Raw genomic sequence first — 144,179 nt, forward strand, 5'->3', positions numbered from 1 at the left:
ACACCATCACTGCATTCAGTTTCGGTAGTGTACTTTGTGCAATACCAATTTAATAGAGTAGATTTTTCACCGATAAACTGAATATCCATATTTCCTTCCCACGCTGTTAGGATAACCGGAGTATAATCATTGATACTTCTTTCACGATCATTCCGTGGAAGATCGTATAATCGATTTTTGCTCCTCAGTTGCTTCCTATTTGCTATACTAAGAATAATATCTCTTAATACTATTGTCATTGTAACAATACGTGAAAAACGAAATCTGCATCGCGAAACGCATACCATCTTTATGCGCTTTTTTCGTAGACAGTACGAATTGTGATAATGCCGTTGATGCGTAGTGACCCGTCGATGTAATTGAGGTGATACTTCTTTGTCAGGTATCTTACAACTCACGTATTTCAAAATAAATTTAATTACATCCTCATTCGGAGACTGTCCCAATATTGGTGCACCTTCTACCCACAATAGTATGTGCCAATGCGGTGTTCCTCTATTTTGATATTCACGCCTTACGAAGTAATGTTTTATCTTACCGATTGGATTATCGGCTGAACAAATAAACTGTAATATTGCCTGAAACTTGTTTTCCATAAATCTCGCTGCTGAAATGGGATCTAATGCGGTTAATTCACTTGTCGATTTTATTGAACGAAGAGTAGGACTAACTTCTCTAATGTAATCAGTTAAATCGGACCATAGCCATTCAGCCGGACTTAGTGTTACAAACCATGTTGCTGGTCCATATTCACGAGTCATAACATTAACATCGTTCCGTACTTTTTGCCAATACTGTCTGGTGTTTGGCAATTTTCCAAAAATTGTATCTAGATTTCCTTCTAATTTATTAGCAGACATTAATTGTAAAAATTCGGAAGCAGTATATCTTATCTTCGGATTGACAGTGTTCAGCTTATGATAAATACCACTCTGAATGCAGCGCATATTCTTATCGTTTAATAAAAGGAACACATTGAATGTTCAATCTAAACTGCGAATATTTCGACATTAATCTGGATTTAACGAAGTCAAAGTTCCGTATAGGAATTAATCTATCCTGATTTACTCCATTTCTTCCATTAGGATATAAATGCGGGAAGCACAAAACATCCAAGTTCTTGAAACGATTATCAAGAGCATGCGTTTCGACTTTCAGCATCTGATACAAATCAGTAGACGTACTGTTTACTCTTTTCCCATACATAGGATATACAGTATAATGTTCGTAATATGAGTCTGGATCAGTAATCTGCGTTAGCATAGCGTTATGCTTGCCTGTTTCATCATTCTCTGTATCAATATTATTTACTGTAAATTCTGTTTGTTTTAATTCATCGGAAAGTAATGTGTGTGGAGAATGTGGCAAAATAATTTTGGAGTAAAGAGGATTGTTATTTTTCATCCATATTAAAATGCGTAGAAGTTTTCTAACATCTACAAAATTCTCCCACACAATTTTCGATTTGGTTGGAATGCCACGAATTAGAATATACACCTCGTGATCCCAGTTTATTGCTGCAGTTGGTGGACATACTTTTTTTACAGTTTCTTCCAATGGTAAAGGCAAATGAAATACTGTTCCCTTTATTTTCTGAATCATTTGCCTTTGAAGTACCTTTTTATTTGCTATCGTACCCATTCGTTGAACACATTGAAATGCTTTAGCTCGCTGAATCAAAATTTTTTCGTAACTGTTTAATGTCGTTAGCATATCAGGTACTTCGTCAACGTAAAGATTATTCAATACACATATCGGAGGCATAGCATCTGTACGAAAATATCGTACACAATAAGAACACACGTAGTCTACTGCAATAGCGCGTGTTTTTAAATACGTGAGTAACTGCTCCCAATATTTTCCACACAAAGGTTTTTTCATCTTACCAACATCAACGACATCCTTTCGACAATGCAGCTTCTCACAAGATATACAGACAATCCGAGGAGTATTTATTGATTTTTTCGTTAATAGATGAAATGCATTGGCGTACTGAGACAGTATTTTATCTTCATTTAAATCTATTTGTGTACTGTTTAACATGTGATATTCACTTGCTTTTGCTTCGGCAGTTTCAGTAATTTGTTGAAGTAGTGGCACGTTTCCTGTTTCGAGAGCTCTATCTAACTTTCTTAGTTTTTGATAACTGTGACATAAGGCATTAATCAAACTCTTGACACTTCGAACTTTAGGAAAGTGCGGAAACAAAATATTAACCGCAAGCAATAAAGATCCACATGTTTTAAGATTCAAGTAACAAGCATGCGAATGTCCGGCTTGAATATTTGCGTAATACTTTGCTCTGCATGATCCAAACTGTTGAATTAAGTGTGGTATAGTTTTGATTTCTGCACATTGATCGAGTATCGCGTAGTCGTTGATTTTGCAGAATTCTGCACATTCCCAACATATTTTTTATGCTTCTTTTTGAATGTAGACTTAGTTAACGATAAAACGTTAGTAACTTGTCCATATTCGTTTATTACTAAACTTGTCTGTTTTAAAATGTTAGACAGAACATGGAAATCATATGCTGTGTCAGCAAAATATGCTTCCGTTGCAGAAGTATGTCTAGAAGCGCCACATAACACACTTCGTTTATCATGTATGCTCTCACAAGGCAGTGTAGATAACTGTGACAAATGCAATTGTGCCTTTTTTCGTACAGAATTCAAAACTGTACGCATGTGACTTATATAATTCTGTCTAATGGCCAAACACCATTTAAATATGCGTTCAGATCTTATGCTTGCAGTTGCCGGTGTTGCGCTTACGAAATGTTTGCTTATATTAACAATATAAGTTTCTGCTGTTTTCTGTAAAACAACACTATTGCCGCAAATGCAAAATCTTCGATACTTTTTAAGTATTTTATCCTTATGATCAATTGAACTGAACTCGTTCGTATTATAGTTGGAAAACGTATTTTCCATACCGACAACTGTGCTTCTATTTGCTATATACGTATTGTTACTATTCTGGTTAACGTTATTTTTTCGCTTTTGATAATATGCCTTGAACTTAGCTTGTAATGTACTTTTATGTTCGCTATAACATTTCCGAAAGCAATTTGTACGAACGCAATGTAACATTTTTTGTCCTTTGTCATAAGTGTTGTCAGCGGGCTGTGAAAGACTTGTCATATTCTTAATAAGTAGTGTGTTAAAGTTCTTGTTTATTTGTACAACAGGATTAGGTGGTAGAGAAAAATTACATCGTGTTTGAGATTGAGAAATAGTAGAAAGAGTTTCATCTATCCTTATTTTATGATGAAACGTGTCGTTACTCATATTATGAAATGAATTATAGCAATTTGTATGTAGCGTACAGTAGTTACGTTTTTCAAGAATTCTCACTTTCTGATCAAGTGCAGGAAGAACGTCTTTGTCGTCTTCCTGATTGTTGAACTCAGAGATATGTCGTTTCATTGTTACCAAACGTTTGCGGCAAAGAGGCTGAATGTTTCTAACTATAACAGTATTTGGGGAGAACGGCTCAATTTTTACACCATTCTCCGTAGAAGGAAACAGCGGTGGAATGTTTGTTGTAAAATTGTCGCTAAAAGCAGACAAGGGCCGTTTCATCTTAAAACTGTCGCTACAAGCAGACATCGGCTTTTTTCTTTCAGCATTGTCGCTACAAGCAGACATTGGCCTTTTTCTTTCAGAATTGTCGCTACAAGCAGACATTGACCTTTTATTTCGAAATTGTCGCTAAAAGCAGACAGTGGCCGAACACTTACCAAATTGTTACTACAAACCGGCATCGGTTGATTCCTGACTACCTTACCATTCGATGCAAACGGTTGTATATTCTTGTTAAAGTTATGTTTACTTGCATCAGTAATAACAATATCAGGTGAAAGTTTCGTTGTTGCATATGATGCCGATCGTGATATTGAGTGACGCCATAACTGAGTTTCCTGCGATTTATATCTTCTGGCTTGTATAAGTTGTAAAGGCAGTATTTGCACTTCATTACCCTGTACTTGGGGAAAATGTGTAATTCTCCCTGTAATAAGCATTTGTAATAAATGTGGACGCATATCTGCAAAATTATACCATACCGTATTTGGTAAAATATTAAAAAGTAATGACGTTGCAAATGATATGGCGAATACACCATAATCACTGCCGTTCAGCTGTTGCTGAACTGTTGGAAATTGTACTGTTTCATTATTAATATTATAAAAGGGAAATAATTTTTGAAGAAAAATTTTGTGATCCGGATGTAATCTTCCCTTATTTAAAGAATCGAATATAAATACTGTTTCCTTATCGTAATATGAACATACCCAATGTCCATCAATATTTGATGTACCACTAAATAAAATTTGGATATGCTTTAATCCTTGTGATCTAGGATTTATTCTTTCGGGACACTGTAACTTCCATGTTTCCTGTGGACGGAAATCAGTATACTTCTGCACAAGATAATGAAACATGTTCATATGCGTGTCTTCTAACCATTCACCTCGCCTGATAATATTCTGCAAACGATCTGTTAACTGTGGCATATTAGGCATTCAGTAAATGTACTCGTAATGTGTATAATCGTAAGAGCTTTCTTATATTATTTTATTCAATGTAAGTAATTGAAGGAAAAGTAAAACAAATAATGAAAAGAATAAAAAAAGATAAGAAGGAAATAATAAGTAAGATAAGAAATAGAATAAAAGAAGTAGAAAATAATTAAAATAAATATTATGTGAAATACTTACTAAGCTATGAAAAATGGCAAAAGAAACCAATCGCTCTAGAAGTGTTCGGATAGATGTTCGCGAACGAACTGCTACCATGCACTGGATTACATATGCGCATTAGTGAAATTTACGGCAACAAGAGAGTGTCGTTCGTTGGCATAAAGAAACGAAGTACAGTGATACCCGGATAAATGTGACCGTAAGAGAATAGATGTAATAACGAGAGGAAGCGAGATAGACGGCCTAGATATACGTCGAGCAACCACGGTCGAGCTACGGCACTTCAAAGGGATGCCACGAGTAAAACAAATGAGCATCCAGTAAAGAAAATTTCATTTGTAATAATTTTCATCCACCCTCAATGAAAATTGCACCAACAGATTGCTCGGAATTTTCCAATTTAAATGAGTCGAAACACGGCATAAATCGGTTTAATGTTACTTTAATTGTCTAGTAATGATTGATTTCATGAATTTAAATTGATTAATAACAAAAGTAGTCCGATTTACTTCCTGTTTGGTCTTATTTTCATCAGAAAAATATCACAAATCTATTGATAAAAGTTTTAAAGCGAAAAAATTATAAATAAAAAAGTTTCATCGCTCCGTCTTCTTTTTCACTTCCCGTCCTTCTTTACGTTCGAAGCAGTCGGGAAACTTCAAATAATGTCGGAATTAGACGATATTCGTGCATCTATACGACGCAACGGCGAAAATTGTTGCTGTGTGCGATCATAGACTGTGCCCCACCAACTCTCTTCCTTTACAAGACACAGATTTTGTTCATTTTCAATCCGAACGAGCTACTGTTCAGACGTAAGTACCAAACAAGCAATATTTCATTTTATAATATACATTAATTGCATTTTTAATGGTTGGTGGTTTGGTTGCGTGTAGTTCTGAAAACCAATCACTCTACATTTTTTTTATTTTTTAAAACACAGTGTTCTTACGTTTCTGGATACAGTGATTACGAATATCATAGCAAAAAATGTGCAACTATTGCGCCATCGTAAGGCCGCCGGAACTGCTTACGCGAAAATAAAACAAATTCTTTCAACAACATTATTATTTCCAAATTCTTGTGGCGACGACGCGACAAGATAAACGTAGATAGATCCGTTTATTCAATTACTTCAGGATATTAGGATTTGCTATTTTCCGGCAGTACTGCTTACGTTTATGAGAAGCAGTTGTATTCACTGAGAAAAACGTAACAAAATTTAATTTCGGTATTTACCATGAAAATGAAGTAGTCGCCAAATTTCACTATCATATTTATTCAATATCATATATTCAAAGCTTCGATGTAACCGTTCACAGCTCGTAAACACAGTTCGATAGCATTGTCTACGATATTCGTAATCCGCGTATAAAAGACGTAACTAGACTGCATTTTAAAGAAGTAGGGGGTGATTACTTTTCAGAACTTCATCCAGAAATGCGAACGGATTATTTTCTGCCCATTCATGAAACTTCTTTTTTTTCTCACAGAAATATGAAAGACATTGCGGAAGAAACAAACGATCTTAAGTATAATTGCAACGTCAGTGAAAAATTAATATACTGCATGATTAAAAAACATGCATGTTACATATCTTCTTTTTCTTTCAGAACACCAAATAATGAATGCATTGCTGGAGCTGCAGCGACAGTTGGAGCACATGCAATCGAGCCGTGTGAAGTTGGCCCCCCAATATTAAAATTTTTTAAATCTTCTTTTTGCAAACGTTTGCCCATCGTTTGCCCATTAATGCCCCGTTCGAATTTTCGTTTGCTCCCTTTTAGTTTAAAAGTTACAAGCAATTCAATTTTGTAAAATTCAAAATCTTCTTTTTGGGAACATTTGCCCACGAATCATACACAATTAAATTTAAGTAAGATATTGTATTCACTCTCGTTTATTCGTTTGGAATAACATTTTTTATGGCACAAGTTGTTAAAATTTATAACACCGCCGGCATTAGCTTTACCCAAGGTGTACAACGTGGATGTTGCTCGGTCGGATTTACACCTCTTGTGTTTGTTTGTGCGTATGTGTGTAGGTGTGTGGGAATAGGTGTTTATGTGTTGTGTGTGTTTATGCATTTATTCATTTTTTTTATCTTTTTTTTATTTTTTTATTTATTTTTTTATTTTTTTTATTTTTTTATTTTTTTATTCTTCTTTTTTAAATTTTTTATTTATGAGACTTATATATTTAGTGTGAGATTATTATGTATCTTTCATTTTAATTTGATACTTTAACATACCCTATAATTGCCGGTCGAACTAGTATGTTTGATAGGGATCCAATTGGAATTATATCTGCTTTAAATTTTAGATCATTATGTTCCTTCCATGATCCAGTTACTGTTTTGCAAAACGCAGTATAATGACCAATGCCATTTTCAATTTCGGGTGGAATAAAATGTATGATACCTATTAAAACATATTTAACATTTTTTATCATAATGGAGTGTGGTATTTCAGATAGAGGTATTTCGGATGAAAATCCGAGATCTATTTGAAGCATACTGATAAAAGGATGTTCTGTATCAATTAACAGATGTGGGCCCGGCTCTCTAGATTCATATCCGTATCTCTTGCAGGAATTACAATAAATTTTCTTGTTTGTTTTTGAAAAATATTTATTAAGACTTTTCTCTAAACCGATTTTTAATCCTTCAGTTAATATTGGCTGTGATTCTATTTGCAGCACTGGTTTAATAATTTTGGAACTAATTTTACATTTTTTACAGTTGAACTCATTAATTGTACTTGGTACAGAATGTAATAACTTTAAAATTAAATTCGATATATTATATGAACAATCCAGTGTGTTTGTCAGAGGTTTATCAAAAGCTTTAGAAAAGCAAAGTGCTCTTTTAATGTACCATTTGCTTGTCGCTGTATTTAGTGCATAGTCAGTTACTAAATGAAAAAACTCAGAATCGGAAAATTCTGCTTTCACACATCTTTGATATACAATATAATTCGAGTATCCATTGGCTATTAGTTCAATAAGTGAATCAAATGAGCAGGTATTCATAACTTGAACTTTTACTTTTTCTAGTTTTACAGGAGCAAGTAAATTGCCATTTTGTATTATCATATTTTTCCGTTTGCGTAAAGGACGATTATGCATTAAAGTAACATTTGGACAAGCCTGTAAATACTTTCCTCTTTTAGACGGAATCATTTTATCATGCTCACTAGGCTTCCTGATATTCTGTCCGCGCCAGTTTTCTTCTTCTTGCAAATATTGCTCTGAATTTTCTGAAACATCATTCATATTTTCTGATAATTCGGCTACTTTTGTCGTAAAAGTAGAACAATCTACTCTTTCGGTGGCTTTGGATATTTCTGATGAAACTTCATGTATATTTAAAACCTCATTATAAGCAGCACGTTCAATTTTACATGTGGCTATAATTGAACGAATATGCTTTATGATAAATTTATCAATTCTAAGAGGTTTACTGTCGTCGCACAGTATAATGTTTTTTATTTCATTGAAATATGATTCAGATCTCGCTGAACTTGCTATAGCATAATTTGTTCTGCTGCATTCAGACATTACGTTTGTCCACAAAACATAATAACGACACAATCGCATAAAATGTTTTGCGAATTCTGGAGCGTAATAGGGATTGGGTCGCATTAATGTACGCGTTTTTTCAGCTATCAATTTAGCGTTGTCGTATATTTTTATTAATTGTGGACAATCAAACTCTTCATTGAGATCTGTTAATTGAGTGGGTTCTGTAGAGACATTTACATCATCGTTGCTTTCTTCATACAATTCTATTAGAAATGTTTGAATCGCGTTTAAAAGGAAAGTTTCTTGTTTTTCACAATCAGTCCCACTGTCATCACATTCACTTAAACAAACTATAAGAACGGCTGACATCATTTTTTCAAAATCTGAACTATATTTACAAGTTGTCATAAGACCAATACACCGAACATAGAAATCTTTAATACGTGGAACTTTGTCATTGAAACACTTCCACTTCGTGATCATTTTTATTATATGAGCTATATCTACACGAATGTAACACTTTATTGCGGTCTGAATACTTTTGCCAGAAAGATGATGTAGACAGTAGTCCATATATGTTTTCAAACTACATTCATTAAAAGCTAAGGAAATGCCGTTTAATAAAGCAAATGAAAAATCCGTTACAGTTTCATATGGCGCAGGAGCGCCGGATCGTAGCCATTCTTTTATAAAATAAGATATGGTATTTGCATCATGCTTCTCTGAAAGAATCTGGAAAACAGGAAATATTCCTTTTGAAGATGGGACAATAGCCTGGTATAAGAAAATTGCACTGGATTGGTCATTAGGTCTTTTTAATTTGTGGACTATTGATCCAGTGGCGTCGATTGATAAAGGTACTTTAGTTTTTATAATATCTTTATATAAATCAAGCTGCATCGGCGACCAGTACATACAATAAAATTTGTCCAGTGCTATTTCCCGTATTATACTTGCAAATTCTACATTATATTTTATTTTTTGTAGTGACATAAGAGGATCGGGAATCTTATATAATCCTAAATCTTTATCTTTTGCTTCTTGACGGGCTTTTCTGAGAACACTGCTACTATATAAATGGCTAGGTTCTGGATCTCCATATACCATAACATTTGTTGCCTTGTAACGCCAATTAGCAGCCTTTATAGAAAGCAATTCTTCTCCAACTTTTTGTCTTTCTAATCCTACAAGCATACGTTTGCTAACGTGGGGGATTCCTCGAGTATCTGCCGTTTTCACAGAAATTTTAATGCCGTGACCAGGAATGGGCTTTTTTAAACAATGTCCTTTAAAGGTTGCACCGCATTCTTTGCATTTGCCAATTATTTCTAGATATACTCGATTTTCACAATCAAAAATCTTTGCTCTCTTAAAAGAATATGCGCAAGGTAATTTACTTTTTCCCCAGGAAGCTTTCTGTATAACATCCGTCCAACCCTGTTTTAATACGGTATAACGACGCTTGTTGCTATATCGACCTTTCTCCTTGTAAATAACAGAAACTGGCGCAATACTATTCCATGAAGCATCATCTATATCTAAGTCAAATAATAAATTTGGACAATTATAATTATCTTTGCAGATGCCGCTAACACTGCTACTTGTACTTTCAGTAGATCGATCGTCTTAATCATCTTTCGATCTATTTACACTTATTTCATTTATATCTGTTATATTCATTTGTTGTTTTATTTTACTTAGTACGCCATTTCTGTCTTTTTGTACATGCAAAAATAAAGTATCACGTTTAATTTTATTTTCCAATAATGCGCAAAGATCATCCCAAACTTTGCTGGAGCGCGGCTTAAGTGTCCCTTTTGTGTCTTGAAAAATATCAGCTTTTGCGAGAGCATCAATAATCTCGTTTGTGGAAACAGCGGCTGCTCGTGGCATTTTTAAATACAAGAAATCAAAAGCAATTGTTGCTTAACTTAGATAAACAAATCATAAAATCAAATAGCAAAGACAACTAGTTACAATAAATTTGCTTTTATAATGTCAAAGAACCTGTCTTATTATTGCAAGACATATGGGAAGAAAAAAGAAGTTTGTTATGTAACCAACTCAGTTATGCGGTTTGTTCAGAGAGCTCCGTTAGTAGATGAATGTCGCTAAAACGTAAGTTATGTAAAGATGATACGCTGTAAAACAATCGAGTGCGGCGGTACGCGCTTAAAGCGTATGGAGGGGATATGGAAGAGACATGCGCATTAAGGCATATGCGTCTATAGCGGGTTCCACGAGAGAGCACAAGTAAGTCGCGCTGGTTGTAAGATGGTGGGAGAACTCACAAACGAGAGTGAATATAATATCTTACTTAAATTTAATTGCGTATGATTCTTTTAACTGGAGGGAGAAAATTCAAACGGGGTATTCGTGGGCAAATGTTCCCAAAAAAAAGATTTTGAATTTTACAAAATTGAATTGCTTGTAACTTTTAAACTAAAAAGGGGCAAACGAAAATTCCAACGGGGCATTAATGGGCAAACGATGGGCAAACGTTTGCAAGAAGAAGATTTAAAAAATTTTAATATTGGGGGGCCAACGTGAAGTGGGCACCCCCAAAATTGAATTGCTTGTAACTTTTAAACTAAAAAGGGGCAAACGAAAATTCCAACGGGGCATTAATGGGCAAACGATGGGCAAACGTTTGCAAGAAGAAGATTTAAAAAATTTTAATATTGGGGGGCCAACGTGAAGTGGGCACCCCCAAAATTGAATTGCTTGTAACTTTTAAACTAAATAGGGGCAAACGAAAATTCCAACGGGGCATTAATGGGCAAACGATGGGCAAACGTTTGCAAAAAGAAGATTTAAAAAATTTTAATATTGGGGGGCCAACTTCACACGGCTATGCAATCGTGAGGCCGCCGCGAAGTGAGTTGCACACATGTAATCCAGAAAATAATTAACACATTTGCGTCTTAAGTAATAAACAAAATTCATTATAAAATGAGTGACATATATTAACATGTACAATTTTACGTTACAGAGAGAGAAACGGCTGCTGGCCTGAAGCGCCGCACCTACCGCGGAAGATGGCCGCGGGGCGGGAGGGGCGAGAGGGGCGGCCAAAACAAATATTGCTTTACCTTATTTTAATTTTTAACCGACTTCGAAAAGGAGGAGGTTACTCAATTCGATCAGTATGTATTTTTTTTGTGTTTTTTTTGTGTGTGTTCACCGATTGCTCCGAGATGGATGGACCAATCGGAACGAAACCGTTTGCTTTCTTGTAGGGTATGTCTTCCGATTGATCCCATTGAAAAAAAATTTTTCATTTCTTCATTGTTATTGCAAAATACAGGAAGTTTTTAATGTCAAGATTGGACGATTTCAATGACCTTTTAATATGTTGTCTGGGACATGATTCTGAACAACTTTTTCATTATGCATAATTAACGGAAAGTTTTAGTTTCCGAGATATTCGTGAAAAACTATTGATACTACTACATTATATTCTACGTATGCCTACGTGTCTCTACCGGTGTATGAGTCAGCATGCAGTCGCCGATTCTGTACTGTTTCTTATATACATGTGTACTCTGCAAGGCATGTACCGATTGCGATGAAACCTTTCACATCTAATAGGAGATATTTCCGCGATATCTCACTTGCAAAAATTTATGCAATTTGTTATTGTTAATAACTATTGTGATAACTTGTATGGAACTTGTTATCGTTGATAAAATAATTTTTAACAAAAAAAAATCCGACTTCGAAATGCACTAAAAAGTATAAAATAATTTCCATTTCATTTATATCTGTATTCCACAGCTATTAATACAATCTACTTAATCATTAAATAGGATACTAAATATATTTCAAAGTTTACGGAGGCGGCGCAAAATTAAAAACTTTTCCTCTACTAGGAAGATCCTAGTTCAGGTGTCGGCAACCAGTGACAAATGACCCATTTGATAATTTCAAGTAAACAATATTCAATGGGAATCAATATACCCATTACGAATTAACTATACTGCAGTTCACGAGTGACCGCACTTAACTCGCGCAGCTAGTAACCTACTGAGGTCTACGGAGATTTTTGCTAGTGCGTGTGATTCCCCTTTACAGCTTGCTTCTTACTTTGCGTTCACATCATTTTTTTTCCGGAAAATAATAGAATTTTCATTGCATCGTGAAACTTTACAATATCATCACCGGTTTTCAGTTATCGTACGTCATATATTTCTGCCCACCATTTATATGATCGCAAAGTATAATAAGAAGCAAGCTGGACAGGGGAATAACACACGTCATTAAAAATCTCTCTAGACCTAGTGAGCGGCGCGAGTTAAGTATGGTCTCTTGAAAAATGCAGTATAGTGCATGTCCATCAGGAGTGCTGATAATTTCTCATACAATTGTTACAATTACAAATGTTTTCAACCGGACCTATACTTTTTCTCTTACGACTTATTAATTACCAAGTTTGCCATACCACAATCAAATCGTTATTGGCAGCACCGTTTATTCGGGTATTTTTAATTTTGCGCCGCCTTCGAAAACTTTGATATATATTTAGTATCCTATTTAATGATTAAGTAGATTGTATTAATAGCTGTGGAATACAGATATAAATGAAATGGAAATTATTTTATACTTTTTAGTGCATTTCGAAGTCGGAATTTTTTTTTTTGTTAAAAATTATTTTATTTCACACTTTTTAGTGGAACGAGCAGTATTCGAAGTTTACTTGCAGTGACAAGTTTGAAAAATCGCGATCGGTATATTCCTTGGAGGGTAACCCTAAAGAATAGGCTTTTTATTATAATAACAATAGTTATTAACAATAAGAAGTTACATAAATTTTGGGAAATCGAATCATCGCGGAATGATCTACGAAATGTGAAAACTTTCATCGCAATCGGTGCATTCCTTGAACCAGAACGTATTTTGCAATAATGAAAACCGTTCGAAATAAAAAAATGCGAAATGTTTTTATAACGGGACCAAGCGGAAGACATATTCTACAAGACGCAAAAGATTTCATTCCGATTGGTCCATCCGTCTCGGAGTAATCAGCGAACGCACATTTAGAAAAAAAGTCGTTAGGAATAAAAAAATGCAAAATATTTTTTTTACGGGACCAATGGGGAATTGTATTGTACAAGATGCAAAAAGTTTCATTCCGATTGGTCCATCCGTCTCAGAATAATCGGTGAACATACACCGCACGTATATGAAATAGTAGGTTTTTTGCAATAAAAACCGTTCGGAATGAAAAAATATAGAATGTTGTTTTAACGGGACCAATGGAGAGACATACTTTAGAAGATGCAAAATGTTTCGTTCCGATTGGTCCATCCGTCTCGGCGTAATTGGTGAACATAAAAAAAATAAAAAAAAATACACATCGAATTGAGTATCCTCCTCCTTTTCGAAGTCGGATGAAAACTATCGTTATTGTATTTAACCAATAAGAACGGTAAACTACCTTACGGCATCCTACAAATACTGCTCGTTCCACTAAAAAGTGTGAAATAAAATAATTTTTAACAAATATACAACCGACTTCGAAATGCACTAAAATGTATGAAATAATTTCTACTTCATTTGTACAAATACCCAACAGCTATTAATAAAACCTATTTACTCGTTAAATAGTATACTAAATACATTTCAACCTTTTCGAAGGCGGCGCAAAATTAAAAATACCCGAATATACGATGCTGTGAATAATGATTTGATAGGTTGTCGACGCCTGAATCTTCCTAGTAGAAGAAAAGTTTCTAATTTTGCGCCGCCTCCGAAAAGGTTGAAATGTATTTAGTATACTATTTAACGAGTAAATAGGTTTTATTAATAGCTGTTGGGTATTTGTATAAATGAAGTAGAAATTATTTCATACTTTTTAGTGCATTTCGAAGTCGGTTGTATTTTTTGTTAAAAATTATTTTATATACTTTCTACTTTATTTTAATTTAACATTTCTATTTCATTTTCATTTTCATACATGATTTACACTTTCTTTTCGTTTTACTTTTTGTATTTATATATTTATGTTTTATTTTCATTTTTATGTCTTATTTATAGTTTCATTTCATTTTAGTTTTTTATGTATATTGTAATTTTGTTTATTTGTTTTTCATTTTCATATTATCATTTTTTTAATTTTCTTCCATATTAAACTAACAATAAAACTAAGAAACATTATTCACATTGTTTTCTTTTATTTCCATACGACATCCCACAAATATTAAACATACCACTAAAAACTGTTAAATAAAATATTTTTCAACAAAAAAAAAACCGACTTCGAAATGCACTAACAAGTGTAAAATAATTTCGATTTCATTTATACCAATATTCCACACCTATTACTACAATCTACCTAATCGTTAAATTGGTTTACTAAATACATTTCAACCTATTCGGAGGCACCGCAAAATGAAACAGCAGAATATACGATCCTCCCAATAACGATTTCATTGCGGTATGGCAAACTTTGTAATTAATAAGTCGTAAGAAATAAAATTCGAAACGTTATAGATACGGCAGAAAACATTTGTAATTGTAACGATTGTATCAGAAGTTGGTAGCACTTCTGATGTACAGGGTGTAAAAAAATTAAATGTCACGACCTATATGGGGTGATTCTACACCTCTGGATCGGTGGAGATCTGTCAAAGAAAGCGACCGCAAAATTGACCTTGACTCCTAATTTCAAGGTCAAACTTTTTTATTGGCTTATCGTATAGTGCTCATCGAGGGGATAAAAAGTCTGAAAGGAACCATGTGCCGGAAATCAACCCTTCTCCTAGAAAAAAGCCGTCAAAGTTTCCATATACGTTAATGCATTAAACGTTGAGTCGCCCGGTACTCCTCTCCAGTGATCTTGGCGCGTCAGTCTCGTGTATCGCTCGAATTTCATGGTATAGGACAATTCTTGAATTTCAATCACAATGCCAGCATATAGGAAGGGTAAATTCTAAGAGAGCATATTTAAAAAGACAAAATAACTACCGCGTTTAAATGAAAATAAAAATGAATTTAATCGAAACATTCGTAATATAATATAATATGATATGATACAAGTATGATAAGTAATATAATATATAAATAACAATAATAAAAGTAATACAATAATAATAAAATATAATATAAAATAATTATATAAAATAATAATATATAATATAAGATAATAATAATAATAAGTAATATAATAATAAATATAATAAGATAATAAATATTTGATGCAGTCCTTTGCGTAATAATTAACTGATGCATTAACTGCATATCTGCGATGTGTTAACGAACCGTGAAATGATAAAACTAAACATTTATCTTGCGTTTATATTCGAAGTGCAAAACTTCAGTGAATTAAATTCATTTTTATGTTCTTTTACACGCAGTAGTTATTTTGTCTTTTTAAATATGCTCTCTTAGAATTTACCCTTCCTATATGCTGGCATTGTGATTGAAATTCAAGAATTGTCCTATACCGTTGAAATTTGAGCGATACACGAGATTGACGCGCCAAGATCACTTGATTTCCGGCACATGGTTCCTTTCAGACTTTTTATCCCCTCGATGAGCACTATACGATAAGCCAATAAAAAAGTTTGACCTTGAAATTAGGGGTCAAGGTCATTTTTGCGGTCGCTTTCTTTGACAGATCTCCACCGATCCAGAGGTGTAGAATCACCCCATATAGGTCGTGACATTTAATTTTTTTACACCCTGTACATACATACATGTATACTGCACTTCACGAGGGACCATACTTAACTCGCCTAGCTCACTAGGTTTAGGGAGATTTTTAATAACGTGTGTGATTCCCCTATACCGCTTGTTTTTTACTTTACGATCATATAATTTTTTCTATGAAAAATAATAGGAATTTCATTTTATTGTGTATCTTTACCATATCATCATCGGTTATCAGTTGTCGTACGTCGTATATTTGCGTCCACCATTTATATGATAATGATCGTAAAGTAAGAAACAAGCTGTAGAGGGGAATCACACACGTTATTACAAATCTCCCTAGACCTAGTGAGCTACGCGAGTTAAGTATGGTCCATCGTGAAGTGCAGTATACATGTATGTACAATATCAATCATAGTGTCCGTTCGTCTAGTGTATTTTATGATTTCAAATAAATTATTGAAATTCTAAATTATTGAATATTCGAAAGCTTTTATCAGATGATTATGTTAATTACTTTAACGCTTTTATTAAATACTTAGATTTATGATATTTGCTGCGGTTAAACTTGGACTCCAAAGTCAGTACTTTTTCACTAGACGAACGGACACTATGATTGATATTGTATGTACATCAGAAGTGCTACCAACTTCTGATACAATGGTTACAATTACAAATGTTTTCTGCCGTATCTATAACGTTTCGAATTTTATTTCTTACGACTTATTAATTACCAACTTTGCCATACCGCAATGAAATCGTTATTGGGAGGATCGTATATTCTGCTATGTTTCATTTTGCGATGCCTCCGAATAGGTTGAAATGTATTTAGTAAACCAATTTAACAATTAAGTAGATTGTAGTAATAGGTGTGGAATACTGGTATAAATGAAATCGAAATTATTTTACACTTATTAGTGCATTTCGAAGTCGGCTTTTTTTGTTGAAAAACATTTTATTTAACAGTTTTTAGTGGTATGTTTAATATTTGTAGGATGTCGTAAGGAAATAAAAGAAAATAATGTGTATAATGTTTCTTAGTTTTATTGTTAGTTACATATGAAAAAGAATTAAAAAAAGGATAATATAAAAATGAAAAAAAATAAACAAAATTAGAATATACATAAAAAACTAAAATGAAATGAAACTATAAATAAGACATAAAAATGAAAATAAAATATAAATATATAAATACAAAAAGTAAAACGAAAAGAAAGTATAAATAATGTATGAAAATGACAACAAAATAGAAATGTTAAATTAAAATAAAGTAAAAAGTATAAAATTAAAATAAGGTGAAGAAATATTTGTTTTGGCCGCCCCTCCCGCCCCGCGGCCAACTTCCGCGGTAGGTGCGGCGCTTCAGGCCAGCAGCCGTTCCTCTCTCTGTAATGTTACGTCCCACCTGACGGGTGGTTCTTACTCTGTTACTCTGATCTTTGGGTTCTGCCGATTTAAACGCTAAAGCGTACCTGGACCATTCTTGCGGATAATAAAGGATGCAGGATAGGGCGTTTAGTAATTGTCGTGTATGGGTTTTCAATATATATATATTCTCGTTTGTCGTTACATACCCTTCGGTGACTTCAGGTGTTGTACGTCACTCGTTCGTTCTTGTATTCACTCACAGTTCATTCACTCGAGAGGTCTCGTTTTACGCTATGTTCGCGGTTCGGACGTTACACTAGACTCGCGGCGCGTGGCTACGACTCGACCTTGGAGATACAAGCGGTTGGTGGTGGTCCTGCACAGCACACGGGTGCACTCCTGGACTTGGTCCAATTATGAATCTGCTATCTCAGATTGCGGCGATACACTCGTGTTGAACCGTCGGCCGAGCACGTCGTTGATGATCTTCCTGGTTTCGAGTAGCCTTGAACGCGGATCTACTGCGGGTCGCGAACGGACAGAACTTCGGTCCTTGCTTTACGCTATCACGGAACTGGCGTACTTGCGTTGCACCGATAACTTATACTCCCAAAAGGGGAGTAGGTCACGCTCTTTGCTTGCGAAAACCTTTCAAGCAAAGGGTTTTCGCCATCGCATTCCGCAAGTTCCCCGATTTCGTATCGCGGTCGTCGCTAAGCGAGAAAACGCTGATGGTTTGCGGATTCCAGAGCAAGACCTCTTTGGAATGGCGAAAGACGAAAATGGGTTATAGCTAGGGACGTAACACCCCCCACGCTAGACACAAAATGCTCTCGCGAGGGCATTTTGTGTAAGGTGTTTTCGTCGTTCGCCACCCTCATTTACCCAATCATACATTTTCATGCACTCACAGATTATATATTGTGACCCTTTCGGGGGTTCACTCTATAAAATCTCACTAGATTATTAAACTCTATATTCTCCAAATTTGGGGTTACACTCGTTACAATCGTTGGGCGCCAGCCACTCGCGGTGGCAATCAAAATTGGAGAAAGGGACAGAATGGGGGTCGTTACAGGGGATGGGACTCGTGGCACTTACGTCCTTACAATCTCGCGGGGGAGTACGCAAGGAGGATTTTCGAGGGTTAGGGAAGATCTCAGGGTGAGGGAGGTTTCTGGAAGTTCGTATACGTTACGCGTAGGAGAATGTTGTGGACGGGAGTAACAGGGACTGGATAAAAGGGTTTCAAGAAATATAACGGGGGATGACCGGCGCGATACGCGGACACACAAGTTCGCAGTCGAAGATCGCCGTTGCCGAAACTCACAAACTTCTACAATAATATCGGAAAGGCTTACTTGAAACTCCACACACACAATCGTACTTTCCGTAAATCTCTCTCTATAATCGCTCTCAAAATCGCTAGTCGCTTTTCAAATCGCTTGGTTAGATAGCCCAGGGCTCAATGACGGCTCGTCGTCGCTGCCGCGACGACGGGTCCGTTGCGGGATGATTTTTGGGGAGGGGATGGGGAATAGGAAGGGGGCCTTTTCTGGCAACGGAATAGATTGGTTATCGATTGTCGATCTGCCGGTGTTCGGGTTCGATGGGGCTGGCGGATCTCCGGCCGTGGCGGGTGGACTGAGGTCTTCGGGCTCGGCGGCAGATGGCTCCAGGTGGACGTTTGTATCAGCTGCTGGGCCGCTTCGTCTCTTTTTCCGAAGTGCCCGCGTTGCTTTTCCTCTCCTGGAGGGTGGGAGGTCTGTCGCCGGCCTCGTAGCTCCTTCTTGCGGGTGATCCCTGTTGTCTCTTGTCCGTCGCCTCCATCGGCCCGACACCGGCGGGCGGGGAAAGGGGTGAGGTGTTAGAAGGGTTAAGGGTCATTTCTAGGTGGGATTTGAGGTGGGAGAAGCGCAGCGATTGTAACGGGGGGGCACAGGTGTCACCACGTTACAATATATAATATTGAAAAATTTTACAATAAAAGGTGGCTGTTCAAAATATAAAAGTAAAAAGCGCCGAAGAGAATACAATGGTGCGCAGCTGTTGAAAATATAAAGAAAAGAAATATGTATATAAAGTGTCGAAGATATGTACAGGTTTTGTGTTGTTGTTCTTAGGTATGAAGTGGAAAAATTGTGCGGGAAGTGGCCACAGGGCACCCCCCCCCCCCCCCCCCCCCCCCACGCTAGACAGACGATAATTTTGAAAAGGATGCCGAATGAAAATTTATGTGACCATAAAAGGCTTGGTTTTGGAACGAAGTGTCTATGAATACGCTGAGTTAGCTATTCCACGATGGCTATTGAAAAATTGTCGACGTAGAAAACAAACGTTGCTATGCTCCTGGTAAACTTGGTGGGGATTTTGTGGTCTATATAAAGTGGTCGGTCGAGCGGTGATCAAAAAAAAAATTTTTCTCTAATAGCAAGGAGTTATTTGTTTGTTATGGATCTTTCATTACCTAAGAGGGACGTGTTCCGATCCTGGGTGAGTGGTCTTGTTATTATATTTATTTGTCTATATATATTTTATATATGTTTATATATATCTCTTTTTTTTTTTTTTTTTTTGTGTATAGCGCGAGGATGGTACTTATGTTGTCTATCCTGGGCATGTCAACGTAGCGTATCGCAGATCTGTCCGGTGGTACCGGTCCTACTTCCGGCGCACGCTTCAAGAGCTGTGGGAGTGGGACGAGGACGCGATACTGGATCTTGCGCCCATTTTCCAGGAGAAATGATGGTTTAATTACTTCTTTAAGGAAGCTTTATGTTCAAAGTGAATAAATCACATATACATATATTTCTCCTTTATGTGGTGCGTGTTTTATTTTTCCCTTCCTCTTCCCTTTTTTTTTTTTTTTTTTTTCAATAATGCAGGGTCGATTTTTCCTCGGAACCGAGGTTCGTTGTTCTATCTGTCATTTGTGCTTCTGGTACTTCTGCTATCTGCAGATCTGGTGGACCTGTTGCTGTAGTGATGGTCGGTTGGTTCTGCATTTCGATGTCTTTTAGCGTAAACTGGTGGCATTTGGGTTGGCTGCTGCTCTCCACTCGCTTTTTGTAGTATCTGTATCCTATTGTCGCTATTATTATCATAAGGACAATACTTATGGCTGATAATGACCCGTAGGTGATGTAAGCTGTGTGGGTTAGAGCACGGTGGTGCTGTGCTATATCCTGCGCTTGGTTATCTACTTCTTGTAAGGTTATAAGGTTGTCTGGGTCTATGTTGATGGGTGTGAATTTTGGCTGGTTTTCTTGGTTCTTTGTTAGTATTTGTATATGATGTGGGGTTATGTCCGGGATGAGGTTAGATATGTTTAGGCTGAAACTTGGTTTGAATGTGTAATCGTATTGCTGGGTTTTTATTCCGGATGCCATTATTCTGGCGTGATCAATGGTTGCTTCACAGTGGCTTTGTAGCTGTAATATTCCTGCGCCTTGGATTTGTTCGTATCCAGCCGATTTTTTATTGCATTTTATTTGTATTTCTTCCTTACGTTTCATCGAAAACAGCCATGTATTTGCAGCTTCCAGCTTCGTGATCTGTATGTTATTTGTTGGGACCGCTTTCACAATGCACTGCTTCCACTGTAGGTGTTCTGGACGCAAGATGAGATCGATTTCACAGATATGACTTTGCTCATAGTTTTGGAGCGGGAACATGATTTCGCAGAGGAGTCTTCCGTTAGGGTTTTTACAGGTTTTGAGGTATGTTTTGTCAGGGGAGAAGAAGGTGGTGGTTGTTTGATCTATTGCAAGAAAATCTGTTTGTGGTTGGATCATTAAAGGAGTAAAGGTGTTTGCATTCAGTTGCTGGAAAGATGGGCAGGGATATAGGTGGTAAAGTTCATAGGAGTTTGGTTCTAGGAGAGGAAAGTCTATCGTGATGATCACTCTTCCTTTTGCGTATACAGCACTCATTGTTGTCGTGCCCTGGAGTTGCTCCGATCTCAACTCTTCCATTGAGAGCGGGAATTCCAGATGTGTGGAAGTTTGGATGGCCTTGCATGCTGTGACTAGTTGGTCTGGTGATAGGATCATTGGATGTAGGATTCCTAATTTTGCGAACATTATTGCGTCGGTCATGGTGGATAGCGTTAATACATATTCGTCAGTTTGCCGGATCAATCTGGTTCCCCAGGAGGACATAGCTAGTTCTAATTCTAGTTTGTCTTCGCGTCTGCCAATTTCTGCAGTTTTATAGAGGATGTGTTCGATTCTAGTGTTCATATTTGTTGCCGATTTGGAAAGAGTGTTCAGCGTATTATATGCTTTACGGAATTCAGATTTAATTACGTGGGTTTGGTTATGAATTAAAGATGTTATTTGCTTTTGGTCGTTATAAATTTGTCGATTTCGCGGTTATAATATTTCGCGTCGGTTTCGTCGAGTGTTCCGAACAGAGTTTTGCTGATCGAGCCGATGAATCCGAGAGGGGCTCGTCTTACTCTAACCGTATTTTTCCCGAGCGCGTGTGCTAATAAATTTTCGTATCGTACTGCCTCCGCTAGTTTTCTGTCTAGGTCTTCTCTTAGGGTGTCCGCGGGGCATGATGTTATGTTCTGGGCCCTGCACATGACCTTCATGCGGTTTACCGCGAAGGTGGTGTCTGGGCGGCTGGTTAGGATTTCCGCTACATCCAGAGCTGTTACTAGTCTCCACGTTGTCCGCAACGTGCGGATCGGGGATAGCTTCTCTGGATATAGTCCGGGGTTGTACCTTAACCGGGTAACGGAATAGTCGCCCTCCATATGGCTCGCGATCGTGAACTGGATGGAGGCGATTCCCAACAGCAGGTACCAGGGGCCCATGGTGGTTTGGTTGTTCTATCTAGTGGTTTGCTATTATTTACTGGATTTCCTAAAATAAATACCTTGTCTTTCAGGTAGAGTCGAAAGGGGGAGGCTTCCAGGTGTTATCGGATTTGTTTTCAAAGTTTTTCGAATGAGCGAGTTTTAATTTGTTAAGGTGTTTTGCAAATTTTCTTCCCTGTTCGTCCCTGAGGATTGCGTTGCTGTTGTCAGTTATTTCGCAAATTTTGAACGGGCCGATATAATGAGGGTCGAATTTACTAAGACGTGGCTCTTTTAATACATAAACTTGATCGTTGGGCGAGAATTGGACTTCATTACTTTTCTTGTCGTATTGTAATTTTGAACGTTCTTTGCTTTGTTCAAGATTTTTTCTTGCTATTTGCCGTATCTCTTCTAATTTCTGTACTAAATTTTGAATGTATACTGGATAGGTTAGGAGTTCTTCGCGGGTCATTGGAGTGAAAGAGTCTCTTGCTAGCTGTCCGAAAACTACTTCGTAAGGCGAAAAGTTTGTTGCTTCGTGTGTTGATGTGTTATATGAGTATGTTGCGAATGGGAGGAAAATATCCCAGTGTTTGAGAATCCGCTCAGCCATGATGGCGCTCACGGTCGATCGATTTATCGATCGGGAGTTGCCCATCTAGGTAACGCGTGAGGAGGGTTCTTCTCGCCGGCTCGCGCGTAACGCCGCCATTATTGATCATCGATCACCGCAAGCAACAAGTGCTCATTAGATTTGTTCAAGAATTTCTCTAAGCGCAGTTCAAACACCAGATCAAGATCACCTCTGTCCTGATGATCAAGATCATCATTTATGGCTCACTGTCGACTCAGGATCTATCGCAATTGTGCAAGCGAACAGGATCACCAGGTAATGTTCACCTACAAATAATTCATTGAAGCGTGAGCCGCCAACCACGTGTCGATCAAGCACGAGATCACGGGCACCATCACAGCCGCGGGCCGAATTAATATAATTAACGGCGCTGAGAAGCTCGCCTTTCAAAATTGTAAAAGCATTGTTCATGTAACACCAAGCAGGTGACAGATCAAATCAATAATCTATATGTCTCGACTCATGTAAAATCATTGTTCACGACGAATCACTGTAATCGCAATTTGAAACTCATTCAGACGGTTCATTTTCTCACGAGAAAATTCAAAGCGGATCATCCTAACGATCACACATTTGTATTGTTTGCTCAAATGCTAATTGTCAGATCAGCGTGTTCATTTCATTTTATCATTGACTCAAATAAATCAATTTGTGAAACCGACCCAGCAAGTGTAAAATTCTTTCCCAGCGCAATCCATCCAGGATTTCCACCATTCCTGAACATTTGGTCCTTCGAGCCGGATTGCGCCCTTGCTGGACTCGGTTTTCACAAAATTGCTCATTGATCATTGTTCGTCTCAAGTCTTTGTCTCGTGTTCGTAACGGTTTTCGGTGGTCGGCCATTTTCTCTTCTCTCCTCCATTCAAATTCACTGACACTCTCGCCACTCACCAGGTGGCGACCAGAACACCGACCCGACGGTCGATAAAGAAGATCCGCTCACCAGTTCAACAAGACAGATCACGCTAATCAGCCATGGCTCACGCAGCCAAATCATCCGATAAGTGGAGCGAGATGGACAGCTCAAAGGAGTCGCTGGAGGTGCCGGAAAAGAGCGCATCAGGCCGCTCATCGCCCGCTCTGGTTGCAACGGAACCAGCTCGCCGCACACCGTCGCCGCACTCACATGCAACGCGCTCAACGGCCACAGATCAACTGCCGATCGAGCTGCAGCTCAAAGTGCGGACTCAAAAGGGACGGCTCCGCAATGCTCAAGACATTCTCAATTCCCTCAAGGAAGAAGCAGAGCGTCTCTCCAAGGAGGAGCTGGACGACGCCAAGGCTCAGCTCGACGAGGCCATCAAAGTGTTCAATAAGGAACACGCACACTTTGAGGTGGTGTGGCCGAAGTCCCAGGCAGATCATCCGTATTTCTCAGAGGACTGCCACTATCAGATGCAGCAGATCGGCACTCAGGCCAAAAAGATCATCGCTAAAAGATCAGCGGAACTGCCAGCTCAAACGACCGCTCAACCAGGAAAGGTGACTTATTCTAAGTCAAAGCTGCCCGACATCGCGTTGCCACGGTTCACGGGCAACTATACGGAGTGGCCGTCTTTCCTGGAGCTGTTCACGTCCGTGGTGTGCGGAAAGCCCGATCTCGACCAAGTTGAGAAGTTCTATTACCTGAAGGGTTGCCTGCGAGGAGAACCGGCTCAAATTGTGGCCAGCCTACCGCTCATCGGCTCATCACTCTCGGCAGCTCTCGAAATGCTCAAGCAGCGCTATGAGAATAAGCGGCGTCTCGTCCAAGCTCACCTTGACCAATTGGTTTCATTGCCAATGGACCAAGATCACGCCAAGGCATTGAGTCAGCTCTTGTCGACCGCCATGGAAACTCGGCACGCAGTGCAAAACCTGATCGAGCCAGGCAAGCTCGGCGACTGCCTGCTCGTCCATCAGGTGTGCCGGAAGATGGACCACGCCACAAAGGAGCGATGGGAGACCACCCTTGGGGTCACCACAGAGTATCCATCTTTCCAGGAGGCCATGGAGTTCATCACCTCACGGATCAGAACGCTGGAGCAGTTGGCCGATGATAAGGCGAGAGCGTCGGCCAGCAAGACCGCTCAAAGTAAGCCCGCTCAACCGAAGGCTCAGCAGGCGACCACAAGCAGGCCAGCTCACGCAGCAGTCGCAGCAAGGCCTGTAGCTCAAGCTCGCCAGTCAGCTCCTCGCACCACCGAAAGGCCCCACCTAGAACGGCCATCGCCCTTCGAGTGTTGCGACTGTTGCGGAGGGCAACATTACATCGTGGCATGCGCGCTCTTCAGGAGCATGACGCCGAAAGTGCGAGCTCAAACTATTGAGGACAAACGCCTGTGCTACAATTGCTTGGGCAGGCACAGCGTGCGAGCGTGCAAGTCAGCTCAAAAGTGTAAGCACTGCGGGGAGAAGCATCACACGATGATTCATGAAGGCGAGCCGAAAACGGCTCCAGCTCAAGCCGGCTCATCCAGAACAGCCTCCTCATCTGCTCAAACCACCGAGTAGGACCTCGGTGCAGTCGTTAAACCAACAGATCACCAGACACTCCTTGCAACCGCTCAAGCTCTGCTCACCACCTCAACAACAGCTCACCAAATCCGCATCTTAATCGATCCAGGTTCCGAAATCTCGTTCATCTCCGAAGAACTCACCCGTCTGCTCAACCTTCGGAGACACAGATCATCCATCACAATCATTGGTGTTGGTGGAACAAAATCAACTGAAACAAAGGGCGTGGTCACTGTCACACTCCAGTCGATGCATTCACAGCAGACTGTCTGCATCCAGGCTCACGTGCTCACAGCCGTATCGACAATCCTGCCATCGTTCTCAATGAGAACTCCGGATTGGCCTCACATTAGAAAATTGAGGTTGGCGGACAATGATTTCTTGACACCACGACCAGTCGATTTAATCATTGGAGCGGATTTCTACGGAAGGATCATCAAGCCAAATATCATCAAGGGCTCACCAACAACACCAATTGCTCAACTTTCCATTTTTGGATGGCTCGTCATTGGCCCAGTCAACGAATCACATTCAACCACTCATTATTCACACTTTGCAGTTGCTCAAGACGACCAGAGCAATCTGCAAGAGCTGCTCACCAAATTCTGGGTTCAAGAGGAATCACCAATGGATATTCCAAGCACGCTCACTCCGGAGGAAGAAGAATGCGAATCACATTTCTGTGCGACTCACACTCGTGATCACACTGGAAGGTACATCGTTCGCATTCCACTCAAGGCACCAGCATCGCTCTTAGGCAATTCACACAAGATTGCTCAAAGATGTCTACAAAGCACGTTACGACGACTCTCCAAGGATTCAACATACAACCAGCTCTATGTCGAGTTCATGAAAGAGTACGAAGAATTGGGACACATGGTAAAGGCTCCAGATCACCAACGAATCTCATCAAGAGAGGCTGAGAACGTTGGGCCTGATGGGGAGATGACCTTGGCACATGATGCTCCGGCATCAGGAGGGTTGAGGGTCTCTTCTGACGGTTCAACACCTCAGACCTCTGCTCATCTTCAACCATATTATCTGCCTCACCATGGAGTTCTACGTCTCGACAGTTCAACAACGAAGCTCAGGGTTGTATTCAACGGATCAAAAGCTACGACATCAGGCAAATCAGTCAACGATTTAATGCATACTGGTGCTAATTTGCTCTTGAATGTTACAGATGTTCTAATTTGGCTTCGCCATTATCACCACATTTTTGCCACAGACATCACAAAAATGTATCGCCAGGTAGCAGTTCACAAGGATGATTGGGATCTCCAGCGAATCCTTTGGATCGATGAAGACCGCAATGTCAACCCTTACCAGCTCACAACTGTCACGTACGGTACAAAGGCGGCTCCCTTCCTGGCGACACGAGCACTCATGCAACTTGTTCACGATGAGGGTCATCGATTCCCTCTGGCAACGCCTTCGCTCACACATGGCAGATATGTGGACGATATTTTTGGAGGAGCAGACTCAATCTCGGAACTTGTGGAGGTCGCTCAACAGCTGATTGCATTGTGCAACGCGGGCGGATTTCCACTCGCAAAATGGCATGCGACTCACCCAGATCTTCTACGGGCTGTTTCGTCATCCACACAATCGTCAGCTCCCATATCATTTGACGACTGCACTACCAAATTACTCGGAATTCAATGGATGCCTCAAACCGACAATTTTGGCTTTTCATCCACGATCACAGATCAACCAAGTAAGTGCTCAAAACGCCTCGTATTGTCCGAAGTGGCTCGGATATTTGATCCATTAGGTTTCGTCTTACCGGTAATAGTACGAGCAAAGATACTATTGCAAGAACTCTGGCTACACAAAATCAATTGGGACGATCCATTACCGTCTCAAATTGTATCACGATGGTTCATCATCAGAGAAGATCTCAACAGCTTGGCCAAGCTATCGATCCCAAGATGGTTCAACACATGGAGCAATTCAATTGTAGAAATTCATGGATTCTCTGATGCTTCTCAACTTGCCATGGCAGCGGTGATTTACATCACCGTTAGCTCTCCGTCCAACGACTCAATGACGTCACTTGTCTGCTCTAAGACAAAAGTTGCACCACTGAAGAGGCTCACAATACCAAGATTGGAGTTGTCTGCAGCACTCCTATTGGCAAAACTCACAAAATATGTTCAATCAACGCTCAAGGTAAAGATCAAGGCAACGCACCTGTGGACGGATTCTCAAGTTTCGCTCATATGGATCAAATCGCAAGCATCACGTTGGAAGGATTATGTTCGGAACAGAGTCATTCAGATCCAAGAACTCACTCCAAATGCGCATTGGAGGCATGTTCCAGGTACTTCTAATCCAGCCGACTGTGCTTCCCGAGGCATTTCGACAGATCAACTTCAACGATTCGAGCTTTGGTGGAAAGGTCCCCCATGGATGGCTCGAAATCAAGATCATTGGCCAGAGCAAAAGGAATTCTCAACTTTAAACAGCGAACTCGAAGTGAGACCCAATGTCTCACTCTTTGCCTCAGCTCAAAAGCTAAGTTATCATTGGGATCTCATTTACAAATATTCATCTCTTATTAAGCTGTATAGACTGACTGCACTTTGTTTCAGGTTTGCCTCACGGCTTAAGAGAAAGCTCGAAACTCCTCCTGTGATCATCATACCATCCTGCGACATGGAGAAGGCGCAGCTCTTCTGGATTCACGCGACTCAACACTTGTATTTCACCAGCGAAATCAAGACGCTCAACTCAGGCTCAACCCTGCCTGCAACTCACCCCTTCAGTCGCCTCACCGCCTTCATCGATTCGCAGGGAACAATACGAGTAGGAGGAAGACTCACAAACACAGCGCTCAGCAGGGATGAAAAACATCCAGCGATCCTCCCACGGGACGCTCACCTGTCGAAGATCATCATTGAAGATGCTCACAAGCGAACATTTCACGGAGGAACGCAGCTCACGCTCGCATACATTCGACAACGGTACTGGATCATCGGTGGCAGAGCTCCTGTAAAATCTCACATTTTGAGATGTGTCGTGTGTGCTCGTCAGAGGGGGAATCGTGCTCGTCAGATGATGGGTCAACTACCTCTCTGTCGAGTCACACCATCACGACCATTCGCTCACACCGGTGTCGATTATGCAGGACCAATCACAATGAAAAATTCAAAGGGAAGAGGCTCGAAAACAATCAAGGGATGGATCTGCGTGTTCGTATGTTTCTCCTCATCAGCTGTTCACCTCGAGGTTGTCAGCGATTACTCAACCGAGGGATTTCTGGCAGCCTACAGAAGATTCTCATCACGAAGAGGGATCGCTCACAAGTTGTACTCTGACTGTGGTACAAATTTTATTGGAGCACAGGCAGAGCTCAAACGCCTGTTCACGTCAAGTTCACAGGAGCACCGACAGATCGCATCGATTCTGTCAGCTGACAGCACTCAATGGATGTTCAACCAACCAGCTGCTCCTCACATGGGAGGAAAATGGGAAGCTGTGGTGAAATCAATCAAGTACCATCTCAGGAGAACAATTGGTGAGCTCTTACTAACATTCGAAGAGTTTTCCACTCTCCTCACACAGATCGAAGCGGTGCTCAACTCAAGACCATTGGAGCCGCTCAGTGACGATCCCGACGACATCTCTGCGCTCACCCCAGGACACTTCCTCATCGGTTCAGCGCTCAACACGATACCAGAACCATCACTGCTCGACGTCTCACCAGGTAGATTGTCGAAATGGCAACTGATCCAGCAGAGGGTACAACACTTCTGGTCTCAGTGGTCTCGACACTACCTGCAGAGACTTCAATCAATCTCAAAGTGGCATCATCCATCGAACGACATCAAGACAGGCTCGTTGGTGCTGCTCACGAACGAGCATCTTCCACCGAGCAAGTGGCCACTCGCAAGAGTGACCGAAGTTCACCCCGGCAAGGATGCCCTCACCAGGGTTGCAACCTTGAAGACTGCAACCACGACTTTCGTCAGACCGATCACCAAGCTTGTCATCCTGCCTGTTCACCATCAAGCTGAGCTCACCTCTGCAGTAACATCATCAACGAGTTGCTGATGGCGGGCGGAAATGTTTGAGAATCCGCTCAGCCATGATGGCGCTCACGGTCGATCGATTTATCGATCGGGAGTTGCCCATCTAGGTAACGCGTGAGGAGGGTTCTTCTCGCCGGCTCGCGCGTAACGCCGCCATTATTGATCATCGATCACCGCAAGCAACAAGTGCTCATTAGATTTGTTCAAGAATTTCTCTAAGTGCAGTTCAAACACCAGATCAAGATCACCAAAACGCTCACTGTCGACTCAGGATCTATCGCAACTGTGCAAGCGAACAGGATCACCAGGTAATGTTCACCTACAAATAATTCATTGAAGCGTGAGCCGCCAACCACGTGTCGATCAAGCACGAGATCACGGGCACCATCACAGCCGCGGGCCGAATTAATATAATTAACGGCGCTGAGAAGCTCGCCTTTCAAAATTGTAAAAGCATTGTTCATGTAACACCAAGCAGGTGACAGATCAAATCAATAATCTATATGTCTCGACTCATGTAAAATCATTGTTCACGACGAATCACTGTAATCGCAATTTGAAACTCATTCAGACGGTTCATTTTCTCACGAGAAAATTCAAAGCGGATCATCCTAACGATCACTCATTTGTATTGTTTGCTCAAATGCTAATTGTCAGATCAGCGTGTTCATTTCATTTTATCATTGACTCAAATAAATCAATTTGTGAAACCGACCCAGCAAGTGTAAAATTCTTTCCCAGCGCAATCCATCCAGGATTTCCACCATTCCTGAACACCCAGTCATACTTGTTTTCAATGAAATGTTTTAAGTATTCGATGAGTACGTGGTGACTTCGCTCAAGGGAACCGTTAGTTTGAGGCCTGTAACCGGAGGTGGTAACGTGTTCAATATTAAAAGTTTTTGCTATTCCTTTAAGAACTTGATTAATAAACGACGGTCCGCGATCCGTTAGGATTGCCCGTGGCGCGCCGAACATTGCAATAAAGTAACGCGAGAATGCGTCTGTTACGGTCTCAGCTCGAATATCTGGTAATGGAATAGCCATGCAAAATTTTGAAAGTTGACATTGCAGTGTGAGAATATGACGGTTTCCGCTTGGCGTGAATGGAAGAGGTCCGACTGTGTCTAATGCTATCTTGTCAAATGGTTTTGCTGGGGTATCGGTAATAAGCATTGGTTCACGAGTTTTTATTCTTACTAGTTTCTGCTCCTGGCAGCTTTTGCAGGAACGTATGTAATCTTCTATGTTTCGATGCATTTTTGGCCATTCGAATCGGTCTCGAATGCGGCGGTAGGTTTTGGTCACTCCCTTGTGACCTCCTATCAGGCTCTCGTGGTAATGACGGATAATATCTTCGCGTTGGTCCTCTGGTGGAGTCTGTACCTCGCCCGTGCAGATTGTGATAGTTATGGGATAGTCATGAAATACTTCATATAAATGCTGTTGGAGCATTGGTATGCTAACTTGAAGTAAGGTTTCTCCGCTTGCCGGAATGCGGAGGTTATCTATGCCTTCTATTTTGGCGCTGAGTTTTAATGCGTGTAATATGTAGGGTAATTGATGTGGTTTGATTGTGTGGAAAAAATGTCTTGCTCCTACAATGCTAAAGATTCGCCTTTCCTCGGCTTGGGTAATAATTACGCGACCTTCAGTTAGATCTTCGTTGAGTAGGTTTGTCTCTGATAGCATTCTTAGAGCTTTTAAAGTTCTGCAAATAGGGCTGGTGAGAATTTTATCGGCAGGGATAAAGTGCGCGATATTACCAGGGCCCTCCGTGAGAGGAGTTTTAGAAATTACTATTTTGCAATGAGTTGCCGTTGTTGTTGGGCCGGCGGTGACCTGAGGGTCCGGTGCGTAAATATTATCTATCTCCTTCCATTCGCGAGTGAATTTGGGGGTCCTAAACGTAGACTGCGGTATATCTAGTATTTCTGAAGGAGATGGCAAATCCCATGAGGTGCGTGTTGGTTGTTCGACGGTATCTGTTTGCGTGAGCTCGTGCGAGGATGGTTCATGTTCTGAATCACCTTGATCTGTGGATGGCTGCGTAGGTTCCCGGGTGGAGAGAGGTGACCCCCAAGATACACGTTTTTTTGGTTTTGGGGTACTACTCGCCATTGCCTCATGCTCATACTCCGTGGTGACGTTGTCATCCCTCATGGTGGAGTTTGCATTGGGCTCGATTTCTTCCGGTTCTATATTCCCTATGGATTGTGTTTCATCCAGGATCAAGGATGGTGGTTCCTCATAACTTGGCCTAAGTTGGGCCGCACGGCGTGCGCTTACCCGGGTTGCGATGGGTTCTTCCGAAGGCGTTATTGGTAACGCAAAAGGTACCGGATTCCTTGACAAGGCGTCTGCGTTTGCATTTACACGACCCGGTTTGTATATGATTTCATAATTATAATCCTCTAGGAGTATTCGCCATCGGGCTAGACGTGACACCGGGTCTTTAACCGAGAATAGCCATTGTAGGGGGCGATGATCAGTTACTAACGTGAATTTTCTGCCATAGATATATGTTCTGAAATGTTTGACTGCAAAAATGATCGCGAAGCATTCTTTTTCCGTTGTAGAATAGTTTTGCTGAGCCGGCGTAAGAGCTAACGATGCGTAGGCGATAGGTGGATCTTCGCCTATTTTGCCCTGACTTAGGACAGCGCCGACAGCGATGTCTGATGCGTCGGTGGTGATAATAAAGGGTTCATCAAAATTCGGATAGCGTAAAACGGGTTCTTTGCACAACGTCTGTCGTAGTTCTTCAAAACTTTTCTGGTGGGCTTCGGTCCATGCAAATGGTTTCTTGGGACTCGTTAATTCTGTCAGAGGTTTGGCCTGTTGTGACAGATCCGGGATGAATCGCCTATAGTAGTTTACCAATCCTAAAAATTGTTTGAGTGTTTTGCGCGTGGTTGGAGTCGGAAAACTTTCTACTGCTCGAATTTTCTCTGGGTTTGGTCTTATTCCCTCGGATGAGATGATATGGCCCAAATAGGTTACCTCCTTTTTCAGGAATTCTGCCTTATCTGGTTGTAATGTGAGGTTATTTTCGCGTAGGCGTTGGAATAACGTTTCGAGTCGTGTTTCCATTTTCTCTAAGGTGCGTCCGTAAACTACTATGTCGTCAATGTATACGTACAGGATTTTCCCAATTAATCCCTTCAAACCGAACGGCATGCGCGCGTATTCGTAATGTCCATCCGGAGTTGAGAATGCCGTTTTCTCCTGATCCTCCGGGGCCATGCGTATTTGATGAAATCCGTTTGCCAAGTCAAACACAGCGAAATATTTCGCACCTCCTAACCGGTCGAAAATATCTGAAATGCGGGGAATCGGGAAACGGTCGTCGATTGTTTTCGCGTTTAATTTACGGAAGTCTACGACCATTCTCCAGCGCACATTTCCTTTCGAATCTGGTTTTTTCGGAACTAGCCAGAGGGGCGAATTGTATGGTGAGTTCGAGGGAACTATTACTCCCAAATCCTCTAAATTTTGAATTTGCTTCGATATTTCTTTCTCCTGGTCAACGCTGAAGGGATACTGTCGCGCGAATACCGGAGTTTTGCCGTCCACAGGGATGTTGTGAACGATTGTTTTCGTATCTCCCAGGGGATCGCCGGGAATAAAAAATCTATCCGCGTAACGTGTTACGATACTTTCAACCATGCGTCGCGGTTTGTCTTCTAAGTGATCTAATTTTAACGCTTTGTTAATTTTATGGATTCTTTCAATGTCGGAGTGTTGCGTGACGACATAGTCTCCTAGGTCTTCGCCTTGAAATTCCAGCTGTTCATCTGTCAGCGGTGTCAGCGGTCTAGGTGGGTCAGTAATGTCGGTCAAGTTGCGCGTTTCGTCACTGGACTCCTGCGGATTCTGCTGGGTCAGCCGTTCGACGGCGCGGTCCGCGTCTTCGTCGTTATCGTCGGTGCAATCGGCTGACGCAATTTTCGTACATTCCTGTTCACCGAGGAGCGCTCGTGGGGCTTCCTGGTTGCGTTGAGAAGATGTCAGCGTTTCTTTTATCTCCCGTGAGTTCGAGAATCCGATAGGATGAATCGGCCGTTTGCTCGTTACTAGGGTTCTATGATGAAAAGAAATTTCGCTTTCTTCTTGTAGGAGGTACGGGCTACCTAATAATCCTATAACTCCGTCAGGGAAATCCGGGTTGTCGACGACATAGAAGAGGGTTTGGCTTTCGTTTATTTTGATGCTTATGATACCGGCAGCAATGATGTATCCTTGCAGTCCTTTTACGCTGACGCTCTCGCATTTAATGATCGGCGCGTCGGTCCGTAGCGCGTTTGACTTAATCAAGTTCAACATCGAGCCGGTGTCTATTATAAATTCTCCGTTTCCCTTCCTTAGTTCCTTTGAGCGGATCTTGATTCGCGGCGAAGGAGCCTGTAAGAGTCCTGGGGACTCGCTTGGGGCTGGTGGTGATCGCGGCGAGGCGTAACAGCTGCGCCCGCTCGATGGTCCGCGGGTGAACGGGCGCGATTGAAGTTTAAATTTTCCCTTTCTGGCGTACTATTTCGCGACTGTCTGTTATCTAGTCTCGGCGGAGGATCGCGCCCACGTTCAGGATAGCTATTTCCTAGTGGTCGGCGTGGTCCTTGGCGCCGATTAGGTCCGCGTGAATAATTATTTGAATAGTTTGTTGGACCTGAATATTGAGTTCCGTGTGCGTTATGGTAATTATGGTGATTATGGTAATATGGATCTTGGGGTGGTGCCCTTTGCGCGTGGCCGCATCCGCAGAAACAAGACGGCTGCGGGGGTATGTATGGTGCACAGCCGTGTGGGCATCCGGACCCGCACGGTGGAGTTGCGGTGGATTGGCACGTGTTTGCCGGAGGGGCCGCGAGCTGGACCGTGTTCGCATAGCAAGAGCCACATGGATGGCTAGGGTATTCTGGTTGTACCTGCGGTGGCGGTTATGGTGAAGGAGGGGTTGCTGGTAAAGGATGAACGTGAGAATTTGCCGGAGGGGCCAATTTTTTCATTTTCGCATCATTCTTATCTATTAAAAGAGCCTCGTCCATGATACCGGTGAGCGTTGTTTTTCTTGCGGTCATTACAGCCTGAGCTAATTTTGCTGGCAAGCCTCGGATGTAGGCCCGCCCTGCTAAGAGTTCAAATTTTTCGGGGTAAAAGTTTTTGCCCTTTTCGTCGCGACCGCTTGCTGATGCCTTATAAAGGAGCCTGGTGAAACGGTGGGTATATTCCAGAACGGTTTCATTATCTCTCATTGGGAGATTTGCGAGTTCTAAGCAGAGTTCCTTATACGTTTTGTTAGGGGCATATCTTTTCCGGAGCAATTTTAACAGATCTACAACGCTAGTACATTCTTGTTGTTCTACGTAAAATTTAACGTGCTGGACCAATTTATCCATTAGACCTTCGAGGAAAGTGGTCTCCTGGCCGGGGGGACTCGTGATTTTACTTTGTGTATCGCGTTTAAAAAGTCTTCGAACGAAACCTTGTCAGGGTCGAAATCAGGGATTTTTTCTAAAATCCGATCCACCTTTCTCTCCTCCCTTTCGGTGATAAACCATGATTCAATATGCGATGTCCCGGATTGACCGAGGCTCCTCGTGTCTCTTATGGACGGCGAGGCTGTCGGGGGCAATGGTGAGTTGCGAGGGGGAATCGTGTCGTGAACGAGAGGCATAGTGAGCGTTGTGAGTGGACAAGGGTTTGATCAAGTTACGGCGCGTTAAGCAACGGAAATTAATGGATTTTAATATTACGTGAATCCGTATGGTTAACGGCAAATCCCACTTCTGACACCAAATTGTTACGTCCCACCTGACGGGTGGTTCTTACTCTGTTACTCTGATCTTTGGGTTCTGCCGATTTAAACGCTAAAGCGTACCTGGACCATTCTTGCGGATAATAAAGGATGCAGGATAGGGCGTTTAGTAATTGTCGTGTATGGGTTTTCAATATATATATATTCTCGTTTGTCGTTACATACCCTTCGGTGACTTCAGGTGTTGTACGTCACTCGTTCGTTCTTGTATTCACTCACAGTTCATTCACTCGAGAGGTCTCGTTTTACGCTACGTTCGCGGTTCGGACGTTACACTAGACTCGCGGCGCGTGGCTACGACTCGACCTTGGAGATACAAGCGGTTGGTGGTGGTCCTGCACAGCACACGGGTGCACTCCTGGACTTGGTCCAATTATGAATCTGCTATCTCAGATTGCGGCGATACACTCGTGTTGAACCGTCGGCCGAGCACGTCGTCGATGATCTTCCTGGTTTCGAGTAGCCTTGAACGCGGATCTACTGCGGGTCGCGAACGGACAGAACTTCGGTCCTTGCTTTACGCTATCACGGAACTGGCGTACTTGCGTTGCACCGATAACTTATACTCCCAAAAGGGGAGTAGGTCACGCTCTTTGCTTGCGAAAACCTGCAAGCAAAGGGTTTTCGCCATCGCATTCCGCAAGTTCCCTGATTTCGTATCGCGGTCGTCGCTAAGCGAGAAAACGCTGATGGTTTGCGGATTCCAGAGCAAGACCTCTTTGGAATGGCGAAAGACGAAAATGGGTTATAGCTAGGGACGTAACACTTCTTATTATACTTTGCGATCATATAAATGGTGGGCAGAAATATATGACGTACGATAACTGAAAACCGGTGATGATATTGTACAGTTTCACGATGCAATGAAAATTCTATTATTTTCCGGAAAAACATGATGTGAACGCAAAGTAAGAAACAAACTGTAAAGGGAAATCACACGCACTATTAAAAATCTCCCTAGACCTCAGTAGGTCACTAGCTGCGCGAGTTAAGTGCGGTCACTCGTGAACTGCAGTATAGTTAATTCGTAATGGGTATATTGATTCCCATTGAATATTGTTTACTTGAAATTATCAAATGAGTCATTTGTCACTGGTTGCCGACACCTGAACTAGGATCTTCCTAGTAGAGGAAAAGTTTTTAATTTTGCGCCGCCTCCGAAAACTTTGAAATATATTTAGTATCCTATTTAATGATTAAGTAGATTGTATTAATAGCTGTGGAATACAGATATAAATGAAATGGAAATTATTTTATACTTTTTAGTGCATTTTGAAGTCGGATTTTTTTTGTTAAAAATTATTTTATGATAGTTTATGATAAAACCAAAATATTCTAATGTTTTAATTGTTTTCTTTACATTTTCGTCACATATAACTTTAGATTCATGGATAAATACGAAATCATCCAAATATAAAACCATTACTATTCCTTGGAGTCTTAATTTATTAATAACCGGTTTCATTAACTTAGTGAAAACGTATGGGCTAGTGCATAATCCAAAAGGTTGACATACGAATTGATATATTTTCTTTTTGATTATAAATCTCAGAAATTTTCTGTGACCTTCGTAGATGGAGACTAAAAAATATGCATCTTTAAGGTCTAAAGAACTCATATAATCCTCTCGCGATAACAGACTTAACGCGGATCTAATATCCTCCATTTTAAAATGTGGAGGCCTGATAAATTTATTTAATTCTTTAAGATTAAAAATAAAACAATTTGTACCTTAGGGTTTGGGACAAGAAAATAAGAGGAAATGAACTGTCCATCACATTTATTACATTCCTCTATAGCACCTTTCCTTAAGAGCTCATTAATTTCTAGTTGTATTTTTTCTATTTCTTCGAAAGAAAGATCTTTCTCTTTAGGGGCAATTTTTTGAACGCGTGTTTCCACAAATGGAATTTTATAACCCTTTACACAGCTTAAAATATATCTATCTGAAGTAAGGTATTTCCATCTTTCTACAAAGTGACAAAGACGCCCCGCAGGTTCGTGATTGGTTCGTCGTATGAGGTGATGCCTTGGTTGAACTCTGCGAGGTCCTGTATGACCGTGCCTTGAACTTCATTTGTCGACACCTCTGCTGTTGACCCACCTGCCGGTATCCCGCAGGTGGGTATTCCCAGTTTCCCTGCTCTCGTGTCTTAGGTACATATTTTTGAGCAGGCTTCTCCTTGATATTTGCACAAGCCTTTTCGATTTCTTTAGCATCTTTAACTTGGTCCTTGAGATTATCGCCATAAAGCCATTCGTCAGAAAACATCGTGTCCACCATTGGTTTGACACTTTTATTTAATTGTGAGGTGATAAAAGGTTATCTTGCCACCGATTGTTGATGAAAAACATCAGTCAAAATCTGACCAGCATGGCTTATGTAATCCGTAAATGTGTCCTCATCTAAACCGTCTTCTGGAGGCTCTATTAACATGGAGACTGCAGCACCTAAGGCAGCTATGGCCGTGCCCACGCAATTATGCGCTTCCATAAATGTTTTGCAATTTCTCTTTTTTGCAATTTCTGAGAGCAATGGACTTATCTTTAGATTCAAATTAGGGGCTTCGGTGTAGAAGTCCCCTTTTCTATTATAGAGTTCCAGAATTTGTTTTTTATTCTTTTCTGGAAGACCTTCAGTTTTCCATTTCACCCAAGTATTCTATAGCTCTGGATGATATTTAACTACCTTGAATTTGGAATCATTGGGATCTACTCCCAATAACTCCAGAGCACTACTCTTTGATGTCTCTAGCTCGCAGATTTCTGATAATTCTTCTTCATTTATATTCGGATTATTCTCCTCATTTTCATCATCTGTGAAATTAAGGAGTGGAAGAATTATTAAGTAGCACTTGTTGGGCAACTGTGATAATATCGTTCTTGTTGAACTTAATCACGATAACATTATTTCAAGATCGTATGGACCGTGACAATCTCTTTGATTTTTGAAGTCGTATGGACTATGGTAAGACCGTATGGTTATTACCTCTCAACTTTCGTATGGAAAGATGAGAATACTGAGCGAGACTATCACATCAATGATTTTATTTACTGATTATATCTTCTGAAGGTAGACTTGGCGAATTCTGCTCTTTTCGAAGATTCGCTAGAGACGCTACCACTTTTGTTAGGTTATCTAACTGTTTCTGCAGTTGATCGAATTTTTCGTCAGATCTGTTTTCAGAATGATGGTCCTCTCGTGATCGAGATCTTGACCGCTTCTTCTTCTTGTCAGGCATTCTTCTAGATAAGGCCTTCTTACAATTTATTTTTATTTTTGAGCGCTATGCGAAAAAAAAACGTTCTCAATGCTTCGGCACAACAAAACAAGATGAGATCAAAGGAATAAATAGGGAAAAGTAGGCGATGGAAGAGCGCCAAATTCAGAGTTATACGCTGAACGTTGTGATGTGAAGTATGACAAGCATGACTACAATACTATCGTTGAGAACGAGACATATAATATAATTTCCTACAAAAAAGGTCTCTTAACATTTTGCCATAGTTTGCACGGTTTCCGAGATATTTCCCTTTATAATGTTGGTGCGGCTTCGGAACTTTTAAATATCTCGATATATCTTGAAAACTACGCATCAGATCAAAAAGATCATACACCATAAGTAGTAGGAAATTTAATTTCCTACAAAAAATGTCTCTTAACATTTTGGCATAGCTCGCACCGTTTCCGAGATATTTGCAGATTTACCTCAAGGAAAGGGGCGTCACGCACATATTCCGAGATAGTCCTTCTTATTCTCGTTCATCTTCTGCACAGCTGCTCTGGAAGTGGCATTTACAGCTTAGAATAGTGCAGATTTACCTCAAAGGAAGGGGCCAGGGTGTTTCTTCATCTTTATAATGTTGGTACGGCGTCGGAACTTTGAAATATCTTGATATATCCCGAAAACTACGCATCTGATCAAAAAATGTCATAGAACATAAATAGGCCGCTTAACATTTCACCATAGTTCGCATCGTTTCCGAGATAGTTGCAGACTTACCTCATGAAAGGGGCGTCCCGCACATATTCAGAGACATTTCTTCTTTATCTTGTTCTTCTTCTTCACAGCTGTGCTGGAAGTGGCACTTACAGCCGGGAATAGTGAATATTGCTTAGAATAGTGCAGAGCTAAGTCAAAGAAAGGCGCCACGGTGTTTCTTTATCTTTATAATGTAATTACTATATCTACATTAGATATGTAATATACATAAAGGAACAATACCATTATTACTATATCAGCACTGGATATAATGTAATATACTGATCCACTCCGTCAGATCAGCGTATATTTAATAACAATATCATTATTTCTATATCTACGTTAGATATAATGTAATATACCGATTCCCTCCTACAGAACAATGTATATTTAAGAACAATATCATTATTACTATACCTACATTAGATGTAATGTATTATACTGATTCCTTCCTACAGATTACTGTACGTTTAATAACAATATCATTATTACTATTTCTGAGTTAGAGATGCAATATACATTAAAAATAATACTATTATTACTATATCTACATTATATACAATGTAATATACTGATTACTTCCTACAGAACAATGTACATTTAATAACAATATCATTATTACTATATCTACATTAGATATAATGTAATATACTGATTCCTTCCTACAGAACAATATACATTTAATAACAATATCATTATTACTATATCTACATTAGATATAATGTATTATACTGATTCCTTCCTACAGATCAATGTACATTTAATAACAATACCATAGTTACTATATCTGCATTAGATATGTAATATACATTAAAAATAATACTATTATTACTATATATACACCGGATATAACGTAATATATTGATCCACACCGGCAGAACAATGTACACTCAGTCCCATCGAAGTTGTCGCAGTGAAGTTGGCTGCGCATTCAGCGGCAAATTCACGCCGCATCGCCGGTGAGCCGCTAGGCCGCTGAGCGATGGGCACGTGGAGGGGGAACTGCGTATGTTAATAAATAGAATACGAGTGTATCGACATTCTCGTCGGTAAGTGACGTAGCGTTCTACCTATAAGGTCGAAATCTACTTATCGATTGTGAAATGGACTGTCGCGAAAAATGATCAAGATGCGAAAAATCAATTTTTACGTCTTCTTGCTTTCTTATACGTCAAAGTATGTTCTTTACAATGAGAACAACCAGAATTTTATATTATAAATATCAATTTTATAATACGAACTAAAATCATATATTGCTTTATTTTATATTTTTCCCTAGTTAACCTGTTTTTACTAGAACACGTCACTTCCATATTGTCTGCTATTTTGAGCGTTGAAGAATGTTGAAATGCTAGACTTCGATATTATCAAGCAATATAAATGATAATTATGATTGTGTAAATTACAACCACAAATAACATAAATTACAACTACAAATAATATAATACAAAGTTAAATAATACAAATTTATTAAATGATTGTTTTACAATTTCTTACATTTCTTTTATTGTAGACATTTACTACAGAGTACTATTATATATAATTTTTAAGGGAGACATCGCTTCGCTTTTGGCCTTGAAAAAGGCCGAGTTCTTTAAAGTTTCAAAGAGAGTAATTATTAAGCATAGTTTGGAGAGATGTTCCTGTTTTAAATTTTTTGTAGCCGTGAAAACAGCTATTGTTGCAGTGCCTTGAAGTTGTTTAAACTATGGAAACAAACGACTGTTTTTTTTTTCTGTGCATTGCTTTTTTGCAAACTAGACGCGTTAGAATGTTGTCCGCGAAAAACGAACGATTGATTCAGCGAGGTGCTATTATTGCACTCCACAAAGCTGGAAACAGTAATGTGGAGATTGCAAGAATAGCACAGTGCTCCGTTCGTACCGTGCAGAGATATGTGCTGAGGTATTCTGTCCATGGTTCCGAAGGATTGTTGGATTGGCGTCAACGAAACAAAGGTAAGCGATACACGACCAAGGAAGAAGATCAACTGTTAGTCAGTAAGATTGAAGAGCAACCATTTCAGACTGCGGTGAACGTTGCCGCAGATTTGAATATAAAAGTGTCAAAGATGACTATTTATAGGCGTCTGCGAGCGGCCGGTCTCCACTCCCGCCGGGCGGAACGTAAGGTGCAGTTGCTGCAAAGACATCGCGAGGACCGCGTTGGATTTGCATTGCAGCATGTATCTGCATCGCAGTCTGAATGGGATTGCACAATCTTTACCGATGAAAAAGTATTTTCTTCGGCCTCGGACTGTGCGCTTCGTGTTTGGAGGCCTCGTGGGGCCTCGAGATTTCTCGAAAAATATGTTTCCCAACGTAGGGATAGTGGGCGCATCACGTGCGGCTTTTGGGGGTGGGTAACTCCACATGGTCCTGGAGAGCTTGTTGAAATTTCGCCGCGCATGGACTCCGCGGAATATATTGCAATTTTGGAGAATGTTTTACTACCATCCGTCCGTGCGATATATTCACGGGAGGACATGCCGGTAATTAGGCTGGTACAGGATAATAGTGGAGTGCACACCTCTGCAACCGTCCGTGCATGGTTTGCAAGACATCCTGAATTTCACGTTCTACAATGGCGATCGAAATGTGGGTGGATTGGATGGTCGGATCGCTGATGCGTCCTTATCCGAAGGACTGGATTTCGAGGCGGTGTGAAAATAACGAAATCCTTTTAATAAAGGATTGGTTTTAATAAAGTAATGATTGTAACTTTATTTGTCACAATGTGCTCCGTTCTTTGGCACGTTGTCCGAACGAAGATGTACAGAATAACTTTAATAAAATCGGTTGGAAGAATTAACTTTTACTAATTTGCGCACTGGTAATCGATAGAAATCTCAATTTGTTCTAATCGTCGTTAAACGGTTGAGCGACACGCGTGTCTCCGCGAAACCACCGCATGGTGGGGGCTGCGCATAGCCCTATAATTTAATGTTTGCGCGGTGACGTCACGGCGACTCTTGCGACGCTCTCGATAAGGTGTAACCGAACACGCCGGGCCCCGTTGAATGAACTCATTCAAGAACTTTGTTGGGCGTCAGACTCGACATTAATGTCAATCGGCAAGAAACATAATTTCGAAATGGGTCGCTTGTACGTTGAGTTCGCTGTTTTAATGGTTACGACGCGAATTATCCCGTCGGTACCGGGGTGACAATCTATTATGCGTGCTAATTCCCATTGTGCTGGTGGAGTGCATTCATTTCGCAAGAGGACAAGCTGACCGATTTTTGTGAGATTTTGCGCGACTCTCCACTTCGGACGTTGATGAAGAGTATGTAAGTATTCGGTATGCCACGCTTTCCAAAAAGTTTCCGTTATTCGTTGGATTAACTGCCAACGTGACAGTCGGTTTTCTTTTAATTGTAGTACGCTTGGTTCCGGAATTGAGGTTAAGGCCGATCCAATCAAGAAATGACCTGGTGTAAGTGCGTTATAATCATCGATGCAATCAGACATGGCGACGAGCGGACGAGAATTTAATGCGGCTTCGATACGACACAGTACTGTGGTTAATTCCTCAAAGGAGAGTGTATGAGTACCGATGGATCGGCGTAAATGGTGTTTAACACTTTTCACCGCTGCCTCCCACAACCCTCCAAAATGAGGTGCTGATGGGGGTAAAAAGTGCCAAGCGACCTCATCCACGGCGAGCTTATTATGGAGATTGGTATCTCGTAGAGATTCTCGGTGAGCTTTTCTAAGTTCCTTGTTTGCTCCTTGAAAGGTCGTTCCATTGTCTGAATACATGGATTTTGGAATTCCGCGTCGGGACACAAATCTCGTATAAGCTGCTAGGAATGCGGCTGATGTATAGTCGCTTACGAGATCTAAATGGACGGCCTTTGTTGCCATACAAACAAAAACTGCAATGTAAGCTTTGTGCGATTTGTGTGCTCGTCCCGATGTAGTACGAACGTGAATCGGGCCTGCGTAGTCGACACCTGTATTTATGAATGGTCTTTCTACCGCAGTGACTCTGGATGCCGGTAAATCTCCCATGAGCTCAGACGGAACAGATGCGCGATGACGAGCGCATGGTACGCACCTATGTAAAACGGATCGTATCGTGGTGCGTGCTCGCAAGATCCAGTACTCACGTCGCAAACAGGCAAGAGTGAGTTGCGAACCTGCGTGCAGATGGATTACGTGCGTATGATTTATTATCAATGATAGTAGTGGATGGGAGCTTAGGATAATAGGTTTCTTTGTGTTTTCAGGAAATAGCGAGTGTGCAAGTCGCCCTTTCGCCCTAATAAGCCCGTCTTGGTCTAGGATAGGGTTAAGAGAAAGTAACTTGCTGGATTTAGGAGAGTGTTTTTCGCAGACAGACTACTAAGCTCATCCGGAAATAGCTCGGATTGCATTCTTCTCAACCAAAGGAATTTTGCTCTCTGAATCTCGTCGGGTTGAAGAGGAGGCACTGCTATTAGTGACTTAATGGTGAGTTGTAATTTAATTTTATTCGTATGTCGGAAGCGAAGGTTAGAAGTAAAACGAAGTATGTAAGCCGTCACTCGAAGTAGTTTCGACCAGGATGAGTATCGCGTGGGTAAATCCCAGGGATCCGTAGTCGAAACTGCAGACAATAATTTTGGAATTTTCTCCTCCTCATGCGAATCGACTATTCTGATATTGGGTTTTGGCCAACGTTCTTCGCCTTGTTTTAACCATGAAGGTCCTGACCACCACATGGAATGGATTTTTAATTCCGATGGCGTTAGACCGCGGGTTGCACAATCAGCAGGATTGCTATTTGTTGGAACATGATGCCACTGCGCTTTCGGTAAAAGAGACTGAATTTTCGACACTCGATTGGCGACAAAAGTCTTCCAACGAGTCGGAGGTTGGCTAAGCCAGGCGAGGGTGATGCTTGAATCAGTCCAACAGTGGACATTGTGATGGATGAGCGACAAGGAATTTTCCACAAAAACGACAAGACGTGCCAACAATGCCGCTGCACATAATTCTAATCTCGGTACGCTTAATGTTTTAACGGGAGCTACTCGTGATTTTGCAACGAGAAGCGCCACGAAGACATTGTCATCTGGGAGGACGCTTTTTATATAAACCGAAGCTGCGTAGGCTTTAGTGGATGCATCGGCGAATCCGTGGATTTCCTGATGTAGCGCGATGCCATTGGCTATTTGGCGAGGAATCGTGATCTTATTTAAATCTGGTAAATGAGTGTAGTAATCTTGCCATTCTAGGAGAACCTCGTTAGGAAGAATGTCATCCCAATCATATTGTAGTGACCATAATTTTTGCATAAACACTTTCGCGGGTATAACGACTGGAGTTAACAACCCCATCGGGTCGAAAAGTTTTGCAATTTGAGAGAGAATTGTGCGTTTCGTATTGGCAAAATTCGAAGAAATGGTAGCTCGAAATTGAAAGTGATCGAGCACTGGATTCCATTCTAAGCCTAAAACTGAGCAGGTCTCCTCGATCTTAAGGAGTTTATTTTTCGCAAGACCGTGATCGCGCGGATCGATATCAATTAACAGAGTTGGATCATTACTGGCCCATTTTCGTAAACGAAAGCCGCCTTTGTTTAACAGGTTTATGGTCTGGTCGCGGATTGTTCGCAAGAGATCTTTGTCGTCTGCTCCGAAGAGACAGTCGTCGACATAAGTTTGATCCTTTAATACTGGAAGAGCTAGAGGATATTGATGACCTTCGTCCACTGCCAGCTGATTTAAAACGCGAAGAGCTTGATAAGGAGCTGATTTAGTGCCATACGTGACGGTACAGAGTTGATACTCCTCAACGGACTGTTGCGACGAGGGACGCCATAAAATGCGTTGAAAATCTGTATCTCGTGTATCAACTAAAATCTGACGGTACATTTTCTCGATGTCAGTGGTATATACAAACCGGAATCCTCTCCACCGGAGGAGGATTGCAATTAGATCGGTTTGGAGCTTGGGTCCAGTTAAAAGATGATCATTTAGAGAAGTGCCGTTTGAAGTTCGGCGGGAAGCGTTAAATACGACGCGAAGACGAGTTGTCGAACTACTTTCGCGAAGAACTGCGTGATGAGGAATATAATAAATTTGGTTGGTTGTTTGAACCGGGACAGTTGGAACCCTTTCCATATGGCCTAAGGCTTCGTATTCTGAGAGGAATTCTTTATAAGTTTCGGTATTTACTTGGTCGCTTTTAAAGCGTCTTTCAAGAGAGAGAAGACTTTTCATCGTGGCAAAACGAGATTCGCCTAAATCTATAGGGGGTTCGCTCTTGAACGGGAGTCGAACTATGTAACGCCCTTCCGACGTACGAGTATGAGAGGATTGAAAGTGTAATTCACATTTTTCTTCCTCAGGTGAGAGCACTGATTGAGTTGGGATATTTTCCACTTCCCAGAAGCGGCGAAGATCTGCATCGAGATTTTCTAGCAACGTAGCGTGATGGGCATCTATAAAGAAAGGAAGAGGATGAGTGGACGTAGGACCAGATAGGATCCATCCCAGGTGTGTATTTTGCGCGATCGGTTCACTTGTAGAACCTTTCCGAACTCCGTCCAATAATAATTGACCAAACAAATCCGCACCGATAACGATATCGATCGGATCTGAGCTCATGGGGTCTGTATCGGCCAATTCAAGTCCTGCAATATGATTCCAATTAGTTACGGAAGAATGTCGTTTTGGAGTGTATTGTGTTAAAGTTTTCAAAATAATAGCAGTTGTCGAGTATACAGGCTCGGTTCTTACCAACGGAGTAATCGTGATGCGAGCGGTGTGATTAGCCCACGACTGTATTCCTCCTATTCCGGTTATGCATGTATTTTGTTTGTTTCTCGGGAGTCGCAAAATTTGGGCTAGGTTCTCTGATATTAGAGTTGCGACTGACCCTTGATCCAATAATGCGCGTGCTTGTACTGTTCGACCCTGCAATGAGTGCACTCGGATGCGAGCTGTTGAAAGAAGAATGCCGGTATTAGTTTTCGTTCGCGACGCAGAATTCGAGCTGATTTCAAGTTCTGAATTCGGATTGGTAGCCGACGTCTGATTTGACTGACTCACGCTGGACTGCTCCGGTTTTATCGGAAAATGCAACAGAGTGTGATGTCGCTGTTTACATTCTTTACAGCTTCTTTGACTGTGGCATTGTTCTTTCGCATGCTTCGCGGAAAAACAATTAACGCATCTTCGTTGGGATTTAATTAATTTAAACCGTTCGGAAGGCTCAAGCGCCTGAAATGTTTGACATTGATATAACAAGTGGTTCTGTTTACATACAGGACATATAATTGGCGACACGGTAGACGTGTTCGTTGAAATTGTTTTCGGTTTTGATTTAACAGTTACGTTTTCCGGTTTAATCAGTTTTTATTGGCGACATTGACTCTAAAGCCCGAACTCGAGCCTCCAAAAACTTGTCGAATTCGACATAAGTAGACAATTCTGATGTATCACCGAATTGTAACTCCCACGCCTTTCGGGAGGAACGGTCAAGTTTTTGTGTACCGAGGAAAACAATTACGTCGTCCCAATGTTCGACGGGTCGTTTCAAATTTTTCAAACCGTGTATCGAAACGTTTAACTGATCGCGTAAACTGCGGAGCTCTTTCGCAGATTCAGAGGTCACTTGCGGTAACGAAAACAAATTATTTAAATAGGTCGAAAGTAACCGGCGTTTGTTTTCGTATCTATTTTTAACTAACTGCCACGCGACCTCGAAATTTGCATCGGTGGTAGGTAAATGATTAACCGCTTTTTTTGCATCGCCGGTTAAAGCGGAACAAAGAAAATGCAAACGCTCAACATTTGACAAAGAATTATCATTAATTACTATAGATTGAAACTTATCTCGGAAACTCTCCCATTGTTCGAAGGTTCCATCAAAAGACGGCAGCTGGATTTGAGGCAGCAACGATTGCGAGCGTAGCTTCACTGGTTGAAGATTCCCTTTCTCGGATACTGTCTCCTGGGTCGAGGATGTCTTATCCAGGATCTCCGACATGTAGTCCAGGGACTCCTGATAGCACTCCTCACATCTTTCGAAATGGTTGTCGACGAAGTACTGAAGAGTTGATCTGGCTTGTAGATCCGCCATGGCGACGATTTTCGCGTCCAGGTCTTGGCACTGTTGGTATGCCTCTTTTAGCATGTTCATCCGGTTCCGGGGTGGTAGCTGGAGTCATTTTAGCTTGACCCAGCTTTTTATAATTGGTAAGTGCACGTTCGATCGAGCGCATAACTTGGTTTTGTTTAAACAAAATTTCTTCCAATGTACTCATGATGGTTTCCGTAGGCTGAGCACGTGGTTCACTACTTTAACGGTTTTCACTCTTCGACTCCAATCCGGCTCGAAGGACCATAAAATGTGGGTGGATTGGATGGTCGGATCGCTGATGCGTCCTTATCCGAAGGACTGGATTTCGAGGCGGTGTGAAAATAACGAAATCCTTTTAATAAAGGAATGGTTTTAATAAAGTAATGATTGTAACTTTATTTGTCACAATGTGCTCCGTTCTTTGGCACGTTGTCCGAACGAAGATGTACAGAATAACTTTAATAAAATCGGTTGGAAGAATTAACTTTTACTAATTTGCGCACTGGTAATCGATAGAAATCTCAATTTGTTCTAATCGTCGTTAAACGGTTGAGCGACACGCGTGTCTCCGCGAAACCACCGCATGGTGGGGGCTGCGCATAGCCCTATAATTTAATGTTTGCGCGGTGACGTCACGGCGACTCTTGCGACGCTCTCGATAAGGTGTAACCGAACACTGGATCATTCGATTCCAAATCGTTTAAATCAAGTGATTGATCGAAACGGTGCTTGGACGGATTATTAGGAATACCTCAGTCTTTTTTGCGTATTTTTGTTTTTACTATAGTTTGGAAACAAGCACAATCATAAACCAGCTCTTTTCAGAGCTAATAATTGTTCAACCTAAAAACAACGGCCTTTTTCAACGCCAAAAGCGAAGCGATGTCTCCCTTAAAAAGTATATATAATAGTACTCTGTAGTAAATGTCTACAATAAAAGAAATGTAAGAAATTGTAAAACAATCATTTAATAAATTTGTATTATTTAACTTTGTATTATATTATTTGTAGTTGTAATTTATGTTATTTGTGGTTGTAATTTACACAATCATAATTATCATTTATATTGCTTGATAATATCGAAGTCTAGCATTTCAATATTCTTCAACGCTCAAAAATAGCAGACAATATGGAAGTGACGTGTTCTAGTAAAAACAGGTTGACTAAGGAAAAATATAAAATAAAGCAATATATGATTTTAGTTCGTATTATAAAATTGATATTTATAATATAAAATTCTGGTTGTTCTCATTGTAAAGAACATACTTTGACGTATAAGAAAGCAAGAAGACGTAAAAATCGATTTTTCGCATCTTTATCATTTTTCGCGACAGTCCATTTCACAATCGATAATTAGGTTTCGACCTTATAGGTAAAACGCTACGTCACTTACCGACGACAATGTCGATACACTCGTATTCTATTTATTAACATACGCAGTTCCCCCTCCACGTGCCCATCGCTCAGCGGCCCAGCGGCTCACCGGCGATGCGGCGTGAATTTGCCGCTGAATGCGCGGCCAACTTCACTGCGACAACTTCGATGGGACTGAGTGTACATTTAATAACAATATCATTATTACTATATCTTCATTAGATATGTAACATACATTTAATAACGGTATCATTATTACTATATCTACATTAGATATAATGTAACATACTGATTCCATCGTACAGAACAATGTACACTTAATAACAATATCATTATTACTATATCTACATTAGATATAATGTATTATACTGATTCCTTCCTACAGATAAATGTACATTCAATAGCAATATCATTATTACTATATCTACATTATATCTAATTGTAGGAGGGGTATGGTGAAATAAAACACACAACGTAATCGGCTTAGGAATACTGTGTTATAATATTTTGACGTCTGTCGTCTAAGGCGTCTTAGTTCGAACTGCTTCGAACTGTTTCGAACGAGAGAGTCGTCGAAGAAAACTCTGGGCCCACTTAAGGGTACGTGACCGTGTCGGGGTGGGCCGAATCGGAGCCCCTTGACCCGTCCTGTCTCTGCGAGGGTCTGGACTGTCTCTAAGCCCGATGGGGTGTCATAAATCTAATGGCTAAATCTAACAGTCTACAGTAATATACTGATACCTTCCCACAGATCAATTTACATTTAATAACAATATCATTATTACTATATCTGCATTAGATATAATGTAATATCGTGATACCTTCCTAGAGATCAATGTACATTTAATATCAATATCGTTGTTACTATATCTGCATTGGTAATGTAATATACATTAAAAAGCAATACCGTTATTACTATATCTACATTAGATATAATGTAAGCCGTACCCACAATACAAAGGCAAATATCTCGGAAACGGTGCGAGCTATGGCAAAATATTAAGAAACCTTTTTGGTAGGAAATTAAACTTCCTACTATTTACGTTGTATGATATTTTTTGATCAGATGCGTAGTTCTCGAAATATATCGAGATATTTCAATGTTCGGAAGCCGAACCAACATTATAAAGGCAAATATCTCGGAAATGGTGCGAGCTATAGCAAAATGTTAACAGACCTTTTTGATAGGAAATTAAATGTCCTACTATTTATCTCCTACCACATTTTTTGATCAGATGCGTAGTTTTCGAGATATATCGAGATATTTCAAAGTTCCGACGCCGCACCAACATTATAAAGATGAAGAAACACCGAGGCCCCTTTCTTTGAGGTAACTCTGCGCTATTCTACGCTGTAAATGCCACTTCCAACGCAGCTGTGCAGAAGAAGAACAAGAAGAAGAAGAAATATCTCGGAATATCTTTGTGACGCCCCTTTCCTTGAGGTAAATCTGCAAATATCTCGGAAATGATGCGATATATGGCAAAATATTAACTGACCTTTTTGTAGGAAATTAAATTTGCTACTATTTATATTCTATGACATTTTTTGATCAGATGCGTGGTTTTCGAGATATATCGAGATATTTCAAAGTTTAATTGCAACTTCAGAGAAAAATTAATATACTGCATGATTAAAAAACATGCATATTACATATCTCCTTTTCTTTCAGAACACCAAATAATGAATGCATTGCTGGAGCTGCAGCGACATCTGCAGCACTGCTGAGAATGCAGAGCTGCTGCAGCAACAGCTGCAGCGGCAACACACACTGCAGCAGGAGCAGCAAACGCCGCAGCAGCAAACGCCGCAACACCAGCAACAGCAGCCGCAGCGGCCGGAGCAAGGAGCGGTGCAAACAGAAGCGGATGTGAGGCCGCCGCGAAGTGAGTTGCACACATGTAATCCAGAAAATAATTAACACATTTGCGTCTTAAGTAATAAACAAAATTCATTATAAAATGAGTGAGATATATTAACATGTACAATTTTACGTTACTGTTACGTCCCTAGCTATAACCCATTTTCGTCTTTCGCCATTCCAAAGAGGTCTTGCTCTGGAATCCGCAAACCATCAGCGTTTTCTCGCTTAGCGACGACCGCGATACGAAATCAGGGAACTTGCGGAATGCGATGGCGAAAACCCTTTGCTTGCAGGTTTTCGCAAGCAAAGAGCGTGACCTACTCCCCTTTTGGGAGTATAAGTTATCGGTGCAACGCAAGTACGCCAGTTCCGTGATAGCGTAAAGCAAGGACCGAAGTTCTGTCCGTTCACGACCCGCAGTAGATCCGCGTTCAAGGCTACTCGAAACCAGGAAGATCATCAACGACGTGCTCGGCCGACGGTTCAACACGAGTGTATCGCCGCAATCTGAGATAGCAGATTCACAATTGGACCAAGTCCAGGAGTGCACCCGTGTGCTGTGCAGGACCACCACCAACCGCTTGTATCTCCAAGGTCGAGTCGTAGCCACGCGCCGCGAGTCTAGTGTAACGTCCGAACCGCGAACATAGCGTAAAACGAGACCTCACAAGTGAATGAACTGTGAGTGAATACAAGAACGAGCGAGTGACGTACAACACCTGAAGTCACCGAAGGGTATGTAACGACAAACGAGAATATATATATTATTGAAAACCCATACACGTATCGACAATTACTAAACGCCCTATCCTGCATCCTTTATTATCCGCAAGGAAGGTCAAGGTACGCTTTAGCGTTTAAATCGGCAGAACCCAAAGATCAGAGTAACAGAGTAAGAACCACCCGTCAGGTGGGACGTAACAGAAGCAAACTGGAGAGGGGAATAACACACGTCATTAAAAATCTCTCTAGACCTAGTGAGATGCGCGAGTTAAGTATGGTCTCTTGTGAACTGCAGTATAGTGCATGTACATCAGGAGTGCTGCCAATTTCTCATACAATCGTTACAATTACAAATGTTTCCAGCCGGACCTATAATTTTTCTCTTACGACTCATTAATTACCAAGTTTGCCATACCACAATCAAATCGTTATTGGCAGCACCGTTTGTTCGGGTATTTTTAACTTTGCGCCGCCTCCGAAAACATTGAAATATATTTAGTATCCTATTTAATGATTAAGTAGATTGTATTAATAGCTGTGGAATACAAATATAAATGAAATGGAAATTATTTTATACTTTTTAGTGCATTTTGAAGTCGGATTTTTTTTTTGTTAAAAATTATTTTATTTCACACTTTTTAGTGGAACGAGCAGTATTCGAAGTTTACTTGCAGGGACAAGTTTGACAAATCGCTATCGGTATATTCCTTGGAGGGTAACCCTAAAGAATAGGCTTTTTATTATAATAACAATAGTTATTAACAATAAGAAGTTACATAAATTTTGGGAAATCGGATCATCGCGGAATGATCTACGAAATGTGAAATCTTCCATCGCAATCGGTGCATTCCTTGAACCAGAACGTATTTTGCAATAATGAAAACCGTTCGAAATAAAAAAAATGTGAAATGTTTTTATAACGGGACCAATCGGAAGACAACCTACAACACGCAACAGATTTCATTCCGATTGGTCCATGCGTCTCGGAGTAATCAGCGAACGCACATTTAGAAAAAAAGTCGTTAGGAATAAAAAAATGCAAAATATTTTTTTTACGGGACCAATGGGGAATTGTACTGTACAAGATGCAAAAAGTTTCATTCCGATTGGTCCATCCGTCTCGGCGTAATCGGTGAACAAAGCCAGAAAAAGAAAAAAAAAGAATATATACTCATCGAATTTAGTATCCTCCTCCTTTTCGAAGTCGGATAAAAAGAGTTGTTTAGTTGCTAATCAGAAATGTAAATATTTAGGATTCATTATTGACTCAGTTAACTTTTCCTTGAATTTAACGAATAATAAGACAAACCAAATAGTACAACTAGTGAAAGAGTTTAAAATCGGGTAGCCATACAAAATTAGAAAATTCTCAAAATTTCTAGGTGTCTTAACAGCGGCATGTCCGGCCGTGGTTTATGGGTTATTCACTGCAAACGATTAGAAAGATAAAAATATTTAGCATTGAAATTTAATGGAGGGAACTACGACGGAGTTATCTGTTGTAACGTGGTGACACCTGTGCCCCCCCCGTTACAATCGCTGCGCTTCTCCCACCTCACATCCCACCTAAAAATGATCCTTAACCCTTCTAACACCTTACCCCTTTCCCCCGCGCGCCGGTGTCGAGCCGATGGAGGCGACGGAAAGAAGGCACCAAGGACCACCCGCAAAAAGGAGCTCCGAGGCCGGCGACAGACCTGCAACCCTTCCAGAGAGGAAACGCAACATGAGACTTCGGAAAAAGAGACGAAGCGGCCCAGCAGCTGATACAAACGTCCACCCGGAGCCATCTGTCGCCGAGCCCGAAGACCTCAGTCCACCCGCCACAGCCGGAGATCCGCCAGCCCCATCGAACCCGAACACCGGCAGATCGACAATCGATAACCAATCTATTCCGTTGCCAGAAAAGGCCCCCTTCCTATTCCCCATCCCCTCCCCAAAAATCATCCTGCGACGGTCCCGTCGTCGCGGCAGCGACGACGAGCCGTCATTAAGCCTAGGCTATCTATGAGAGTATATCGAGCGAAATATTTAAGAGAATACAAAGCGATTAGAGAGAGAGAAATTTCGAGTGCGAGTCTGAAGCGTTTTGGTGAGCCCTTAATACTATTATAATTTGTAAAAGTGTAAGTTCGGCAACGGCACCCTTCGATTTCGGAATTTCGTTATACGACGTTATATTTTGCGAACCCCTTTGTCCAGCCCCTATTAATCCCGTCCACAAAAATCCTCCTACGCGTAACGTGTACGAACTTCCAGAGAACCTTCCCTACCCTGAGATTTCTCCTAGCCCTCGACGATCCTCCTTGCGTACTCCCCCGCGATATTGTAAGGACGAAAGTGCCCGTGTCCCACCCTTTGTAGCAACCCCTATTGAACCCTTTTTCCAAATTTTCGATTGCCACCGCGAGTGGCTGGCGCCCAATGATCATAATTGTATAGAGAAATCGTATAGAGTGAACCCCCGAAAGGGTCACACTGTATAACTAAATTTATGCTAGAAGATTTTGAGTGGTGGAAGATAAATGCAGTTTTTGGATCGAACCCAATTAAAACGCAAAATTTTGTTATCGAAATCTTTTCTGATTCGTCCTTGACAGGTTGGGGTTGCTACTGTAATGGCTCATAGGCCTTTGGGTTTTGGGACAAACCAGAAAAGGAAAATCATATTAATTATCTTGAGCTACTGGCCGCCTTCTTTGCAGTAAAATGCTTTGCGCCAAAATTATCGCAATGCGAAGTATTACTTAGATTTGATAACACTACGGCTATTTCTTATATTAATAGAGCCGGAGGTGTACAATTTTCACATCTTAGTGAGTTTTCTAGAAAAATTTGGAGTTGGTGCGAAAAGAGAAGCATATGGTTAAGAGCATCGTATATTCCTTCGAGTGAAAATTTAGAAGCAGATAAAGCGTCACGTAATGTCAATATAGATTCTGAATGGGAATTTTCTCAAAAAGCTTTTACACAAGTGGAGAAATAATTTGGTTCCTTTACAATAGATTTATTTGCATCTAGATTGAATAAGAAATGTAAAAGATTTTACTCTAAATTCCCAGATCCGGAGGCAGAAGCTGTAGATCCTTTTACTATATCATGGAAAAATGAAAATTTTTATGCTTTCCCTCCCTTCGCACTTATCCTGCGAACATTAGGAAAAATAATTAACGATAAAGCAATCGGTATTATCGTAGTACCCTCATGGCCCACCCAACCGTGGTATCCTCTTTTTACATCACTCCTCATAGAACCCGACATTATATTTAAACCTAATTGCACGCTATTAATATATCCTTACAGAGACGAGAGTCATCCGCTAGCATCCCGCCTTTCGTTAATGGCAGGCAGGTTATCAGGGCAGCTTTCTCGAGAAAAGGATTAACATGCTTGATTCTATCGCAAAAGCGACTTTAAAACAATACGAATGTAGTTTAATACGCTGGTGGGAATTTACTCATTTAAGAAATTTAGATATGTTTAGTGCAAAAACGACAGATATTATTATTTTTCTAAATATTCTTTTTAAAGACGGTGCAAGTTATAGTACATTAAATACTACTCGTTCCACAATCTCCTTAATTTCAGGATATGATATTCATAGAGATGGGTTAATTCATCGTTTTTTAAAAGGAGTATTTGAACGGAGACCTATCAAACCAAAATATGCTACAACGTGAGACGTAACCCCGGTGCTTAGTAACATTGAAAAGTTACATCCACTTAAACAATTGAAATTAAGGGACGCGGTTGAAAAAGTTCAAAGATTACCAACTTTAGCGTTAATAAATATCGATAATATAGAAATAAATATCTCGAGAATAAGTATGAAGATTACAGAACAGATTAAAACATGAAAACCCGGAGCTTTTCAAACTGAGTTGGTATTACCATTTTTTAAAGAGAAACCAGGATTATATGTAGCATCTGCAATCTTCGACTATATAGATTATACCAAAGCATTAAGAAGTAGCGATTCTAAAAATTTATTTATTGCAACGATGAAACCGTTTGGCAAGGTATCATCGCAACTATTGGTCATTGGATTAAATCACTATTAGGTAAAGCTGGTATTGATATCAACCAATTCACGGTATATAGCACGCGACACGCAGCGGTATCTGCGGCTCATAAAAGAGGAGTAGATATCACAGCCATAAGGCGTAATGCAGGATGGGCACCAGGTTCTCAACCTTTTTAAGTTTTATAACAAACCGATTCAAGCCCCCAATGACCAGTTTGCGCGTGCAATTCTAAGATAACAACATGTTACATATAATAAATAAAGAATATGAACAATCAAAATAAGGAATTATCACTCATACTCTAAAATCTACAATACTATCATTGAGAACGAGACATATAATTGTTACGTCGGGACACGACGTTGGAGTTAGATAGTAAGACTACGTTATATTATATTATATGTTATAACCGCTTGTATGTATTCACATGCTACTATATTTACCTCGTATTACTCATTCATGTTATTCTCAAGCGATACTTACGTTACCATTTATATTGTATATCTACTTATTCACTCATCGTGTGACAATCTTATTATGCTCACGATATTATAATCTATCTATTTATGTATGCGTCATCACGTTATTCATGCTGATTGACATGCCGTTCTCACGCGAGCGAGGGGCCAGTCTGTCAAAGATAAGATTAACGCTCTAAAGGATGTTTATGTTAAAGTATGAATGATCGTTCTAGGAATTAAGGATGTTAGTTTAAGATTAAGATATTTAGTTAACGCGTCGATACCACTTCCAATTAGTAAGCTGTTATCGACACGCGAGTCATAAATCTGTTATGACTAAATAGCGATAAGATAGAACTGACTAAGAAACGCTGACGAATACATTCCTCTCCCAGATCAGAGAGCCCTTTGTTCTAAAAGATATAAAAGAGCCACGAGACCTAGGCTCTTTGTCATTCAACGGATCCGCTCCGCTCTGAATCGTCCCGGCACGTTCGTTGTCGACAAATTCCTGCGGCAACGAATATTCCGGACGTCACATAGTCCGCGACTTATACTACAACCCTCAGCGGTTCTTAACTCAGTGTTAAATATAAAGATTATTGTGAAGTATAGAAAGGAGTATTAATATAATAAATATATTATTCTTTTAATTTAAACCTAAAGTGTTTATTCAATTACGAAGCATTACGTTCGCTCACCTTAACGGTTCGCGAGTCATACATATTAAATACGATACACGTTAATACGCGAGTGATCCACGAGCACAGTTCCTGCTGAGACGACCATCCACGGGTTCCCCAGGTAGATCCAGACGTCACGCACTGGTTGACCTAAAAAGATTGTGATTATTAGCTTACGGAACGGAGAAGCGCTGTTCCGCTGTCCAGTAGCGAGAGCCGGGCCGTAACAAATTGGTGGCAGCGGTGGGATTTCCACAATCACCGTGATCAGGTACCGTCTACAAAAGGACACTCATCGAGACACTCGTAAGTAAAGGTTTTTGTAAAGAATTATCTGTTCGGATCCAAGGAACGTTGTAATTTACGACCGTGTTTACGTAAACCGTGTCATCACCGATCGGGTCGAAAATATTTTCACCGTCGATTTACAATCGTGTTTACGCGTCGAAAGATATTATTCACCGTCGGTTTACAACCTTGTTTTCGCCAAGCGGTAGATCAGGGCCTAGCTGACGCATCAGCGGGTGAGTCATACACCACCACGCTACGGTCAACGCTAGCCGCATCCCTACTACGCGCTACCCCTTCTACGCGCTATCCCTACTCCGCGTAGTCCCCACTCCGCGTCGAACGCCAGACGAGCCTAGACAGCGCTACGAGACTCGTCAGTCTACGAGCAACCGCCGGAGCGAGCAACACGCGAAAGATACGCGCAAAGTATCGAACGGATATTAAAGTATCGAAAGTGTTATTCAACAAGTGCTTAGAATCAGTTAAAGTGCTATTCAAAGAAATTACAAGTACGGTATTGCTTTCCTCAAAGTTCATTAATAATTATTCAAATAATAAATTCATTTTCAATCACTTAGTGGGCCGTGTCAATTACCCGGAGCGCTTAGACTCGCGCGCAGAATCTGCGAGAGTTAAAAAAGCAGCCAAGGTACGTGCACAGGCGCGAAAAATTTTTTCTCTTTTTCAATTTACTAATCAAAGCGAAAATTAACAGAAGCGTACGCGTGGCTGTAGAGCTGGCCGCCGTGTCCAGGCACAAAAGCGCAAACGTGAGCGACAACTAGCGCAGAATATTGCTGATTTGGCTACCGAAGGAAACACTGCAGCTACTTTAGCGCTAATTTCCACCTCGGGACGCTGGACGCAAAGCCCTGCAGCTGTAAAAGCCACTGAACGCGAATTTAAGACCGAGACAGCGCCGATCGACAGTCTGCCATCGCCGTGTTATTCGCCATCACCAGAGTTCGAATTTAAATACGAACCACCTTCAGTAGAGACATTAAGTTTATGTATTAGTGAGATAAAAGCGGAAATAGCTTCGCCTCCTCCAGACATAGAATCTATTGATCTCGAAAATTCGCGAAAAGTGTTTAACCACCGGGAAATACCCGACGAATTGTTATTAAAATACGCTCGCGAGAAAATCGACGATCCGTACGTCATACCAACCAGCATTTGGGAATGGTGCGAATTCAGATTTAACTACCAATAAAAAGTGAGTACAAATTTAAAGGTTTATATTATTATTTGATTAAACCCATCAAAATGCCTAACCGTGAAACACGTTCAACGCGACAAACAGACGCAGCTACGCGCGAAAACGAACTTCTCGCGTACGAACAGAGTCTAACGGAACGCGAACGTCACGTTAGGGAAACCGAGCGTCGCATCGAAGCCGAACGACTCGAAGTAATTAACGCGCAAAAAGAAAAAGAAAATTTACGCGCAGAATTAGAAAAATTACGCCGCGAAATGCAGGAAGCAACCGCGCAAAATCCGGAACGTGTTCCGACGGCAACTACAATGCCGCTGTCAGATTCACCGCGACGCGAATCCGCGGAATCATCTGACTTTACTCTCAAAGAAGCCGTCAATACGATACCGATCTTTGACGGACATAATATATCAGTGTTACAATTCTGTAGAGCGTGCCGACGCGCAAAAGAGATCGTGCCGCCGCGAGTCGAACGTACACTCGCGCGTTTAATTTTAACACGATTACGAGGACGCGCCGCGCTCGCGATTGAAGACGAGTTTTGCGAAACCGTCACCGCGGTTTGTAACCGTTTAAAAGATATTTTTCAACCTAGCCACACTATAAATCATTTTCGCGGAGAAATAGCGAACATATTTATGAAGCCGAACGAGCATATACTCGATTTCATCGGCCGCGTCAAGGATCTTCGCGAGGCAATGCTAGACTGCAATCGACAGTCACCGAATATCGCGGAAATCGACGATCTCACTGTCGACAGCTTTATTAACGGTTTAAACCCGACTCTGCGAACAGAAGTACGCCCGTTTAGAAATGCACCGTTATTACACGTTTTCGACGAGGCTATTCGCGCATACAAGCAATCGGAGCTTGATCAAACGCGATACGGAAAAACGACAGCAGATACACGTCGCGTAAAATTCGCGAACACGTACGAGACACGCGATGCTCGTAGTCCGTCGCCGTATCGTTCGTATTCACCGCAAAATACATGGAGACGTTCTCCAACACGCGATTACCGTCGGTATGAATCACCCGAGCCGGTACGCTACAATGCAGAACCGCGATATAATTCGTATCGCGACGAAAATAGATACGCACCGCGTAGAGATTCCTATCGCGAGGGAAATAGATACCGCGAAACGGAATACTGCGAGACGGAAAGACAGGCTCCACGGAGAAATGAGCCTCGCGTTACGTCACCATCTCGCTACGTGCCGCCGTTCAGGCGCGAGCAAAGTCCGCAGCCGACGCGCGCGTACGAGACAAGGGATTCGCGAAATAACGTAACCACGAAGAAATCGTGTTCATATTGTCAGAGAATAGGACACGACGTACACGAATGTAAAAAACGAGCATTCGTCGAAAACGACTACAAGCGAAACGATAAATACGCGAATAATAATAATTCAAAAGTTAATAAAATATCTAATTCGGGAAACGGTCAAAGCCTCGCGCCAGTACAGGATCGGCTGCGAGAGGTAAACCTAAGCCCGATCCACACAATTTCCAACGCGACCGAAACGAAAAATCTCTAAAAATTTCCTCCGTAGGAAAAGTAGATAGTTCGGTACCGCGTGTTTCGCTAGCCGCGCCAGAATTAAAAACCGAAAGCGTTTTTATGATAGACTCCGGTGCAGAACCGAATGTTATTAAAACCGGTGCATTACGATCGAATACCACGGTAAACACAACCGACACCTTAAAAATATCAGGTATTACAGACGGTTTCGTGAACACCTTGGGTTCGACAGAAATTTCAATTTACGGCAAAGCCTCTACTTTCCAAGTCGTTTCGAACGAATTTCCGATACCGATGGACGGTATCCTGGGGGCTGCCTTTTTAAACGAAGGCGCTGAAATCTCATATGCCAAACAAATCGTGTCATGGAAGGGCACAGAAATGCCATTTATTAACGAAAAACTAATCCCTATCCAATCAATCTCAAATAACGTGCCGCAACAGGAACTGACCTCGTGCGTCACGAACGTAGATAACCGCGTAAACAAAAGAAACGGATCGACCGTACGATGCATCAGCGCTTCGAGGAAAACGATTCCGTAAATAACGAACCTCTGGTCCGCCAGAACCGCGTTCGTGCGACGATGACGAAAGTAAAAATAAAAATAAACACTTGACCCGCTCAAGGAAGAATGTTAGACACGAGCCTCTGACCCGCTCATGCTCGTGATCCATGAGTACAGTTCCTGCCGAGACGACCCCAGCCACGGGTTCCCCAGATAGATCCAGACGTCACGCACTGGTTGGCCTGCGAAGATTGTGTTATTCGCATACGGAACGGAGAAGCACTGCTCTGCCGCCCAGTAGCGAGAGCCGGGCCGTAACATAATATAATCGTAGAATCAAACGAGCCCGCCAAAGGCGGGCGAAGTTTGATCAAGATTATATGAAATGTCTCGTTCGAAGATGATAGTATCCCTCTCATTTTCTAATCCCCTTAGAAAAAAAAATGAAAGTATATATATATATAAATTAACTATGATATATCCAGAACCAACGCTATTCCCACTATCATCTTCGAAAATATTTGTGATAATCCCATGCTCGTTACATAAAACAATATGAGATTAAAGGAATAAATAGGGAAAAGTAGGCGATGGAAGAGCGCCAAATTCAGAGTTATTATACGCTGAACGTTCTGACGTGAAGCATGACAAGCAGGACTACAATACTATCATCTTCGAACGAAACATTTCATATAATCTTGATCGAGCCGAAGGCGGGCTCGTTTGATCGTACGATTACGTTTCCTACTATTTATGTTCTATGACATTTTTTTATCAGATGCGTAGTTTTCGAGATATATCGAGATGTTTAAAAGTTCCGAAGCCGCACCAACGATATAAGGATGAAGAAACACTGTGGCCCCTTTCTTTGAGGTAACTCAGCACTATTCTAAGCTGTATTCACTATTCCTAGCTGTAAAAGCCACTTCCAGCGCAGCTGTGCAGAAGAAGAACAAGAAGAAGAAGAAATATCTCGGAATATGTGCCTGATGCCCCTTTCCTTGGGGTAAATCTGCAGATATCATGGAAACAGTGCGAACTACGGCAAAATGTTAACAGACCTTTTCTGTAGGAAATTAAATTTCCTACTATGTATGTGCTACGACATTTTTTGATCAGATGCGCAGTTTTCGAGATATATCGAGATATTTAAAAGTTCCGTAGGGAAGAATCAGTAAATGACATTATATCTAGTGTAGGTATAGTAATAATGATATTATTATAAAATGTATATCAGAAATCTAATGCAGATATAGTAATAATTATGTTGTTAATAAATGTACATTGATCTGCGAGAATGGATCAGTATACTACATTCCATCCTGAGTAGATATAGTAATAACAATATTGTTAATGAATGTACATTGATCTGTAGGATGGAATCAGTATATTACAGTATATCTAATGTAGATATGGTAATAATGACATTGTTCTGTAGGAAGGAATCAGTACATTACATTATATCTAATGGAGATATAGTAATAATGAGATTGTTATTAAATGTACATTGATCTGACGGAGTGGATCAGTATATTACATTATATCCTGTGTAGATATAGTAATAACGATATTGTTATTAAATGTATATTACATATCTAATGCAGATATAGTAATAATGCTACTGTTATTAAATGTATATTCCATATCTAACGCAGATATAGTAATAATGATATTGTAATTAAATGTACATTGATCTGTAGGAAGGTATCAAGATATTACTGTCAGCGAAATGCGTGGTCGGAGTGGTCACAGAAAATTAACACGCCTGGACTTAACACAGTAGTATATTTACAACACAGAATATGTACCAGGAAAATGTAGAGAAACCACAAACACGTGAGGCGCGTGGTCAGAGCGTTCGGAACATACACAATATTTACAGTACTTAAACTAGCGTAATAATAAGGCGCATGGACACTTGACAATAATACGGCGTGGTCAGAATGATTCCGCGTCGCGGGAACTGAGAAGCGTGTGCGATTTGACTATGATATCTTGTACGAAAGCGTGAGCTGCGACGCACGTGGCAGATCGCACGAGGCGAGCGATCGAACAAGAAGGAAGAAATCAATCATGGCGTCGATCGTGCCGGTTCCGCGTGGATAGGGGACCGCGTGGACAAACTGGGCCCGAGAGGTGCTGCCGCTATCGGTAACGACGCACCGACGAAATACTTTCGTGGCAAACTTAATGTTCTGTGACAATTTGGGGAATTTCGCCAACAATTACATTATATCTAATGTAGATATAGTGATAATGATATTGTTATTAAATGTATATTACATATCTAACGCAGATATAATAATAATGAAAATGTTATTAAATGTACATTGATCTGTATGAAGGAATCAGTATATTACATTATTTCTAATGTTGATATAGTATTCATGATACTGTTATTAAATGTATATTACATATCTAATGCAGACATAGTAATAATGATATTGTTATCAAATGTATATCACATATCTTACGCAGATATAGTAATAATTATATTGTTATTAAATGTACATTGATCTGTATGAAGGAATCAGTATATTACATTATTTCTAACGTAGATATAGTAATAATGATACTGTTACTAAATGTATATTACATATCTAACGCAGATATAGTAATAATTATAATGTTACTAAATGTAAATTGATCTGTAGGAAGGTATCAGTATATTACATTATATCCAATGCTGATATAGTAATAATGGTGTTGTTATTAAGTGTATATTACACATCTAATGCAGATAAAGTAATAATCATATTGTTATTAAATCTACACTGAACTGTGGGAAGGAAAGAGTATATTGCATTATATCTAATGTAGATATAGTAACAATGATATTGTTATTAAATGTACACTGATCTGAGGGAGTGGATCAGTATATTACATTATATCCAATGTAGATATAGTAACAATGATATTGTTATTAAATTTACATTGATGTGTAGGAAGGAATCAGTGTATTACATTATGAATTAGGAACATTAAATGTACATTACATTAGGAATCAGCACATTACATTATATCTAATGTAGATATAGTAATAATGATATTGTTATTAAATATTCAGTGATCTGACGGAGTGGATCTGTATGTTACATTATATCCAGTGCTGATATTGTAATAATGGTATTTTTCTTTTATGTATATTACATATCTAATGCAGATATTGTAACAATGATATTGTTAGGAAATGTACATTGATCTGTAGAATGGAATCAGTATATTACATTATATCTAATGTAGATATAGTAATAATGGTATTGTTGTTAAGTGTATATTACACATCTAACGCAGATAAACTAATAAGGATAGTGTTATTAAATGTACATTGAACTGTAGGAAGGAGAGAGTATATTGCATTATATCTAATGTAGATATAGTAACAATTATATTGTTATTAAATGTACACTGATCTGAGGGAGTGGATCAGTATATTACATTATATCCAGTGTAGATATAGTAATAATAGGATTATTTTTAATGTATATTACATATCTAATGCAATATAGTAACAATGGTATTGTTATAGATAGATAGTTTTATTTCTTGCCTTTCGGCTTTGAAAGGGGGTTTGGCACGTGAGTGCGCTTACAATATTTTATAAGATATGTACATTAAGTTTATTACAATAACATCCGTTCAGGTCTTCTGTCCCTGAGCTATCTGCTTCCTTCTTCGAATTATTTCCCTCATCCATATTCTCCCCTGCTCTTGACCCTGCAAAATGTTCCACCTTTTTATATCATTATCCCTTTCTACTTCCCTACATTCTTCTAACAGGTGTTCTATTGTCTCCTCTCCTAATCCACACATTCTACAGACGATGTCCTCTTTCTTTTTCCAGTATCTGTTGCCTCTTTCTTCATTCCCACATCTGAAACTTGCAATCATTGACTGGTCCCTTCCTTTGTATTCTGCTTTCAAATAGTAAGCTCGGTTTTCCTCCCTTATCCCTCTGTATTTTCCGTTATTCCTTCCTATTACTATCCTGTCATAAAATGATTGTTCTATTTCTTCTTCTTCTTTCTTCTGTTGTTGGTCCTTCTTCTTCTCGCAGAGTTTCTTGAATTCTCTCCTTTTCTGAATGTATGTCACCTTTTCCCCTTTCCCTCTTCTCAATTTTCTCAGCTTTTTTCTCGTTTCTCTTTTTCTCTCTGTACAGGGTGTAAAAAAATTAAATGTCACGACCTATATGGGGTGATTCTACACCTCTGGATCGGTGGAGATCTGTCAAAGAATGCGACCGCAAAATTGACCTTGACCCCTAAATTCAAGGTCAAACTTTTTTATTGGCTTATCGTATAGTGCTCATCGAGGGGATAAAAAGTCTGAAAGGAACCATGTGCCGGAAATCAACCCTTCTCCTAGAAAAAAGCCGTCAAACTTTCCATATACCATAATGCATTAAACGTTAGGCGCCCGGTACCTCTCTCCAGTGATCTTGGCGCGGCAGTCTCGCGTATCGCTCGAATTTGATGCTATAGGATATTTCTTGAATTTCAATCACAATGCCAGCATATAGGAAGGGTAAATTCTAAGAGAGCATATTTAAAATGACAAAATAACTACTGCGTGTAAAAGAAAATAAAAATGAATTTAATTCACTGAAGTTTTGCACTTCGAATATAAACGTAAGATAAATGTTTAGTTTTATCATTTCACAGTTCGTTAACACATCGCAGTTACGCAGTTAATGCATCAGTTACTTATTACGCAAAGGACTGCATCAAACATTCGAATCTCGTGAAATATATCATTATATTGATTATGGTTGCAATTTGCAAAAGGCAATATAAATGAGTTTTATTCGCAGAAGTTTTGCATTTAAAATATAGATGCAAAGGTTGTTGATCGAGGAACAAAAAATCGTATTACTCGCTGCACCATTTGTCTTGTCTCGGAAATTTTTGGTGAACCGGATATAACAAATCAGCTCGTTCTCTCCGAGACTGATGATAAAATTCTATTAGTTCTAGAAATCATTTTATTTATAATGTGCGTATATTTTGTAGTCAAATCCAAGGTCGAAAGCATCGGCTCCGCATAGTAACAGGTCGTGATCCCAGCTTCCCCATTAAGCATTTTATTTTCTCGTTCTTCCACTTTTTTTTGCTGCTGTTCGTTTCCTCTCTCTTTTCCTTCCGTTCTTGCTTTCTCTGTTTCCTTCTTCCTTCTTTCCTAGTTCCGTCTTTCCTTCCTTCGTTCGTTCCTTCAGTCCATCGTTCTTCCTCTCTGCCGCTCTTTGTTTCTGTTCTTTTTTCTTTATGCCTGGAGGTCGAGCGTCATAAAAAGTATCGGAACAGATATCACGTGAATTGGTGTAGGTTTTCTTCGCGAACGGCCATTCGGTTGTTGAACTTATAGATGTGGTGTTCACCCCATCTCTATTTTTCTCCCTGTTTTCCTTATTTCTTTTCTTTCTTTCCTCTGCAGTTTTTATGATTTCAATAGGAGACGCCTCCATCTCGCACGGTTTCGAACTCGGTAAAGAGGCAGTTTATTCGTTACCACGGCGGAGCGAACATGCCGAAGTATAAGAATATTCGGGTGATGTTACGTGCTATTGACGAAGCGGGACGAATGTTTACTTTAGCTCGTAAGATTTATCGTGATTTAGTGCGGAACAATGGGAGACGATTACACCCAAACGAAATTCCTGATAGACGAGATTTTGCGCGACTGGATTATCAATTCGGGGAGCAGGAAATCCTGATGCAGCTTACTACAAGACGTAACGGAGCAGGTCGACCTCGAATGCATTGGCAGAAAGAAGAAAAAGTTATAGCTCTCGCAAGAGCTTATCCACTGATGGGGTTACGGAGCATCGCGAAAAGAGTAGGAATCTCGCACATGACAGTGCGGCGTATAATACGCGAAGAAGGTCTGCGACCATATAGAATTCGACGTGTCCAAGCCCTACGCCCTAATGATTATGCCACACGGCTAAAATTTTGTAACTGGATGTTACGTAAACTGTGACACGATGCACGTTTTCTGGAACGTGTCCTATTCACGGATGAGAGCAGCTTTTCGCGTAGCAACATCCTCAATCGGCAGAATGCAAGGATTTGGGCGTACCGCAACCCCGATGCGATGATGGAGCAATTTAATCAAGGAAGATTCACCGTTAATGTCTGGGCAGGCATCATTGGCAACCATATTATCGGCCCGATCTATTTGCCGACACGGTTAACCAGTGCAACATATCTTCAATTTCTAAGATCGAAACTCTTAAGTGAACTGCGGCACATCATTCCGCGAAATCAACGAAATTCAACCTATTTTATGCACGATGGTGCTCCACCGCACTCCAGCCGAATGGTACAACAGTTTCTAAATGAAATGTTTGGATCGCGGTGGATAGGACGAAGACCTGCTCCCATGTGTGAGCCTCCCCGTTCACCGGATTTACACCAGCTGGATTTCTTCCTCTGGGAGCCGTGAAAGACATCGTTTATCGCTCAGGTGGAGAAATTACATCGGTCCCACAATTGAAACGACGGATTGAATGTGCATTCAACCAAATTAAATCCACTCGTAACATCGGTGAGAAGATATCAAGAAATATGGAGCAGCGTGTGCGTGCATGTTTGTGCAACCGTGGTGGTCACATCGAAGCGAGCACGCAGGCACGGCTTCTGCGAACGATTCGTTCGGTGCAATCCTTTGGGTACGCAGAAGAAAGAGAAGGCAACAGCATTAAATAAGTGTGTTTAAAATAGAATATTATAAGTAAAGAATATTTTTTATGTGTGAGAAAAAGTCTAACAGTCTTAAAAGTTTTACAGAGCCTTTTGCAGAACTCTTGCAGAACGAGTCAGAGCAGCTTTCAATCTAACGGTGGCAACACTGAATGATTCATTTCGTAAGTAGAACACAATATAGTAGTAAAAAGTTGTTCTTTCCATATTTAATTACTTTTAATTTTAGGTGATGATAACACATCCCCGCTGAGGCTTCTATTTCTTCTGCGCACACAAAGGATTGGCGAATCGCACGGAGAAGACGTGCCTGTGTGCCGGCGTGCCGGCTTCGATGTGACCACCACGGTTGCACAAACATGCACGCACACGCTGCTAGATATTTCTTCATATCTTTTCCCCGATGTTTTAATTTGTTTGAATGCATATTCAATCCGTCGTTTCAATTGTGGGTCCGTGTAATTTCTCCACCTGAGCGATAAACGATGTCTTTCACGGCTCCTCAGAGGAAAAAGTCCACTGGTGTGAAATCCGGTGAACGGGGAGCTCACACATGGGAAGCAGGTCTTCGTCCTATCCACCGCGATCCAAACATTTCATTTAGAAACTGTTGCACCATTCGGCTGGAGTGCGGTGGAGCACCATCGTGCATAAAGTAGGTTGAATTACGTTGATTTCGCGGAATGATGTGCCGCAGTTCACTCAAGAGTTTCGATCTTAGAAATTGAAGATATGTTGCACTGGTTAACCGTGTCGGCAAATAGATCGGGTCGATAATATGGTTGCCAATGATGCCTGCCCAGACATTTTAACGGTGAATCTTCCTTGATTAAATTGCTCCATCATCGCATCGGGGTTGCGGTACGCCCAAATCCTTGCATCTGCCGATTGAGGATGTTGCTACTCGAAAAGCTGCTCTCATCCGTGAATAGGACACGTTCCAAAAAGCGTGGATCGTGTCACAGTTTACGTAACATCCAGTTACAAAATTCTCGCCGTGTGGCATAATCATTAGGGCGTATCCGTATGCGGGTTATGCTCCGTAACCCCATCAGTGGATAAGCTCTTGCGAGAGCTATAACTTTTTCTTCTTTCTGCCAATGCATTCGAGGTCGACCTGCTCCGTTACGTCTTGTAGTAAGCTGCATCAGGATTTCCTGCTCCCCGAATTGATAATCTAGTCACGCAAAATCTCGTCTATCAGGAATTTCGTTGAGGTGTAATCGTCTTCCATTGTTCCGCACTTACGAGTCATCTTACGAGCTAAAGTAATTTCGTCCCGCTTCGTCAATAGCACACCCGTCCGTCAACAGATAATCAAATTATTTTAATTAAATTATTGTATCATATATTATTATTTTTTATATTATTTTATTTTATATATTATTATTTTTTATATTATATTATATTATATATTATCATTTTTTATATTATATTTTTATTATCTATTATATTACTTATCATACCTGTATCATATTATATTATATTACGAATGTTTCGATTAAATTCATTTTTATTTTCTTTTACACGCAGTAGTTATTTTGTCTTTTTAAATATGCTCTCTTAGAATTTACCCTTCCTATATGCTGGCATTGTGATTGAAATTCAAGAATTGTCCTATAGCATGAAATTCGAGCGATACGCGAGACTGCCGCGCCAAGATCACTGGAGAGGGGTACCGGGCGCCTAACGTTTAATGCATTAACGTATATGGAAACTTTGACGGCTCTTTTCTAGGAGAAGGGTTGATTTCCGGCACACGGTTCCTTTCAGACTTTTTATCCCCTCGATGAGCACTATACGATAAGCCAATAAAAAGGTTTGACCTTGAATTTAGGGGTCAAGGTCAATTTTGCGGTCGCTTTCTTTGACAGATCTCCACCGATCCAGAGGTGTAGAATCACCCCATATAGGTCGTGACATTAAATTTTTTTACACCCTGTACATTCTTTATCCCACCATTTCTTGTACCCTGGTTTCAATTTCATTACATTTACCACTTTCTTGAGTACCGTCCCGTTGATCTTATGTACCATTTCTTCCATCATATCGTTTGGATCCTCCTTTTCGAATTCAATTTGTTCCACTTCCTCCTGGTAGTGTCTCATTCCTTCCTCCGTCCAAAGCCGTCGCTCCTTCCATATCTCTTCTTCTTCTTGCTTCTCTACGCTGGTTTCTCCATAAATTTCTAATTTCAGCGGTAAATGATCTGACTCTATCCTCTCTTCTATCCTAAAACTTCTGATATCTTCTTTAATTGCTGGGTCTATTAATACATAATCGATTACTGTGTTTCCTTTGCCCCCGATGAAAGTATATTCACCTTCTTCGTCTCCTTCAAAATTACCGTTCATAATTTCCCATCCGTTGTCTTCTACCATTTCTATTAGCCTGGTTCCTTCTATGTTTTTTATTTTATCTCTCGATTTTCTCGTTTCTTTGTCCTTCCTATCGTCATTGCTAAATGATCCTTCTAAACCTATTCTTGCAGTTGACATTTCCAGTTGAAACTGTTCGGCAACCTGTTCTGTAACCCATTCCATTGTTTCTCGTCTACCCAAGTTTCAGTTAGTCCTACAAAATCGTATGTCTCCACGTATTCCCAAAATTGCTTATCTTTATTGTACAGACCTACGACGTTCCAGAAACCTATCGATAATGTCTTATTCTTTACCTGCTGCTTGGCATGTACCTTCTGTTTTCTTTTCTCGTTCTTTTCATTGTTGTAATTTCCCTCTCCTCCCCTGTTCGTCTTTTCAGACGCGAGAGGAGTGGTACTTACAAGGGACATTACCCAATCGACACACGCCGATTTTGATGCCCTTTGAGTATGATATAGAACTCAAAAAAATATTTGACACGTATTTTTTTTATCGGCAATCGTCCATGCTGAAGTGGTGAAAAAAATGACAAAAATAGATTATTTTTCAATATATTTTTTAAACAAATAAATTTATCAAAAAGGTGGCTACATAGAAAAATTTGCTGTTCAAAAACACAAATTTCATTTTTAATTTTTCGCCTACACCTAATAGTTCCTGAGATATTTAAGAAAATATGTTTTGCAACCCCAACTTGGAAGGCTATTTTCATCCCTTCAGCATGGACGATTGCCGATAGAAAAAAATACGTGTCAAATATTTTTTGAGTTGTATATCATACTCAAAGGACATCAAAATCGGCGTGTGTCGATTGGGTAATGTCCCTTGTTAGAGCCTTATCTTCTGTCGCGGTCCCGTTTCGCTCGGTGTCTCTCTCTGAAATTAGAGAGTCACCGAACTTTGTCGGCTCCAAAATTTTGCCTCTTCAAGTCCTACTCCCTCTTTCCATTTGAAAATCCTGTCGTTTATCCTTACCTTTCTGTATCCTATTTTCACGTGTGCTCCCTGCTCTCTCTCCGCTTTCACAATTCCTAAGATTGCCTTCTGAGTTTCTCTTTCGTTTTTTGTTAAATCATTATCAATGTATATTTTCTTACCTTTCAGTTTGCCCTTCTTCATCATTATCTCCTTTTTCTGTTGCCAGTTTCTTAACTTTGCTATCAAAATACTCCCTCTCTCTCTCCCTTTCTCATCCAGAAAGCATCCTCTATTTCCACCTCCACCTGCAAATTTTCTGATATTACCTTTACTGCCGTATCTTTCGGTGTTTCGCCTCTTGGTAGTTCTTCTCCTTTCAGTGTGATATTGTTTCGTTTCTCCCTTTTCTCTCTTGCCTCCTCTTTTCGCTCTATACGGTTTATTCTTTCAATTAATTCGTCCGCCTTATCTCTTTTCGTTTCTAGATTTTTAATTCTCTTCTGTATTTCTTCTTCTTCTCGCTCCCACGCTTCTTGCTTTCTTTTCCATTCTTCTTTTAGTTCTCTTATTTCCTTCTATATGGATTCGTTTTCTTTCTTAATATCTTGTGTGTCCTTCTTCACTGTCAGTACAAGCTCAGTCAATCTGTCTAACTTGTCCATTTTTGTATCTTTAGGTTCGCCTTCTGTTCCTTCGCTTTCTGTTCCTTCCCCTTCCGTAGCTTCTTGCGGTGGTGATCTTCCTACTCTTTTTGCTTTCTGGAAATTTTCTATCAGTTCTTTCTCCACTCTTCTTCTTTCTTCTTCTGCTTCTTCTTCTTCTCTTTTTCTTTTAAAAGAGTCCAGCAATGATTCTTGGCTGCCCGACCTATACTTCCCAAGCTGTTCAGCTAAAATCGGCCTTCCTCTTGTTCCGGAATCCTTTGGGCTCTCCGTCTCTCCTGTCTTACTCATCTATGGATTCTCTCTCTGTGTTCGCTTCTATGCCTAAACTTTTCTACGTGGCTGCGCCAGACTTGACGCGGCCGCTCTGGTCTGCCTCTAAATGTCGCTAACTTCGTTCTTCTTTATCTTATCAGTTTATCATTCAATCGATCTACATTTATCGACGTATTGTTCCACGTCGTTTATTAATCTACAATATCGACTTGTCCACGTAGCTCATTAGTCAATCTAACCTCTTACCTCTTTCTCCAGTTTCATTTCTTTTAAGCAACTTGTTTCAGTGTACCTTTTTGATGCCTTTATACACCTGTGTTCTTTGGTTTTTCCTCTTTCCAGCGGTATTTATTGCACCTCAATCCGTTAAGATTTTCCTTCGGAATTGATTGATTTTGTTTCACTTCTCTCCGACACATACTGCCTCTATAGCTATCGTCACCTGACCGCCAATGATATTGTTATTAAATGTACACTGGCCTGCGGGAGTGGATCAGTATATTACATTATATCCGGTGTAGATATCGTAGTAATAGTATTATTTTCAATGTATATTACATATCGAATGCAGATATAGTAACAATGATATTGTTATTAAATGTACATCGATCTGTAGGAAGGAATCAGCACATTACATTATATCTAATGTAGATATAGTAATGATGATATTGTTATTAACTGTACATTGATCTGTAGGAAGGAATAAGTATATTACATTACATCTAATGTAGATATAGTAATAATGATATTCTTATTAAATGTACATAGTTCTGTAGGAAATAGTCAGTATATTACATTATATGTAATGTAAATATAGCATGATGATATTGTTATTAAATGTGCTCTGATCCGACAGAGTGGATCAGTATATTACATTATATCCAGTGCTGATATTGTAATAATGGTCTTGTTATTAAGTGTATATTACACATCTAGTGTAGATATAGTAATAATGATATTGTTATTAGATGTACATTTTTCCATAGGAAGGAGTCAGTATATTACATTATATCTAATGTAGATATAGTAATAATGATATTGTTATTAAATATACATTGATCTGTAGGATGGGATCAGTATATTACATTATATCTAATGTAGATATGGTAATAATGTTATTATTATTAAATGCACATTGTTCTCTAGGAAGTAGTCAGTATATTACCTGATATCCAGTGTAGATATAGTAGTAATAGTATTATTTTTAGTGTATAATACATATCTAATGCAAATTTAGTAATAATGATATTGTTATTAAATGTACATTGATCTGTAGGAAGGAATTAGTGTGTTCATATTATATCTAATGTGGATAGTGTGATAATGATATTGTTATTAAATGTATATTATATTATATCAATTGCAGACATAGTAATAACGATATTGTTATTAAATGTACACTGTTCTGGCGGAGTGGATCAGTATATTACATTATATCCAGTGGTGATATGGTAATAGTGGTATTGATATTAAGTGTATATTAAGTGCACATTAGATATAATGTAATATACTGATTCCTTCCTACAGATCAGTGTACATTTAATAACAATATCATTATTACTATATCTACATTAGATATAATGTAATGTACTGATTCCTTCGTACAGAACCATGTACAATTATGAACAATATCATGATTACTATATCTGCATTAGATATAATGTAATACACTGATTCCTTCCTACAGATCAATATACGTTTAAAAACAATATCGGAACGGCTTCGGAACTTTTAAATATCTTGATATATCTCGAAAACTTCGCATCTGATCAAAAAATGTCATAGAACATAAATAGTGCCAAATTTAATTTGCTACAAAAAAGGTCTGTGAACATTTTGCCATAGCTCGCACCGTTTCCGAGATATTTGCAGATTTACCTCAAGGAAACGGGCGTCACGCACATATTCCGAGATATTTCTTCTTCTTCGTGTTCTTCTTCTGCACAGCTGCGCCTGAAGTGGCATTTACACCTTCGAATAGTGCAGAGTAACCTCAAAGAAAGGGGCCACGGTGTTTCTTTATCTTTATAATGTAATTACTATATCTACATTAGATACAATGTAATATACTGATTCCTTCCTACAGATCAATGTACACTTAATAACAAAATCATTATTACTATATCTACATTAGATATAATGTAACATACTGATTCCTTCCTACAGAACAATATACAGTTGCGACGACAGCCGCGGATCGGCGTCGCGCATCGCGGCCCCCCACCGCGAGGGTCGCCCCACTCCCGCGAGCGAGGCTATAAGTATGATCGATCGACGCGTGGATCAATGAGTTGCCTCGGGGCCTCGGCCCCGAGCAGACCTCCTAGGAGGTCGGACCGGAGCACCGGCAGACTCGGCGTCGCGGTTTGTCCAGGCGACGAGTTCACCGGCAGTCGGGCCCGTGACGTACGTCACGGGCTGGCAGCTCCCAATCGGTCCAGCAGCCGTAGGCGCCTAGCTTCGTCAGTCCCGAGGTTTGACCCAGGATGACCAAATTAGTGCGCGCCCGTAACATCCGCCGGTTTGTCCGCGGGGTTCCAGGCGCTAGCTTACACGGCACCGCATCCGGCCTATGGCAACCGATTCCGTCCCGTCCCGAGGTTTGACCCAGGGCGAGACAGGATTGGTCGTCGCCTCGTTCACTGCTAGGCTTGACCACGGTGTACGAGGAGACAGCCGCACCAGGCAAGCGGGCAGCAACTCCACCGCAGCGCGAAACACCGCAGCGCGAATTTCAAATAAAGACCGGCGGCCCGAATGGGCCAGCCCCGCTCCTAGCCTCCAGCGACTCCGCGTTCCACGCGGACACCGAACACCGCGTCTCTCTCTCTCGTTCGCGTTCGCGCTCCGCGCCGCGCTCTCACTCCGCGCCGTAGCAAGTAAGACCGCGTAGCGACAGCTACGACCCGCGCTAGGTCAAGACTGCGTAGCAACGGCTACGGCCGGCGATAGTTAGGAAGGCCGCGTGACTCATGTGACGGGCCGGGTCCCGAGCGTAGTTCATAAGACCATGTACGCATAGATTTAAGCGCGACACGACTCCATCGCCAGCTCACGGTTATTTTTGTTGTAGCGAGAACGGCAGGAGATACCGCCGACACCACCGACGGCGACACCCGGGGCCGCAGCCGGCGGCCCACCAACCACCGTATAATTATCAGCCTTACTTTAATTTTGAATAAATATTTCTAGTTTTCTACTAACACCGACTCGTTATTTACCCGAACCTGTTCCCAAGCGAACCCTGGCACGGGGAATCCGACCGCGGTGCGCAACGCCGTGCGCACCGATCAGACCGCCCCGTTACACAGTTGTTAACAATATCATTATTACTATATCGGCATTAGATATAGTGTAATACGCTGATTCCTTCCTACTGATCAATGTACATTTACTATCAATATCATTGTTACTATATCTGCATTAGATATGTAATATACATAAAAGAACAATACCATTATTACTATATCTACATTAGATATAATGTAATATGCTGATTCCTTCCTACAGATCAATGTACATTTAATAACAATATCATTATTACTATATCTGCATTAGATATGTAATATACGTTTCATAACAATATCATTATCACTATATCTACATTAGGTATAATGTAATATACTCATTCCTTCGTACACAACAATGTGCATTTGATAACAATATCATTATTACTATATCTACATTATATATAATGTAATATACTAACTACTTCTTACAGTACGATGTACATTTAATAACAATATCACTATTACTATATCTACATTAGATATAATGTAACATACTGATTCCTTCCTACAGAACAATGTACAATTATTAACAATATCATTATTACTATATCTGCCTGAAATATAATGTAATACACTGATTCCTTCCTACAGAACAATGTACTGTCACGTCCGGGCTGAATTTTTATCAACCCGACCCCGCGCTCCTCATCGGGTGCGCAGCACTGGAAAGTATTCCACGTGAGGGATGCAAGGAAGGGCCTCATTTTTCTAAATTTTCTCTTTCTGTTCGCGCTCCTCCGATCTCGTGCTTCTTCGTCGGGTGCGCGTGCACGTGAAGGTGTTCCACACGAGAACACGAGAAAGGAGTTTGAGATTCAAATTTACCTTTTCTTTTCCTTTTTACTGTTTTATTTCGTTTTCAATAGCTACTTTCCAGTATACCTAATTTGTGTGCCTCGTCGGTGCGACGCACTTGGAAGTATCCCAGGCGAGGAACACAAAGAAGGCTATATTTGGCTCTTTCAAATAATACAAATTAATCTTCCTTGGGATGATTGCCGTTGGATCTACGTTTGGAAATGTACAGAAATTTGAAACCGTTAAGGTCAAGGAGAGGTATCATAAACATCCTTCGCCGCGCGGTTAAGCAGTGCGACGCACATGGAGGAATCCCAGGTTAACTGCGCAGTATAAAGAAAATGCGATTTTCGCCCCTATTTTACAAGCGGATACCTCTCATACCTGTAAAGCATGCGTCAGCCGGTCCTCCCATGGGAGAATGAGTATAATAAAGAGTGAAAATGATTTGTTTGAAATATTATAAAATGATCTGAATGGGAATGAAAGGCAAGGTTTGCGTGACAACCACTGAGAGTTTGAAAACGTCGACGAACGTCTAGGAACGTTCGAGACAACGGTCGACGGGGATCGTAAATGCGTATTGTCACAAATAGGCAACAAAAACTGCCAAGCAATGTTCTGGAACAAATTCCAAGAATATGTTAACGGATATTATTCGATATGCGTGAACTTGCGAAAACGCGAATAGAATGTTCCCGAAAGTAATTGAAATTAAAACATCAATCTCTTTGTCACGGAAGCCGGAAAATGCGTCTAATAAAACAAACATCGATTATAAAATACCTCGAATGAATCAAAGCCCTGATACTATTATTTACGCGAATATTATAACAATTAACATAAATAAAACGTTAATCGACACCAGAGTTCGTTCCTAAAAACTTCGTTCATTAATTAAGAACCGAATAAGAAGAAATAAAAGTATTTCGAAGATTCTAGAAGGCGTAGAAATTGCGACGCACGAAATTCATGAAGCGCTGTAGGGGTAAAAGAGAAAGACGGTCAACCATTAGACAGAGTCAGAAGAAGGTCAAGGAGGGATGAGAACACGGGAAACGCGCCTAGATAAAACCAATACGCGCGGGCCTTCCCCTACGACACGTACCCCGATTTGCCAAATGATGTCCCCACTTTGGGCCCATGATCGCGGGTTGTACCCTGATATACGATCGCTTGACTGAGGCAAATCACTCTTCGTCGAAAAATCGCAAGGTACGTAACGGGGAGCCCGTGTCCGCGTAGAGACAGAGTTGTCTACGGTATCGTGAGATCGGATTGCTCGGCAAAGTTCCTCCGTGTAACGAGGCAGAGGGTTGGACTTTACCAAAAGTTGGGACGCAGATTCGGATGGGTCATATATCATTGGAAAGCCCTTGACGATAGGAACACCTTGGTGTGGGTGGGAGGTCTTAAATATGTGACCTTGACCCGCTAGAGGTCAAAAACTAAAATGATTTGATATATATGTATTGAGTTTACTCAAAAGCTGGGCGGCAAATCCAGATGGGTCATATGTCACTGAAAAGCCCTTGACGAGAGGAACACAATGGTGTGGGTGGGAGGTCATAAATATTAGTCCCTGACCCGCTAGAGGTTGAAAACTAAAATTACGTTAATTTTGTTGTGCGAAAGGTTTTCGTCCAGGTAGGCCCGCTCTTGACGCTGGATTATGATAAAAAAGCGAATGTTGCTGTGCAACGTGCAAACCACCGCAGATACAGCACCGTCACCGCCATATTTAGGTAAGGTTAGGTTAGGTTGGTTTAGGGTGTCTTTTTCGGAGATTTCTCCTCGTTAAATAAGAAAAAGAAAAAAGTTATTGAATTTATATGTTTTGGGGCATTTTAGTTTTTGACATCTAGCGGGTCAAGGTCTCATATTTAAGACTTCCCACCCACACCGTTGTGTACCTCTCGTCAAGGGCTTTCCAATGACATATGACCCATCCCGATTTAACGTCGAGCTTTTGAGTAAACTCAATATATATATTCGAAATCATCTTAGTTTTTGACCTCTAGCGGGTCAAGGTCACATATTTAAGACCTCCCACCCACACCATTGTGTTCCTTTCGTCAAGGGCTATCCAATGACATATGACCCATCCGGATTTGAGTCCCACCTTTTGGTAAAGGTTAACCAGGCAGAGTGTCGGGAATGTGTCAATTCGCGATTATCGTGTCAAAGACTCATACGGATACGTAAAATCCTTTCACACTTGTCAATTTCTATCCTTTTTCTCTTTCATTTTAAATCGTTCGCTAATAATTATATTCCTTTCTCGCGGCGCGTTGTATTTCGTATATTTTGTCAATCGTATTCCGTAATTCGTAACACCGTAACAAGGCTCAAACGCGAACGCGTAGTGCGTGTGCAAATTAGTTCTCATCCTCTCTTCGATTTTCCAGATTTCAGACCATCACCACAGCGTCCAAAATACGGAACTTATCGCAAATATTTTACTTTTGTATTACATCGAATTGGTGAGTTGGACATTTTATATATTCGTTAACACAACGAATCTGGTGTCGAGTGAGGGCAAAACGGCAATCTGAGAGACTGCTAGTCGTGGAAGTATCCAACTAGATCGACCCGTTCTAATTGTAAAATTCGAGGTAATCAACAAAATAATTTTCCGTCTATACGCGCACGAAGACGGCCCATGAGACCGTTAGTTCCTGGAAGTATCCAACTGGGTCCGTCTTCTTTCGGATCGTAAAATATAATAACACAAAACACCGAAGTTCGAATCACGATCTTTAAAGTCAGCGTAGCTTTTTCCTGTCAGTTTGCTGTTAAAAGTTCGTTCATTTACTTACATTGATTTAACATCCGTTCTAACATATTATTTTCTAACATTTTACTCATATATTTTATACAGCTCGTATTACTTTGTGAACCAAACTATTTTGTTGTACTTATTTTTCTCAAAATTATACACATCTTACCCATATTCAACATTTAATCATTTGCATTCAAACACCCTTAACATTTCCTTATTAACACGCCTACCTTCTTGCACGAACTCACACGAGGGGCCTGTATAGGACCAGACCATTGACGAACTCAATAATTATATTCAGAATCTTACTTCAAATATAACGATTCTTTTTAAATGTTCTGATCGTTATCGACCTAACATCGTCGAGCGCGATTGGGACTGGTGGCAGCGAATAATACGGTTCTCATGCGCGTGTCAATCATTAATCAATTTCCTTTTCTTTTTTATATATTTTTATTTTTATTTCTGTACGTCGCGCGCCGTATCACGCTCGCGACGTAACAGTACAATTATTAACAATTTCATTATTACTATATCTGCATTAAATATAAGGTAATACACTGAATCCTTCCTACAGAACAATGTACGTTTAATAACAATATCATTATTACTGTATCTGCGTTAAACTAGTAATATACATTTCATAACAATATCATCATTACTATATCTACATTAGATATAATGTAATATACTGATTCCTCCCTACAGATCAATGTACATTGTATAACAATATCATTATTACTATATCTACATTAGATATAATGTAACATACTGATTCCTTCCTACAGAACAATGTACATTTAATAACAATATGATTGTTACTATATCTACATTAGATATAATGTAATATACTGATTCCTTCCTACAGATCAATATACATTTAATAACAATATCATTGTTACTATATCTGCATTAGATAAGTAATATACACTAAAAATAATACTATTATTACTATATCTACACTGGATATAATGTAATATACTGATTCCTTCCTACAGAACAATGTACATTTAATAATAATATGATTATTACTATATCTACATTAGATATAATGTAACGCACTGATTCCTTCCTACAAAACAATGTACATTTAATAACAATATCATTGTTACTGTTATGGAAAGATGTTGATACATGGATGTGTGGGTGCGTGCGCAAGCAGGGGCAAGCAAGATGGCGTGAGTGGTAAGAGGTTCTAATTAGAACAGAATGAAAGCACATGTACAACATTATACAATTGATAATAAAGTTACGTTTTATAATTAAATAAGTTACAACATGGTGACAGCGGTAAAACAAATGAATATTAGTAAATATAAAGTAAGACTGATAATAGGATTGAATTGATAACACAGGATTATAAAGGTATAACCTAAATGATGGCGTCTCATGGAAACAATGAGTTGGAACCATTTCGCATGGAAGGAAATGCGGCGGCAAATTGGAAAAGGTTTAAGAGGCAATTTGACAATTATATTACAGCATTTTATGATTCAGTAGCGGAAAAGCGAAAGATAGCGATTTTACTCCATGCGGGTGGTGAGGAAATTAACGAAATATACGCATCATTTGCATTGGAATCGCCAGAGTTGCAAGTTGTAATTGGACATTTTGACGAGTATTTTCTGCCACAGACAAATGTCACATATGAGAGGTTTGTGTTTCTCAATAGAAAACAACAGCAGGAAGAGTCACATGAACAGTTTATGGTGGGATTAAAGAATTTAAGCAAAACGTGTCAGTTTGGTGCGTTAAAGGAGGAACTAATTAAAGACATATTTGTTAGCGGCATTTCAGATAAGGGTCTACAGGAAAAACTGCTCCGAACAGAAATGTTGGACATCAAAAAAGCTATGGAAATTTGTCGTACCCGTGCGGTGGTAGCGGAACATGTGAAAACAATGCATATTAAAGAAGAGGCAATGGAAATGACAGTTGATACTGTTGAAAAGAGGGCACCGGGCAAGAAAATTACTTGCAGATACTGTGGATATACTCATGAATGGGGACGATGCCCAGCTTATGGTAAAGTTTGTAGTCATTGTCAAAAAAGGAATCATTTTGCGAAAGTGTGCAGCAAAAATAAAAAAGAGGTTAACTGTATGGAAACAGCAGAAGGTGAGGCTGAGATAGAAATCTTAGAAGTTAAAATAGGGTCGATTAATGATAAAGAGACAACAGACTGGTATAAAGTGATATTACATATTAATGGAAGGCCCATAGCATACAAAGTAGACTCGGGGGTAGCCTGCAATATCATGAGTCTTCAGCAATATTTGAGCTTGGGATTCACCAAAGAACAATTAGAACAGACGAAGGTGGTAGTTAAATCCTTTACCAAGGATATCGTTGAAATTATGGGCAAATGTTCGTTAAGATGTCAATTCAAAGACGTTAAGAGCAACTTCAATTTCTTTATAACGAAAGAACACTATGAGAATATCCTAGGGTTAGAGGCATCGGAGCGGTTAGGATTAATTAAAAGAGTGGATATCTTAGAAAAAAATAACTTTGTACCAAAGAAGTATAATGACCTGTTTGATGGATCAGTGGGCCTGGTACAACAGTGTTGCAAGATAAGATTGGATAAGAGCATTAAGCCGGTGGTTGCTCCGGCTCGTAGGATACCGTATACCCTGTTCTCGTCGGTAAAAGAGGAACTAGATCGAATGGAAGCGAAGGATATAATTAAAAGGATAACAGAGCCTACGGAATGGGTCAGTCAGATGGTTGTGGTAATGAAAAAAGACAAAACACTTAGAATATGCTTAGATCCGAGGCCATTGAATAGGGCTATTAAGCGGGAACATTATATGTTTCCAAAGTTTGAGGAAATTGTAGCAAGGCTAAAAAATGCAAAAGTTTTTTGTAAATTGGATGCGCAGTTGGGATTTTGGATGGTTCCATTAGACGAAGAAAGCTCGAAATTTTGTACATTTCAGACTCACTGGGGCAGATACTCGTTTAACAGACTTCCGTTTGGGTTGAAGAGCGCACCTGAAATCTGTCACAGAATTATTGCGCAAACAGTGGAAGGTATTCGAAACGTAGCATCCTATCAGGATGATTTGCTAATATGGGCTGAATCAGAGGAAGAGCTAAAAGAAATCTTGATGGAAGTATTGGAAACTGCTAGACGGAAAGGAATTAAATTTAATCCAGGAAAATGTATATTTAATGCTAGTAAGGTGGAGTTTTTGGGTCACAATATCAGTCCAACGGGAATATCAGTAGCGAATGAAAAAATAAAAGCGGTGGAATGGCTGAAGAAACCTGCTGACAAGAAATCGCTCCAGCGAATACTGGGTTTGTTTAATTACGTGGCGAAATTTATTCCAAACTACAGTGAGCTCACAGCATCACTGAGGGAGCTCCTAAAGGATGATGTTATATTTATATGGCTCCCAATTCATGATGAGGTATTCAATAAACTTAAAAAAATAATAACCAGTGAACCAGTACTGGGACTCTATGATGAGGAAAAAGAAATTGAAATAAGTGTGGATGCGAGCTCTACGGCGGTGGGGGCTGTATTATTACAAGAAAGAAAACCGGTAGCCTATGCATCTAGGGCTTTAACGGAAGTACAGACAAGATATTCACAAATTGAGAAAGAATTATTAGCGGTCTGTTTTGGAATGGAAAAATTTAAACTATATATCTTTGGAAAGAAGCAGGTGCAAGTTGAAACGGATCATAAACCGTTACTAGGCCTGATAAAAAAGCCCCTTCACGTTGTACCGACAAGACTATAAAGAATGCTGTTGAGATTACAACCATATTGTTTTAATTTAAGCTATACACCGGGAAAACAGATGCACATAGCTGATACCCTCTCTAGGGATGTTATACATGAGGAGCATAATAATGAGATGAATGACTTAGAAGAGGAAATAGAATTACAGATTGCTTTATTGATCAATGAGTTACCAATGAATAAGGAAGACTGGAAGTTATTTTATGAGGAGTCGAGAAAGGATAGGACGATACAATACTTAAAGACTTATATAAAAGAGGGATGGCCAAAATATTACAAGGATATAGTGGAGGAATGTAAACCCTTTGCGGAATTTAAAGATGAAATGAATGAAAGCAGAAATGTGGTTTTTCGAGGAAACAGGGTGTTGGTACCGCGAAGTTTAAAAGGAAGAATGTTGAAGATATTACATACGGGGCACCCAGGTATAAGCAGAATGATTAGCAAGGCTGACTTGGGCATGTTTTGGATTGGCATCAATCAGGATATAAGAAGGTTTGTACAATCCTGTGAAACCTGTCTGAAGTACAGGCCCAGCAATGTCAGGTCAGAATTGAAGAGTAAGGAGATTCCGTTACTACCGTGGATGGAGGTGGCGTGTGATGTTTTTGAACTCAGAAGCAAGAATTATTTGGTACTGGTTGATGCACTGAGCAATTTTATTGAGGTGATTACATTATCAAGTTTAACCAGTGAAGCGGTTATAGCTGCTATTAAGTCAGTTTTTGCAAGGTATGGAATTCCACAGATTCTCTACACTGATGGAGCATTATATTTTGACTCCGAAAAGTTTAAGAAATTTACTAGAGAATGGACCTTCAAACATGTTAAGTCGAGTCCGCATTATCCACGATCAAATGGTCTAGCGGAGAGCGCAGTCAAGTCAACAAAGATGCTGTTTAAGAAGGCATTGGATGCAGGAGAAGATATCTTTCTGGCATTGCTAAATTTTAGGAATACACCAAGAGGTAAGGTGCACTCACCAGCGTCTAATCTGATGTCACGAAATCTCAGAACAAATATCCCGTGCACATTTGAGTACCTGAAACCAAGGATAACATGTGTCCAAGACAGACAGATCCTCATTCAGTTGAGAGAGCAATCAAAGGTGTACTATGATCGACAGGCAAGAAAAAGGCATGAGCTAACAGCAGGGAGAGAAGTGATGTTCAAGAAGCTACCGCAGGCAGAATGGATCCCAGGGACGATTGTTGAGAAAGCGGATACACCGCGCTCATATATAGTCAAGGAAGAGAATGGAAAGAAATTTGTCAGAAATGAGTTTCATTTGATGCCGAGAGGAGTAAGAGAAGAAGGACAACAGAATAAAATGGAAGAAATAAAGGAGGAGGCCAGTCAAATAGAAATGTCGGGACAAAAAGAAATAGTACAAAGGCCAAAGAGGGAGATAGGCTTGCCAGTTCGGTATCGAGAGGACAATTAAGTTGTAGAACGAGGCTCAGTGAAATTATGGTTAAAATTCAAGTTTAAGTTAGAGTAAGTCTAGGGTTAGGTTCAATTCAAAAGTTTTAAACGTAGATTAGGTTAAGTTCAAATGTTGAATTTCAAAGTATAAGTTTATTCTCAGGTTATTTTGTGTTATAAAAAGGGGAGGTGTTATGGAAAGATGTTGATACATGGATGTGTGGGTGCGTGCGCGAGCAGGGGCAAGCAAGATGGCGTGAGTGGTAAGAGGTTGTAATTAGAACAGAATGAAAGCACATGTACAACATTATACAATTGATAATAAAGTTACGTTTTATAATTAAATAAGTTACAACAGTTACTATATCTGCATTAGACGTAATGTGATACACTGATTCCTTCCTACAGATCAATGTACATTTAATAACAATAACGTTGTTACTATATCTGCATTAGATATGTAATATACATTTAATAACAATATCATTATCACTATATCTACATTAGATATAATGGAACACACTGATTCCTTCCCACTGATCATTGTACAATTAATAACAATATCATTGTTACTGTAACTATACTAGATATAATGCAATACACTCATTGCTTCCTACAATTCGATGTACATTTAATTACAATATCATTGTTACTATATCTGCATTGGCAATGTAATATACATTAAAAACAGTACCGTTATTACTATATCTACATTAGATATAATGTAAGCCGTACCCATAATACAAAGGCAAATATCTCTGAAACGGTGCGAGCTATGGCAAAATGTTGAGAGACATTTTTTGATCAAATGCGTAATTTCGAGATATTTAAAAGTTCCGTGGCCGCACCAACAATATAAAGGCAAATATCACGGAAACGGTGCGAGCTATTGCAAGATGTTAAGGGACCTTTTTTGTAGAAAATTAAGTTTCCTACTATTGATGTTCTATGAGATGTTTTGATCAGAACCGTAGTTTTCGAGATATATCGAGATATTTCAAAGTTCCGAGGCATCACCAACGGAATAAAGATACAGAAACACCGTGGCCCCTGTCTTTAAGAATGCATAATACATACCGAATGCAGATATGGTAATAATGATATTGTTACTAAATGTACACAAATCTGTAGGAAGGTATCTGTATATTACATTATATCTAATGCAGATATACCATCAATGATATTGTTATTAAATGTACATCGATCTGTAGTAACGAAACAGTATATTACATTATATCTAATGTAGATATACTAATAATGATGTTGTTATTAAATGTATATTACATATCTAATGCAGATATAGCAATAATGATATTGTTATTAAATGTATATTGCATATGTAACGCAGATACAGTAATAATGATATTTTTATTAAATGTTCTATGATCTGTAGGAAGGTATCAAGATATTACATTGCATCTAGTGTACACATGGTAATAATGATATTGTTATTAAATGTACACTGATCGGTGGTAACAAATCAGTATATTACATATCTAACGCAGATATGGTAATAATAACATTATTATTAAATATATATCACATATCTAATGCTGATATAGTAATAATGATATTGTTATTAAATGTATATTACATATCTAATCCAGATATGGTAATAATGATATTGTCATAAATGTATATGCCATCTGTATATTACATTATATCTAATGCAGATATACTAATAATGATATTGTTATTAAATGTACATTGATCTGTAGTAACGAATCAGTATATTACATTATATCTAATGTAGATGTACTAATAATGATATTGTTATTAAGTGTATATTACATATCTAATGCAGATATAGTAATAATGATATTGTAATTAAATGTATATTACATATCTAATGCAGATATAGTAGTAATGATATTGTTACTAAATGTACATTGATCTGTATGAAGTAATCAGTATATTACATTATTTCTAATGTAGAGATAGTAATAATGATACTGTTATTTAATGTATATTACATATCCAATTTTTATATGGTACTAATGATATTGTTACTAAATGTCCATAGATCTGTAGGAAGGTATCAGTATATTACACTATATCTGCATTAGATATGTAATATACATTTAATAACAATATCATTATTACTATATCTGCATTAGATATAATGTAATATACAGATACCTTCCTTAAGATCAATGTACATTTAGTAACAATATCATTATTACTATATCTGCATTATATATGTAATATACATTCAATAACAATATCATTATTACTATATCTACCTTAGAAATAATATAATATACTGATTCCTTCGTACAGATCAATGTGCATTTAATAACAATATCATTACTACTATATCCACGTTAGATATAGTGCAATATCTCGATACCTTCCTACAGATCAATGTACATTTAATAACAATACTATTATTACTATATCTGCGTTAGACATGTAACATACGTTTAATAACAATATCATTGTTACCATATCTACATTAGATGTAATGTAATATCTTGATACCTTCCTACAGATCATAGAACATTTAATAAGAGTATCATTATTACTGTATCTGCGTTACATATGCAATATACATTTAATAACAATATCATTATTACTATATCTGCATTAGATATGTAATATACATTTAATAACAATATCATTATTACTATATCTACATTAGAAATAATGTAATATACTGACTCCTTCATACAGATCAATGTTCATTTAATAACAATATCATTATTACTATATCTGCATTAGATATATTTTATACATTAAATAACAATATCATTATTACTATATCCTCATCAGATATAATGTAATATGTTTATGCCTTCCTACAGATCAATGTACATTTAATAACAATGTAATTATTACTATATGTGCATTAGATATGTAATATACATTTAATAACTATATCATTATTAGTGTATTTGCATTAGATATAGTGTAATATACTCATACCTTCCTACAGATCAATGTGCATTTAGTAACACTATCATTATTACTATATCTGCATTAGATATGTAATATACATGTAATAACAATATCACTATTAATATATTTATATTACATGTAATGGAATATACTGATTCCTTATATCTCGATATATCTCGAAAACTACGCATCTGATCAATAAATGTCATAGAACATAGATAGTAGGAAATTTAATCTCCTGCAAAAAAGCTCTCTCAACATTCCGCCATAGCTCGCACCGTTTCAGTGATATTTGCCTTTATAATGTTGGTGCGGGCTTAGGAACTTTTAAATATCTCGATTTATCTCGAGAACTGCACATCTGATCAAAAAATGTCATAGAACATGAATAGTAGGAAATTTAATTTTCTACGAAAATGGTTTCTCAACATTTTGCCATAGCTCGCATCGTTTCCGAGATATTTGCAGATTTACCTCAAGGAAAGGGGCATCACGCACATATTCCGAGATATTTCTTCTTCTTCTTGTTCTTCTTCTGCACAGCTGCGCTGGAAGTAGCATTTACAGCTCGGAATAGTGCGTGACGCCCCTTTCCTTGAGGTAAATCTGCAAATATCTCGGAAACGGTGCGAGCTATTGCAAAATGTTAAGAGACCTTTTTTGTAGGAAATTAAGTTTCCTACTATTTATGTTCTATGAAATTTTTTGATCAGACCCGTAGTTTTCGAGATATATCGAGATATTTCAAAGTTCCGACGCCGTACCAACATTATGAAGATGAAGAAACACCGTGGCCCCTTTCTTTGAGGTAACTCTGCACTATTCTAAGCTGTAAATGCCACTACCAGCGCAGCTGTGCAGAAGGAGAACAAGAAGAAGAAGAAATATCTAGGAATATGTGCGTGACAGTAGTGGGGCTAGGCCGGTTTTAATTCACTTGCGTCAGCATTTTCTTTGCTGACTCAGCATAAATTTGACAATCTCATCAGATATATGATACCCCCCCCACCACCGCTTTGAACTGAAATTTGACACCTTCGGTGGTGGGGGTGGGGGTGGGGGTGAGTGTTATCATATTTCTGCTGAGATTGTCAAATTTATGCTGAGTCAGCAAAAAAAATGCTGACGCAAGTGAATTAGAACCCGCCTAGCACCCTTTTGACCTTGAACTATTTTTGGCGTCACCTATAACACCCCATGACCTTGAACTGAAATTTGACACCTTTGAGACCCCCCCACCCCATGACCTTGAGATAAAATCTATTTTTGGCGTCACCTATAACGCCCCATGGCACGCCTCATGACCTTGAACTGAAATTTGACACCTATGAGACCCCCCACCCCATGGCCATGAATAACTCCGCACCCGAATTTTTTCTACGTCTTGGAAATGAGGTTTTTGTTGACGTTGCAAATCTTGGAAATGAGGTGTTTGTTGACGCTGCAATAATGAACTGTAATTAAACACCGTCATCAATGACATCCCCATAACCTTCAACTATTTTTGCAGTTTTTATGTTGACGCAGTAAATCTGACACTGCAATTCGTGTATATGTGGGTGCTATCATCATTGGCACAGATTGAGCCTTTTTCTCTATGTATGAGATCGAGACTTCTATAAAAATGGGAGAAAATCGGCGATGTGTGTCATATGTAGTTGGATAATCAAAAGTGCATGAATACTTAACGCGTTTGTGAAAAGAGCGTGTCATATGTAGTTTGATAATCAGAAGTGCATGAATACTTAACGCGTTTGTGAATAAGAGAAATGGAGACCACGTTACTGCGAGAACAGGAACGCATTGCCGAATTATTGGCGCAACGGGTAATAAACATCAATACCGAAGATGAACGTTGCGAGTGCTTGATGCAATGTGACCAATGCATTGAATTGATAGACGATCGATTACAAATGGGGGGCGATTTATCAGTCGAAGGACGGCCAGATATAGAAGCAGACAAAGAAAGAATCGGTGCCTTGCGTAGGACATTGCATTGTAACAACGATCATCCTAGTGGTCAAAAGGCAATATTACTGAATGAACTTGCATGTATAGAACAACTTTTACCCCAAAGTATTGCGGCCATAAGTAGTAACGACGACCGAGACGCATGTCTGGCGCAATGCAATCAATGCATTGATTTAATGATAGAACGATTGCAACTCGAAAAGGACTTATCAACTGGTTGAAGTCGCGCAGCTAGTGACCTACTGAGGTCTAGGGAAATTTTTAATAGTGCGTGTGATTCCCCTTTACAGCTTGCTTCTAACTTTGCGTTCACATCATTTTTTTCCGGAAAATAATAGAATTTTCATTGCATCGTGAAACTTTACAATATCATCACCGCTTTTCAATTATCGTACGTCATATATTTCTGCCCACCATTTATATGATCGCAAGGTATAATAAGAAGCAAGCTGGAGAGGGGAATAACACACGTCATTAAAAATCTCTCTAGACCTAGTGAGCGGCGCGAGTTAAGTGCGGTCACTCGTGAACTGCAGTATAGTGCATGTACATCAGGAGTGCTGCCAATTTCTCATATAATCGTTACAATTACAAACGTTTTCAGTCGGTCATATATTTTTTCTCTTACGACTTATTAATTACCAAGTTTGCCATACCACAATCAAATCGTTATTGGCAGCACCGTTTGTTCGGGTATTTTTAATTTTGCGCCGCCTCCGAAAACTTTGAAATATATTTAGTATCCTATTTAATGATTAAGTAGATTGTATTAATAGCTGTGGAATACAGATATAAATGAAATGGAAATTATTTTATACTTTTTAGTGCATTTTGAAGTCGGATTTTTTTTTTGTTAAAAATTATTTTATTTCACACTTTTTAGTGGAACGAGCAGTATTCGAAGTTTACTTGCAGGGACAAGTTTGAAAAATCGCGATCGGTATATTCCTTGGAGGGTAACCCTAAAGAATAGGCTTTTTATTATAATAACAATAGTTATTAACAATAAGAAGTTAAATAAATTTTGGGAAATGGAATCATCGTGGAATGATCTACGAAATGTGAAATCTTTCATCGCAATCGGTGCATTCCTTGAACCAGAACGTATTTTGCAATAATGAAAACCGTTCGAAATAAAAAAATGCGAAATGTTTTATAATGGGAACAATCGGAAGACATATCCTACAAGACGCAAAAGATTTCATTCCGATTGGTCCATCCGTCTCGGAGTAATCAGCGAACGCACATTTACAAAAAAAGGTCGTTAGAAATAAAAAAATGCAAAATATTTTTTTTACGGGACCAATGGGGAATTGTACTGTACAAGATGCAAAAAGTTTCATTCCAATTGATCCATCCATATCAGAATAATCGGTGAACATACACCGCACGTACATGAAATAGTACGTTTTTTGCAATAAAAACCGTTCGGAATGAAAAAATATAGAATGTTTTTTTAACGGGACCAATCGGGGGACATACTTTAGAAGACGCAAAAGGTTTCGTTCCAATTGGTCCATCCGTCTCGGAATAATCGGCGAACAAAGGCAGAAAAAATAACAATAGTTTTTCACGAATATCTCGAAAACTAAAGGTTTCCGTTAATTATGCATAATGAAAAAGTTGTTCAGAATCATGCTCCCGACAATATATTAAAGGATCATTGAAGTCATTTTATGTTGAGATTACAAACTTCCCGTTTTTATTTTGCAATAATGAAAACCGTTCGGAATAAAAAAATGCGAAATGTTTTTACAACGGGACAAATGGCAAAACATATCCTACAAGACGCAAAAGATTTCATTCCGATTGGTCCATCCGTCTCGGAGTAATCAGCGAACGCACATTTAGAAAAAAAGGTCGTTAGAAATAAAAAAATGCAAAATATTTTTTTTACGGGACCAATGGGGAATTGTACTGTACAAGATGCAAAAAGTTTCATTCCAATTGGTCCATCCATATCAGAATAATCGGTGAACATACACCGCACGTACATGAAATAGTACGTTTTTTGCAATAAAAACCGTTCGGAATGAAAAAATATAGAATGTTTTTTTAACGGGACCAATCGGGGGACATACTTTAGAAGACGCAAAAGGTTTCGTTCCAATTGGTCCATCCGTCTCGGAATAATCGGCGAACAAAGGCAGAAAAAATAACAATAGTTTTTCACGAATATCTCGAAAACTAAAGGTTTCCGTTAATTATGCATAATGAAAAAGTTGTTCAGAATCATGCTCCCGACAATATATTAAAGGATCATTGAAGTCATTTTATGTTGAGATTACAAACTTCCCGTTTTTATTTTGCAATAATGAAAACCGTTCGGAATAAAAAAATGCGAAATGTTTTTACAACGGAACCAATGGGAAAACATATCCTACAAGACGCAAAAGATTTCATTCCGATTGGTCCATCCGTCTCGGAGTAATCAGTGAACGTACATTTAGAAAAAAAAGTCGTTGGGAATAAAAAAATGCAAAATATTTGTTTTACGGGACCAATGGGGAGTTGTACTGTACAAGACGCATAAAGTTTCATTCCGATTGGTCCATTCGCCTCGGAGTAATCTGCGAACGTATACCGCACGTACATGAAATAGCACGTTTTTTTGCAATAAAAAGCGTTCGGAATGAAAAAATGCAAAATGTTTTTTCAACGGGACCAATCGGAAGACATATCCTACAAGATGCAAAAGGTTTCGTTCCGATTGGTCCATCCGTCTCGGCGTAATCGGTGAACAAAGCCAGAAAAAAAAAAAAAAAAAAAAAATATATACTCATCGAATTGAGTATCCTCCTCCTTTTCGAAGTCGGATAAAAAATAAACGTTTTATACCGATAGTGTTTCATAACTTATCGGGATACGATGCACATTTTGTAATAAATTAGTAACGATTATCGAAAGTTCAACATCAGTATTGCCAATTACAAAAGAAAAATATATTTCATTTTCAACGATTGTGAAACGTTACAAAATTTCGCTTCGATTTATAGATTCATTCAAATTTTTAAGTTCAAGTTTAGATAAATTGAGTTCATATTTAGAGAAAGACGATATGATGATTTTACGATCGCAATTTAATTTTTTGGATGAAATAAAATTCGATTTGCTTACACGAAAAGGCATTTTTCCATACGATTATGTTACTGACTATATGATACTGAATGAGACAATATTGCCGACATATGAGAAATTTTATAATCAACTAAGCGACTGTGCAGTTTCACAGCAGGATTATGACCACGCGATAAAAGTCTGGCGCAGTTTTAATATAAAAACACATGGCGAATATAGCGATTTATATTTAAAAACAGACGTTTTATTATTGGCCGACATTTTTGAAAATTTTCGAAGCAGCTGTTTGAGAAGTTACAAATTGGATCCTGCATATTACTATACTTTACCCGGTTTTACGTGGGATGCAATGCTGAAGCACACGCGTATCGAATTAGAATTATTGACAGATATCGATATGCTACTTTTCATAGAGCGCGGCATACGTGGTGGTTTAAGTCAATGTTCTAATCGATACGCAAAGGCCAATAATAAATACATGGATTCATACAATTCCGAAGAACCATCGCGATATTTAGTTTATTTCGACGTTAATAATTTGTATGGATGGCCAATGTCGCAGTATCTACCTTACGGCGAGTTTAAGTGGTTAGACGATAAAGAAATTAGAACTTTAAACATTCATGCGATATCCGAAAATTCGGACATTGAATATATTTTGGAAGTCGATTTGAAATATCCGCTAGAATTACACGATAAGCATGCAGATTTACCTTTTTGCCCAATACGCGAGATGCCTCCTAATGGCAAACATGAGAAACTACTCGCTACAGTTCAGGATAAGCAACGTTACATCATCCAATACCGCAATCTTCAACAATGCTTAAATCATGGTTTAAAAGTTTCAGTAATTCATCGCGTTTTAGAATTTAAACAATCTCCATGGCTTCGCGAATACATTAATTTAAACACGCAACGTAGAACAGTAGCTAAAAATGATTTTGAAAAGAATTTATTCAAATTAATGAATAATGCAGTCATTGGTGAAACTATGGAGAACGTTAGAAATCATGTAGACGTTAAATTAGTTACAAAATGGGAAGGTAGATACGGGGCCGAGGCCCTGATATCAAAACCGAATTTTCATAGCAGATCAATATTTTCGGAACATTTGGTCGCAATAGAGATGCGAAAGTTGGAAATTAAATTTACAAAACCCATTTATGTTGGTATGTGTATTCTGGATATGTCAAAAACATATTTGTACGAATTCCATCATGATTATGTTTGGCCGACATTTAAACATCTTTGTAAAATATTATACACAGACACAGACAGTCTTATATACGAACTGGAATGTGATGACATATACGATGTAATGAAACGCGATATACATCGGTTTGACACGAGCGACTATACCGAGGACAATGTTTATAGTATGCCACGAGTAAATAAAAAAGTACCGGGATTAATGAGGGATGAAAATAATGGGTGTACAATGACTGAGTTTGTCGGACTTCGGTCGAAAATGTATGCTTTGCGCGTAGAGGGCAAACGGGGCACATAAAAAGTGAAGGGTGTCAAAAGTAACGTAATTAGGAAAACTATTTCCTTCGATGATTATATACGTTGCTTGTATGATCGTTTAGAAGTGCATCGTGAACAGAGATGTATTCGCTCAAAATTGCACAATGTATATTCTATATGTGAAGAAAAGAAGGTGCTTAGTCCTTACGATGATAAACGATTCATAATTCCACAATCCACAAGAACATTGCCTTGGGGACATTATAAAATAAATAATTATTCGTAAAAACATAATTTATTCTTTGCTCCACGAGTAAAATGTTACTAATTTCCAAGTATCTTTATAAGCCTGTAGAGTTTCGAGTTCATGCAACCCTTGCAATTTCATGAGGGAGAGAGACCGGAGTTCTTACTCACCTCAGATCTTAGAGTTTGGAGGGGGATGTTTTCTCAGTGCTTTATAAACCGACGCGCGTTCGTTTTACTATTAATTATTTTCTTATAACAATGGACGTGCCACGATTGGAGAATCTTGCCTTTATGGACATCGCTAAACATAATCGTAAGTAGTCTTCAACAATTACCCTTAGTGTATAAATTTTATTTATTTTTAATCGATTTATTCGACCTCCGATATTTGTTTGGGGAGGAAATCGATGTAAGTTGCCTGTCCGTTTTTATTTTTGATTTATTAGATGTTACTGTGTATTAATGTGTATTTTATCTGTTATAGCCGGACTGGTGGTAGCTATTCCCCCCCTGTCACTATCCTAGTTTATAGCGCATATACATATATTCCTAGTTTATACTCTTAATTTATGGCACATATTAGTTTATAACACATATACAATTATATAACCGTTATTAGTGTAATTGATTCTTTACTTCACCCTTCCCCATACTTCATTAATGTAATATAATATGAAAATAAAATTATATAACCGTTATTAATGTAATTTATTTTGCCCCGACCCTTCCCAATAATATAATCTATGAAAATAAAATTATATAATCGTTATTAATGTAATTTATTTTGCCTGACCCTTCCCAATAATATAATCTATAAGGACATGTCCTAATTGACTCGTCAACGCCCAGCCCAAACCCCTGAACCTAGAAATATGACGCAAATCTGGATTCAAATTCTCGAAGATTTTATTTATGAGAGCGGGCGAAGCTGCGAATACATGAAGGCTTTGCATTTACTAACTCGTACGTGTTCGCTGATCATGTGTTTTCTAAGTATCTTTATACGCATGCAGGGTTTCAAGTTCTTGCAAACCTTTTAATTTCATGTCGATTCCGAGTTGTTACAAACATGTAATATATCTGGCAGATTATTCTCAGAATGTGCCCGCTATTTTCATTGTTAGAAATGGAGGGAGATGATTCCTCTTTGCTTTATAAACGCATCAACGCGACGTTTTCGTTATTTACCATGGAGAAGTTGACCAATTTGCAAATCCTTGCATTAGAGGCATTCATCGCCTCTCAGCGTAAGTAGTTTTTCGATAATTACTTTTAGTGCGTCGATTTTATTTGTTTTTAATTCGTTTTTTTTTTGTTAACAGCCGCTGCCCTGCGATCAATGGGCTATGTACATAAAAACAATTTTCCAAATATTCGACGGGAGCGGGTGGAGAGGCGGCGTAATACAGAAAAATATGGGCGGAAGCCGATTTCAATTTGCGGCAGTTGTACCGGGAGTAGTTGGATGTGAGTTACTTGTCCGTTTTTTTTGTTTTATTAGATTTTTACTATGTATTAATCGATATTTTATTTTATCTGTTATAGCCGGATTGGTGACCATCAACCCTAGAGATAGTAATATAAAATAAGAATAAGACAAAAATATAATAAATTATAAGTATATAACCGTTATCGATGTAATTTAGTTTTGTCACACCTTTTCCCATACTTCCTTTAATAAGTAATAAAATATCGGAGAGAAAATAAATATATAATAAAGATGAAATAAAAGTATTTTTTTGCCACACCCTTCCCCATACTTCCTTTAATAAGTAATAAAATATCAGAGAGAAAATAAATATATATAGTAAAGATAAAATAAAAGTATTTTTTTGCCACACCCTTTCCCATACTTCTTTTAATAATATAGTAAAGTTATAAAGATAAAATAAACGTATATAACCATTATCAATGTAATTTATTTTTGCCACACCCTTCTCCGTACTTCTTGTAACAATATAATAAAATAAATAATATAGTAAAGTTATATAATCGTTATTACTGTCATTTATTCCTTACCTCACCCTTCCCCCTACTTCATTAATGTAATAATATGAAAATAAAATTGTAAAACCGCTAATGCGATATGAAAATAAAATTATTGAATCGTTATTCTTTGCAATGTTCAAGTTCTTGCGAACCTTGCAATTTCATGAGAGAGAGAGAGAGGCGCTCGACTCGGAGTTCTTGCAAATTTGCAATTTCGCGAGATGCTGAAAGTCTAGTGTTTGGATGTGTTAGGATTGGAGGGGATATTTTCTCGGTGTTTTATAAACCGACGAGTTTTATCCACTATTCATTTCGTTATCCGCTGCCCATTTCGCATTATTCAGTTTACGATGGCTACCGTTCCGCGACTTGAACTACTTGCCTTTAAGGCACTTATTGAACAGTATTGTAAGTAGTCTTTAACGATTACTTGTCTTGGTGTATTAATATTATTTTTAACTAGTTGTTTGTTAAAAGCTGAAAGGTTAGGATTAGTGCCAATAAAAAGATTCATCGAAGTGCGCCAAAAGCGAGCAGACCATCGGTTCAGCCAGATGTTAATGTGGGCCGAAGGTTGGAATTCTAATCATGAAGGTTTATTCGATTTGAGGGCTCTGCTTGGAGAGGAAATAGATGAGGGCCCTATTTGGGAAGATATTGATGTATATCACCATGTTTACCATACACGGAAAATTTAAGTGATCAATAAGTGCAATCCAATGCCGGGTGGAGGAAATTGATGTGAGTTGCCCGTCCGTTTATGTTTTTAATTTATTACATTTTACCTAATGCGAGTTTTTTATCCGACTTCGAAAAGGAGGAGGATACTCAATTCGATGTGTATATTTTTTTTTTTTTTCATGTATGTTCACCGATTACGCCGATACGGATGGACCACTCGGAACGAAACCTTTTGCATCTCGTAGAGTATGTCTCCCGATTGGTCCCGTTATAAAAACATTTTGCATTTTTTCACTCCGAACGCTTTTTATTGCAAAAAAACGTACTATGCGGCGTACGCTCGCCGATTACTGCGAGACGGATGAACCAATTGGAACGAAACTTTTTGCGTCTTATAGAGTATAACTCCCTATTGGTCCCATAAAAAAAATATTTTGCATTTTTTCATTCCTAATGACTTTTTTTTCTAAATGTATGTTCGCCGATTACTCCGAGACGGATGGACCAATCGGAACGAAACCTTTTGTATCTTCTAAAGTATGTCTCCCGATTGGTCTTGTTAAGAAAGCATTTTGCATTTTTCCATTTCTGTCAATTTTTTTGCAAAAAAACGTACTGCTTCATTTATATTTTTTTTGGCGTTTATTCTACAGGGAATATACCGATTGTGACTTTCCAACATTATCCGTGAAATGAAAAAAAAAATAGACTTCGTCATTTTCTCTATCAGTTGGTCGCTAAAAGAAGGGTTAGCTTCCTTCTTCACGTATCAGTCGCTGGAAGCTGATTTGGACTGTTTCTTTGCAAAAGTAACCGTCGTAATCTTTGTATTTCTGCGAGTGCTCTTTCGTCATGCGGTTTAACGAGGACTTTGTTTGGTGCTAAATCAGATAGAGCAAAACTATCTAAACTTTTGACACGACTAAGAGCGACGTAAATTTGGCCTTTTGCAAAATTCTTTTTGCCAAGATCAATTACAGCTTTGTTTAATGTAGTCCCTTGTAATTTATGCACCGTTACTGCCCAGCTTAGAATAAGTGGTAACATTCTGCGCTCGACGTCCTCATAACCTTTCATCGCTTGAAACGTTGCTACAACTGGAGATATTGGGATGTAACCGTCGATATCTTTAAATCTATTTCCAATGGACTCGTCGTCAAATTTTATAAGTACCGCGTCCGGCAACTCTCCTTGTTCTAGTTGATCTCTTCGAAGTGCCGGCCATGTAAATTTCTTCACTATTCCTATTGCGCCGTTTATCAAACTATCTGAAATTGATATATTTCGTCGCAGCATGATTCGCGATCATTCAGTTAACGTTATTGTATGTAACAGTCCGCCACAATTATTTACATTTGCAGGTATGACATTTTTTGGTGGCCTTTTTCCATATGTAGCTGCCTCACGGGATTCGTCTATTGCATCAATGACGTACATTCGATGTGATTGTGCTAATTCATCAGTCATTTTTGAATTATATTCATCCACTAATTTTATCGTTGGGAATATTCTTACTGCTGCACCATCCTCAAATTCTCCGGTTAGAGGAACCCTTCTTCGTTCGCATAATATTTCCAGTTGAGAAGTTGTCACTTCCCCAAACCGAAGGTTATTCAATAAATCGATAAACTCAACGTCATCTTTTTGTCGCATATTAATGGTCAGTTCGCAGAATGAAAATTGGTGCCATAAATTAATTTCTGCAGTACACCAATGTGGCTGTACAAAACACCAGTGTCCTTTTACTGGTGGCAACTGCATGATATCGCCAAAGAGAAGTACATTTACGCCACCAAATAGTTTATCATTTGTTTTGAATTCTTGCAATCTTAAATGAATTATTCGCAAATTCTCATAAGATACCATTGATATCTCGTCGATAATCAACCACCTTGTATGACGCCACTTTCGTCCCTCCTGTTCGAGCCTCTGTCCTGTCAGTCGTCGATAGGTCATGGCAGTACCTTTTTCAATAGGCAACGAGAACAATGAATGCAGAGTTTTTCCGAATATTTGACGGGCAACGACGCCAGTCAAAGCAGCTGCTTCGATGAAAGATGGTTTTATCATCATATGAACTGTAGGATTATAGCAGCGTTTAACCTGTTGAACAAGTAAATTTAAAATAAACGATTTGCCAGTACCAGCTCCTCCGGTAACAAAAAGCAACATTTGTTCCGGATTTTCATCATTTTTTAAAATATTTTTCTCAATTACTGCGGAAACTGATTTTAATAAGTCTTTCTGTTGAATATTAAGACTTCGAATACTATTAAGGAACACGTCTTCTGGCATTGCAATTGTTTCTTGCTGTTGATCTTCATATAAATCACCTTGATCATAATATATTGTTTCGTCGGCATGAACTCCGACTGGATCTCTTAAATGTTCATTAGTTTCTTCTTCATGTACAACATTCAAAGCAACAGCTTGGGCGAGCGCCGCTTCAATAATTTGCTCTGCGTGAGTAAATTGTTCGACGGTTGCGTTACCCAACATAGGTTTCAACTCGTGTTGCCGTCAAAGAAAACATTGTTCCGAAGATTCGTTTTCGGACATCAGTGTACTTTCATCACGAAATGGAATGTGACACACCATTAAGTTGTAGAAGTATCCTTCTCTATCACTGTTCAGGGTATAATATCGGTGGCGGAGTACAGCTGGTTTATTTCTTATTCGCATTCGGGTATTGTCCTTCAATTTTATAAACTTCGATCTCGAAATTTCTTCATCGTCAGTTCTAAGTTCTGCGTCGCCATCTTCTTGTGTCCATATATCACTTGAAACTGTTTCATACCGGACAGCAAATTCGGCTAAACTCAAGTTCTCTAGGTTGTCTGGCCTCTTTACGTAACGATCGAATATGTTATTGAAAAATGATGTTCCATTTTCTTCAAATCGCAGAATTCTATATCTCTGCTCAGGCCGACAGCTGTTTATAAATACAGCTTTTCGCGAGCTCATTTTAAGAGGCAGATGGCATAATCGATAAGCACATTCTATAGCATTGACCATATGTTGAGATAGAATTGCCATAGATACCGAAAATAATTGATTTCGGATGGTATCGTTTCGACGTTTATCTCGATCATATCTACTTAAGCGTTAAATAGGATACCAAATACATTTCAAAGTTTTCGGAGGCGGCGCAAAATTAAAAATACCCGAACAAACGATGCTGCCAATAACGATTTGTTTGCGGTATGGCAAACTTGGTAATTAATAAGTCGTAAGAGAAAAATTATAGGTCCGGCTGAAAACATTTGTAATTGTAACGAGTGTATGAGAAATTGGCAGCATTCCTGATGTACATGCACTATACTGCAGTTCACAAGAGACCATACTTAACTTGCGCCGCTCACTAGGTCTAGAGAGATTTTTAATAACGTGTGTTATTCCCCTCTATAGCTTTCTTCTTATTATACTTTGCGATCATATAAATGGTGGGCAGAAATATATGATGTACGATAACTGATAACCGGTGAATATATGATAAAGTTTCACGATACAATGAAATTCCTATTATTTGTCGCAAAAAAAATGATGTGAACGTAAAGTAAGAAGCAAGCTGTAAGGGGGAATCATACGCACTATTAAAAATCTCCCTAGACCTCAGTAGGTCACTAGCTGCGCGAGTTAAGTGCGGTCACTAGTGAACTGCTGTATAGATAATTCGCAATGGGTTTGTTGATTCCCGTTGAATATTGTTTACTTGAAATTATCAAATGGGTGATTTATCATAGGTTGCCGACGCCGGAGTTAGGATCTTCCTAGTAGAGGAAAAGTTTTTAATTTTGCGCCGCCTCCGAAAACTTTGAAATGTATTTGGTATTTTATTTAACGATTAAGTAGATATTATTAATAGCTATGGAATATTGGTATAAATATAATAGAAATTATTTTACACTTTTTAGTGCATTTCGAAGTCGGATTTTTTTTTTGTTAAAAATTATTTTAGATTTTGTCTGTTATAGCCACAACCTCCCAGCGAATTGTATATAATGTATTATGTATTATGTATTATTGTATTATGTATTATTGTATTATGTATTATTGTATTATGTATTATTGTATTATTGTATTATTGTATTATGTATTATTGTATTATGTATTATTGTATTATTGTATTATTGTATTATGTATTATTGTATTATGTATTATTGTATTATGTATTATTGTATTATGTATTATTGTATTATGTATTATTGTATTATGTATTATTGTATTATGTATTATTGTATTATGTATTATTGTATTATGTATTATTGCATTATGTATTATTGCATTATGTATTATTGCATTATGTATTATTGCATTATGTATTATTGCATTGTGTATTATTGTATTATGTATTATTGTATTATGTATTATTGTATTATGTATTATTGCATTATTGCATTATTGCATTATTGCATTATTGCATTATTGCATTATTGCATTGTTGCATTGTTGCATTGTTGCATTGTTGCATTGTTGCATTGTTGCATTGTTGCATTGTTGCATTGTTGCATTGTTGCATTGTTGCATTGTTGCATTGTTGCATTGTTGCATTGTTGCATTGTTGCATTGTTGCATTGTTGCATTGTTGCATTGTTGCATTGTTGCATTGTTGCATTGTTGCATTGTTGCATTGTTGCATTGTTGCATTGTTGCATTGTTGCATTGTTGCATTGTTGCATTGTTGCATTGTTGCATTGTTGCATTGTTGCATTGTTGCATTGTTGCATTATTGCATTATTGCATTATTGCATTGTTGCATTGTTGCATTGTTGCATTGTTGCATTGTTGCATTGTTGCATTGTTGCATTATTGCATTGTTGCATTATTGCATTATTGCATTATTGCATTATTGCATTATTGCATTATTGCATTATTGTATTATTGTATTATTGTATTATTGTATTATTGTATTATTGTATTATTGTATTATTGTATTATTGTATTATTGTATTATTGTATTATTGTATTATTGTATTATTGTATTTTGTATTATGTATTAAAAAGTATTCAAAATTATCAATATAATTGATTCTTACACCAACCTCCTTTCATTTATAAAATAACATTCACTGTAATAAAAGTAAACACAGAATAAAGCCGAAAAATTATTTATTCATATAATCTGTATAATTACAAACATTTTTTAAATATAGATTACAAAATATTGTTCGCTCCTATCCATGAATTGTGCGTAGAATCAAACCCCAACCATTTGACGAAAACTTTATTTCCCTTTCGTTGTAGAACCTTCTCCACTAAGTATACATCGTGATTTTTTACTTTTAGTAGCTCATATTCGTAGAACCCGCCAACCAACGGTTGTTTTTGCATATCTTGCAAGAGATATGTTACAGGATTTGTTTGTTGAATTTTAATAATTGTGAAAATTTCAGTTGTCCAATTCGGTGTATATCCCTTTGCGAATAAGGTTTTGTATTTACTAACTCGCACGTGATCACCGACCTTGTACTTGGCCGGAGCTGCAATCTTTATGTTGGAATATACGGACGATAAGAGTTTGTTCGCGTGTTCCGGTGTTACGTCGACGGGACGCATTCTAATCGTACTATGCCTTCTATTGTTATAATCTGAGACCAGCGTCGGTAAGACGGTTGTCCACGCATAGCTTCCATTAAGCGTGAACTTTTTCCACATTTCGTTTTTCAACGTCCTATTCCAACGTTCTATTATCGATGCTTTCATTACATTGTGCGTAGAGTAATGATTTATATCGTATTCTTTCATAAGATTTCGGAATACTATATTATAAAATTCCTTTCCCTTATCCGTTTGAAGATTTTTTTGGTTTTCTTCCATCATTCAAAACGTTTAAAAATGCATCCGTAACGTTTTTTCCATTTTTCGCTTTCACTGCTACGGCCCAAGCGTATTTAGATAAGACATCGATGACGGTGAGTATGTAATTGTGGCCATTGTTGATTTGCGCATACTGTCGCATCTCTACGAGATCCGCTTGCCAGAGATCATCGTAACCCCGTACAATGACTCGTCTACGTCTAAAGTTACGTCTCGCTGGCGCATGCAACTCGTTGACCAGCTGTATCTTCTCGTCCGTGATATGATTGCTCTTCACCTTGTTCATATTTGTAAACTAACATCATGCTTTACGAACGTGTCAATTTATAATCAACCCGGCTTCTCGAAGTTCTTCGATTATAGAAACGACCTCGTTGTCATGCCCCGTATGTTCTGTGGATTTCGAGGATACGAGAAGACGTAATCTATCGACGAGCTCGTTTGAGTCATTCCAGTGCACGTAGTCCACCGCGTTATCGTTAACCGCCATATCGAACGGTATCAGATTACCTCCACGCCGCTCGCTCTTAAGCAATTTTGCAATGATATATTTATACTTGTAGCCCTTGTTACTTTTCACAAGCCCTGACGCGATATGGCTGCGTCTATCAGCGTTCGACGACTTTAATATTTCCGCGTATTTGTGTAAATCAGCATCGTTGAACAAGGTGTCATCAGGCATTCTCATGAATAGTAATTCGTCCAAACCAGTTGTTCCTTTGTACTTCACCCCATTAATAATCACATCGTCGTTTTTGTTTACGTCGAAAACTGAACTTCCAAGCAGTAATTTGTTGCGTTGTACGTGTACTCCATACACGTCATCTATCTTCTTCTCACGATCGGTAAAGAGTAATTGAATGTATTTAGCTGCCAACGGCCCCAAATTTTCCGTGAAATGGCTACGTATGTTTTCGCTTGGCTTGTTCAAAATTCGCTGCATAGAAACATTAAGATTCTCGTCGCTGTCGCCGTACGTTTCAACGGCATGTATCGATCCTTCACGATGAAAATCGGGACGATCTTTCGTCACATCCATCGTCTGTTCACTCGAAGATGTACCAGGTTCGGAATAAATGCATGCTCTAGCAGTTTGTGTGCTTTGAGGGTTAAGAAAAGGAGTTGATGTCAATTTTTGCGGTTCTTTAATATTCAAAGTTGGGAATGTCGACTCGGATTTTATATCGATCGTGTCTGAATGTGGCGATCCCGCTGACATATTCTCGATAATTCGTTCCAGCGGTTCTACCACGGGTCTCAATCGTTTTTCGATGACTCTCTCTTCGTCGATGCTCTCCGATTTGAGAGCTCTGCGTTTTTTACGTATAGCATCGCTTGTTTTAGCTATAGCATTCGCAACTTTACACGATCCTCTAATATTACTATTATCCATTGCAAAGAGAAGACGTCTACTCGCTAAGCGTTCTATCGATGGACTAAATGTTTCAGAAAACGGCAAATTCGTTAAATCCTTTTCTGTTCCATCGAGCTGTCCTTGTCGATTATTACGAAACCATATTTCTGTTTCCAACACTGTGCGCACAATTTACAAAAGTTTTCGTACGACATGTCTGTATTTACATGATGATTATAAATGTGGTGTAGATTCGTGCCATCTTGTTTGAACACGATCAAAAGGTTGGTATTGTCGCGAATTAGGTGTTTCGGTATTCTCGCGTAAGTCTGACAGAGATAAAAACAGTCCACGCGCGAGTGCCTACGGATAGCGAAATATTCTCTTATCACGTCTTGCTTGTCGCACGCAACGTCATCGAATATAAACACCGAATCGGGCAGCGCCTCGTTTGGTGGCACGACTTCGGTGTTATTTGAAAATGAAACCTATCCGATTTCAGGAACATTTGTCAAAATTCGTTCGAGATATTTGTACTTTGGTTGTTGCAATGATTTTGAGTATACATATACGTTATTGAATCTTACACCGTTCGGGCTCTCGATCAGACTGATTACGACGTTCGTTTTACCGCAGTTCGATGGACCGCAAATTATACCACGTATCGTATTCGGCAAGAGGGGCCCGTGTCGTCGTCGGCGATTGTCCATGCGTGTTGTCCTCTCGTCTAACTCGAGAATAAGGATAGACAGGGGCTATCATATTTCTGCTGAGGGTGTCAAATTTATGCTGAAGCAGCAAAAAAAGTGCTGACGCAAGTGAATTAGAACCGGCCTAGCCCCACCACTCGTGACGCACCTTTCCTTGAGGTAAATCTGCAAATATCTCGGAAACGGTGCGAGCTATGGCAAAATGTTAAGAGATCTACTCGGTAGGAAATTTAATTTCCTACTATTTCTGCTGTATGACATTTTTGATCAGATGCGTAGTGTTCGAGATATATCGAGATATTTCAAAGTTCCGAAGCCGTACCAACATTATAAAGATGAAGAAACACCGTGGCCCCTTTCTTTGAGGTAACTCTGCACTATTCTGAGCTGTAAATACCACTTCCAGCGCAGCTGTGCAGAAGAAGAACAAGAAGAAGAAGAAATATCTCGGAATATGTGCATGACGCCCCATTCCTTGAGGTATATCTGCAAATATCTCGGAAACGGTGCGAGCTATGGCAAAATGTTGAGAGGCCGTCTCTGTAGGAAATTAAATTTCCTACTATTTATGTTCTATGTATTTTTTTGATCAGATGCGTAGTTTTCGAGATATATCTAGACATTTCAAAGTTCCTACGCAAGTAACAACATTATAAAGATGAAGGAACACAGTGGCCACTTTCTTTGAGGTCACGCAGCACCATTCGAAGCTGTATTTTAGCGAAAAGTACGAACTTTGTCTGGCAATAGAAATTTTTCAAAGTTCCATCGGCGTGTTGCTTTCAAAGTGCCGCCCTCTAAACACCGATCGGCCGGCCGCTAGGTCGGCGACGCATGGGCTTACGCCCAGGCGTATACCTGGGCAAACCGCTGTGAGAGCGTACCATCCCGCTGGCACGGTAAAACTTAGACTGAAAATTCGTCGAACATATTCTTTCATTTAATAATGTTCTATACATGAAAATTAATAAATTAACATGCACCACACAATAAATTCACATTTTCATGTAAATCTTGGGTTTTATTAATATTTTTAATAATTTTGCATTTTAAATACGATATTTTTTGCATTTTATAACGATAAAACATTAACAAATAAACGACTATAACAATATAAATGTACATTTGTAAAATAATTAAGCAAAATTACCATCTTTTAAGACACAAAAAGTATCTCAGAACCGATAAGTCGAAAATTTTAACAATCTTATTTTTACATTCTTTACGAGTGATCCATCGTTAAACGCTATTAAACTGACGCCTGTGATGATATAAATGTACATTTTCGCTCCATTTAGCCAAAAAATCGAACTTTAGTTACGCTCCGAAATATTTCAAAGTTCGAGCAGCGTGTTGCTTCAAAGTGCCTCTCTCTAAATACCGGTCGGTGCACCGGCCGCTCGACCAAGTGCGTGAACCAAGTGTCCGAACCTGCGGTTCCTCTCGTACTGAGCAGGATTACTATCGCAACGACTAGTCATCGGTAGGGTAAAACTAACCTATCTCACGACGGTCTAAACCCAGCTCACGTTCCCTGTTGGCGGGTGAACAATCCGACGCTTGGCGAATTCTGCTTCGCAATGATAGGAAGAGCCGACATCGAAGGATCAAAAAGCGACGTCGCTATGAACACTTGGCCGCCACAAGTCAGTTATTCCTGTGGTAACTTTTCTGACACCTCTTGCTGAAAACTCTTCAAGCCAAAAGGATCGATAGGCCGTGCTTTCGCAGTCTCTATGCGTACTGAACATCGAGATCAAGCCAGCTTTTGCCCTTTTGCTCTACGCGAGGTTTCTGTCCTCGCTGAGCTGGCCTTAGGACACCTGCGTTATTCTTTGACAGATGTACCGCCCCAGTCAAACTCCCGGCCTGGCAGTGTCCTCGAATCGGATCACGCCGGAGTATTATCGGCGATCGGCGCAAGGCCTCACACCACTCTTGTGCGCTTGGTTCTAGAATTCCGTGACAACCGGGTCGAAACCACGGTGCACGCGCTCCGCCTAACCGAGTAAGTAAAGAAACTATGAAAGTAGTGGTATTTCACCGGCGATATAAAATCTCCCACTTATGCTACACCTCTCATGTCTCCTTACAATGCCAGACTAGAGTCAAGCTCAACAGGGTCTTCTTTCCCCGCTAATTTTTCCAAGCCCGTTCCCTTGGCAGTGGTTTCGCTAGAAAGTAGATAGGGACAGAAGGGAATCTCGTTAATCCATTCATGCGCGTCACTAATTAGATGACGAGGCATTTGGCTATTTAAGTGTTTATTGAAGTAAACATATTATCCATGATTCCGCATGGAGACGGTTACAATAATAGTAGAAGTACGAAATAGGAAAAGTAATTCAGGACTATAGACGATAGCATAGTCTGATAATAATAATAATAATAGTCCGCATATAGAAGGAGTAAACTAAAAAAGAGATCTTTCTGCGGTTAAACTCTAAAAGAAGAAAAGAAAAAAAAAGAATATAGACGAAAAAGGCAAGAAGCGCAGACATATAAAAAAAAACAAATATACTAAAGAAAATTATCATATTATCAAGAATATGTGGTAAGTAAAATAAACGGTAATTATTATCTATCTGCGGTGCTTCGTAGAAATAAGAATAGAAGATAACCAGGTAGCTATTCATAATTACATATCCTATGTTATAATATTATTTGCTATTTACAGGTGAGTATGTCTTTATTTACTATCAGTATTTAGATTTGTTCGCGCCGATACTAACTTAATCATGAACTTTTACTATGTTTTATTACTATATTAGCATATTATTTATCTTAACATTAAATTCTAGGTAATCCTGTATTCCTTTACGTGCTCTCAGGGTAGTGTAACAATCCTTTCTACGGCTACATTATTTCTAGGTATATGTAAAACTACGAGCCATAGCTCTATATCTTATATCAACAATCAGGATACAGACTTATTAATTGATCATGCTTTCTGTTACAGGTTCTCAACTCAGATTTGCCTCATATTCAGCGAGTGCCTATTTCTCCAGTAGGTATAAACGATTAATTATAATTCCATATTCTATTAATTGATTGTTCATGTTTACTTTCACAGGTTTTCAGGTTAGACTGAGGTAGTAACTTAATTACAACTCTATCTTCAATAACTACGATCTTTCCAGGTAAGTATAGGATTGTTATTTATAAGGCAATATCTTAATCGTTGGTCAATCATGTTTTCTGTTACAGGTTCTCAACTCGGATTATCCCCCTCTTCATCAATTATCATCCTCTCAGATAAGTATAAAGCAATCAACTACAAATCCATATCCCTATTGTTAATCATTTATGTTTTCTTTTACAGTATTTTCGAGTCGGATTAACCACTTTTTCGGCAATTAAATCTTTTCAGGTAAGAATATGACTATCAGTTGTACATATATGTCTCAATTATTGATTACATATACTTTTTGTTATAGGTTCTCAACTCGAATTAGTTCCCTCTTACACGCTTACATTTTTCTCGAATAAGTATACAGCAATTAATTATACCTCTACAATCTACTTGTTTAGTTATTCATGTTTTCTTTTTCAGGCTTTTAATTCAGATTAATAGTGATTTCTACAGTTACAATCTTTTCAGGTACGTATAAGACTATTAAATGTAAATCTATGTTTAATTAATTATTTAATGTAATTCATGTATTTTCTTTCACTTTTTTTTTTCTTTGCGCAATCTGTTTGACGTCCACTTTATCGTCTTCTGAAGGGCCATAGGTGGTGCATCCGTACTGTCGTCATCTTCATAAATCTTGAGAAGTTTAGGTAAGATCCAAGCAAGACTCTGGTTGTTAGTCCCTTCATTATGTTCTTAGAGAAACCTAGGTCTTTTAGTAACGTGTACGATTGACTGGACCAAATCCCTCTCCACGAGATAGTCACCGTTGATACCCTTACTCTGTTAGTATTAAAAACGTTTCCAACATATGCCTTGACGTCCCTATTTGCTTCATAATATTTCTTCTTTTTCTCGTGGGCCTCGTTTAGGTTCCTATATCCTGAAACAATTTGCACATCCAAAATTAATGCATTCCCATCCTTACATGCTATAATGTCCGGTTTTCTAATTCCTTCGTGTGTCGGAATTCTTGGCTCCGAGATGGTTTGATACCCTTTACCGATCAAGTTTCCCGCTAGTTTTCCTGCGATGTTATCATGTCTTAAAATTCTGCCTCCATGAGTTCGGTGACATTCTTGTATAATATGTGCTGTTGTCTCTGCCGTCTGACATCCTGCTCTACATCTGGTATCCTGAGTATCTCTCCTGTTTCCTCGAGTAGTCCTCATTAAAGATGGAATTGCATGAATTCTGATGGCATGATATTTAATCCAATCCCTGGCAGGTATGGTGACTCGATCATCCGCCACCCAGCTACGCGATGGGATTGCAGCTGAGGTTTCCCTGAGCTCAAAACCGTCTGTTTGTCTATATAGGGTAAGGTTCCATTTTAAGTCTTCGTCTGCATGTATTTTTGCCCAGTTATATTTCTTTCTGATACCATCAAGTTCAATAATTCTCTTGGCTAGCGGCAACGATGAATTTTTCATTGATTCTATTCTTGTCTTTGTTAGAAATGGGATTTTAGTATACAGCGCCATAATACCAAGCCCTCCGTCTCTGACCTTCGCGTGAAAATAAGCAATGGGTACATCTTTAGGTAAGTGCATCCATGACCTTACATATTTCCTTATTAATCGATCTAACTGTTTTAACATTACATAATTAGTTTTTCCTAGGACTAGGGTATGTAAAAATCTTGGTATGAGATATGTTCTTAGGATGGTTAATCTTTGCTGCGGTTTTAATGGTCCTCTATCCACCTTTTCCAACAAGTCACTTAATGGAGGTTTCCCTCTAACCGGACCATGCACTGAAAATTCGACGCCTATGTGTTTCCAAGTTTCCAACGTACCAATTTGTGGAATAGCCTTCTCATCAATCTTAAACCATGCTCGTTCTATGACTTTTAATTTCTTATCTTTTCCTGAGGGTATTAATGAAAGACATTTACATTTGTTTGGTGCGAGACCAAGACCATGTTTCTGCATTTCACTTGACACTAGATTTATGAGCGTTTGTAATCCTTCTTTAGTGCTAGCAATCAAGACGAGATCATCTGCAAAAGCAAGTCCGTTAATAATCAGATCAAGTAATTCGAATCCTATTATTTGGGGTAGATTTGCCAAAACTTCATCCATGACAGCATTAAAAATTAAAGGTGAGAAGGGGTCACCCTGCCTGACTCCTTGCTGCGGTTTTATTGTTTCTGATTTCTCTCCGTTAACTTCAATGAACAGTTCTGACTTATTGTACAATTGTTCGATATAGTCTATGAGCTTCTTTTTTATTCCTTTCTTCCTTAAAACCTTAATGATAGAACTATGCGATACTGAGTCGAATGCTTTTCTAATGTCTAAAAATGCCATATGAACTTGCCTTTTCTGTTTCCATGCATTTTCAAGAATAGCTGTAAGAATAAATATGATTTCTGCCACTCCGTCCGCTCTAATAAACCCTCGTTGTCTATCATCATGCTTTAGGGATTTGTACAATCTATCTGCTAGTATCTTGTGGAAATTGTCTTATTATCACTGATGCTATGGATATTGGCCTGTATTTTGCCGGATCTTGTACCTCTCCCGTCTTTGGAATCAGGACTGTTCTAGCTGTCGCCCACTCGCTCGGTATCTTCGCTGAAAACAATAGAATATTCATAATAATTGCTTTAGTTGTGTTGGGTACTTTCTTTAGCCAGCAATCCGGCGAAACATCATCCGCTCCTCTGGCAGTATCGGCTTTTGGCTGGAGTCTCAGGACCTCTTCGCACGTTATCGGTTTTATTGGTGTATTATTATCCGATTCATACCTTAGGTCTTCTTCCTGCATCCTAGTAATGTTCTTCTTTTCCATTATTGGTTTCCAATACTTTACCTGGTCCTGAAGAGATACTTGATTCCCTGCTTCTGTTTCCTCATCCAAAATCGTCCTTGCTACTTTAACTTTGCTCTTCCTCCATAGTTGCTGGATTTTAGCGTATTCCATTTTCCTCTTTTGTTTCTTTGGCCAGTGTCTTCCTTCTTGATTCCCATTAATTACTTTTCTCTTTTTATTTTCAGGTACTCCGAAGTTAGCGTTGAACCATTCCCTCAGGTGGTCGGTAGGGTCGCGTTCCTGTCTAACATCTTCAACTGCTTGGCCTAGGATATATTTCGCCTGGTCTTCGCATTCCGCCGATCTGAGAAATCTTAGGGCCTCCGAAAACCAAGACGTATTTTGCTGCTGTGCCTCCATCAGGTAAGTATTCGTGTTGCTCCTTTCGTTTATTATATTTGTTTGTATCCTTTCATTATACTCTTCTATGTTTTCAATAGGTCTTTCTAGGTGGGCCTTCGTGTACCTGCTCTCCAATAAGTTCGTGTGTACTATCTCTTCAGGTACGTCAGGGTAAGTATCCGGATTTCTTTCTTGCGGGATTCCTTGTCTGGTTTCCACAGTTTCTGGGTCATTTTCTATTTGCAGGTTCTCTAGAAGATTCATCAATGTTTCTGTATATTTGGCTGACTTGCGTAAGGATTTCACCGCTTCTATAGATCTCAGTGGAAACAGTTGCACTTTTCCATGTAAATATCCATTAATTTTTAACTTTGCTGTCGTTGGTGCAGTTTTCTCAGCCATTGCGATTCTTCTAATGTCTTCTATTTGCCATCTAGGCTTTTTTCTATTAATATTGATATTTTTGTTTGTTATTTCTTTGTGTACAGAGGCTTTGTGCACCCCTAGCCCCCAGAACGAGTTAAAATGCTTAGAGCAAAATTCACACCTGAAACTTTGAAATTCATTTTGCTGCTGTTGAGAATTCACATTTGCTGCAGACCGAGAGCTACCTGGGATATTATAGGAAAGGTAAGAAATAGATATTGGTGGTCCACTGTATGGTGGCATAGAGATACCCCCATTATTATTTAAATTTGTTAATAAATTGTTGCCAGTGGAAATTGCCCCTACCGGGGCATTTGGACGACTTAATTGGGCATCACAGGGTGTTAACTTGTGGCCGGTTTGTAGGGGGATATTAGCAAGAAGGACCCTCTCAGGTACCGGCGGGTTGTCAAGCCCTCCTTCTTTCCCCGTTGCAGCACTACGCCTCTCTATTGTTGCTGCGTCTCGTAATCAGTGCTCCGCGCTAATTCATTAATTCTTTTTATCAAAATAGGGCATATTTGCGAATTTAATGCTGAATGTTTTGACTCAACTAAACCCTGCCTGTCACAGTTGGCGCATTTGGATTTTTCCTTTTGTTTGCATTCCCTTGAATTATGCTCGCCCGCACAGTGTCCACAGGTTGTCGTTGTGGCTGTACAATTTTTTGCTAGGTGATTGAATTTTAGGCATTTAAAGCATTTAAAGTAGTACCCTGAAGTAGTCCTCAATTCTACATGATTCGTAATTTAGATAAATTCTTCCGTATTTTATCAATTCAATCCTGGTTTGGGGTGATACCTCTATGAGAACGTTTTTGGAGCTCTTATTTTTGTTAACAAATTCTGTGAGGACCCGTAATTCTAGACCATCTTCATTACAACCTATTGCCTCAGCAATAGTCTTTATGATATTCGCAAATGCAATGTTTATAGGAAAATCCCTAATTAGTAATCTCGGTTTCAATTTTTCTTTATCTTCGATCTTCAACCCTAGATCCTTAAGCTTTCCGGATTCCCGCAGTTTGTCTAAGTTCACTGTTTTAGCAATAATCCTGATAGCAAGAGAGTTTAAGGTTATCAAATGATTTACTCTTAAGTTAAATTCCGTGGGATTTATTGCATCTTTAAATGCTTTTTTAATGTCACTGGCCGATTTATAGTTTTTAGGATGTTCTTTAATAGGTATTACCATAAATTCGAGTCCGTCTTATTCGAGTTAGAAAGCTCCATGTTTCGTAGTGGAATACCGGTTTTTACCATTGCAGAGTAAGAAGGTTTTAGTCCTTATATTGATGACTGCATTACCTCTTGGACTTTGCTAACAGCTTCTTTAACTTCGCTACAAACTGTATTCCTGAAGTTACTACGGAGGTCTTCATGTATTGTGTTTGTATTCTTTGTAATGTCTTCCATCTGTTGTTTTATTGCTTTACCTATTTCATTTTGGACTACCTGTTTAACTTCCTCTATAATTGTCTCCTTTATGCTTATTAGTTTGCTGTTAATATCTTCTTCAACTATTTCTCGTATACTAGGTTGATCTTCCTTACTCATTCGGTTGAAATATGCTCTTTTAATGACTCAAATTCGTTCCATTTCGAGGCAATTTCTACATACGCTCTTGTTACTCTCTCATAACTCTTCCAAAGAAAATTCACAGCATCATCAACCGCTTATGTGCGATTCTTGGGCTCTTTACTTGGTATCGACACCTTAACATTATATAGATGACTTTTAATTTCCAGGTCTATTTCCTCAAACGTTATTAGTTCAATAGGTAATTTATTTTTTCTTTTCTCAGGTGAATCAGCCATTTCCATAGAACTATCCGAGGCTACTATTCCTGGCGAAGACAGAGCTCTACGTTTTTTATTCTTACTAGGGAAGGATACCACCCCCGGACGTGACATAGTGGTAGGTATTAATAATTTCCACTATACTCGTAATTATAGCACTCTTTTATATCGGCACCAGAAGGTAACGGGCTTCACAAGGTAAGTACGATAATTATCTATTGTAGACTGGTAACTCATCGATAATATGCAATTACTTCCAAGTATCTACTTCAGGTAAATAGTTCTCAAGTGGCAACCTAATACCGACCTAAGATAGATCGGTAAGATAGAATTTTTCTTTTTGCCGTTACCCTACCTTATTGACCGTAGAACATCCGTTGTTATCATGTATGGTAACTTGTTATCGACCACAGTACGTCGAAAATTTTAACTGAAATAGGCGGCACCACTAATCCTAGGGCTTCGCGTAATGGCCACACCGTCAAAGAATAACGCAGGTGTCCTAAGGCCAGCTCAGCGAGGAGAGAAATCTCGCGTAGAGCAAAAGGGCAAAAGCTGGCTTGATCTCGATGTTCAGTACGCATAGAGACTGCGAAAGCACGGCCTATCGATACTTTTGGCTTGAAGAGTTTTCAGCAAGAGGTGTCAGAAAAGTTACCACAGGGATAACTGACTTGTGGCGGCCAAGCGTTCATAGCGACGTCGCTTTTTGATCCTTCGATGTCGGCTCTTCCTATCATTGCGAAGCAGAATTCGCCAAGCGTCGGATTGTTCACCCGCCAACAGGGAACGTGAGCTGGGTTTAGACCGTCGTGAGATAGGTTAGTTTTACCCTACTGATGACTAGTCGTTGCGATAGTAATCCTGCTCAGTACGAGAGGAACCGCAGGTTCGGACATTTGGTTCACGCACTCGGTCGAGCGGCCGGTGGTGCGAAGCTACCATCCGTGGGATTATGCCTGAACGCCTCTAACGCCGTATCCTTTCTAGACAAAGGTGGCAACGATATTTCTAGGAGTCTCGTGTGGGTCGAAAGGCTCAAAACAATGTGACACTACTAGGTGGCCGGCCCTCGTCACCGGTCATCGCACGGGCCCCAGTTTGCCGTACGGGCGTCATCGGATTCGTCGTCGGGGATCTCGCCGAACGACGGCCGCGGCGCTCTAACGGTCGATCATGGGTATTCCAAGTTCGACGTCGAGACTCGGAATCGTCTCTAGACGACTTAGGTACCTGGCGGGGTGTTCTACTCGGTAGAGCAGATACCACGCTGCGATCTGTTGAGACTCAGCTCTATGCTTGGGGATTCGTATTGTCGGTTATACGAGGCCCCAGTAGTAAAATACGCACCGAGAGGAACGAGTGCGAATACGGAAGGAAAGAGATTTTAGAAAGAAAGAGAATAATAATAGAGATTTATATATTATAAATCATATATACACGAATCTCGAAGAAATTGTGAAATTGGTGAAGGTTGGATGTTATATTTCCGACTTCCAGGCATTGCTAATTTTCTTTTTTTTTTAATCGAAAAGCAATACGCGGCTGGAACTTTGAAAAATTTCAAGGCAAAGCAATACGCCGCTAGAACTTGGATAAATTTCCAGCCAAAGTAACAAACGCTGCTCTGGCACTTTGGAAAATTTCGGGGCAAAGCAATACGCCGCTGGAACTTGGAGAAAATATGTATTTCAATATTTTCGATTCATCGGTTCTGTACGGTAACTACATTGCCAAAAGTACGAGTAAAACCCATGATCTACATTAATCGTGATGAAAATGTTTTTTTATTTTGGAGACGTATACGTTTCTGTTCATAAGTGAGACCATCTTATTGCGAAAGTCGAAATCGCACACTCTCACGGCGATTTACCCCCGTATACGCCTGGGCGTAAGCCCGTGCATCGCCGACCTAGCGGCCTGCCGATCGGTATTTACAGGGAGGCACTTTGAAAGCCACACGCTGCTCGAACTTTGAAATATTTCGGAGCGCAAGTAAAGTTCGATTTTTTGGATAAATGGAGCGAAAATGAACATTTATATCATCACGGACGTCAGTTTAATAGCGTTAAACGATGGATCAGTCGTACAGAATGTAAAAATATGATTGTTAAAATTTTCGACTAATCGGTTCTAAGAGGCGAAGCAATACGCCGTTGGGACTTTGAAATATTTCGGAGCGCAATTAAAGTTCGATTTTTATCCGACTTCAAAAAGGAGGAGGATACTCAATTCGATCAGTATATTTTTTTTTTATCCGACTTCGAAAAGGAGGAGGATACTCAATTCGATGTGTATATATTTTTTTTTTTTTTTTATGTATGTTCACCGATTACGCCGAGACGGATGGACCAATCAGAACGAAACCTTTTTGCGTCTCATAGAGTATAACTCCCTATTGGTCCCGTAAAAAAAATATTTTGCATTTTTTCATTCCTAATGATTTTTTCTTCCAAATGTATGTTCGCCGATTACTCAGAGACGGATGGACCAATCGGAACGAAACCTTCTGCATCTGGTAGAGCATATCTTCTAATTGGTCCGGCAAAAAAAATGTTGTATTTTTTCATTCCTAACGACTTTTATCGAAAAATACGTAATACTTCATTTATATCTTCCGTCGTTTATGCTACAGGGAATGTACCGATAGCGATGAAACCTTTCACATTTAGTAGGAGGTATATCCGCGATGATCCCACTTGCAAAAATTTATGAAATTTGTTGTTTATTAACAACTTAAATTCAGTCAATTTTTTTCGGTTTATGGTTATTAGCTAAGCAACAGAAATCTAAAATCACCATACACTATCCTACAAATGCTACTGGTTCCACTAAAAAGTGTGAAATAAAATAATTTTTAACAAAAAAAACATCCGACTTCGTAATGCCCTAAAAAGTGTAAAGTAATTTCTATTTCATTTATACCAATATTCTATAGCTATTAATAATATCTACTTAATCGTTAAATAGGATACCAAATACATTTCAAAGTTTTCGGAGGCGGCGCAAAATTAAAAATACCCGAACAAACGATGCTGCCAATAACGATTTGATTGCGATATGGCAAACTTGGTAATTAATAAGTCGTAAGAGAAAAAATATATGACCGACTGAAAACGTTTGTAATTGTAACGATTGTATGAGAAATTGGCAGCACTCCTGATGTACATGCACTATACTGCAGTTCACAAGAGATCATACTTAACTCGCGCCGCTCACTAGGTCTAGAGAGATTTTTAATAACGTGTGTTATTGCCCTCTACTGCTTGGTTCTTATTATACCCTGCGAACATATAAATGGTGGGCAGAAATATATGACGTACGATAACTGATAACTGGTGATGATATTGAAAAGTTTCACGATACAATGAAATTCCTATTATTTGTCGCAAAAAAAATCATGTGAACGCAAAGTAAGAAGCAAGCTGTAAAGGGGAATCACACGCACTATTGAAAATCTCCCTAGACCTCAGTAGGTCACTAGCTGGGCGAGTTACGTGCGGTTACTCGTGAACTGCAGTATAGTTAATTCGCAATGGGTTTGTTGATTCCCGTTGAATATTGTTTACTTGAAATTATCAAATGGGTAATTTATCATAGTTTGCTGACCCCAGAGTTAGGATCTTCCTAGTAGAGGAAAAGTTTTTAATTTTGTGCCGCCTCCGAAAACTTTGAAATGTATTTGGTATCCTATTTAACGATTAAGTAGATATTATTAATAGCTATGGAATATTGGTATAAGTGAAATAGAAATTATTTTTATTATTATTATTTTTTTTCCTGGCTTTGTTCACCGATTACTCCGAGATGAATGGACCAATCAGAATGAAATCTTTTGCGTCTTGTAGGATATGTCTTCCAATTGGTCCCGTTATAAAAACATTTCGCATTTTTTTATACCGAGCGGTTTTCATTATGGCAAAATACGTTCTGGTTCAAGGAACGCACCGATTGCGATGAAAGTTTTCACATTTCGTAGATCATTCCACCATGATTCCATTTCCCAAAATTTATGTAACTTCTTATTGTTAATAACGATTGTTATTATAATAAAAAGCCTATTCTTTAGGGTTACCCTCCAAGGAATACACCGATCGCGATTTTTCAAAGTTGTCCCTGCAAGTAAACTTCGTCAGTTTCTTTACCAATTGGTTGCTAATAAATATAAAAAATAATAAAAAGGCTTGGCTTCCTTCTTCACGTATCGGAAGCTGGCAGCCGATTTGGACTGTTCCTTTGCAAAAGTAACTGTCGTAATCTTTGCATTTCTGGGAGTGCTCTCTCGTCATGAGGTTTAACAAGGACTATATTTGGTGCTAAATCAGATAAAACTAGACCGGCTAAACTTTTAACACGACTAAGTGCAACATAAATTTGGCATTTTGCAAAATTCTTTTTGCCAAGATCAATTACAGCTTTGTTTAATGTAGTCCCTTGTAATTTGTGCACCATTACTGCCCAACTTACAATTAGAATAAGTGGTAACATTCTGCGCTCGACGTTTCCATAACCTTTCGTCGCTTGAAACGTTGCTACAACTGGAGATATTGGAATGTAACTGTCGGTATCTTTGAATCTATTTCCAATCGATTCGTCGTCAAATTTTATAAGTACTGAGTCTGGCAACTCTCCCTGATCTAGTTGATCTCTTCGAAGTGCCGGCCATGTAAATTTCTTTACTATTCCCACTGCGCCGTTTATCAAACCATCAGAAATTGAACCATCAGCAACATGATTCGTGATCCTTCAGTTAACGTTATTGTATGCAATAGTCCGCCACAATTATTTACATTTACAGGTATGACATTTGCTGGCGGCCTTTTTCCATATGTAGCTGCTTCACAGGACTCGTCTATTGAATCAATGATGTACATTCGATGTGATTTTGATAATTCATCAGTCATTTTTGAATTATATTCATCCACTAATTTTATCGTTGGGAATATTCTTATTGCTGCACCATCCTCGAACTCTCCGGTTAGGGGAATTCTTCTTCGTTCGCATAGTATTTCCAGTTGAGAAGTTGTCACTTCTCCAAACCGAAGGTTATTCAATAAATCGATAAACTCAACGTCATCTCTTTGTCGCATATTAATGGTGAGTTCGCAAAATGAAAATCGGTGCCATAAATTAATTTCTGCAGTACACCAATGTGGCTGTACAAAACACCAGTGTCCTTTTACTGGGGGCAACTGCATGATATCGCCAAAGAGAAGTACATTTACGCCACCAAATAGTTTATCATTTGTTTTGAATTCTTGCAATCTTAAATGAATTATTCGCAAATTCTCATAGGACACCATTGATATCTCGTCGATAATCAACCACTTTGTATGACGCCACTTTCGTCTCCCCTGTTCGAGCCTTTGTCCTGTCAGTCGTCGATAGGTCATTGCAGTACCTTTCTCAATAGGTAACGAGAACAAGGAATGCAAAGTTTTCCCGAATATTTGGCGGGCAGCGACGCCAGTCAGAGAAGCTACTTCAATGAAAGATGGTTTTATCATCGTATCAATTGTAGGATTATAGCAGCGTTTAACATGTTCAACAAGTAATTTTAAAATAAACGACTTACCGCTACCAGCTCCTCCGGTAATAAAAAGCAACATTTGTTCGGTATTTTCATCATCATCATTTTGTTTAATATCTTTCTCAATTACTGCGGAAACAGATTTCAATAAGTCTTTCTGTTGAATATTCAGACTTCGAATGCTATTAAGAAATACGTCTTCGGGCATTGCACGTGTTTCTCCTTGCTGTTGATCTTCATATAAATCACCTTAATCATAATATACTGTTTCGTCAGCTAGAATTCTGACTGGTTCTCCTAAATGTTCATTATTAGTTTCTTCTTCGTGTACAACATTCAAAGCAACAGCCTGGGCGAGCGCCGCTTCAATAATTTGCTCTGCGTGAGTAAATTGTTCGACGGTTGCGTTACCCAACATAGGTTTCAACTCGCGTTGCCGTCGAAGAAAACATTGTTCCGAAAATTCATTTTCGGACATAAGTGTACTTTCATCAGGAAATGGAATGTGACACACTATTAAGTTATAGAAATATCCTTCCCTATCACTGTTTAAGGTATAATATCGGTGGCGAAGTACAGCTGGTTTTTTTCTTATTCGCATTCGGGTATTGTCCTTTAATTTTATAAACCTCGACCTCGATATATCTTCATCGTCATTTCTAAGTTCTGCGGCTCCATCCTCTTCTGTCCACATTCCACTTGAAACTGTTTCATATCGGACAGCAAATTCAGCTAAGCTTAAATCCTCTAGATTGTCTGGTCTCTTTACGTAGCGATCGAATATGTTATTAAAAAATGATGTTTTATTTCCTTCGAATCGGAGAATTCTATATCTCTGTTTATAAATACAGCTTTTCTCGAGCTCATTTTAAGGGGCAGATGGCACAACCGATATGCACATTCTATAGCACAAACCACACGTTGAGATAGAATTGCCATAGATACCAAAAATACTTGATCCCGGACGGAACCGCTCCGGCGTTTCTCTCGTAAAATGGCTTCTTTAATAATATTTCCTGTGTCCTGCGGCTCGCATTTACTTGCGTATTTAGCAATATAATATGCGACAGCTGTAACATTTCCGCATGGTTGAATATCCATGTTTGCTTCCCAAAGCTTTAAAAGAGTTGGGTTGTAATTGTTCACCATGATTTCATTTCCTGTTCTCTTAAGTACGCAGAAACGTCCATTGTTCGCAACTGTGTCATCTGGACCTAAGCACATCGTTCTTTCATTTATCGATCTGGGGAATCCAAAACGACAACAACGATTATTACGATCTTTGTAACATGTAGCAGAATGTTTATGAATTTGGACTTTTTGAACTATGTCCCTCATATCTTGATTTTCTGCTTCCAATGAACAAGATACAACTTTCTCAATAACGTTGCGGCCCTCGTTGGTAAGGAAATCAGGTACGTTTGCATACCAAAGAAGCATGTGCAAATGTGGACTTCCCTTGTTCTGAAATTCTATTCTATACCAAAAATCGATAATAACGCCACCTAGGCAATCTGAGTTTCTCAAATATTGCATTAACGCGTGTACACGTAACGTACATTGTCTTGCAATAACCACAGGGTATCTCTGTACCAACTTTAGTCGATCTCCAAAAGTTAGGTTTTCGAATTCGGTAATGGGGCGACCATCGACTAGTAGTAATGCTTTCAACATATCTGGCCAGTTCAAATCCAAAGACTTCGGACCATGGCGATTAATTCCGAACAGCAGCGTTTCCAGTATGATGCCGATCCTCTTATGTTTCTTATCGTGAGGTGTATATTATCTACTAATCCCTGTGGAGTATGTTCCCCTTGGCGCATTTTACATGATACTGAAATTCTAGCTTTTGCGTGGTAGTATTCAACAACAGATAATGCGAAGAACAAATAATCTGTTCGCTGGAATCGTTTGTCATTGCTCAGAATACGAGCTTGTAAGTAATCCAGTGGTGCTATTGAGATGTCTCGATGCTCTTCAAATCCATTTTTTCCATCCGGAAACAGGAAGAACCAACACAGTTCTTCCATCCTTCTCTCCCTCTCTAGGTTCAAAGGAGGCGCTGTTCTTCTATGTATATTCTCCAGTTCTATCGGGTCATTGTCTGCGTTATTATTCGTATTACTGACTGAGACGACACTATCGATGTTGGGAACACCTTCGTCAACCGAACGTAGCATGCTTGTTTCGAATATAATTCGTGTTTCGCCGGATTCTGTTCGAGGGGTCCCAACTGACAGATGTTGCATTCTTTCTACCAGTGGAGATCTGTTTCTTCCAGATACAATTGTTATAGGTGTTATTGAGTAGATATTTAATACATTGCTGTTGCTATCTTTCGCATTCAAATTACGACGCAAGGTGGCCTGTAAAGCATCAATAGTAGTAAATTTCATACAGCATGAGGCGCCCCGTAATGGTGCTTTATATCCTTTTGGACCTGGTGCATGGGAATGAAACAACCAATAGTAGGTGGTCTCCGACTGGTTGTTGCATGATACGGCTATTGATGTATAATTTGCAGTAAAATTTCCGTACATATACTGTTGAAAAAACCTAATCAAACCATTTTTTAAATGTGGAAATCCTTCATCACCATTATCAACATCAATATGACCATTTACAGCCATTTCATACCCAATGTTAATATTGACTCTGTTGTTATTAAATGATATGTGTGGCAATAATTCGATAACGGCTAAATAGTCGACATTGACTTCTCTGGGGTTAGGATTACTTCGCGCTTCAATGCAATCACGGTAATATTTATCTCCTACTAAAAGTGCATAATCGACATCACTAGTACACCACGTACTAGGGTCGAGCAAATGAAACGCAACACATGCAACTGCAGCTATGCCAGTACATTGCTTACCGCGAGATTCAATACTGAAGCGATCGCTAGCTTGATGGCGATTTTACGAGCCTCGTAAAATAGCTACATTCTGTCCAACATTCACAAATCTACTGTTTGATTCAGTATTTCTTTCTGCAACTCCCATTTCGTTTCTTACAATACATGGCCGTTCAACGACATCAGCTATTTCCAAAATGTTATTGGTAATATTAGAAAAACATGGTCGCACATCTTTGTATCAAACATTTTGTAATAGCCATTGTAAAGCTACACGAAGTTTGCCAACGTCTATTTCAAATTGTCTTTGTCGCTCCAAATTTTCGAGGCTTTCCACTACAATCATTATACCGGTTTCGTTTAATCTAAGTGGAAGTTGCTCGGCTACTACGAACACATCGCGGGCAAATAAGACTACCTGACCTTTGCACCAATCCTGACTGAAGCGATTCTGAATTTTCATGATTTTAAGAAACGGTACTATTCTGCACAACATTTATTTTTCGATTTTCGATAAATCTGTTATCTCCAGAGGTACAGGCATGAGTTCCATTTTATTCCAGAATGCCTGTGATGGAACTTTGTGTTCTTTAAGATCATTTAGGCAACGAGAACATGTTGTTATCTTCTCTGATTCTAATAGATTTGCAGGAATTAGACTAGACAAAGGCTGCGTGTGTAAAGCGTAACGTTGCTGCGGATATAAAGTCTTGTAACACACTGCACACGGTACATTAGCAAAAATATTAATAGCCGATTTAAAGTAGCCTTCCTGAAGGAGAAGTTTTTTTCTCCGTTTTTTAACTAATTCACGCATATTTCTTAAACTCGTATTCCTTGATTCGACACGTTCACTTAGTAGTACTTTCCGCATAGGATTTCTCACAACCATTAGACGTTGCGAACGTTCCTCAGTAGATTCGGTCGCTAAACGCTTGCGGATTAATCGGAAACGGCGTGACCTTTCCTCTGCAGATTCGTTCGCTAAACGCCTGCGGATTACTCAGAAACGGCGTGATCGTTCCGCGGCAGATACCTTCGCTAAACGCCTGCGGATTAATCGGAAACGGCGTGATCGTTCCGCGGCAGATTCGTTCGCTAAACACCTGCGGATTAATGCGAAACGGCGTGACCGTTCCGCGGCAGATGCGTTCGCTAAACGCCTGCGGATTATTCGGAAACGGCGTGATCGTTCCGCGGCAGATTCATTCATAAAACGCCTGCGCATTAATGCCAAACGACGTGACCGTTCCGCGGCAGATTCGTTCGCTAAACGCCTGCGCATCAGTGCCAAACGACGTGACCGTTCCGCGGCAGATTCGTTCGCTAAACGCCTGCGCATTAATGCTAAACGGCATGATCGTTCCGCGGCAGATTCGTTCGCTAAACGCCTGCGCATTAATGCTAAACGACATGATCGTTCCGCTGCAGATTCGTTCGCTAAACCCCTGCGCATTAATGCCAAACGGTATGACCTTTCCGCCGCAGATTCGTTCGCTAAACGCTTGCGGATTAATCGGAAACGGCGTGACCTTTCCTCCGCAGATTCGTTCGCTAAACGCCTGCGGATTAATTCGGTACGACGTGATCGTTTCTCGGTAGATTCGTTCTTTAAACGATTAGAAATTCTGCTTAGCCGACGTTTTCTTTCGTCAAATGTTTCGTGGGCCGCCTCTCGTTATTGCAAACGGAAGTATTGTTAAAAATTGCGAAACGTCTTCGATACCTTGATACGATGTTGAACAAAACGATCTTGGGGGAACTTCCAGGACACGCGGTTTCAAAATCGCCCGTTTTGCCTCACTGAATTCCAGATTCGTCGTATTGGGCAAAATGAAATAGATAACTTACCAAGATCGATGTAAATTGATATATGATAATACAAATTGTTCGTTGTTCGCTTGGTGTTGTCTGGAAATCTGGAAGGTGAAGAAGAGATGAGAAACTTCGTCACGCACTACGCGTTCGCGATCGGCCTTTCGACGGTGTTACTGTTACGGAAACGAAAACGATAATTTATTTCAAAAACGACGCGACGCGGAAAAAGAAAATATATTAATCATCGGACGATTTAAAAGCAAAAGTGAAAAGATAGAAATTGAAAAGTGTGAAAGATTTTACGTATTCGCAAGAGTCTTTTACGCGGAAACGAGAACCGCAATCTCCCGGCACTCTGCCTTTTACAAGGACTTTACCGGTCAGCTAATTCCTACGATTTCTCACGCGTAAACTATTGTTCGACGCGAACACGGGCTCCCCGTCACGTACCTCAAGATTTTTCGACGAAAAGTGATTTGCCTCAGTCAAGCGATCGTATCTCAGGGTTCGACCCGCGATCATGGGCCTAAAGTGGGGACATCATTTGGCAAATCAGGGTACGTGTCGAAGGGGAAGGCCCGCGCGTATTGGTTTTGTCTAGGCGCGTTTCCCGAGTTCTCATCCCTTCTTGACCTTCCTTCCGACTCTGTCTTTCGTAGGCTATCTTTCTCTTTTTACCCCTCTAACGCGATGCGAATTCCATGCTTCGCAATTCTAAAACTTCTGGAATATTCGAAATCTATTACGACTTTATTTGTTCGAATTTACTAATCAAAGAGGCTTTTATAAATGATATTGATAACGAGATTTCGGTAACGAAGAACATTTAGCCCTTTTTAATAGATATTTAGCTTATTATATCGAATAACTAATGATGAATAACGTGAAATTATTCCGTTCTTATTTGTGTCTCGACGGTTTACGGAAAAAAGCAATCGACATTTGTAGTTATTACCAAATCACGGATGTATGCAATTTCGTTACTGCATTTAATTGTTGTTAGTTCCGCGTACATTAGTTTTAACGATTTTTGTATTTCCTAAACGTTCTACGTTTAACGTTTAGCTGTACGTTTAGCTTAACGTTCGTTGTCGATGTTTATTGCCATAGTCGACCTTCGCCTCGAACGTTCTTGAACGTCGGTCGACAATTTCAAACCTCAGTGGTTGTCACGCAAACCTTCGCATTCCATAGTCATACAATAGTTTCATTCCGTTTCATTCTAATTGCTTTCGATTTCAAATGCATTCATTCCTCGTGGAAGAGTCGGCTGACGCATGCTTCGCAGGTAGGAGAGGTATCTCGCTAGCAGCATTGAACAAGAGTTTTCTTTGTACGGCACGGTTAGCTGGGAAATTACCAAGTGCGTCGCACTGCTTAACCGCGCGGCGAAGGATGTTTATGATACCTCTCCCTTAACGGTTTCGACTTTCTAAGTTTTTCGAACTACGCAGTTTCGAGTAGGCAATCATCCCAAGGAAAGGTTGACTTTGTATTATTTGAAAGAGCTAAATATAGCCTCCTTTGTGTGCATCGCCTGGGATTATTTCCAAATGCTACGCACTGGCGAGGTACACAAACTTGGTATACTAACGGTTGAACTATTGAAGCTAATGAGAGAAAAGAAAAAGAAGAATTATTATTTTAATCTCAAACCCCTTTCTTTGTGCTCCTCGTGTGGAATATTTTCAAGTGCAGCGCACTCATCGAAGAGACACAAGTTACGGGGAGCGCGAACAAGATACGAGAATGGGAAAAATCAAGAAAAATGCCCCTCCTTGCGCTTCCCGCAGGGGAACTTCTTCCAAGTGCAGCGCACAAGACGGGAAACGCAAGGTCGGGTTATGAAAAATTAACCCGGACGTAACAGTGAATATCGGTAAGTACCAAATTACAAGTACCAATAATTTATATTTTATAAAAAATATATTACTTTAGTCCTCATTGGTTGGTGGTTTGATTGGGTATAATTCTGAAAATCACTTGCCCCAGATTTTCTTTTTTTAAAACAGTATTCTTGCGTGTTTTCTATACGCTGATTAGGAATATCATAGTGAATAAAAATTGCCGACTATTTGGCTATTGTAAGGCGGCCGGCAGCACTTTGGCGAAATAATAACAAATTCTTTATCAAACAATATTATTATTTATAAAATCTTGTGGGAGCGACGTGTGATGAAATTAAACGTAGATCCATTTATTCGATTGCTTCCGGATATTAGGATTTGCTATTTTGTGGCAGTGCTGCTTCCGTTTGTGAGAAGCAGTTGTATTCATTGCGATAAACGTAAAAAATTATAATTTTTATTTTACCATGAAAATCAAGTAGTAGCCAAATTTTAGTATATTTGTTGAATATCGTATATTCAAAGCTTCGATGTAACCGTCATCAGCTCGTCAACACAGTTCGACGTGCTTGTCCTTACGCGATCCCTCCCACGTCCCGCAGGTCTTTTTTTCATAATTCGATCTGGGTCAGGTCGTCATCGAAACATTCATTCTTCAGAAAAATCTTTCATCGAACTATTCCCAGTCCTGCGGGCTAGTTTATCCTTCTTTTTCAATCGGATCTGTTCAACAAAATAATAAATAAATTAGACCAAGACGAAACATAATGATGATATTCATAATCAGCGTATAAACCACATAAGATTACTGAGTTTCAATATATGTTGGCGAAATTCCCCAATTCTACGCCGAACGGCGAAGTTGGCAACGAAAATACTTCGTTGGTGCGTCGTTACCGATAGCGGCAGCACCTCTCGGGCCCACTTTGTCCACGCGGTCCCCTCTCCACGCGGAACCGGCACGATCGACGCCATGATCGATTCTTCTTCTTCTTGTACGATCGTTCGACGTGTCAACACGTGTCACGCTGTCCTCGCCGATCGTTACAAGTTTCTTAGTTTCTGCCCACGCGCAACAACTTTTCAGTCCACGCGTGTGCTTACATCTAAGATTAGTGTAATTAATTGTAAGTGTAAATAGTTGTATAGTTTCAGACCACGCTTTACTCTTGTAAATACTTTTGTGTTCAAAATATAATTGTTTGTTACCGTTACTCAGGTGTGTGTTTTTTCTGACCGCGCTAACCACGCTAAACACGCAACAATATAATAATAAAATAAAAACAAATAGGGGTGATTGCTTTTCAAATTTTTATCCACAAATGCGGATTGTTTTCTTTTATTTTATTAATTAAACTTTTTTTTTCACAGAAAAATGGAATCAACCTCTACTGATCGTAAGTATAACTCCAACTTTAATGGAAGATTAGCGAATATACTGCATGATTTAAAAATATGCATGTAACACATATATTTCTTCTTTTTATTATTCTTTCAGAAGAAGCGCTGACAACCGCTTTGGTGCAGCTGCAGCAGGTGCAGGGGCAGCAGGCGTCGCTGCACCAGCAGTTCATCCTGCATCAGCAGCAGCAACAGCTGCCGCAGCCGCAGCCGCAGCCGCAACAACAGCCGCAAGGTTCTGATAAACCTAAGCGCAGTATGTATCACAGATTTTATTATCGAACATATAATTTTCATTTGCGTCGTAAGTAATAAAAGAAATTAATTCTCAAATGGATGAGTTATGTTAATATGTCGAATTTTACTTTACAGAAAGAGGAACAGCGGCGGGTGCGCGTCGCCGCTATCCTCCCAAATGGCCACGTGGCAGGAGAGGCGGTGGGAGGGGCGGCGGCCCAAATAAATACATTGTATTTTTCAAATAAATTAATTCCTTAAATTCTGAATTTGATTAATATATTTTTTTTGGTTAACGGTTATTAGGTATCCAATAAAAATACAAAACATCCTTACGATATCCTTCAAATACTCGTTCAACTGCTCGTTCCACTAAAAATTGTGAAATAAAATACTTTTTAACAAAAAAAAAATCCGACTTCGAAATGCACTAAAAAGTATAAAATAATTTCTATTTCATTTATATCTGTATTCAACAGCTATTAATACAATCTACTTAATCGTTAAATAGGATACTACATGTATTTCAACGGGTGTCACGGGTGTTACCACGTTACAACAGATATAAATGAAATAGGAATTATTTTATACTTTTTAGTGCATTTCGAAGTCGGATTTTTTTTTGTTAAAAATTAATTTATCAAAGTGCTGTTATTTGTACGAAATAAAATGATTTTTGTCTTGTCCATTATTTTCTCTTGCAAGTATTTATTTAGCGCTTCGAGTTCGTACGAACCATCCGGTATCGTAATCTCACCATCAGCATCAAAGTAAAATTTATTGTTTGTAAAGTCAACGTTCGGTATTGTGTTGAAAGCTTAAAAAAATCTCTCTAGACCTAGTGAGCGGCGCGAGTTAAGTATGATCTCTTGCGAACTGCAGTATAGTACATGTACATCAGGAGTGCTGCCAATTTCTCATATAATCGTTACAATTACAAATGTTTTCAGCCGGACCTATAATTTTTCTCTTACGACTTATTAATTACCAAGTTTGCCATACCGCAATCAAATCGTTATTGGCAGCATCGTTTGTTCGGGTATTTTTAATTTTGCGCCGCCTCCGAAAACTTTGAAATGTATTTGGGATCCTATTTAACGATTAAGTAGATATTATTAATAGCTATGGAATATTGGTATAAATGAAATAGAAATTATTTTATACTTTTTAGTGCACTTCGAAGTCGGATGTTTTTTTTGTTAAAAATTATTTTATTTCACACTTTTTAGTGGAACCAGTAGTATTTGTAAGATAGTGTAAGGTGATTTTAGATTTCTGTTGCTTAGCTAATAACCATAAACCGAAAAACATTGACCGAATTTAAGTTGTTAATAAACAACAAATTTCATAAATTTTTGCAAGTGAGATCATCGCGGATATTCCTCCTACTAAATGTGAAAGGTTTCATCGCTATCGGTACATTCCCTGCAGCATAAACGCCGGAAGATATAAATGAAGTATTGCGATAAAAGTCGTTAGGAATGAAAAAATACAACAATTTTTTTGCAGGACCAATTAGAAGATATACTCTACAAGATACAAAATTTTCGATCCGACTGGTCCATCCGTCTCGCGGTAATCGGTGAAAAATGTAAATCAAGCATTATGTTCTTGCAAAAAAATCGTTAGCAATGAAAAAATGCAAAATGCCTTTCTGACGGGACCAAGTGCGAGATATACTCTACAAGATGCAAGGAGTTTCGTTCCGATTGGTCTATCCGTCTCGGAGTAATCGGCGAACGTACGGCGCACGTACATGAAATAGTACGTTTTTCTATAATAAAAAGCGTTCGGAATGAAAAAATATAAAATGTATTTTTAACGGGACCAATCTGCACACATAGTTTAGAAGATCCAAAAGGTTTCGTTCCGATTAGTTCATCCGTTTTGGAATAATCGGCGAACATACATTTGTGACGGTTAACCGCCGGGGGGTTGCCGGCTCAGCCGGTAAGTCCGGGGTTCGGGCGAACGAATAACTAGAGTCAGTTGGTAGTGGGTAAAAATAAGTATATTTCCTTAATCCTAGTGTCTTAACCTACGGTCGCGGAGCGGCGACGGTGCGGACTTATAACTACGGCGCAGGCTTATAACTACGGCGCCGACTTATAACTACGGCGCGGACTTATAACTACGGCGCGGCACGGTCGCGGTCGCGAGACGGGAAGTCGGTCGTCCATAGCGTGGCGTTTCGGTGCGGCGGAGGTAGCGGGATGTACGAGGTGATGGGGCGTTCGATGCCTTCATGGGCGGACGGCCGTAAAGACAACCCGTCCTTCACGCAGGCAGTCAGGGGACCGTACTTCGGTGGACGCCGTATAGACGTATTACGCCCGGTCCGGCGGTCAGGAAGCCGCCGAGAGCGAACTCTCGGCCGTGGCCAGGGATACAGCTGACTCTATCGGAGGACGGCCGTAAAGACAACCCGTCCTACCGAACGCTGCTGGAGGATTCGCAGGTGTGCAAAAATGAAGTTGATCGTGTCTCTTTATCGCTTATCCGAGGATTCGCTTCCGAGTACAGATCTGCCGTACGTCGCGTCGCGGCCCGGTATATCAATACTCGCGAGGCGAACGGCCTCGCGAGTTCGCGGTACGCGCGGTCATCACCTATCGGCGGCGTCGGTACTAGCGCGCTGGCGGGGCCCGCGGTTTCGCGGCCTCGGCCTCCTCACGCATTTAAAAAAAAATGTCGTTAGGAATGAAAAAATACAAAATATTTTTTTTACTGGACCAATGGGGAGTTATACTCTATAAGACGCAAAAAGTTTCATTCCGATTGGTCTATCCGTCTCGCAGTAATCGGCGACCGTACGCCGCGCGTACATGAAATAGTACGTTTTTTTGCAATAAAAAGCGTTCGAAGTGAAAAAATGTAAAATGTTTTTATAACGGGACCAATCGGGAGGCATACTCTACCAGATGCAAAAGGTTTCGTTCCGATTGGTCCATCCGTCTCGGCGTTATCAGTGAACATACATAAAAAAAAATATATATATATATATATATACACATCGAATTGAGTATCCTCCTCCTTTTCGAAGTCGGATAAAAATCAACAAGTCCGTGTTCATAATTATCATCCATCAAGTCTATTGGTGGAAAGTAATCAGTGCTAAGCACAGAACTTTTTCCGCTTAACGTAAACGTCAACGACATCTTCGCAACTGTGAAGACTACGTGCATCGAAACTATTTTATACATTTCCAGGTAAAAAATCTAAGCAGAGTTGTCTGCATACACTCATATCGAATTTTTGATACTGCGTGTGATTGTATCAAATCGTTACATGGTTTCCGAAGTAGATTATTAACTCTGTCGGTGGTCTCAGATTTCCAAAAGAATCGAAATATTTAACACGATTACCCCGCTTTACGTAAGCTACCCAGTGTGTACCAGGACCTTCCGATTTATCTAAATTCACGATATCGCATTCGTTTAAGAACGATTTAGAGGGTACATTTGTACGCATGAAAACACCTTAAAAATATGGAAAGTTCAATTATCATACAAAGTTATATAACTGTACATTTGTCATTGCGCCCTGTGAAAGCGTTACAATTTACCAAACCGCTTCTTTTTTTTTCTTTAATTCCTTTTTCCTGTTTATATTGTGCAAGATAAAGTCTATGTCCTTCCATAACACGATTGTGCGGTTTCACTTCTTCCAATGTTGTCCGTGCTGCAGATGCATCGTTGACTGCCTTGGCGATACTTGCTGCACCGCCAGCCACCGTACCCAAAGCTGAAAGGCCTGCAAAAATAGGTACAAGTGCTGGAAGAAATCCCCCACGTTTTGCAACTGGAAGTTTGCGCGACTTCTTCTTCTTCTTGTTACTTTCCCACGGTGCCATTACTTTCTTCTTTGGCTAACTCTTTGGCCAACAATATTCCAGCAACGCAGGCAGACAAAAGTATTTTCCAATCTGGTACGAATTCTTTTTGTGCTAATTCGAAGATCAAATGTGCATATGCACATCGTACGACTATCGTATAGGAAGTGAAATTTTTTCCTGGGATGTTTGGGTATATATAGGTAGAGAGAGAAGTTGCAAATGATGCAATACATTATGATTTATTAAAGTATAATTTGTAACATAATCCTTTTTTCTCTGTTAAGATGCTGCTGATGCAGCTGTTATTATTGCCTGAATACCTAAAGCTACTAATTCGCAATCGATAATTGAATTTGGATCATAAATATCAGTTTCTTTGATATGCTGCACAACCTCTGCAAGCACTTTTACATCTCCGTATTCCCTAACTAATGCAACAAACTCTTTAAATTTTTGTTCCACCGAATACATTTTATGATATAATGCATTATGCATTTCAATTGTACAATCATTTAAAATTACCATTGTCAAACGTTTTTCTCATCATGCACATACGTATATCTTTGCTAATCAATTTAATTACTTTTTCGCCATATATCACTCCAAATTCAACACTTATATCGTTAAAGCTGCATACGTTGTCTGCTTCGGCTACAATCAGCGACCACGTGACTATGCTCAGCTCCAGGCGGTTGTTCCGGCTGTCTGATAATATGAGTTGTAGGTAGAAATTGTCGCCAAGTATATTTATGCCGATTTCCAAATGCTTTGTACAGGAATCCGTGAATGGATATTTTCGGCCCAAAATTCGACTTGATAATTGTGGTGCGATTCTAGAACAAATAAATACCGTTTAAGTATGTTATTAGAACAAATAAATACCGACAGCGTTAAATGAAATGTATTTCGAACACTTACTTCACGTCATCCTGATGTTTTGTAATTTTTTTGCGCGCCTCTTCTTCTTGAGTAGAACTTGCGGGGCGCTTTCTTTGGCAAAAAAACTCTTTGGAACGTTAAGAACACATATTTCACTTTTCACAATACAATCTCGCGAAACGATGCACTTGCGGCGATGGTCACTTTGGTTTTGCGTGTGCTTCAAACTTTAGCAAACCCCCTACCTTCTATAGTCACGAATTGCAGTGTCAGATTTGCTGCGTCAGCAAAAAACCTCATTTCCAAGACGTAGAAAAAATCATTTCCAAGACGTAGAAAAAGTGTACAAGGTCTTGTGTTGTAAATAGTTCAAGGTCATGGGGGGAGGGGGCGGGTATCATATTTCTGCTGACGGTGGTGTCAAATTTCAGTTCAACGTCATGGGGCGGGGGGAGGGGTGAATGTTGTCGGGGGGGGGGGGTATCATATTTCTGCTGACGATGTCAAATTAGTGCTGAGTCAGCCAAAAAAATGCTGACGCCAGTGATTTAGAATCCGCATAAAACAACTACTCAACACTGTGTTTCAGTGGTTCTAATATGATGTCTTCTAGGCTGACAGTGTTAGCGACAGCAGCAAGAACGTAACTTAATAAGTTATCATATCGATCTTTTTTCGGGAACTTCGGCCACTCTTCATAAAATTGCCTTCGCGTAATTCGAACTACAGTGACTGAAAAAAACATCTGTGGAGCATAGAACGCAAAAATAATTGTAAGTCTTACCTGTATCAGTAATATCCATTGTTAAAGGAAAACTATTGGAGATAATAAAAAAAGTACTTAAAAAGTTCATGTACACGACCGCGGTAGAAACAACCGTATTCCCCCAAAAGGGGAAGGGCGGGTAGCCCCGGACACTTGAATAAAATGCAAAAAAAAACATGGAATCAATCAATTTTAATCAAATTTCTCTTTCAGGGGTAAAGTCGCGGAGTTCTCCCTCTCACTGAGCCCTCTGCGTACTTTGTATAATTTAATCTAAGCTGTTAGTTAGGTAGAGGTTCTCACTTACCTTTCGCTGGGCGAGGATACGTGTAATGACGAGTAGTCCGGATATTGGAACGGTAGGGTAGATGCTCGAGTGAAGTTCACGCACTTCCGATCACAACAAATGTTTATTTGGTTCGAGTACAATCCTTAACTTGCGCGCGTTTTACAAATGACGATTTGCTCTGTCGGATCTCTGAGTTCCGTAGCAGAGTCGTACTTCGCGGATTTCTGTACGCGTATTAGAATTGAATCCCGGATTCGCGTTAGTCGGACTGGCCGATTCTGAACGAATTTTGCGGAAGTGATCTGGTCACGATGAATTCTGAATCTGCACTAAGTTTATACTGTTCTATCTACACTGCTTCTGTACTGGTTCTGCGCGATAATTAATCTGGTCTGGTTCTGCACTATAATTAATCTGGTCGCGAGCGGGCTTGGTCGCGTTATTATATATTGATGAGCGAGGTCAATCGTTTGGTTGTCAGTGCAGGTGAACCACCTCGTTCGGATTGTCAGCGTTCTTGCGATACGTCGACCCGAACGAGCTGCTCACTCAGACTTTCCGGAACTATGAATTCGGGTAATGAAATAAGAGTTTAAGGAATGTGGATGGCGAAATAAGAGTTCTAAGAATGCGTCACAGGACGTGACACAGGTAATAAATATAGAGTCTATCTGATTCATTATATCACAAAAAAAACATATTTCTTAAATAACTTTATAACAACAAGCAATAAACTGGAACCTCTGTTTATGCGTCAATGAAATTTGATGGTTTCTGTAAACTCACCTTCAGCGAAACTAAAATTTATATAATGACCTAATTTGCTTAGCGTGCATACAGTTACTGGTTTGCAATTGTTTTTTAAGCACAGAAGCCATGTTGTCATATGTCATTTGTATTTCTATATGACGTAACAATAAAGATATAAAACTGTCCGACGCTACCCGCCCCGTCCGATTGTTTCTTGTGTTCCGAACGTAGAGAAGGACAGCAACTAAATAACAAGGAGGTCGTGCGAGTTCAACCTTTTAAATACAAAAATCAAAATTCCTTATTTTGGTTTTTCGTTAATAAAACTTTCACCATCATATTTGTTTCGTTTTTCTGATTAAAATGACACAAGTGTAACAAACCATACAAATTTCGGATGGATGAAGTTAGTGAATGTAAAGTCCGAAATAAAATTTTAACATATATGGTAGAGATATTTTTCACATATATGGAGAGAATACATACTGTAATCAGACAGTGAGATAGTGTAATCCCACTGCAGAAAATTAAGCTTTTGTGTAAACAAAAGTTTTAATTCTAAATACATATAGTAAATATTATCATTTTTCCCCGTGGCCGATAGCTTTGCCCTCGATAATAATAAAAAATAAATAAGAAAATAGCTTTGCCATCGCCGAATAAAAAAAATCGTCTTTAAAACTTAAAACATCTCTAAAACCCAAAACGCAAAAAATCGCAAAAAAACTCTATGAATATGAAAACTAGAAGGTTTAAAGAAAATAATGATGAAAGAATTGGCTTGGGACCTCTAGGGGATGTGCAAGTAATTCTTCATTGAAAAACGGATATGTTCTCTATAATGATATAATTTATACTAGGTCAAACCATATCGAAACCCCAACTCTGGTGGTAGAATATTAATCTTTATTTATGTCTATGGCATACATTTTATATGAAATTTGAACAATCAAACCTATTTTTCTATTCAAAAAACAGCAAGACAATGAACACAGGAAAAAGGACACCTTTGTCAAAACACGGATTGATAATTCTCCCCAACGCTCATTGGCGATCGAAAAATCTAAATATTGACATTTTTCCTTCTTCCAACTCATACTAGACAATATTTAGTTGCAGATTTATAAAATCTTTGATATGCATTTTGTCCACCTAGAAAGTGATTTTTGACCACTGTGGCGACGTCGCCTTGGTTGTGGAGTGATTGAAGCTGCAGCCGCAAGTCTTGAAGGTAGGCCTGTTCAGCCGGTGTTTTGTCTTCAGTAACCTTAATGGTCAGTGGGCCATTATATTTGGCCTTGTTAGCTAATACTTTTTTCGCTGCTGAAGAATCAGCCAGGAAGACTTTTAGTGGTCTGCAGTGGGTGGGGTTACTCCTCCCAAGCCTGACGGTGGAAATGTTAGAGTAGTCAACACAGTGGACCTTGGTCAAGATTTCAGCAGCGGCCTCATTGTCGTGGGCTCGTTGCGATTGTTGGTCGGGTGTGCGAGTTACGTGTGACTCGGGGATCCCATGAATGATGAGGTTCCTAGCTCTCTTCTCCTTTTCAGCAAGCTCAGCGATAATAGAATAAGTGACCTCAGTAGGCTTGGTCATCGTGCTATTGCCCTGATTACTAATGCCAAATTGTATTTTAGCGGCTAGTTCTGCTCTGAAGGCATTAAGTTCCTCTCTGAGAGAACTGACCTCCCTCTTGACCACGTCTGAGGTTCTGGATCTTCATCCTGAAAAGGTCACGGATGTCGTCTAGGGTGATGGGAGCAGGCACGCCATCGGGCGATGTCGCGCGTGAGGCCCCGGGCGTGGATAAGGCTGATCTGCCGGTAGATGGCGAAGATGGTATGGTTGATTTCCAATTTATCAGTCGACCGTTGAACCAAGGATGGCCAGATTTGGCAAGACATTTCACCCCCAGATGTGAGATGACCGCACAGTCAAGGTATCCAACAGGGTTAACCACTATGGACTTGCACCCCGTGCACTTGTCAGCCATTGTATTGTTATTACAAATTGTTATTATATATTGAGATTAAGATTAGATTGCACTGTACTGGCAGTGTATGCACTTCGTTTCAACTGACTACACGATCTGTCTATAGGCTCTAGCTATGTTTGTTTATGTTGTGAGGACGATCGTGTAACAACCTAAGATAATACAACATCTTTTTTCATTACATTTTATTTGTTATAATTAATATTTTATATATATATTTCGTACAAAATGTTTTATTTTATTTTTAATGTATAATAATTATGTAATAAATAGTTTTCATTTTTGTCGATAACTGAGTTTGCTAAATTCGTCGATAAACGTATAGTCGATAAGTCAGACGGTAAAACAGATTATCGATAAATTATCGACGTCTGACCGCGCATGCGCTAACGCAACCCCAATGAACACACGGTGGGGTGAAATTATAGAGCGGGGATGCTGGACCGTCACGTGATGGGAAATTCCAGCTACCCCAAGAAACTCTATGTGGAAAAAAAGCGCCGACTCAGCAAAATCTGAGTATAAATAGAGGCGTTCCACACGGTTTCAACGCAGATCTTCTCTTACCACGGTCAGAAGCAGGCAATACTCTGAATAGTAGAGGAAAGCTTGCGCTGAGCTGTTTAGGCAGCAATAGAGCGCGAGCAGTAGCTTATTCCTTCTCCTCCATTGGTGGCGTGCAGTACTACGGATCAGTGGACCTCCTACTCACGGTACGCAACGTGTTACACAGGTGTTAAGCTAAGCCAACACTCAAGTTTAAAGAGCTAGCGAGGAGCCGAGCTCCTTGAAACGGCCTGGGTCTAACACAGCTCTGGTTAATACCAGAAACCGATTGCGACCCGTAGGAAAGGTTAACTTGAATCCAATAGTTTTGCACAAACCTCTGGAATTTGGTTTCCAAAGTTATTGGTGAAATTAAACAGAGTGTTGACTGTGGTAGAAGACCAAGCCACGTTCGCGTTAGCGCTATCAATTATTATTAATTATCATTTATTATTAATTACTAGTTTCTATTACTGATTACTAATTACATATTTCTTATTGTATTCCCAATCTAGGGCGAACAAATTGTAATTTCTTATTGTATTCCTATTTCTAGCCGTACTTATTGTAATCTTAGCGATTTCATTTTATATTATATTTCAATTAATATTCACTTACCTTATATTCTTGAATAAACAAACTACCATTAGTTCTGGCACATTAGTGTTTGGATTTCACTCCTTAGCCGCACACCACACGAACCTATAATCCCTAATACATAGAATACGAGTCGCCTTCTAAGGGAACCGCTCTCCCTACAAGTCGGTGCAGTGACTTATTCACTTTGGGTCGTTACAATCGCAATAATAGGCGAACTTATAGTAGAATTCCGTTACATTGCGTGATAAGTGGAAAATAATGAATTTTGCGGCAATAAGCTTTTCATTCATTGAATGCGATGGTATGAGGTCAACGAGGAACATGAACGTTTTTCATATGTAAAGCAATGCGATATAAGTACAAAATTCATGGCAATGTTAAATGGATCTAATATAACATAAATTCACAAATACTTGCAATTTAATTAAAATTTGCACTACCTAATATTCAATTACATTTCCACGCGTCTTTTTATGCGCCTTGGCATTGATTCGTATATTTATATCGTTATGATTTTATCTCACGATGCCTTATTGGATTCACGAAGCTCATTTTTTTTGTTTACAGGTTTTCTTATGTATGTCACGTCCTGTGACGCATGCTTAGAACTCTTATTTCATTACCCGAATTCATAGTTCCGGAAAGTCTGAGTGAGCAGCTCGTTCGGGTCGACGTATCGCAAGAACGCTGACAATCCGAACGAGGTGGTTCACCCGCACTGACAACCAAACGATTGACCTCGCTGATCAATATATAATAACGCGACCAAGCCCGCTCGCGACCAGATCAATTATAGTGCAGAACCAGACCAGATTAATTATCGCGCAGAACCAGTACAGAAAAGTAGTGGGGCTAGGCCGGTTCTAATTCACTTGCGTCAGCATTTTTTTTGCTGGCTCAGCATAAATTTGACACCCTCAGCAGAAATATGATACCCCCCCCCCCCCCGCTTTGAACTGAGATTTGACACCTTCGGGGGTACGGGTGGGGGTGGAGTGGGGGGGTATCATATTTCTGCTGAGGGTGTCAAATTTATGCTGAGTCAGCAAAAAAAATGCTGTCGCAAGTGAATTAGAACCGGCCTAGCACCCTTTTGACCTTGAACTATTTTTGGCGTCACCTATAACACCCCATGACCTTGAACTGAAATTTGACACCTACGAGACCCCCCACCCCATGAACTTGAGATAAAATCTATTTTTGGCGTCACCTAAAACGCCCCACCGCATCCCTCATAACCTTGAACTGAAATTCGACACCTATGAGACCCCCATCCCCCTGGAACTATTTCTTCTTATCGGAAGACAACCACAAGACCCCCTCCCACCTTAAACGGAATTTTTCTACGTCTTGGAAATGCGGTTTTTTGTTGACGCAGCAAATCTGACGTTGCAATTCGTGACTATAGAAGGTAGGGGTTTTGCTAAAGTGTCAAGCATACTCAAAACCAAATTGACCATCACCGCAAGTGCATCGTTCGCGAGATTGTATTGTGAAAAGTGAAATATGTATTCTCAAAGTTTCAAGGAGTTTTTTTGCAAAAGGAAACACCCAAGTTCTATCGAAGATGAGACACGCAGAAAAATAACAAAACATCAGGATGATGTAAAGTAAGTGTTCGAAACATATTCCATTTAAAGCTGGAATAAGGTATTTATTTGTTCTAATAACATACTTAAATGGCGTTTATTTGTTCTAGAATCAAACCTCAACAATCATGCCAAATTTTGGGTCGAAAATATCCGTTGACAGAATCTTGTACGAAGCATTTGGAAATTGGAATAAATATATTCGGCAACAAGTTTTATCCCCAACTCATATTATCGGACAACCGCAACAACCAACTGGAGCTGAGCATAGTAACGTGGTCGCAGATTTATAGCTGAAGCAGACAACGTGCGCAGCTTCTTTGAAGATGCAACAGATACACGTGACAATATTAACTTTAAAGATGTAGGCATTGAATTTGGAGTGCTATATGGTGAAAAAGTTCTTAAATTGTTCAACAAAGATATATACATATATGTGTATGATGAGAAAAACGTTTGAGAAAATGATAATTTTAAATGATTGTATAATTGAAATGCATAATGCATTATACGATACACTGTATTCGGTGGAGCAAAAATTTAAAGAGTTTGTAACATTAGTTCGGGGATACGGGGATGTAAAAGGGCGTGCGGAAGTTGTTCAGTATATTAAAGAGAGCCACATTTACGATCCAAATTCAATCATCGATGGCGAATTAGTAGCTTTAGGCATTCATGCAATAATAACAGCGGCATCAACAGCATCTTAACAGAGAAAATAAATTGAATTATGTTACAAATTATACTTTAATAAATCATAGAATTATGTTACAAATTATACTTTAATAAATCATAGAATTATGTTACAAATTATAATATATTGCATCATTTGCGACTTCTCTCTCTCTCTACCTATATAAACCCAAACATCCCAGGAAAAGTTTCACTTCCTATACGATAGTCGTACGATGTGCATATGCACATTTGATCTTCGAATTAGCACAAAAAGAATTTGCACTAGATTGGAAAATACTTTTGTCTGCGCGCGTTGCTGGAATATTGTTGGCCAAAGAGTTAGCCAAAGAAGAAAGTAATGGCACCGCGGAAAAGTAACAAGAAGAAGAAGACGAAGTCGCGCAAACTTCCAGTTGCAAAACGTGGGGGATTTCTTCCAGCACTTGTACCTATTTTTGCAGGCCGTTCAGCTTTGGGCACGGTGGCTGGCGGTGCAGCAGGTATCGCCAAGGCAGTCAACGATGCGTCTGCAGCACGAAAAACATTGGAGGAAATGAAATGGCACAATCGTGTTATGGCAGGACATGGACTTTACCTTGCACCATATAAAGGGAAAAGGAATTAAAGAAAAAAAAAAGAAGCGCTTCGGCAAATTGCAACGCTTTCACAGGGCGCAATGACAAATGTACAGTTATATAACTTTGCACGAAAGTTGAACTTTCCATATTTTCGAGGTGTTTTCATGCGTACAAATTTACCCTCGAAATCGTTCTTAAACGAATGCGGTATCATGAATTTAGATAAATCGGAAAGTGCTGGCCCACACTGGGTAGCTTACGTAAAGCGGGGTAATTGTGTTAAATATTTCGATTCTTTTGGAAATCTGAGACCACCGACAGAGTTAATAAACTACTTCGGAAACCATGCAACGATTTTATACAATCACACGCAGTATCAAAAATTCAATACGAATGTATGCGGACAACTCTGCTTGCATTTTTTAGCTGGAAATGTATAAAATAGTTTCGATGCACATAGTCTTCACAGTTGCAAAGATGTCGTTGACGTTTAGGTTAAGCGGAAAAAATTCTGTGCTTAGCACTGATTACTTTCCACCTATAGACTTGAAGGATGATAATTACGAACTCGGACTCGCGGATTTTCAAGCTTTCAACACAATACCGAACGTTGACTTTACAAACAATGAATGTTACTTTAGTGCCGATGGTGAGATCACGATACCGGATGGTTCGTACGAACTCGAACTGCTAAATAAATACTTGCAAGAGAAAATAATGGACAAGACAAAAATCATTTTATTTCGTGCAAATAACAGCACTTTGAAAAGTGAAATATATAGTGATTATACAATCGATTTTACCAAACCAAATAATATAGGATCGCTTCTCGGGTTTTCTACATATCGAATATTACCACCGGGGCAATGGCACGAGTCGAATATACCCGTAAATATTATGAAAGTAAATGTGCTGAGGATCAAATGTAATATTACGACTGGCGCGTATAGCAACGGTCAATGTGTTCATACCATTCACGAGTTTTCACCGCGCGTGCCACCAGGATATAAAATTTCGGAAAGTCCTACGAACGTCATTTATCTTCCAGTTATCGTAAGAGCCATTGATCACCTTAGTATACGCATTACCGATCAAAACGATAATCTGATAAATTTCCGTGGAGAAGAAGTGACAGTGAGGCTTCATATTAGGCGGTGTAAAAATTAACATGAATATAAACATAATAATCAATGGCCTGTTGAACGGCTCGAACGGCCCGCGAACGGCCCGCTGAACGGCTCGAACGGCTTACCGTTGAACGACTCGAACGGCTCGAACGGCATGCTGAACATTTTACGACAGCTGTAGTAAGGATAATGATGTAAAAACGATAACAATTATACAATCATTCAGTAGAGGATATATATCCAAATCGGACACATCGCAAGAGCACATCGTCGAACACTCCGACGACGCGACCGTTTAATATACAATACGTTAAATATCCGTTCATTTAATAGCCTTTCAAGAGAACAAGCAGCACTTATGCCAAACATTACTAGAAATAATGCTGTTGTACACAGATGCTAAAACTCAACCGATCAAGAATCCGCCAAATGCATTATTGGGCACCCCGTTGAACGAGTTGCTAAAAGGGTCGTTAGAAAATGGATGGAACCAGAACTTCAATCACAAACACACAAATTGTACTTGCAGCAGCAATTACCACGGTTGGAGGAATAATAATCATGTATTAAACGGTGATGATTCTTTACAATCATTTAGTAAGGACAATATCTCCACACTGAACACATCGTAAGATTTGAGCGACAAAAACGCGCAATTTCTGCAATCGTTGGGTTTTGTGATTAAGAAACGAAAATGGTGGATCCATTGAACATTGCCAGTTTACCGATTTCTGACGATCGAATTACAAAGATCTAATTACATAGTTACAGCCCATACGCCAACACAACGTTTGGAAACAATGATGAAATACGAATTCCCATTCAACAACAAGATTTGTACACGTTTCCTAGTGAGAGTTACCTTTACGTCGAAGGAAAACTCATTCTCAACGATGACAATGTTGCAGGAACTTCAGTTGGACTAGAAATGAATTGCGCAGCATTTATGTTTGATGAAATTCGATGTGAATTAAACGACGTAGAGATCCTTCGTTGTAAAAACGTTGGAATAATAACTATGATAAAAATGGAGTATCGCTGACAACGACAAGATCAAAAATGCTTGAAAACGCTGGTTGGGTAGACATACCCAATGCAGGAGGCTACTTTGACTTTTGTGTTCCTCTAAATATGCTGCTCGGTTTCTGCGAAGATTACAAACGAATAGTGATTAATGCGCATCATGAATTGATTCTGATTCGGTCGCGAGACGACAAAAACGCCGTTTTTGGAACAGATGGTGCAAAATACATGCTGCAACTATACAAAATACGGTGGAGGATGCCACATGTCACGCTCGAAGAAAAACACAAACTTTCATTGTTGCGTATCCTTCAAAACGATCAAACGATAATTATGAGTTACCGTTCCTGGGACTTATACGAGTATCCAATGTTACAAGCAACCACTAAATATACATGGAGCATTAAAGCAGCTACACAATTAGAAAAACCGCGATATGTAATATTTGCATTACAAACGGATAAAAAAAATAGGCTCAATAGACATATCACCAAATTTGATGACTGCAAACTCACCAATTTTTCGATTGTAGTTAAATTCGGAATCATATCCGTATGACAATTGAATCTTGACTTTAATAAAAATAGACTACTCGTCCTTTATGACATGTACGCAAAAGTTCAGAAAGTCATATTACGGAGCAATGTGCAGTAATGGTGATGACGGAGCTCTATACGATAAGATACTCTTTTTCGGCTACGGCCCGTTCGTTGTCATTGATTACTCGCATCAGAACGAATCGATAAAAAGCGCTACAATCGTTGTAAGAATCGATTTTGAGTGTAGTGAAAACGTTCCTGAAAATACTAGCGCTTACTGTTTGATCATTCACGATCGTATCGTGCAGTACAATCCACTGACCAATGTAGTGCACAAACCCTCTTAAGTGGAAGAGGGTTTATATGATCATTCCGCAGCAAAACCAGTCATTTTTCACCAGAAATTCAACTAATCAAAATGAACGTGCCAACATTCGTGGACATTCAAGGCTTCAAAAGCGATACGAACGAGTTTTTCGTAAAGGAACTTGCCATCTTCCAGAATGGGAATCGTGTACAATGTTTCATCTTTGCGCTACCATTTGCTAAGAAAAAATTGTCGAAAGCAGAATTAAGACAAATAAAATGGTTGACGCAAAATCATCACGGTTTTGAGTGGGACGATGGTACCGTGCCGTATTCACGTCTTCAAGAGTGTGCCGCTTCGTGTTTGAAAGATAGTATTCATGGATCTGTATACGTCAAGGGCATTGAGAAAGAGAAATGGCTGAAGAAACTTTATCCTTCAGTCAGTCCAATCAATATAGAGGTTTTGAACAAAGATGATGATCTACCGAATTTGCCAACCAAGAGCCGGCATATTCAGGATGGATGGATGGATAAACATATGGCATGCATCGCGCACAGCGGAGCATTGTGCTATGAGAAACGTATCGATATTGAAAGAATGGTTGGTTTAAAAAAGAGGAAGGAGGAAGATGAAGAGCTGTGCATGGAACATTATAATCGCCCAGGGATGACACGCACATAGATGGACCTCCACCGAAAAAGAAAAATTGTTATATTTGTCTTAAGGGGTAACACCACTGTAAATTTTTCGAAAAATCGATTTTTTTTTATTGGCTTAAAGATGCTTTGAACCTTCTAGAATATGGGGCAAAAGCGTTATTACCTGAAAGAAATTTGTTTCCTTGAAATTTCGAGCTCTTCCCAAGCGCGTCGGACTGCTTCGAAACGACTACCGGTGTCAAATTAATCCCTATTGGGAAGGTACAACCTAATGTCCTACCTTTTGATTTCTAACTTCCTAATAAATGTCTCAGAAAATAGCAACGAAAGGCTTTAATGCTACCGTTTGGAATTTGGCTCCAGAATCTTATTCAAGCGGCAAAAAAGTTTTGAAAATAGCGACTGATATTGCTGTGTGCAATTTAATGATGGCCTGACAAACATTTCTCCGAATTATGAAAGCTTTGGAGATGAATATTGGTGTCCCAATCATACAATTTTGTCCTGGAAGCCGACGCTAAGCGGATCAACCACGCCGAGCGCTCCTTGACAGATGCGGCAAAAGAGGCACACTCTACCTTACAATCTTCGAGGAAAGAGAATGAGGAAGAATATTCAAACATGGAAGGGCAGCTTTCTGTTCCTAGGATAGCAGATTAATGATAAAGAATTTTAAACAGTCGAATTTTTTCATTTCTTCATGTTCATAACACATTTCAAAACTTTTAAACGCAGTTTTTCTCGAAACAATGATTTTTCAAAACGGCACGCAGCATAACTCGAACAATTTTCATTCTTTTATTCGAATTTTTAACAATATCTTAAAATAACATTTCGAAGGTTAATTTAAACATTACTACATAAGTTAATTTAAACATTACTTATTACACAAATGATTGTCCTCTTTTTATAGAAAATTGAACGCTTTTGTATTCAAATACTCACCAATCACACAAAAATCCATATTTTAAAAAATCCCCTACGCATTTCTCTAGCTATAAGCATGTAGATTAAGTGATATTTTTTTCTTCTCATAGATTCAAATTTGCACCAGCTACAACTGCGTGCCGCAGAGCGCTGAAATTAAACATGCCTTGCTAGAATGGCTTTCAGTGCCGCCAGTTTTTTAATATTCTCAATTAAAATTTTTGTTTTAACACCTAAATATATGCTTAATAACTGCCCCCAATATTATTATTCTATTACCTTTCCTTCCATCCAAGAAAAATTGCCAAAAAAACGCTTTTTTTCGAGCTGTTACAGTGGTGTTACCCCTTAAAACACGAAACATTTAATATCATTTATTAATTTTGTTCATTACTGTAAAATAATAAAATCTATTTAGTAAAAATATACTTTATGCATCTTAATATTGTTTTACCTGGAACGATTGTATGTGTAACGTTTTTGTTTCATATTCCAATGTAGGGGACACAAAAGGAATGTTCTTCTATTTCAAAGACATGAGGGAGTAGGGCAAAATCCATGTTTACATGCAGACACGTGTCGATGTGCAATCTGACACAGATAGCGAGAGCATCGTCGAGACAGACTTTTGGTCACGTTTTGCTTGGATGCGTATTTGATGGCTCGGTCACGAATTGCATTCCGCGTGCCCTCCACCGCCGCCGCCGAGAAAAAGGATTAATCGTGGGTTAAAGCGCGTTATCGCCGCGGAGAAAAAGGGCTAATCGCGGTTAAAGCTCATCTGCGGCCGCGGTTAAAGCGCGTTCAGGACGCGGACAAGCAGCTTTTCCGCAACCTATAAAGAGGTTGGATCGTTAAATACATGATTATTATATAGACGATATGCGTTTCGCAAAGCAGCCCATGTCTAACCTTATTCTCGATTTACACGAGAGGACAACACGCATGGACAATCGCCGACGACGACACGGGCCCCTCTTGCCGAATACGATACGTGGTATAATTTGCGGTCCATCGAACTGCGGTAAAACGAACGTCGTAATCAGTCTGATCGAGAGCCGGAACGGTGTAAGATTCAATAACGTATATGTATACTCAAAATCATTGCAACAACCAAAGTATAAATATCTCGAACGAATTTTGACGAATGTTCCTGAAATCGGAAAGTTATCATTTTTATCCGACTTCGAAAAGGAGGAGGATACTCAATTCGATGTGTATATTTTTTTTTTTTTTTATGTATGTTCACCGATTACGCCGAGACGGATGGACCAATCGGAACGAAACCTCTTGCATCTGGTAGAGTATGCCTCCCGATTGGTCCCGTTATAAAAACATTTTACATTTTTTCACTCCGAACGCTTTTATTGCAAAAAAACGTACTATTTCATGTACGCGCGGCGTACGGTCGCCGATTACTGCGAGACGGATAGACCAATCGGAACGAAACTTTTTGCGTCTTATAGAGTATAACTCCCCATTGGTCCTGTAAAAAAATATTTTGCGTTTTTTCATTCCTAATGATTTTTGCTTCTAAATGTATGTTCGCCGATTACTCCGAGACGGATGGACCAATCGGAACGAAACCTTTGCGTCTGGTAGAGTAAGTCTCCCGATTGGTCCCGTAAAAAAATATTTTGCATTTTTTCATTCCTAACGACATTTTTTTCTAAATGTATGTTCGCCGGTTATTCCGAAACGGATGAACTAATCGGAACGAAACCTTTTGGATCTTCTAAAGTATGTGTGCAGATTGGTCCCGTTAAAAATACATTTTATATTTTTTCATTCCGAACGCTTTTTATTGCAGAAAAGCGTACTATTTCATGTACGTGCGCCGTACGTTCGCCGATTACTCCGAGACGGATAGACCAATCGGAACGAAACTCCTTGCATCTTGTAAAGTATATCTCGCACTTGGTCCCGTCAGAAAGGCAT

At 39.3% G+C, this 144,179-nt stretch overlaps 5 protein-coding genes across 9 annotated transcripts; 4 read left to right on the forward strand and 1 right to left on the reverse strand.

Annotated features, from left to right (window-relative positions):
* The first annotated feature begins 25,428 nt into the window (after window positions 1–25,428).
* LOC123988835 lies at window positions 25,429–29,235 on the forward strand. Its single transcript, XM_046289589.1, has one exon. It carries the CDS (start codon window positions 25,429–25,431, stop codon window positions 29,233–29,235), a length of 3,807 nt encoding a protein of 1,268 aa, XP_046145545.1.
* A 14,272-nt stretch (window positions 29,236–43,507) lies between these two features.
* LOC123988836 lies at window positions 43,508–47,137 on the reverse strand. The gene is made up of 3 exons (XM_046289590.1): window positions 46,786–47,137; window positions 43,694–45,632; window positions 43,508–43,601 (listed from the first exon to the last, which is right to left on the reverse strand). Exons 1-3 carry the CDS (start codon window positions 47,135–47,137, stop codon window positions 43,508–43,510), a joined length of 2,385 nt encoding a protein of 794 aa, XP_046145546.1.
* An 8,565-nt stretch (window positions 47,138–55,702) lies between these two features.
* Window positions 55,703–59,380, forward strand: LOC114881995. 5 transcript variants are annotated; one of them, XM_046289585.1, is made up of 4 exons: window positions 55,703–56,519; window positions 56,705–57,013; window positions 57,083–57,153; window positions 57,220–59,380. In XM_046289585.1, exon 4 carries the CDS (start codon window positions 57,771–57,773, stop codon window positions 59,256–59,258), a length of 1,488 nt encoding a protein of 495 aa, XP_046145541.1. In that variant the 5' UTR covers window positions 55,703–56,519; window positions 56,705–57,013; window positions 57,083–57,153; window positions 57,220–57,770; the 3' UTR covers window positions 59,259–59,380. The 5 variants fall into 5 exon arrangements, with proteins under 5 accessions (XP_046145541.1, XP_046145542.1, XP_046145543.1 ...); XM_046289586.1 differs by lacking the exon at window positions 56,705–57,013; XM_046289587.1 differs by lacking the exon at window positions 56,705–57,013 and having other exon boundaries at window positions 55,703–56,484.
* A 19,555-nt stretch (window positions 59,381–78,935) lies between these two features.
* Window positions 78,936–81,311, forward strand: LOC123988837 (uncharacterized protein K02A2.6-like). Its single transcript, XM_046289591.1, has one exon. The coding sequence runs from the start codon at window positions 78,936–78,938 to the stop codon at window positions 81,309–81,311; it is 2,376 nt and encodes a 791-aa protein (XP_046145547.1).
* Window positions 81,312–81,314: 3 nt separating this feature from the next.
* On the forward strand, window positions 81,315–82,757 carry LOC123988838 (uncharacterized protein K02A2.6-like). The gene has a single exon (XM_046289592.1). The coding sequence runs from the start codon at window positions 81,315–81,317 to the stop codon at window positions 82,755–82,757; it is 1,443 nt and encodes a 480-aa protein (XP_046145548.1).
* Window positions 82,758–144,179: the final 61,422 nt, after the last annotated feature.

This window comes from Osmia bicornis, unplaced genomic scaffold, assembly GCF_907164935.1.
Source record: "Osmia bicornis bicornis unplaced genomic scaffold, iOsmBic2.1, whole genome shotgun sequence".
Lineage (NCBI taxonomy): Eukaryota > Metazoa > Arthropoda > Insecta > Hymenoptera > Megachilidae > Osmia > Osmia bicornis.

Excerpts from the sequence above, each read along its gene's own strand:
- LOC123988835 (XM_046289589.1), top strand. The coding sequence starts at position 25,429 with ATGCATTCACAGCAGACTGTCTGCATCCAGGCTCACGTGCTCACAGCC.
- LOC123988836 (XM_046289590.1), bottom strand. The coding sequence starts at position 47,137 with ATGCTAAAAGAGGCATACCAACAGTGCCAAGACCTGGACGCGAAAATC. Across the intron at positions 45,633-46,785 it reads TTCTTTGTCAAATGTTGAGC|GACTTGAATTGGCCGATACA; the intron begins GTTTGCATTTTC and ends ATCATATTGCAG. Across the intron at positions 43,602-43,693 it reads TGGTGGTCAGGACCTTCATG|TTTCGACTACGGATCCCTGG; the intron begins GTTAAAACAAGG and ends TATTGTCTGCAG.
- LOC114881995 (XM_046289584.1), top strand. The coding sequence starts at position 57,771 with ATGCCTAACCGTGAAACACGTTCAACGCGACAAACAGACGCAGCTACG.
- LOC123988837 (XM_046289591.1), top strand. The coding sequence starts at position 78,936 with ATGGCGTCTCATGGAAACAATGAGTTGGAACCATTTCGCATGGAAGGA.
- LOC123988838 (XM_046289592.1), top strand. The coding sequence starts at position 81,315 with ATGCTGTTGAGATTACAACCATATTGTTTTAATTTAAGCTATACACCG.